Source organism: Acomys russatus, chromosome 32 (genome assembly GCF_903995435.1).
Source record: "Acomys russatus chromosome 32, mAcoRus1.1, whole genome shotgun sequence".
Classification (NCBI taxonomy): domain Eukaryota; kingdom Metazoa; phylum Chordata; class Mammalia; order Rodentia; family Muridae; genus Acomys; species Acomys russatus.
In genome coordinates, this window is record NC_067168.1 from 823,719 (window position 1) to 967,897 (window position 144,179).

General features: G+C 40.4%; 1 protein-coding gene across 5 annotated transcripts; it reads left to right on the top strand.

The window, feature by feature from the left end:
• The first annotated feature begins 5,851 nt into the window (after window positions 1-5,851).
• On the top strand, window positions 5,852-93,867 carry Znf280d (zinc finger protein 280D). Of its 5 annotated transcripts, none has more exons than XM_051140536.1 (23): window positions 5,852-5,991; window positions 22,323-22,403; window positions 23,701-23,744; window positions 24,194-24,255; window positions 25,824-25,970; window positions 28,760-28,825; window positions 28,924-29,063; window positions 36,333-36,453; window positions 40,847-41,017; window positions 41,573-41,682; window positions 45,768-45,991; window positions 49,844-50,001; window positions 50,401-50,501; window positions 51,974-52,120; window positions 56,287-56,421; window positions 58,173-58,480; window positions 58,602-58,742; window positions 65,494-65,556; window positions 69,617-69,735; window positions 69,883-69,919; window positions 82,571-82,616; window positions 91,101-91,156; window positions 92,920-93,867. In XM_051140536.1, the coding sequence occupies exons 4-23, from the start codon at window positions 24,228-24,230 to the stop codon at window positions 93,515-93,517; spliced, it is 2,916 nt and encodes a 971-aa protein (XP_050996493.1). In that variant the 5' UTR covers window positions 5,852-5,991; window positions 22,323-22,403; window positions 23,701-23,744; window positions 24,194-24,227; the 3' UTR covers window positions 93,518-93,867. The 5 variants fall into 5 exon arrangements, with proteins under 5 accessions (XP_050996493.1, XP_050996494.1, XP_050996496.1 ...); XM_051140537.1 differs by having other exon boundaries at window positions 92,924-93,063; XM_051140539.1 differs by lacking the exon at window positions 82,571-82,616 and having other exon boundaries at window positions 92,920-93,063.
• The last annotated feature ends 50,312 nt before the right edge of the window (window positions 93,868-144,179 follow it).

Sequence of the window (144,179 nt, forward strand, 5' to 3'; positions counted from 1 at the left end):
GTTATATATTTGATACCTGATGATTCTGTATATATGTATATTTGTGTATATAGTTCTAAATTATTTTTTTAAGAGAAAAGGGGGATGTGTGGAAGGACTGCAGGCTTTGTCCCAGGTAAAAGCAGTCATGGCCGGCTTTGCCCCTTGCAAACACCACAGATAACCCACTGAGATTGACATTGTGATAGACTGAGTGGAGCCATCCTGGGTCTGGAATTCAGGAAACAGACCTGGGACTCAGGCTGGGCTATTGTGTTTCTAATAGAACATCAATGGGAGGAGGGATCTGGAGAGGAGATCAGCCATTGAGCCCTAGAGAGAGGCGCAGGCAGAGAAGAGAGGAGACAGTCCTGAAGGAGAAGGCTGCTGGTTTGGATAAGCATGCAGGCCAGAGACACCTGGGGATCCGTCCTGTGGAACAGATACCTGAAGGTTTATTCTTGTTTCCCTTTAACCTTTTTTCCCTCTTGTATAGGATAGTTGGGTTGTATAACAAAGTCTAATTGTTAAGAAACAGGGCCTTTAATCTCAGCACTCGGGAAGCAGAGGCAGATGGATTTCTGTGAGTTCAAGGCCAGCCTGGTCTACAAAGCAAGTCCAGGACAGCCAAGGCTACACAGAGTGACCCTGTCTCAAAAAACAAAACAAAACAAAAAAAAGCAAAACAAAAACAAAGAAACAGAGCCAACACCTTGCCACAGTTCTTCCTCTATTTAAGAGTTTAAAGCTCATTTCAGTACTACAAAGATAGACTTTGGGAGGGGTGTCACTAGACATCTTTATCTATTCCTCTTTCCAAAGTGGTCACTTATCTCTTTGATTGGCACACTAGGGCGGGTGGCTCAGCCTACTTTGTTGGGGCTGCTGGAGCCCATGTTTTCATCCTAAAAGCAGCAGGTCAGGACCAGTGTGGACCTGTTTTAGGAGAATAGTATCAATTCTGCCCCAAAACTGCATCAGTGAAGACAAAAGAATTGTGAGATGAAAACTGGAAAATTGTGTGTGTGTTGGGGGGGGGGGTTGCTGTTGTTTTTGTTTGTTTGTTTTTTAAGACAGGGTTTCTCTGTGTGGCCTTGGCTGTACAGGACATGCTTTGTAGACCAAGATGGCCTCAAACCCACAGAAATCTACCTGCTTCTGCTTCCCCGAGTGCTGGGGCCACAGGCGTGCACCCCAACAACCAGCTGAAAGCTGGAAAATTGGGTCCATTAGAATCAGTAAGGGAGAGGTATCCAGCATGACACACAGGAGAGTATTATGTGGATACTCAGAGGTGAACATACATGTTGGAAGAAGCCTGCTGTTTGAGGTTGCAGTCCTCCCGGTTCAGACAGCCACTCTGAGCTCAACAGCCATTCTAAGCTCGGTGTTAGGTGCAGGATTCAGTCTCCCCAGCAGGGCCTCTGGCTCTCTGCCTGACTCCATCTGGAGAGTGTCTTTAGACATAGATGCCCCTAACCACATTTGATATATGGCCCTTGACAAAGCGCCCTGCTAGCTCTCCCCTCTCTTTGCCTATAGGATAATTAGGTACTATGTTGCCCTTCATTCATATGATAGGAGCCTGCTGCCAAATGAGAAATAAGCATTCTATAAGTACCTGGTTTCAACCACTTATGAACAGCTATCCTGGAAGCCCGCCCACCTACACCCCAACGGCTACGTAGCCTTTGTTCTCCTTGATTAAAGTTGAATGATGGAGCTTCTGAAGTGGTTCCCGGAGTGTTTGGTCTCTGTTGTACTTACAGCCTTCCAGGCCCTGTTTCTCATCTTATGCTCTTTTTGCCTCAGTGGGCTGGTGGCCATCAGCCCTGCAGGGAAGAGGAGAACCACACATACAGCGTGTAAGAGAGGTGTGAAAATGTTAGTGGTGAGCGAAAGCAAAGCTCTGAGAAGAATAGGGCGGTGTGGGAAGTGAGTCAAGACAGCCAAGAAGGTGTATTCCAGTGAAGCAAGATATTGGGCATGGGAGGAAAAAGAACTCCAGAGTCTGGTGAAGTTTCTCGCCAACTGAGGATCAGGAATTCCACAAATCAACAAAATTTTCTGTGAAGGCTGTCAACATAAATACAACATTCCTCTTGCATAACCACATACTCAGGTTAGTGTAGAGGATTTTAAAAGCCACTGTCTTGTGCTGAGTCAGTGCTCCAGTGGTTTGTTTGTTTGTTTGTTTTTTGCCTTTCTCTAAGTTAGCATCCCTTTCTGCATAATTGTATGTTACCAACTGCTTTTTTAATTATGCTAAATATTTTATTTAATTAATTAATTTAGATTACATCTCAATTGTTTTCCCCTCCTTGTATCCACCCGTTCCTCCTTCCCTTCCGCTTTCACCCTATTCCCCTCCCTTAGGTCTGAGGGGGACCTCCTCCCCCACTATATGGTGATAGACTATCAAGTCTCATCTTGGTAGCTTGCTTATCCTTACTCTGAGTGCCACCAGGCCTCCCCACCAAGGGGAAGTGGTCAAATACAGGGCAGTCAGAGTCAGTCCCCGCTCTCCACACAGCTGTGGAGAATGTCCTGTCCATTGGCTAGATCTGAGTAGGGGTTCAATAACAACTACTTTTTGTTTGTTTGTTTTGTTTTTCGAGACAGGGTTTCTCTGTGTAGCCTTGGCCATCCTGGACTCACTTTGTAGACCAGGCTGGCCTCGAACTCACAGGGATCCGCCTGCCTCTGCCTCCCGAGTGCTGGGATTAAAGGCGCGCGCCACCACGCCTGGCAACAACTGCTTTTTTTTTTTGACTAGTCTCTTGAGCTTGTTATTATGTTATTTCACTACTCACCCTACCTTTTCCTGAGTCCTCCTCTCTCTTTTAACCTATGACTGAATGTGTGTGAACTTCTTCCTAATAAACTCCAATACTGTTTGTACTGGCTCATCTGGAAATTCTTTTCTGGGGCAAAGTGAAAAATCACATCTTTCCCTGACTGAGTCCCCAGTGCCCCATTGCTACTGCTATTAGCAGCCAAAAAAAAGTTTTGAGGATGGCAGTAATCAAAATCATTCAAATGCTGTTTCTTGGGAAGATTAATCTGGAAAGATAATCAGCACGTTGGCTACATTCATGAGGAATATCTGCAAAAAGTTTGGAACTGTAGAGAAGAAACTTAATCACAATAGGAAGACAGGTTCATAAGAGCCGGTGTTTGACTGAGAAGTGTGGACATTGTGTGAGAGGCAAAAATTTTGTCGTTCACACTTGAAAACTAGGGTACTGCTTCTTACTTGCGGGGTCTCTGGGCCTCCCACCATGGTGCATCGCGGGCAGGCCAGAAGATGCAGAAGGTGATGGCGCAGCCAATCAACTCATTTTCAGATACTTCCAAAATAGATCTCAGGTGTGGCTGCGTGAGGAAGTGAACATGCGGGTAGAGGGTTGTATTGTTGGCTTTGATGAGTACATGAACCTCGTATTAGATGATGCAGAAGAGATTCGTTCGAAAACAAAGTCAAGAAAACAACTGGGTTGGATTATGCTAAAGGGAGATAACATTACTCTGCTCCAGAGTGTTTCCAACTAGAAATGGTCACGCACAGGAGAAGTTGAGAAGGCAGTTCAGTGGTTTTAAAGGTGCCTTTTGCTCTGAGAATAGCCTGAAACGTTTTTGTTTTTGTTTTGTATTGTTTAGTGCCCCTTATCCAGTGATAATAAATGCTGCGAGATTGTTTTTGTTAACAAAAACAAACAAACAAACAAAACAAAAAAAGAAAATTAGGGTATTATTGTCATTGATCTTTTGAGAGCTATCCGCATAAGAAAATGTCTGTTCTGATCAGGCTGTGGCTTAACCTAATTGGCTCCATCTTGGGTACACACACAAAAGCAGAATGACACCATATTTTATCTGTACATGCAGACACTGTTATGAGGTGGACCAATATTTTAAATTTATTTTTATTATTTATTTATATATCATTTCAATGTCTTTGTTTTGTTTTGTTTTGTTTTTTGAGAAAAGATTTCTCTGTGTAGCCCTGGCTGTCCGGGAACTCACTCTGTAGAACAAGATGGCCTCAGACTCAGAGAGATCCACCTGCCTCTGCCTCCCAAGCAAATTGAAGGTGTACACCACCACCCCAATAAGACAGATGGATAAATAACTTATACATCCAAGTAAAAAAAGCAGCTTCTATAAACCAGATTAGGAACATATAGACGGGTGAGCATATTAAAAATTAATAAAAATTACCAGTCCTGAGAATTTGTAGAATACACCAGATCAATAAAGGAAGCAGCAATCCCTCCTGGATCGTAAAAGGAAGGGCACTATGTTGGCTACTCTTGGTAGACTATATCTGGAATGAACTAAAACCCAAAAATAGAGGGCACACCTGTGAGGGACTTTTGCTTAACTGAAGTAGAAGTTGCACTTCTGAGCTGGATCTTTGAGATAGAAAGACGCATCTTTAATTCAGATCATTTGAGCTGGGAAAACCCACCTCTACCCTAGGCCACACTCTCTGCTGGCAGTTTATTTAAGGACGTGGGAGGAAGGAAGCTATTGCTCTTTGCCTGCTTGCCCTTACTTTGTTACCAATTCCATTCCAGGGTATATTGAAGGCCATGTGAAATATCCAGGAGGCATAGCGCAACTACTGGATTCTTGGACTTTCTGTTCATAGCCAGCCATTGTTGGATTAGCTGGACTGACACCTAACACTGAAATGGTGACTGCATTGCCTCCCTGCCGCCTGACCACTTGGTGTGTGTTTCAAGTGATAGGCAGACAACTCCTGACTACTCACACTGTCTGACTTGCCAGTGTCATCCTTGTCTTTCTGACGGGTCTTGCGCCTTGCCTAATTTTAGGCCTCTATAGTCCCCATAATTCCATACTGCAGCCCAAGCTCTGAGGGCCTCTTGCCGGAGTCCCGAGATACCTTTCCTAAACACCTGCCGCGACTCACTTTACGTATGTATCAGTTCTCTGTTTTCATCCTCTTTGAAATCTATGGTGTTCCCTTTAAACCTTTTGGCGCCATTCTCTCTGTGCGGAAGTGTATCAGTAACTAAGACTATAATAAAAGAAGTTGTGATTGCCAACAGTTCCCTACTTATGAAAATATAGGCTACGTGGTAGAAGGTAAGGAAACCCTCATGGTATTTAAATTTTGTATGTGTATTTGTGTTCTGTCAGCATATAATATGTCTGGGCGGCACTTTAGTGTCTAATACCGACTGAGGCCAGAAGAGGGCACCAGATCCCCCGGAACTGGAGTAACAAGACAGTTGTGAGCGGCCACGTGGGTGCTGGGAACTGAATCAGGGCCCTGTGCAAAAGCAACAAGGGCTCTTAAACACCTCTCCAGCGCCCATGAATTTATTGTTATTCAAAACAAAAGGTAACCTGACATAGTGAAAGCACACGAACGTCCATCTACGTTTCGGGCACTGCACGGGGGACAGTTTACTAACCGATCAGATTTACAAAGTGTTCCTTTAAATACATAGGCCATTTTTTTTTCCATTTCCATTTCCACTTACAGGCTACTATTCACACAACAGGGATGAAAGAGATATCCAGACAAAAGCGTACGTGCAAAAGGGAAATGTGGTAACACTATGGAACCCGAATTTTTCTCCCAGGTTCTCTCTTCCGTGCTCTTTAATCCTCGCACACGGGAGGCCGGAACTCACAGCCGGGCGCCCACGGGTTCCAGGCCGAGCGAGCGCCGTGGCCCTGCTCAGCCCCGTCCAGCTGTCGCCTCGAGGGCCCGCGACACGGCGCACATGTCCGCGCTCGCCTCCCGCGTTGGCGGGAAGACGGGGAGCGCGGACGCGCGAGGCCCGACCCCGGAGCCTACCCATGAGGCAGCGCGGCGTGGCTCGCGACGCCCCCTCCCCCCACCGCGGCGGCCCGGCAGCCGTCTCCGCGATGGGCGCCGCAGCGGTGGCGGCGTACAGCCCGCGCTCCTCCCTCGCCTCCTCCTCTTTCTCCTCCTCCTCAGGGCTCCAGTCAGGCCGAGCCGCTCCGCTCACGGTAAGCGCCCCCCGCCCCGCGCGGCCGCCCGCCCGCCCGCCCGCCCGCGAAGGCCCTCCCGCGCGGCCGCGCCGCCGCACTCCGGGGGCGCGGGGTGGGGGGTCTCGGGCCGCGGCGCGTCGGCGGGAGCGCCCGGGTCGGGCAGGGGCCGGCTGCGCGTGGGGCTGTCCCGCCATCTTGCCGGGCCTGGCGCGGGAGGGATGCCGGCGCGACCGAGGCCCGTCGGTGCAGGCCGCGGGGCCTGCGCGGCGCCATCTCCTCGGCCAGGCTCGGCGCGCTCGCCCACCCTTTGTGGCCTGTCTGGCTGCGGGTGTGTGGCGGAGCCCCGGGCTCCACACACACAGCACGACCCGGTCGCTCGACTCTCCGGGCAGGAGCTGAACCCCAATGGCGTTTGCGGGAGCCGCCGCCACAGAGGCCGTGCCTTTTGTCAAAGGGATGTCCCCACTCTGCCATAGAGTCCCGTTATTGTCTACAGGAGAAGGGCTTGGAGGAGAAGCGAGTCGGACAGATTTTTTCCCCCCTCTTCCAGCCGAGCTTTTCAGGGTTCACTTAAAAAAAAAAAAACCTACAAAGGAGCGGTGCTGTCTCCACTACCCACCTGCAGTTGTAACGCGTTAGGAAAGAAATATGCTAGAGAAAAATGGACGTTAACCTGGCCGCGAGCGTGGAGACCTTGGGCTTTGCGAAGATCCCTTGTTCTTACGTAAACATCTGGCGTTGTTGTTTCCAAGTTTGGACGGAATCATCTAAATAATTGGACGTCTTTGTAGTGCCCTTAAGCATAAAAGTCGCACGAGGGAAGAAGTAGAGTTTGAAAGTACAAAAGCCTTTGGGCATTTGTAAGGTGTTTTGCTTTGGGAGATGACTGTACCAACTCATGCAGTTTGGATGTAAATAATAGGACAGGAAGGGAGTAGTTTGAGGAGCTGGTGCTTTTGATGGTCCAACATCTGCACTAACACCATTGTAATTGTTTCTTGCGTCTGCATCTGTCATGATGTCACTTAATGTTGTTATCCCTCTGTCCCTTTTCTGAGAGATTTTTGTTGACGGACATGTTTTGAAGGTCACCCTCAGATGACAATGAAAACACTTGGCTACCAGGGCCAATTACAGAACCTTGAGTTTTAGGACACCTTATTTAGTCTCACCTCACTATTGAATGCCCCATTTTCATTGCGATGAGGTGCGTGAGAGTAGGTAAGGAGGCATAGGCCTCCATATTTAAGAATTCTCTTCAATTTGCCATTCTTTGACATTTTAATTTCTGAGATCATTTGTTATCTTTGGATGTTGTTAGTGACCATGTTTTTTCAAGCATATTGGGAGTTGAATATAGCGCTTTCAGGTGCCTACCACGTAGTGTGAATATTGTAAGCATTTTGTCACATTTGCTTTGTCTCAGTCTGTTGGACATGACTACTTGTTGAAGATGTGACAGTTCACCCCTAAGTACTGGATGTGTATATCAGTAAATAAAAGATAAAGACCATTTTTTCTCTATACTATAACACAATACTATGGTCACATTCAAGAAAAATAAGAATATTTGCTAAAATTTGATAAATGCGTGTAGTACATAAACTTGAAATTAAGGCTAAAAGGCTTGGATACATTCAAACTTAATATATATATATATATATATATATATTTACATATTTATAGTATTTCATAAATCATGTGGAATCATTCATATTATAAAGCATGGGGAGACTGTGTACTGTTAGTAGACTAGCTTTGATCTCTTAATTAAAATGTTGACTATTGAAACTTTTCCTTTGGCAGTCAGCATGTAATCTGTGGCATGACTTTAGTGCTTAGTATGAATTCACCTTCATCTCTGTAAAATAGAGGGGAGAAGAGCTCTAGGGGTGAGTCCCATTAGGAAGAGCTGCTTTAGAGAGTACAATATCCTCAGTTTAATCGGTCTAGTATTGCCCAGGTGTGGTGAGGCATGCTCGTAATCCCAGCCCTCTGGGCAAGCAGGGTGGTGTTGTGAGACCTTGTCTTAAAACAAACAACAGCAACAAAAACCTTTGGAATTGTTTCTCCCCTGTAAGAAGTAAGGAGAAACTTTGAAACTTGGAAAACATTTCGCCTTTGACATTTTGGACTTTTGTAGCGGTAGTGAGCCATAATGTGGGTGAACTGTAAACCTCAGAATCTCAGTTCTCATTAGTTTAAGCCTAGTATTCAGCCCAGTGTTTTTCCTCTCAGCGTTACCTTTTCTAGTAGAAAAGAATAAAAAATAATTAACATGCCCGTTTTATTTATTCAATAGACAATTTATAACTGTACAAGTAATTTTTAAAATATAAATTGTAGTAATAGCTTTTTTTTTTTTTTTTACATTAAGATAGTTTTAGGTGACAGGACAATGATTAGCAACATTTTCAAAAGTAACTTTGGAAAGATGAGAAATTTATAAAATACTCAAATTGTTTAAGTGAGGAACTAAAGTACTAAAGCTGTATGATTAAGCAGTTTTTGGTTTGTTTTGTCTTTGAGACGGGGTCGGCTTGGTAGCCCAGGCTGGCCTCTAACTAGAGGAAGATCCTGCTGTTTAGCTACCTGAGTACTAGGATTACAGGTTTACACCACTACTCCTGCCTAGCTTTTCAATTTTTATTTTGTATGTGTGTCAGACTATCACAGATTATAACCTGTATCAAACAGTTTAGATTTTAGTTTAATTCTTCAACACAGTTTTCTCTGAAGGATTCTGTCACTTCCGATCACACTAGGAGAAGTAGTTGTTACCATCTCGAGTGGAGTGAGAATGCTCTATTCTCTTTTCCTTAAAAGAAAGAAGAAAGAAAAGAAAGAAAGAATGTCCGGAGTGGTGGCGCACGCCTTTAATCCCAGCACTCGGGAGACAGAGGCAGGTGGATCTCTGTGAGTTTGAGGCCAGCCTGGTCTACAAAGCGAGTCTAGGACAGCCAAGTCTACACAGAGAGACCTGTCTTGAAAAACCAAAACCAACCAAACAAAAAAAAACACCTCAAAATGAAAAATTACTTATACATTGATTGAGAAAGTTTGTCTACTCAAACACCTCATCTGAAGCTTCTGAGGTCCCTTTATAAGGTACACTCTGTAAGCATAAGGTTATTGTGTAGTTTAAATTCTCATTTCCTGTCTAAATGTGTAAATTCTGCTCCCCAATTGTCCTCCTGTTATGTCAATAAAGCAGCTTACAGCCAATCAATGAGCAGGGGAGAGAATAGGGCTGGACTTCCTGCTAACCAGGGAAGGAGGAGTGAGGAGAAGAAGTAGGGGATTCAGCCACTGGTAGAGGTCCAAGGAGGATAAGGAGCTGGAGCTGAGGAAAGCTACATAGTACATGTATCTCTGGAATGTTCGCTGGGAGTGAGACAAAATAGCATAGAGGGTTAAGAACAGACTTAAACTGCTCAGATTGTGTTGTGAAGCCTTGTATTATAATAGAATCTCAGTTATTTTTGTGATAGCTGGATTAAGAAATAAACTAAACTGGGCGTGGTGGCGCACGCCTTTAATCCCAGCACTCAGGAGGCAGAGGCAGGCAGATCGCTGTGAGTTCGAGGCCAGCCTGGTCTACAAAGTGAGTCTAGGACAGCCAAGACTAGCGCAGAGAAACCCTGTCTCAAAAAATAAAAAAAAAAAAGCTAAGAGAAACAGTTATTAGAAGAACTTTAACAGCACTCACATGTCATCGTCAGATTCTTACATGCTGCTACCTTTTCATTCATCTGCTTTGTCTGATTGTGAATTGTCATTTTTTTCCATTATTGACAAGTAGTAAAAAATAAATAAATAAATTTTAGCCACATTCAGTAAAAACTGAAAGCAGATGAAGATCAGGACATACCATTACAAAAATATGTCATTTTGATGTTAAATTAAAAAAAAAAAAAATAGAGGAAAAGACATGACTGCTCCTAGGTATGATGAAGGAGAAAGTTTATAATAGGTATGTGCGGGAGCACAGCCAAGAGGCAGACAAATAAATCTGGGAGAGTCCAGAGTGGTGGTGACCTTGAGCCATGTGGGGAGATGGGGAGGGGAATATTATGTTACCCCCTTTCCCAGGAGCTATCAATTGTAGCTTGGATAGTACTTGGTTTTCACTTATACATTTCCATGCTGGAATTTTGTTGGGCTTGAGTTTGTGCAGATCTTGTGTAAACTGTTGTGTCTAGAAAATGCAGTTTCTTGAAGTAGTCTACTGCCTTTGACTTTAACAGCCTTTCTGCCTGGTTTCCTTTTCTGCATAGATAGATCCTTGATACTTGAGGGGAGAGACATGATAAAGATACCCTATTTAGGGCTGAGTGAGTGTTTCAAAGTCTCTGTGCACAGTCTCTGTTAATTACCATCTACTACAAGAAGCTTCTTTGATGAGGGTTGAGCAATGCATTGATCTATGGGTATAGGTGTTATGTCCTTAGGAGTTATTTTGTTACTTAGCATGTTCTCAAAGTTTCATGTAGCATATACCAGTACTTTTTAAAAAATTGCTGAGTAATATTAGATTGTATGGAATGTCACATTTTTAAAAAGTCAACATTAAAAAAAATCAGCACACCCATAGAACATTAGAGTTGTTACCACTTACTTGATTATTGTGAATAACACTAGTAGACCTCAGACTTAGGTTTTGAGGGAAGGATATATGTTCAGTTTAGAAGTACTGAATTCAGGTGAATTTAAATAAACACAAGCTGGGCTTTGGTGGCGCACACCTTTAATCCCAGCACTCTGGAGGCAAAGGCAGGTGGATCTCTGTGAGTTCAAGGCCAGCCTGGTCTACACATATAAAGCCTGACTCTGTAAAACAAACAACAAAAAAATTCAGATGGCAGTTTTCAGGAGCAACTAACCCATAGGTGAGATGGCAGGGTCAACGCTTAGTTTCATAATTTTATAGCTGAAGCTGTGGTATTCATTGCTTTTTGGGAATCAGTCAAGAGGTAAGGTCTTCAATGTTAGAGAAAACTCATTCCTATATGACTCAAGGGAGAAAAGATACGGAGAATCTGTAAAGAGCTTAAAAGGAGCAGCTGAAAGAGAACTGTGCGCACTGTTTTCATGAAATAGAATTTAAAAGGCTATAGATAGGCAAGACAAATGAACATTAAAAGGTGTTTTGACTGTTGGGGTTTTGGGGATACAGAGTAGTCTACAGTAGAAAACATTGTATCAGGGCTCAGTTTTGGCTGATAAGTGAGTAGCAATAAAAAGCAAATGGCTTATAGCCTAGATCACGTTTGCAAGATTTTTGTTGTTGTTGTTGTTGTTGTTGTTGAGGTGATAGAAAGGGATTTCCTGTATTTTGTTGTGAAAATTTTCCTTTGTAAAGAAATTTGTTTGATTGTCATTCAGTGTCTGGCAGATGGCCTAGGTTCCATTTCCTGTGGCTGGTCCATGTGATGCTTGCTTTTGGATCAGATGATCTTGAGGTCAAAGGTCCCATTTCTCCTGGCTTAGAGTGCTCATGGTGAGGCTTCTGGTCTCACTGGGGGAGATGGTATTACAGTTAGCTGTTTTAGAGTGAGATTGCTGGTATCAGATGGCAGTGGAAGCTTGGGCATTCCAAAGGCCTGTGGCAATACCAAAGTTTTACAACTCCGTGGTTAAGCTGCTGTCCTAAGCATGAACACAGGAAACCAGCTGGAAGGCAGGTCTGGTGAGACAAGGCCCGGCAGGTGCTTCAACAGTGCTCAGCACTGAGCAAGTGAGCTCTGCCATTGCTGCCTGACTGGCAGTCAAACCCCAGGGGTCCAATAGCAATTCTTCAGGGAGGAGGGTGCCCTCACTTCCCCAGAATAAATGGAGTCTCAGATGGTCATGGTGGAGGAATGGCTTGAACACGAGAGAGTAAGCCAGCCAGCCTTTATTCGTGAACCAGGGCAGTGCGGAGAGGATTGAGGGTGAATGTCTCTGATTCTATGGGGCTAAAGGTGCCAGGATACTTGATTTACATGCAGTGGTACAGCACCTCATTTACATGCAGTAACAAGGGGTCCTAGCACAAGCAGAATGCAGTACTTAATTGTCCTGTGGGTGGGGGAAGAACTTCCAGGTACTATTAAAGGTCATTTGCCGACGGCTATAATTTCCTTAGCATAGGGTGGAGTATTTCCAGGAATCCCCAGGTGCTTGCTGAGCCAGTTCTATCAGGAAAAGGTTGGGCCTGTAATCTTTCCAGAGGGCTATATGACACTCCTTAGGGGATCTGTGGGTCTCCAGATCAGGCTAAGAGAGAACCCTGCTGAGAAAGGGAGTCTGTCGAAATAGACCAAGCTCAGTTGGCTATCTGGAAATTCCAGAACTTAAAGAGTAGAGTTCCACATTTGGTTGATTGCGTTTTTTGAGACAGGAATTCCCATGTAGCCCTGCTGACCTGGGACTTGATCTGTAGACTAGGCTGGCTTCAGAGATCCACCTGCCTCTGCCTCTCAAGTGCTGGGATTAAAGGCGCGCACCACTATGCTCAGCGTTGAAAGGAAGTTTTTTAATAACTGTGCTGATTTAGTTGATTTATTGGTTTCCAATCAGTGGAAGTGTATCTTGCTGACTAATGTATTTCGAAATGTTACATTAATAAAAGTAAAATTCTAAAACTGATTCATTGTGATGAGACGATAGACATCTGAGATGGAAATGTGTGATCTGAATCATTTTCATAAGTGACTGGCTGTGTGTGATAGGTCATTTTTCTCAGTTTTGATGGAGATCACAAAGAGGTATGGGTACCTTCTTGAGTATGGGCAGCTCTGAGCTCATCAGTGCCAAAGGCTTACAGTAGGTTTTCTTTGCCAATGAAATAAGACAATTCAAATAGAATTAAAAAGTTTAAATTAAAAAAAGAAAAAGAGCCGGGCGTGGTGGCTCACGCCTTTAATCCCAGCACTCGGGAGGCAGAGGCAGGCGGATCGCTGTGAGTTCGAGGCCAGCCTGGTCTACAAAGTGAGTCCAAGATGGCCAAGGCTACACAGAGAAACCCTGTCTCAAAAAACCAAAAAAAAAAATAAATAAATAAATAAATAAATAAATAAATAAAAAAAGAAAAAGAAAAAGAACAGCTCCTGGGTGGGTTTACCAGCCTCAGGAGATGAGACCAGTAGCCATGCAGACAGTAAGGGGCCAGAGAGAGGCGGTGTTGGCGGGGAAGGAGAGATTGTGCACACACAGGAAGAGAGAAATGCAGAGAGTGATAGATCTGGGTATGCTGGTGGGATTTTTTTTTTTTTTTTTTTTTTTTTTTTTTATCTGCAGCACATGCCTGGCACACCTGGTGGCAGTAGGTAATGCATAACCAATTGCTAGGTCCCCAAGAGCCCTCTGATGGAATTGCCTTTATTTTAACTAGCAGGGTCCAGGTTTGAAGCCCAACACCCCAACCTTTTTGTTAACAAACAAATAAGGGATGATGTAATCAGCTATGACTCTTTCCTGCTGAAACTGGGTCATTGCTATGGTGGCCCCAAAAGCTGGAACATTGGCCAAGTCTGGGAAAAGCAGGCTGTGTCATTCACTGTACAGGCTCTGCAGGACTATCTGGGACTATCCGATTTGGAGCTGTCCTGGATGCAGATTTTTGAGGAAACACCTAGACTTGGCAAGATGTTGGAACATTTATCTATCTATCTATCTATCTATCTATCTATCTATCTATCTATTATCCTTCCACCCATTCATATATATACATATATATATAAATTTTTTTATATTATTACACATATATACAATAGATTACCTATAGCAAGAAGAACCATCACGCAATCAGGAATTATAAATGTTACATTCTTAGTGTTTTGGCTGTTTGTATTTGATAGTCTTGAAGAAGACATCTTTCCTATTTTGATGTATCTAGATTTCCAAATGTAAATAAATCTCCATCACATCTTGTCATTACCAACTTAGAATATGTATCTAGACCAAAAAACATCTTGACCTCTAAACAATTAAGCTTTATTGTAAAACTAAGCTACCTGGTCTTCAACTCCATCAGAGACTTGAGAAGGGATAAACTTGATTACCTGAGTATGCCAGGAGAGCAGGTTAGTAGCTTTCCAAATGAAAAGATGACAGAGACAGTTTTCTACCTGAATAGTCACCCAAAATTCTTTATAACGTTGGAGCATCTTCTTCAGCCTTCTGGCCCAATATATCTGACAGACATATTTGTGAGGCAGGAACTGTTGAGGACTTGCTTACCCTATCTTGGCAGAGTTTCACTGTTGACTCTGTCTGCATCCAATTTATATTTTTGTCAGGGGCAGAAGATGTTAAGAACTTTAGGAAATTTTTTTCCTTAGGTGTACATTTGAAACCTTTTAGACCCATGGTCTTGGTAGTTGGCAAGGGAGTACCAAAACCAGAAAGGGAGAGGGGCCCCACCTTCTGGAATAGGCAAAATGTGGGGAACCTTAGGCTATGGTTGACAAAGGGGTACTTATCCGGAGTCCATTTGATTTATGAGAGGTGGATTCAAGTTGATTTCCTGAAGCTAACAAGAATCTTTAAGTTTACAAAAAGATTGTTTGCAATCTGTACTGAAACCCACGTTGTAGAAAGGGCAATAGACTCACAACTTTGTGTCATAGTAGAATCTTGGAAAACAGTTCTGGGTTACAAGCATGAGTACTCTTTAAGGTGAGCTCAGGGAAGACAAGCCTTCCATGGACGAGAAGGGGGAAGCCCGCTTGACCTTGATTTTCAGTATGACTACAAACAGTGAGGGAGGGGCTTCTTCCCTTAGTCCACAAGACTGCATGTATATAAATTTAGCACAGTGAGAAGGACTTTTAAGTCTATACTTAGAAGACAACCAAAGGAAATTTAAAATCTTAAGCTTTTGACTATGTTGATAGTGGATTGTATGTATAGTGGGAGACTTTACCAGAATTAGATTAATAATTTATCAGAACTCTATTGATTAATGTTAAAACCCTAAACTTTGAAGTCTTAAAACAATAGTAGCATAGCAAGGAAAAGGAATCTGAAGCATTTTTCATTTATTTTATAGTTTTTGTTGTTTTATATAAACTTTACAGGTAGTTGATTATTGGGAGCAGTCACTGTAAAGTGAGTTCCTTCAGATAAAGGAATAGTAAAAAGTTACATTGAAATCTCTTTTCTGAGTCTGATGGCAAGGTGAACTGTGTCTAGACCCAGTAGCTCTAGGAGAGTGAGGCCTGTGGCCTGATTTTTTGCACACATGAAGATGACTGACAAGATAGCTGAAACCTTGGTTGCTGCTGTTAAACTAATAAATACTTTACTAGTCTAGTCTTCAAACCCATCATAAACCTGAGAAGGATAAATTTTACCTTAATAAACAGGAAGGGCAGAGCAAGCAGCTTCTGAATCTATTAAAAATGACAAAGATTTACTGGGCACCTGGGCAGTCACCGAAGGTTCCTCTGTGTTTAGTGGCCTATCCATCTTCAGCCACCAGGCCTAGCAGATCTGACAGACGTTTCTGTAAAGTGAGAACTTGGGCGGACTGTGGGCAAAGTGGGCCAGCTGACTTCCTGATGTCCTGCTTGTCCACAGCTTGGACAGTGTGCTGTCAGCAGTTAAGGCAAAGGGCAGTCTGTGGGGCCATGGCGAGCTTTGCCACATCTAAAGCTAGCTTCTGCTGCATGTTCTTCTGTGCCTGTTGTCTTTGGAAGAGATTAGAGGTGCTGTCAAGAGCTGGCATGTCTATCATGAAAAGCTTTTCTATTAAACTTTTGGTCTGTGTTAGCCTTGGCTGTCCTGAACTCACTTTGTAGACCAGGCTGGCCTCGAACTCACAGTGCTCCGCCTGCCTCTGCCTCCCAAGTGCTGGGATTAAAGGCATGCGCCACCACGCCTGGCTCTATTAAACATTTTAAATGCCATATTCTGCAGATCTCTGAAGGATTTGAGGGTCATCTGTCTATTTAAAGTATAGTTACCTGCTGTTGAAAATACATACGGGAGGCTAAACAAGGCTTATTCCTGTAATTAATTACATTAGTATTTAGCATGACTACAAATATAGTTCTGAACACAAAGTTTATGACAATTTATAAGGTAACCGACTGATTACCAGCTTACATTTCTTCTTATCATTAACAGTTAGTAGCTTATAAGCTTCTATAACATTAGGATTTTGCAGCTTTATCACTGTTTAGTTTGAGCCTTAAAAATAACAATCTTTGAATTGAAGCTTTTGTAGTATCAAAATAAAACTTTTAATCATAGATAAGGTCCATAGGGAGAGTGGCAAGTTTACGGTCCTACTACATTTTACCATTATAGGCCAGTGTAGTTTTCTGTGTGCCTTAGTTTACCCAACAGCTAAACCTTAAAAGACAAAGAAGCTAGGCAAGTATTACTGTGAACCTCGGTAGACCCTAGGAGTTTATAGATAGATCTTGATTATTAAATATATATTATTAAACATTTTTGTCATCTTGGTGCTAAGCAGTTAGCAAAGACGTAAGTAGTTATACATCTTTAATTAGTTTTTGTTAACTTGAATAGACCTTTATAACCTTAAAATTTCACCATTTTATACAGTATATTGTAAACCAGAGTTGAACTGACTATACTGTATGTTATAACAAATACAACCTTTAATCATCGTCATCACATAAAAATCCATATCAATCTAAAATATTTGAGACTTGTTGCTTTCATAGTCTAAAAGGAGATTCAAATAATAAACACAGTGTATTACAACTAAGAACTTTTATGATTGTTGCTTTATGCCATGTGGTCATCGTAAGATGGTGAAGTTACATGGCAGGTTGCAAATCCAGTGGCCAACATGGTTGCTATTTAAAAACATTTATTTTCCTAATATATATATTAATGAATTGCACCCAAGTTACACACATGGAATTGAATTTGTGTTATATATGCACACACACCATATAGATGCCCTAAATAAGAGGTGAATCACATATACAGATACTCATGTATAGATTTTGTTGTTGTTTGTTTTTCAAGACAGGGCTTCTTTGTATAGCCTTGGCTGTGTCAGATTTGCTTTGTAGACCAGTCTGGCCTCTAACTCTCAGAGATCTGTCTGTCTCTGCCTCTCCGAGTGCTAGGATTAAAAAGTCAGAGAGAGAAAGAAAAGCAGTCCCCATGTGGCTGGGAAGGGCCTGAACCACTGGGCTGGAGACTCAGTTTCTCCTGTGTTTCAGCACCAAAATAATAGGTTTTCCTTCACTGATGAAATAAGCTAATTAAGCTGAATTTAAAATAAAAAAGGGCAGGTTTATTTGGGAATGGCTCCCAGATGAGTTCACCAGCCTCAGGGGATGAGACTAGGAAAAGTTGCCATGAAGACGGGACAACAGGGGAAAGGGGCAGAGAGCACGAGCACACAGGGAGAGAAATGCAGAGAGAGACAGAGACAGACCCAGCTGGTCAGCCCTTTTATTTGCAGCACAGCTAGTGCCCCTGGCAGTTGCAAGGTCCCTGAGAGCAGGCTAATGGAACCACCTGTATCGTAACAGGGTTAGGGCTTAGGTGTCGTGGGTTTGAAGCCCAACAGCTTGTGGCTCTGGATTTCAAATCACTCATCCTGAGAACTAGAGATCTATGGCTATAGACTCTTAGATTTAGAGACTTCACAGTTTTAGGTATTCAGGTCAAAGCAAGCTCTTGGGGCATCAAAGCCATTGTCCCATCATACCTGTTGATGTTGCAACTTGTGAAGTTTGGGGTTTGGAACCTTCAGTTCTTTTGTTTGTTTGGTTTTTGTTTTTTTGAGACAGGATTTCTATATGTAGTGTTAGATGTTCTAGAACTCACTCTGTAGACCAGGCTGGCTTTGAACTCAGAAATCCACCTGTCTCTGCCTCCCAAGTGCTGGGATAAAAGGCGTGTGCCACCACACCTGGCTGAACCTTCAGCTCTTACCCTTGGCAACTATGTAGAACTCTTGCAGCTACTGAGGTTTTCTGTCTTGATTTCTAACAGCTGATTCTTGCCTGCTATTGTCTTAGCCCATCACTTCCCTCCCAGTGCTCCTTCAGTCCCTTGTATCCCTCAGTCACTTGGCAAGTATTTGAAACTCTTCAGATGTCACCTAATTGCAGAATGAACTGGGGCCTCTAAAGTCTTAGGAGTAATTCTCCCATTGTCTTCTAGGTGTTGCTTTCAGTGTCCCACTGCCTGGAACTAGAAGCCTGGAGTTCTTTCTGTTCTTAGTGTTACCACCTCAGTCTAATCTACTCTTGATAAAGCAGATTATTTAAACAAAACAAAAAACAAAACACATTAGGTGTAATGTTACATTATTGGAGTAGGTTAGGCAAAGAACAGAGAAGACATCTCCCAGGCCAGCATGTCATACTAAAGCATAGCCGCTTCTATAGTTACACAAAGGCATAGCATACTTTTGCTGAGATTGTAATGTTGTGTGTGCGTGGATGCCAGTTCTATGAGGCGCAAGCCCCTTGCTGCACCAGCAACAAGGGTTCTCTTTTCTGCATGGAGATTTTTAAACCTAGTGCAGGTTGCCTGGGCTAGTCATGATATGAAGCTGGTGTGGCTTCAGCAGCATTGAAACCTTGGTTATTGCTGCTAGAGTAGGTTTTCTATTTTTCTTTTTAAATTTTATTTATCTTACATCCTGCCTGCAGTTTCCCTCCCTCCTCTCTTTCCAGCCCCCACCCTCAAATACTTTCTTTAGAGTAATTGAGGTTCATAAAAGCTCAGCCCTTAGAACAGTGTTAGCAGTTAACAAAAAAGGGGCCTGCTTGCCTGGCAGTAGAGAATGAAGGGACTTAGAGCTGACAATCTGAGGGTCCAACAGCTAACTGCTTTACTCATCACCCTACCCCCAGCTCCCAAGTGCTACTTGCAAAAAGACCTAGAAAGCAACATTCTGAACAGTGTTTAATAAGCATTAACCCTAGCCACATGCCCTGTGGAGGAATCTTCTCATCTCCCTCTGTATTTTTGAGAGTTCTATTTTAACCCAGCATGCAGCTTTGCTAAAATTTGTTGCTTCCTTAAGATTATTGCTCTTTCTTCCCCAACCAGGAATTTACTTGTTTTGAATAGACTTGGGTATAGTGTTGGATTTCAACCCCACCTCATCATTTGTTACATTGTACCTATAAGCTTCTCAAAAAATTTGAATGTAATAGTTTGATAACCAAAATGTCTAAGTCCTAAGTATGGCATTAAAGAAAGTGAGCAAATGAAAGATCTTCACTCATCTGCTAGTTTAGGCATATTTATATCCCTGAACTAGATTAGAATTGGCATGGTCCTTGAGTGGGAATTTCAGTTCCATATTGTATAATGGTTGAAATTTTTCCAATTTTTTTCATTTGGTGATGTGTGTTCTTAAGAATTCTGGCTGTCCTGGAACTGCTCTGTAGACCAGGCTGAGCTCAAATTCACAGAGATCCACTTGCCTCTGCCTTCCAAGTGCTAGCTGGGGTCATAGGTGTGTGCCACCATTGCCTTGCTTAGAATTAATTAAAAAAAAAAAAAAACTGTTACATTGGGATGAAATTTGCCTCCTCCCTGTATTTTCATTTTTTATTCCAGTTGAATATTGAAATAGTGCTGACTTTTGAAGTGAATGTGCTTGAATTTTTAAAAGATTTATTGATTATGAATGCAGTGTTCTGCCCACATGTGTGCTTGCAGGCCAGAAGAGGGCACCAGATCTCGTTGTAGATGGTTGTAAGCCACCATGTGGTTGCTGGGAATTGAACTCAAGACCTTTGGAGTAACAGATGGTGCTCTTAACCTCTGAGCCATCTCTTCAGCCTGAATTTTACTTATTTCTTTTTCTTTTCTTTTTTTGTATATGTATGTGTGAGGGCCTTTGTGTACTCAGCATGTGTGTAGACCTGAGGTTGATGTTGGAAATCTTCTAGGTTGCTCATCCACCTTATTTTCTGAGGCCGAATCTTACAAGCTAATCAAGAGCTCACTGACTAGGCTAGTCCAGTATTCCACTGTCAATTTACTCAGGAATTACTGATTTGAGCTCTGGGGATTGAAACTCAAGTCTATCTGATTGCAAGACAGTCACCTTAACCACTGAACAATCTCCCCAGCCCTGAATTTTTCCTCCATCGCTTGTCTGACTTTAGGGAAGGTGCTTACCTGCCTCCATAACTCACTTTTAATAATGGTTTGAGTGTTAGGTGAAATAATGTGTTTTGGTTTTTTGAGACAGGGTTTCTCTGTGTTATAGCCCTGGCTGTCCTGGACTCACTCTATAGACCAGGCTGGCTTCAGACGCCCAGCTGAAATAGTATTTTAATTAGGGCAACTCTAATTGTATAATAATTATAATTATTTCATAACTACAAATTATAGTAATTTGTAGTAAAATGTAATGAATGGAAGTAGTGGTGAAACTTGACATTAAGAATTAAATTGCCTGGTGTGGTTCCAGGTTTGAGAAATGTGACCTATTAAAACTGGGATTCAGCCAGGCATGTAGGCAAATGCCTGCAATGCCAGCACTCGGGAGGCAGAGGCAGGCGGATCACTGTGAGTTTGAGGTCAGCCTGGTCTACAGAGCGAGTCCAGGACAGCCAAGGCTACAAGAGAAACCCTGTCTTAAAGAACAAGAACAAGAACAAAACAAAACAAACAAACAAACAACAACAAAAACAAACAAAAAACCAAAATTAAATTGTATAGTTAACTCAAAGATGATAGTTTGCCTTTGAGACAGGGCCTTGTGTAGCTCAGGTGTGGCACTGAGTTTAAAATCCCTCTGCCTCAACCTTTCAAGCAATGGGATTGTAGGCGTGCGCTGCCATTCTTGATTTATAATGGTCTCAATCACACTTAAGCTAGGAAGGCTAAGTTACCTTCTCCTTTCTCATAATAAAATTGAAAGTACAATGACCGTGGGGGAGGGGGCGTCATTCTGAGAAATATTTGCCTAGGCAGTTTTTTTTATCACTGTTGGATCAGTCATTTGGTGTGACTTCTCCTTATAGTCAAGCAGTTTGTTCAACACAAGGTATATATGGCTGCTGTCAGGCTAACATGGGATGCTGTTTCATTCATACCAAGCTAAAATAATGATGCTGGGCGTGGTGGTGCATGCCTGTAATCCCAGCACTTGGGGAGGCAGAGGCAGGCAGATCTCTGTGAGTTTGAGACCAACCTGGTCTACAGAGAAAGTCCAAGGATAGTCAAGGCTACTCAGAGAAGAAAAACCCTGTCTCTAAAAACCAAACCAAACCAAAATAAAAAAGATTAAAAAACCCATCTAGTAAGTATACAAATCAGTAACATAGTTGTCTATTGTCATTGACAACTATTGTGTATCGTAAATAAATATATTCTGTCAAGACTGAATCCTAACCTTTTCTCTCTTCTGTTTGCTTGTCACTGCTAAGATCCCTAAATGTATACTCTTTAAAATGACGTTTGGTTTATTTAAAAAATTAAAACTGTGATATTCTTTTTTATTTTATTTGTTATTAGTGTGTTTATGTATATGATGTGTACAATCAGAGGACAACTTTGTAGAGTCAGTTCTCTCTACCTTGAGTTCTAGGGTTTTAACTCAGGTTGCCAGGATTACATAGGAAGTTCTCTATGCACTGAGGCATCTTGGTGGTCTAAGCCTATATTGAAGTGTTGTGACGTCAAAGTCTACCTTACTATTCAGAGCTGAGAGGAAAGGACGGTGCAGACCAAGCAAGGTCTTGAATATGCTAAGCATGCAGTCTACCTTGCAGCTTTACTCTCAAATACATAAATACAATTTTTCATAACTCTTTTTTTTTTCCCCCAGTATTGGGGATTGAATCCAGGGCCACCTGCACCTAAGCTATCTCTCTAGTCCAGAATTTCATGAATTGCCAAACATTAATAAGAGATCACTTGTATTTAAATTTTCCATTGATTCCTAACATTTAAAAAAGTCTTTTAAGGCCTAGTTTAATCTTATTTATGTAAAGGCTAAAATTTAATAAAATTATTATTTTAATCTACAAAAAGTTAGATTATGTTTTGAAGTCAATATTTGTTTTACATTTATTTATTCTTCCCTCCCCCTTGACCTCACCCATCTCAGTGTGCTTTTCTGCCTGTGTACACATGTGCTGGTGGGAAGACAACTTGTATGAGTCAGTTCTTTTCTTTGCTCATGTGGGTTCCAGGGATCAAGTTCAAGTCTTCAAGCTTTTTTCCAAACCCCTTTATGCATCAAATCATTGTCCACCTTGATGACCACTGAAGTATCTTCACTAGATCAGTTACTTGGAATTTATTATTCCAGAGGAAACGCGGTAGTCAACATGAACATGAAGTCTGTGCCTGGTCCAGTAGCTGAAGTAGAGCTCTCTTTTTTCTGGCTATTTTAGAAGCAGCTTGAAGAGGCAAGATAACTTTTGGAGCTGTGAATTCCAAGCTGATGCCTTTGCTGGATACTCTGTTCTCTTCAGGTGATGTCATTATTCACTGAAATACATGCATTAACACTGAAACTGTGAAGCATTTCTCACAGAATTCGTATGACTACTTAATAGAAGCATGTATGTCTGATAGTATAATTGTGATTCTTAAAACTGGTATTGGTAGGCTCTTAATGTTGAACAAGAACTATCATTAGCATTACACCGATTGTAAATTAGGGGCAAACTGCAAGTATTTAAATAATTTAGTCAGAGCTAGGGTGGTAGTGTATACCTTTAATCCCAGCACTCAGTAGGTAGAGGTAGGTGGCCAGCCTGGTCTACAAAGAGAGTCCAGGACAACCAGGGCTCGGTGTAATAGAGAAGCCCTGTCTCAAAAAAAAAAAAAAATTTTTTTTTAAAGTTTGGTTTTAGTTTTATGAAACAGTCAGATCTTGAAATGTTTGAAGTCCAAGCTTGTTGGAATTGATGATGGTCTTGAACTTGATTTTCTTTTTGCCGCAGCCTCCTAAATGCCGGGATTTTAAGCATGTGCATCATGCCTAGGCCAATTATGAATTTCTAGTAATGTTTATTGTAACTTTTTCTTGAAGACCAATGAGTTATAAGTATGGTTAATTGTAAACTTCTTATGCATCTTTATTTTCATCTAAAACTTAATATTTACCTTCCACCTAGCTGGCCATGAGTACCTATATTTTGAATGAATTAATCTGATGATCTTTCTTTTTAGTTATTTGAAAAAAAATCAGAGAAATAATGAACTAAAATATATGTGAATAGGTAACAGATTAGTGTCAGCATTTAGGAAATGACATTTACTAAAACTGTATTATGAGGAAATTGTTCATCTTTATGACAGGCTACTTACCATATAGCCTCCCAAGTACCTGGATTACAGATATGTTTTACATGCCTACCATAAATAATTTTTTAATTTACTGATGTATCACATTTATTGAAATAGGAAGTACTTGATATAATCACTATTTTATTTCTGAAATTTAGAATTATTCAGAAATGAAACAATTATTTCAAATAAGTTATATGTAAGTCAAGCATATTCAACTTAAACCGAGATTTTTCTTTTTAAATATAAAGAGTAAATTAAATGTACATACATTAGCTGGGTGTGGTGGTGCACACCACTAATCCCAGCACTCAGGGAGTCAGAGACAGATGGATTGCTGTGAGTGTACAGAGCAAGTCCAGGACAGCCAAGGCTACACAGAGAAACCCTGGCTTGGACTAGCCATCACCCTCCTCCCAAAACAGTGTACATCAATTAATGTACTTTGTCCTAATGGTAGATATCTTTATTTTCTAGAAAGGCAAACTGAGATATATCTTGCTGCTTTTTGTGGTCACATGGTAAGTTTAAATATTTAAATCTGATCCAAGAATTTCTTTTATGTGTTTGTTTTGGTGTGTGAGTGCAGGTGCATGCATCTGGAGAGGTTAGAGAGACAGTAGGTTGCCTATTCTTTCACTCTGCCTTATCTTCTTCATACACACTGTCTCATTGAGCCTGAAGCTCCCTGTTTTGGCTAGAGTGCCTGGCTAGCAAGCAACTGGGGTATACCTGTCTTTGCCCCACCCCCACTCCCCAACACTGACCTTTTAGGCACACACTTCCAAGCCTGCCTTTTTATGGTGGTGGTGGGATTCAAACTGAGGTCTTCTTTTTTGCTCAACAAATCTTATCCATTGTACTATCTCTCTGATTCCCCCGTGAAGAATATCTTAATTCTAAGTTATATATCAATATTTGCAATTAAAATGACTCATAAAATTGACTGATACCATCTGTCAATACTTAGGTGACAACTTATAGAAAGTCTGATCTGCAACTTGATGGGTGACAGTTCCTTTGAACCAAAAGGTAAGTGTTGTTTTCAATAACTGTTATTATTCGTGTGCAGCTGGTGTATAATTGCACTTTATAATAAAGAGTAAAAGGTAGAGAACACCCCAAAACCTTGGAACCTGTGCTTCCCAAGTGCTGAGATTAAAGGAGTATGCCACCACGCCTAGCCTGTGAGGTGATCCTAAAGTTAACTTTCTTAATCTTTTGTTTTGTTTTGTTTTGTTTCCTAGAGAAGTCTCTTAAAGTGCTGCTATCCTGCATCCATCTCATTTAGCTATTTTCTAGACTACTGACTTACTCTCTTCTAGACTTTGTTTTGTATTGAGTGCACTCTTTGTTCCCTTATGCTGTGTGTGTGTGTGTGTGTGTGTGTGTGTGTGTGTGTGTGTGTACACACAAATACACATATGTTCCAAGGTGTATGGGGAGGAGGTCAGAGGACGGTTTGTGGGAGTTGGTTCTTTTCCATCATGTGGGGCCTGAGGATTGATTGTTTTTTGTTTTTCGAGACAGGGTTTCTCTGTGTAGCCTCGGCTGGCTAGACTTTCTTTGTAGACCAGGCTTGGCCTTGAACTCAGCGATCTGCCTGCCTCTGCTTCCCGAGTGCTGGGATTAAAGGCGTGCACCACCATGCTCGGCCTAGGATTGAACTCAGATCATCAGGCTTTGCAGCAAGTGCCTTTAACCACTGAGCCATCTAAGTGTTATCCTGTTTAAACATTGTTTGATGCCTCTAAGTATACCAGTGTGTTTGTTTGTTTGCTCATTTCTTTTTGGTTTCTTTATGTAACCTTGGCTGTCCTAGAATTTGATGTGTAGACCAGGCTGGCCTTGAACTCACAGAGATCTGCTTGACTCTGTCTCCTGAGTGCTGGGATTAAAGGCGTGCGACACCACGCCCAGCTTGTATACCAGTTTCTTTTCTTTACTGTTCTTGCTTTGTGGTGTCTCTTTCTTAGAGTCCTGTTAATTTGCTTTACTATCTTTTGCTCTTTTAGATGGGTAAGTTTTCCTTCCTGAAATTCCTGGTGCTTATTGATTATTTCGCCTACATTTAAGAGAGAGGTGCTACCTGGTCAAAATTTCTAAGTAATTTTTACTGTATATATTGCATTGATCAAATTTTTTTAAAGGGAGAAATGTGTAGTTTTCTCTATTTGAATAAGCCTCACTTCTTTTCTGTGTTTTCCTCCAGTATCACATCCCTTTTTGTGCTCTGTGTTTTCCATTTCTAAATCTGGGTTTCAATTTGTTTTCAATCTGTGGCTTCTTATTCTTAGTCTTATCTCCCTACTCCCTTTAAGCCAATGGGTAGGTTATAATCCTCTTTGCAGAGATAATTATTCTAAATGTATGGCTCAAAGTCATTTTGACTGGATTTTCTGCCTCCTGTAAATAGCCATTATGTGTCTGAAATTGACTAGTTAAAGCTTAGAGAGTAACATCTCAGTTTCTTATTGTCGCTATCACGTACTCATCACAAACAATTCAGAAATTGTTTTTGGGATTATTAAAGTAGAGTTTTGATATACTACATATAGCAAATACTTTAATTAAAGAAAGTTGCTTCTTTTAAAAATTAGAAAATTTAAAAATGGCAGAACTCTTTATGGAATGTGAAGAAGAGGAGCTAGAACCATGGCAGAAGAAAGTGAAAGAAGTTGAAGAGGATGATGATGATGAGCCCATCTTTGTTGCAGAGATAGCAAGTTCAAAGCCAACTATTTCAAGTAAGCGTTTACTTTGAATGAAGGTAGTTTGAATAAGGTTATTTTTTAGAGTTGTTGTGAAAATGTACTTTTTCCACTATAAGAAGTTAGGAATCAGATACTGACTGGAGAGTCAGGATTGACTCTGACTGGAGCTTTAGAAGCCAGATACCAGCAGAGACATCAGGGAAATGCATATAATTTGCTGGTGGCACTGGAGGTCTTCTGAGAATAGGAATTATAATTTTAATGGTGCTGAAAAACAGGGTTTATCTGATTAGTTTTACTTTTTTCTCCCTTAAACCTAGAATAGCTCAAAGGAAGATTTTAGAATGTTTAATTTTTAAAATTGAGATATACTAAAAAATTTACATTAGTATTAAACTCTCATCTAGACCTCATTGCAATGTGATTGACACAGGACTACAAAATGCATAGAATGAGTGTATGATACGAAGTCAGCTTCTGACCACAGCTGTCTTTCAGCAGCTAGTACATTTGTGATACAGAGGCATGTTTCCTCTAGCATTCTATTTTTGCTATGTCACAGTTAGTGCACTCACATCTCAGGCTCTTTAGTATACTAGCCTCTGGGTTGTTAGCTCTCAGTTTGAGCGCTTTCACTTAGCATTGTCACAGTGTTAAGGCAAGAAAACATGTTAAGCTGTCTACTCAAAAATGTCTAAATTGGAGCCAGATGTGGTAGCACACACTATTATTTACAGTGCTTAGGAGACACTGGGGAGGCAGAAACAATTAAATTTTTGTGAGGCCCAGCCCAGCCTGGGCTATATGGTGAGACCTGTTCCAAATTGGGGGGGAACAAATACAAAGCATTCAATTTTCAAAGATAAAAAGATTCTTTCTCATTTTAATCACAAGTTTGTTTTAATCCAGAGGAATTTATCAAAGAATGTTAATGTACCCAGCGTATTAGTATTTATTACGTTGGTTAACTGTGAACGAGTACCATGAATATTTCTGAAAGCCTTCGTGCTCTTCTTTCTTCCCCTTCCTTTTTCAAGGCAGAGTTTCTCTGTGTAGCCCTGGCTGTCCAGAAACTCTGTAGACCAGGCTGCCCATAAACTCATAGAGATCCCCCTGCCTCCACCTCCTAAGTGCTGGGGTTAAAGGCGTGCACCAGCACCACTGAGCTCTTTTTGCTTTTCTCACCCTCAGAATTGGAATGGCACTTATACAGTTTTATTATAGAGAGAATAGTTTAACCAGTATCATTTCCTGTGGTAGATAGGTAATTTCCCGTGGAATGCTAAGTGGGATACTATTTGGATTGTAAAATGAGTTTAATATGATAGTGCATATAGTGTTAATTATTAGAATGGTCTGTTTTCTTATTGTTTCCTACATATTGATTATCTTACACTTGAACGTTCTTATATTGTAAAATTATTCAAGATCTCTGATTAAAAATATGACAAGATTCAAGTTGAATTTATATTAATTACAGGTGGCTGTTAATTGTACTCAACTATAAAATGTATATTCATTTAAAACTAATTATGTGTAGGAAAAGATTGGACCTACGTTCTCCCTCCCAAATTATGAAGATGAAAAACTGAAATAATTGTGTTCATTTTATGTGGAGGCTATAATGATTTCCAAAATAGGAAATAATGAATTAACTTGTTTTTTATAGCTCATAACCACTAATAGCATAGCAATAGTTATTTGATAGTTTGAGTGTTAATTTTTGTTTTCTGAGTGAAAATAGTGTCAGCTTGTTCGAGTTGCTTCTTTTTTTTATAAAAATAATGTAATTGATTTGTAAGCACTGTACTAACACTACAGCAAAACTTTTAACTGTTTTTAAAAGATGTTTTTAGTTTTAATTTAGATTTATGTATCCAATGAGTGCCTGATGCCCACGGAGGCCAGAGAGAGGGCATTGTATCCCCTCAGACTGACAGGATAAGTAGTTGTGAGACACCACACGGTGCTATGAATTGAACCGTATCCTCTGCAAGAACAGTAAATGCTCTTAACTACTGAGATATCTCTCTCTGGCTCTGAAAAATAACTATTATTTGTGCCTTTATGCAATTATTTAGTGGAGTCTAGTTCTTTTCTACTATGAAGAAAAAATAATTTTTGTATATAAATTTCAGTACAGGTTTTAACTTCTTCCAGACAAACTTAAACAAATCTTCATTCTTTCAAATTTTAGTTTGATTTCTCAGTAAGCTAGGTGTTAACAACCTTATATATTCATATGAAGTAAGAACTTCAAACCAATCCCTGAAATAATGCCAGCCTTCATTTGTAATGTAGCAGATCTAGGTCCTCTTCAAGTATAAGATAGTCAGGTAAACCTTAGATTCAATCTAGTCTATAACTTCCAGTAGCTTCCCGTCTTGAACAGAGGTGGTGGTGAGTAGTCCATAGAGATCCTCTTTTATACAGCTTTAGGGCTTTTAGAGCTATGAATAGAATAAGGATGCTGGATCAGGGTTTAGTTTTAAGCCATAGGAACCCAAATATATATACAGTTCTGTCACCATACCAAGAATGTACTTCAACTCCATGCAACCGTAGATAAATGTAATTTTGGAAGATTTTTATGGGAACAAAATTTATTGCCTTGCAGAATGTTTTGCTTATTATGCATTTGGGTTTATCAATATACTTCTGGGTTTTGGGTACTTAGTTATAATGAGAAAGATGTGCTTATTCCATGAAACAGTTTCAAATTAACGATAACATTCTAATATCTAAAATTCAGTCAATAATTTTTAATATCTTAGTGTATATTTTATTCAAACAAATTTAAAGTATTTATATATATTTTTTAGATATTTTGAACAGAGTTAACCCTAGCTCTCATTCACGGGGAACAAAGAATGGTGTACTTAATCGAGGTACAGTATTAATATATTTCTTTCATTGTAAACTAAAATATTTTGAAAAGGTTGATTATAGAAATGCATTCAATGTGTTGTGTAATTTTAAAATACAGGTTTTACTGCGTCATTCAAGCCTACAAGTCAACGCTACCTGAATTCAACATCAAATCCTGCAGCTGCCTTGCCAGTAAATTTTCATCTGGAATCTAGATCTTCAGATAGCTCTGTTATTGTTCAACCATTTTCTAAACCTGTAAGTGTTTTTGAAACTACATAGTCAGCTCAGGGAATATTAACAATACCCAATTAAAATTCTAGATTATTGACAAGTAGTTATCTAGTAGTTAGCATAGTGATTATCAGAAAAGGTCACCATCTTTATGACAGTGTAGTTAGTCCCCCACTCTTTAGTAAGATGAGAAACATGCTTAAAACTAAGACTGTCAAACCGTGAATAGGAAGATTATAATAAATAACCACATGAAAGCAAAATATTTATGCTTGCAATCTGGGACAGGTATATTTCATTTGGAAAGTATTAAGCATTGATAATGTTTTATTCTGAGAAATGTACCTTCATACTAAAGTATGTACAAATACAAAATAAGTAATAGATAATAATAATAATTATAATTTAGTAAGCTAGTAATAGACATAAATATTTGTACTAGGTGTTATACATAAATTAATCTCATTTAATTCTTAGGATGCAGGCATTTTATAGTTGAATAAATACCGAAGTTTACAGTGATTAAATAACTCACTCAGGAACCGTAGCTAGGTGGATCCCATATCTCAGTCTAGGCTAATCCAAGTTTATATATACATCCATATATACATGTGTATATATTTTATATGACTGTATAATTTGAAAAATGGAAATACTGCCTCAGCTCAGCAGTCCTCAGTATGCTGTGTAATTCTGGACGGTTCCTCAAGACACTTGAAAGTATTTGGACTTTAACACCATTGTGAAGATAAATTGAAGATGCTTGCTTTTTCACTGTTCGACATTTGCATTGATGACATAAAAACAAAGCTGCTTATGGCTTTGTGTGAGTCGAAACAAGCACTCATCTCTGCCAGAGTTTGCAGGGTACCTGTTCCCAACGCACTCCCAAGTGAATACTTCTCAGTGGCATTTTTTCAGTGTATTAAACATAAACTTCCATTAATGCTATTTTGTTAGCTATACCCTTGAATATGTATCTTTTTAAATGTTCTGTGTGGTGAACAGATAGTGTACATAAAACACATCTATGCCTGAAATATCTTGATGATATCTTTAGGAAAAGCATTATTAGCATGATTAGCAAACTAAAAACCTGCTGCATTTTCATTAAATAGTTACTTAAGCTCAACAGTTTATGGCCCACAAGCTGTAGTATATTTTTCTTATTACTGCCGTAAACTATATTACTTTAAACAACATACATTAAGTATCTTAAAGTCTTAGAGTTTCTGTTGGTAGGAGGCAGATCATAACTTAGCTGGATCCTCTGCTTTAGGGTCTGATAGGACTACCATTCAAGATGTAGTCCTCAAAGCAGTCTCATCTACAAACATTACCGGAAAAGCATCTTCCAAGTCCTGATGGTTGTAGGTCACATTTAGTTCGCTAAGGAGTCAGACTGAGGCTCAGTATCCTTCTGGCTGTGCCTCATTCCTTGCCAGGTGATCTTCCCAAAATGGCTGCTTGCCTCCTGAAATTAAGGGAGAGGGTTTCCCCCTGCCCCCCGACACGGTTTCTTTGTGTAGCCTTGGCTGTTCTAGACTTGGTTTGTAGACGAGGCTGGCCTCGAACTCACAGCGATCTGCCTGCCTCTATCTCCCAAGTTCTGAGATTACATACAGGCCTGCGCCACCATACCCAGCCTTTTTTTTTTTTTTTTTTTTTTTTCTTCTTTGTTTTGGTTTTGGTTGTTTCCCTTCAAGACAGTTTCTTTGGGTAACCCTGACTGTCATGGAACTTGCCCTCTAGCACGCTCACCTCAAAGTCAGATCTACCTACCTCTGCCTCTGCCTCACAAGTACTGGGATTAAAGATGTGTGCCACCATACCTTTGTTAAGAGAAAGTTCTTTTTTGTTGTTGTTTGTTTGTTTTTGCTTTTTGTTTTGGTTTTTCAAGGCAGGGTTTCTCTGTGTAGCCTTGACTATTCTGAAATCACTCTGTAAACCAGGCTGGCCTCAGACTCACAGAGATCCGCCTGCCTCTGTCTCCCGAGTGCTGAGATTAAGTGTGCAATACCACTGCCTAGTTTAAGGGAGAGTTCTTAACTAGAGCTTATTAATCTTTCTTTTGGCAGGGGTGGGGGGGCGGAGGTTAGTTGGGTAGGTTACAAGACAAGATTTCTCTGTGTAATAGCCCTGACTGTCCTGTAACTCGATTTGTAGACCAGGCTAGTCTTGACCTCAGAGATCTACCTAACTTTGCCTTGCAAGTGCTAAGTGTATGTGCTACCAAGCTGGGATTGATTTCCCCCAACCCCCACTGGTTTTCTCTATGTTGCCCTGGCTATCCTGGACTGGCTTTGTAGACCAAGGTGGTCTCAAAAATCACGGAGGTCCATCTGCCTCTGCCTCCCCAAGTGCTAGGATTACGGCTGTGTGCTACCGCGCCCGGCTGCTGGGGTTGATTTTATTAGTCATAAGAAGCAATCATGTTCATAAAATGATGTTATATACCTTGCCACTTTTACCAGGTCATGTTGTTAAGAATCAAGTCAGCTGTCCTAGCCACATTAAAAAGAAAGGGGTCACACGGGGCATGAACATGAAGAGATGGTATCATGGAGTCCACTTTAGTATGCAGTTATTCAGTCCTTAAGTTTGGAACAAATTTTCTCAAAATTCAACAGAGTATATCTACTGCTCATTCACTTTATGGAAAACAGCTGATAATAATGTTCTTTCTTACCAGTGATGCAATTTGAGTTGTCAAGCAAATTCAGAATATTGGAAAGCTTTAATCTGCTATTTTAATCTTGGCAGCTTCCTAATATTTTAAGTCTTCTTTGATAGGTGGTAAAAATAAATGGATATTTTGATGATGTAATGTGAACCTTTTCAATATTTGAGATGGTTCAATGGAACCAATAGTTTGCAAATAACCAAAACATATATGTTACTGAAATGTCTGTGAATAAAATATCTATTTAAATTGTACTGTGGGCTAACAGTTTTAATGGGACAAGGTACCAGAAGTTCACAGATGAGAAGTTTCAGATTTATAATCATAGAACTTAAAGAAAGTACTGGCTGGTATGAGTTTCGGTAGGATCCAAGTAGTATATCCACAGTAGTTATTCATACTACTAAAATGCTCCTTCTTGCAGTTACATATTGTCTTGAGTCCATTCCTCTATTGATAATTTATGGTTAGTTATTAGAAAAGAGAACTTGCCTAGTACACACAGTGTCCTGGTGTAAGCATATACAGCTGCCCCTAACCTTGGAGAGGTAGTAGCAGGAGGGTTACGTATTCTGGGCCACCCTTGGCCACATAGTGAGCTTAAGGCTAACTAGGGATGCCTAAGACTCTGGCTCCCAAAATGAAAATAAAAATTGCAAAGGTATAAAATAATACTACTTTCATGCTGACCTATAATGGATTTAATATAATTATAAAAATAAGGTAGTATTTAATATTGTTGTTTTAATTTGTAGTTTGGTAAATATCCACCAATGTAAAAAGTGGTTTGAGGTTTACTTATTTTTAAATGTGTAAAATCATCTTGATGCTGGAAAGTTAGCTTAGTCCTGGCTTAGTACATTTGAAAAAAAAAAAAGTTCTTCTTTAGACAAAAGCAGTTACGAGAAACTACCAACTTTTTATCTTGGATTCTATAAGATTCCAAAGGCTATCACTTATGTTCTTTAAAAAAAAAAAAAAAACAGAAACTATTACAATGAACTTGTCTATTCTCTTACACTTGTCATTAGCTGTTTGGCATTGAGGGGAAAAACTGGAGAAGAAGAAATTGACTAATGCAGTTTGATAGACAAATCTCACAATCTCAGCCAGGAAGTAGGATGATATTTTAGCTTTTATAAAAGTTAGAAACTAGAGTCTTTTCAACTAAGAATATTTTCTTTCTGTGGACATAAAACATATCAGTAGATGGTTTGTAATCCTGGAATCTTCTTGGGAAAGAAAGCACATTTGCCAGTTGGTTTGTATGGGATCTTAGAAATCATACATTTGGGGCTGCAGAGGTTAAGAGCGCTGGCTGCTCTTCCAGAGGTCCTGAGTTCAATTCCCAGCAATCACATGCCATCTAGAATGAGCTCTGCTATCTTCTTCTGGCATGCAAGTACATATGCGGGCAGAATACTATACAAATTAAATAAATTTTAAAAAGGAAAAAAAAAGAAATCATAAATTTAAATCTCAGTTATCTGTGTGGTCAAAGTTGAAATCACAGACTTTTATTCTGGAATGAATTATCTTATTGAAGAGGCTTTCCCTCTGAATATTGGAAGCTACTGGTTTTAATAAATGATTATTTTTATTGGTTATAATAAATTATAATTGATAATTAATATTTTATTTCATGTTTTGTTTATGTATTTAATTTTTTATGGACTATTTTTGTATCTCAACACTTTTTTCAGGCAGGGATGTTAACGTCATTGATAAAGTTAATATGAATGAATAATGAGCATGAATTTTATATTATCATTTAAACTTAGGTTATAGTTTTAACACCATCAGTAATGAATGATGCTGTATTGAGAGCCTTCCTCAACCACACCTAACCTTATCCTGTAGCACCCATATAATGGGAAAGAATATTAGGTCTTTATTAATACCACTGTGATAACTAATTGATACACAATTATTTCTGAGAGCAAGTACATTTAATATATACAGTGTGGCTGTTCTAGTTTGAAAGGTGAATGACTTGAAGCTCAGCAGTGACTTGCCCAAGGTTTTTTTTTTTTTTTTTTTAGGTCATCCTAATTCTATTATGAGGTCTGCTTTACTCTTATTGTATTTAACAAACTTTTTAGGTAGTTCATTATTTAGTTATTCTTAACTTTCAAAAGACATTAAAAGTTCTCTATTTGAAAATTCTTTTTAGCTAATTATTTATTGACTACTGGGTTGCCTTTGTAATACTATGGGTACTTAAGTTGGTTTTTGAGGATGTGTTTAACAAGATTATCTTTATTATAATTTTCTTTTTTTATAAATGGAAACACTTTATTTTTTTAAAGATATATTTATTTACTTGTATGTGTATGAGTGCTTTATCTGTCTGTACACCCACATGACAGAAGAGGGCATCAGATCGTAGTATAGATGCTTGTGGGCCACCATGTGGATGCTGGGAATTGAACTCAGGACCTCTGGAAGAACAGTCAGTGCTCCTAACTGCTAGGCTATCTCTCTACCCTATTATAATTTTCTTAAAGAGAGTTTTGATATTTTTGTTTTTGACCATGCAAGTGAATGTTTTAAAATAGAAATATTTGAAGAAAGTGTTCACTTCAGTGAAGATTATGCTTGGTTATTTAGGTTTTTTCTTTAATTCTAAGTGTGGTGTGGTGCTGTTTAGGATTATAAGTTTTTCCTATGACTTTATAACAATCCAATGTCAGTTACGTTAGTAACAAAATGAAATTCTTATTATACTTTGATTTATTAGCACAAAACAAAAACCTTCATATTTGTATGATACATATGTCTGAGGGGAGGTTAGAAAAGAGAGTTCATTGATAAAATCAGTGTGCGTGCCATAAGGGACTTAACCTGTACAGGTCAGCACTTTACTTTTTAGAAAACAGTCTCTGGGGACCATGTCCTACTTCTCAAAAGCTTGGTACTGATGGTTATATGACAGCTCAGTGTGTTTAGCTTTCTCCATTGTTGAAAATATAGGTTTTAATTCTTGGCTGTTATAAATAATTTTCCATTAAGCTTTCTTTATCATAAATTCTTGAATGTAGAATAAAGGGCCCTTTAGAGACTTGATAGCTACTGGTAAAGCTTTTATGCAAAGTCATACCAAAATATCACCTAGAGTTTGCCAATAGGAAATATTATCCTTCTTTAACTTTATTAAAACTAATGTTAGTCATATAGAAAAGACAGTGGAGTTCCCATATTTTTTCACATCTAGCTTTCCTTGTATTAACATCTTAGGTATTATAACAGTTAAGTTAACCAAACTTTTGATCCATCTTTAGAATTGAGCAGTTTTTCTATTGATAGTTCTTAGATCATTTTTATGATTCCACTTCACAGTTATCGTTAACTTCTTCATAGTTTTTGCAGTTATACTTTTTTATTGTTCACGACTTACCAGTCATTAAACATTGTGAGTAAATTATTTTGTAGTAGGCATCATTTTTAAACAATGCCAGTTTAATTGTTAAATATTTTTATTTGCATCTTTCTGTCCAGTAAATTGAAAAAAGGGGTATATCAGATATTTGTCATTAGCATTTTATTTTTGAGTATGTGTGTGTGTGTGTGTGTGTGTGTGTGTGTTTAAGTTGCTGAGCTTGCTCTGTAGCCAGGGAAAGTTTTGAATTCCACATCTTCCTGTTTCCACCTCCTGCGTGCTGGAATCACAGGTGTGCACCACTGTGCCTGGCTCTTTTTTTTTGGTGGGAGGAGGGGCAGATATCATTTTGATTTTTTTAAACCACTGTTTAACTTTAAAAAGTGTGGATTATGCACAGGCACAAGTTCAAAAAATCACTCAGAGCTTATTAAAATTACAGTATTATCAAGTAACAAATAGCAGAACTCAATTAAAAAGAAACTGCACAAATGAAAGCTTATTGGCATGAATGTAAATCTTACTCCCAAGTATCATTGTTGAGGGTGAATTTTTTATATAAAATTGATTTTCAAACCATCTTTTTTTGGAGAACTTTATATAGTCAAAAAGAAAAATAATGGGCTCCCTACTTTTCTAATTGTCCCACAGAAACCTATGTTTAGTCAAGGCATGTCAAATGTCAGAAGGCAAAAAGCAAAAGCATCTTGGGCCATAGGGTGAAGTAACAGAAAGAGATTAGAATACAAGCTGTTGATAAAATACCTCAGCTAAGCTAGCAGGAAGATCTCAAGACCATGGTAAAAATATATGAGATGGACTGTAGTGCCAAGAATAGAGCACTATAAGCTGTGTATCTGTACGCATATTCAGTGTCATTATGAAGTGGTCAACACAAGTGGAGATACAGGCTATAATGGTATATTACTATACTGTACATGAGTGTACTAATGTGTGTGCACAAGTACAAATACACTGGCATTACAGATACAAAATAAGTTTGCATTTCTTTTACTTTTAAAACATCGGATTAAGATTTGCTGTCCACATTAGATGTTCAGTTTTATCTGGGCAGACAGGAACAAACAAGTTTTTAACTTGTTAATCAAATCAGAAAAGGTTTTTACCTTAATGGCATAGGCATGCTGTTAAATTACTTTTATACATGTGTGTAAAATAATAGTTATAACTATGTTCAGTAAATGTAATACTCTTTCTTGGAATTTAACAGGGTTATATAACAAACTCACCACGAGTTCTGTCTAATAACTCTTCAGAGTTACTGTTCGACCTGACCGAGGATGATAACGGATTATCACATTGCCAAGGGGGGCCAGCACTTTCTATTGCAGGTTGGTTTCATTACTTTTTTCCTTAAAATAGTTAAAAGGAACTTGATGGATAATCTTATGGAATTAACTTTCTGTTTTGAAATCCATGCCTTTGCATATTGTAATATAGACTGCTGTAAATGCTTTTTGGGCGTGCTTTTGAGGCAGTTTTATGTAAAATTTTCACTAAACCACATTGTACTCTTTTAACCCCCTATGGATCCAACTTTTTTTTTTTTTTTTTGGTTTTTTGAGACAGGGTTTCTCTGTGTAGCCTTGGCCATCCTGGACTCACTGTGTAGACTGGGCTGGCCTCGAACTCACAGTGATCCGCCTGACTCTGCCTCCCGAGTGCTAGGATTAAAGGCGTGCGCCACCACGCCCGGCTGGATCCAACTTTTAAAATATTTTCAAAAACATCAGTGAATTAGAGAAGGCTTCAGATACTATGAACTTTGTTAAGAAACATAAGTTTCTGCTGGCCGATGGTGGCACACACCTTTAATCCCAGCACTCAGGAGGTAGAGGCAGGTAGATCTTTGTGAGTTCGAGGCTAGCCTGGTGTACAGAGGAGTTCCAGGACAGCCAAGGCTACACAGAGAAACCCTGTCTCAAAAAAAACAAAAAGAAAAAAGAAAGTTTCTATGGGTACTAATATAAAAAAGTATGTGCTTAAAGTTGAATTTTGAATTAGGTTGTGTCCTTCTATTTAAATAAGTGATTTCAGTATGTAGCTGACTATGGTTTTATGGTCCTATAAAATGGCCACAATAAAGAAACAGTTGTTCCACTTGTGGCATGACTCATGATGCAAAGGCACTGCTTCCAAGTGTAAGTTTCACCCTTGAGACCCACATAGTGGACAAGAGAACCGATTCCTTACAAGTTGTCTTCTGACCTGGGCATGTGTGTATCTACCAAATCCTCCCTTTCCCTTCCTTCCTCCAATAAATAAAAGATAATTTAAAGAATTAGTTCTTGAATGTGGTGGTGTATGCCTGTAATCTCAGCCTTTGAGAGGCTGTGGCAGGAGGATTAGTATCAGTTTGAGGTCAGCCCAGAGTATGTAATGATTTCTAGCCCATCCTAGGCTATACAGACAAACAAATATTAGTGATTTAGACATAGTGAAAATGTTCTTTAAAGCTAAGGAAATTTACCTGTGGAAGATTTAAAGTTCCTTTAGTTCATATGATAAGTATTCCTCATTAATTTAAAATACATTAGTGTACCATGGAGGATTTTTGTGTTAGTGAAAACTCCTTGTAATCAAGGCAAGTTCATTCTTGAACACCAGCAATTTGTATATATTCAAGTATTTTAACTAAGATGTACAAGATATTTTGGAATGTTTACATTGTTTACTAAATAGATTAATGAGATATTTGCCAGAGTCTCCTATGTTGTTTTTCATAAGAGGGCTTAAAGTGCTTTTCCATTTTAAAAATACCTTATTTGATAAACACATCTCTGAATGTCACTTACATACATAGTTTACTAAAAATGTTTATTTACTAATATCTTGTTAATAAAATAGGTACAAGCGAAAAGAAATGGAGAAAAAATATTTGTATTAAATCTGGCATTAGGAAGCTCATAGACTTTACTCATAGGAAAAGTCTGCAGTCTTGAAACTTCTGGGAAGAATGAACCAGTAAAGACTCCTATTCTCCCTCTCAGCTTTCTGCTACAGTGAGTGAAACTTCATTAAGTGGGATAACCAGGAAGCTGTAGGCTTGCGCTCTTCTCTTAAGAATGTCTAGTCTTTATCACATCAACTGACCTCTTCATACTTTGGATTTTTTATATTATTAAGATATGGGGCGATTCATCTTTCTTGTGTAATTCGTTCAGCTCTCCACCCCTGGAGCAAGGCACCTGAGGATATCATTTTGGCTTTTGCTCTAGTTCACACAGGACTCCTTTTTAATGTCCAAATAAGATAAGTGAAATGTGAAAAAACATTCGTAAGGTTCAAAGGACCTGATAACAACTATCAGTGTCATTCAGTAACATGATTGACGGGCTACTGTCTATGGAGATTATGTGGTTTTGAGTTTGACCTTGAAAGAAATTAGGATTTACTGGCAGAATGAGGGATATGAGAATAGGGATAGACAATGGCATAAGTCTAACAAAGCAGATACAGGGACAGAATTTAAAGCACATGCAGGGCTAATTTGGATGGCTCATTCAGTAAAAGCATTCGCTTCCAAGTCTGACAACCTGAATTTGATCCCTGGAGCCTACATGGTGGGAGGATAGAACAGGCTCTTGTAAGTTCTTCTGTGAGTTCCATTTAAATACCATGGTTTGTGCATGCCCTTACTCATGTGCACACAAATAATAAATAAAGCTGCAGAAGATTGGAATGAATGCCAAGCGGTTTTATTTAATGTTGAGATTTCTCTTGTTAAATTCTTACATCAAGGGCTGCAGAGATGGTTCAGTGGTTAAGAGCACTGACTGCTCTTCCAAAGGACCTGGGTTCAATTCCCAGCACCCACATGGCAACTCACAACTGTTACTCTAAGATCTGACACCCTGACACAGACATACATGCGGGCAAAACACCAATGCACATAAAATAAAAATAAATGATTAAAACAAATCTTACATCAAAAAAGTCTATTTTTACCACCTAGTCTATTTTATAATTGGTTGCTTAATACAAAATGCTATCACCTTTTGTTTTCCAAGTATCATGAATATCAGTTAAATACAGTTACACTACCAGAGATCTTTTTCATGTACCTATAGTGTATCTGTCTCTGATCAAGTGTTTTTTAATATGAAGACAATCATTATTACTTTGTCCTAGAAGATGAAATGCTGAAGTGAATTAGTAAAATCTTACTTTCTTGGCAAAAATAATGATAAGCTAATCTATTGGAATTTTTACCCTTTAAAGCAAGTTAAGGTATAAAATGGTTTGTAAGTAATGATAATTGTTATTATTATTTCTTTTGGTGTACCAAATATTTTAATGTGTTTTGAGTGCATTGTTTGATCTTAAAGTAACTCTATAAAATAAGGTACAAAAACAGAGACTGAAGTTCAGAGAAATTAAGTAAGAATGCATAGAGATTAAGAGAGTGTGGATTTGAACTTAGGTTATCTTACTTAAATGCCTGGAATATCTCTAACAATATTTCTGCATTTAGTGTACAGATGTGACTATTTAATGTGCAGTTTAGGACTCCTTTGTACAAAACACGTTATGTTATTTTCAAAAAAGATTTTGTTTGCCTTAGTTATAGTCTAACTGTTCCTATTTTTCTTGCTGATATGCCAAGGTTTAATCCTTTAGCTTTATGGTGATTTTTCAAATGGAAAATTATTTTTAAGAATGAAATCTCAGAGCCGAGTGTGGTGACGCACACCTTTAATTCCAGCACTCAGGAGGCAGAGGTAGGCGAATCTCTGTGAGTTCGAGGCCAGCCGTGAGTTCAGGACAGCCAAGGCTACACAGAGAAACCCTGTCTCAAAAAACAAAACAAAAGAATGAACTCTCAGGCTTGGTATGATGGTGCATGCCTTTAATCCCAGCACTAAGGAGGCAGAGGCATGTGAGTCTCTGTGTTCAAGGCCAGGGTGGTATACAGAGTGAATTCCAGGACAGCCAAGAAAGAAACAAACAAACAAAGAGAGAAGCAAAGAAACCTATCTCCGTGTAAATAAAGAAAAAAGACTAACATCACATTAGTCATTTTACTAGCTAAGACATTTTAGCCAGGTGTGGTGGCTTACACCTTTAGTCCTAGCAGTCGGGATGCTTGAGTTTATGGCCAGCCTGGTTTACAGAGTGAGTTCCATGGGCATTCAGGGCTTCACAGAGAAACTGTCTTGAAAGGGGTGGGGGGGGGAATGTAATTTTAAGGATTTATAAATATTTGAAACAAATTATTGTGCGTGTATGCATGTGTTGTACAAACTTGAATGTATTTAAGAATCTGAAGATAATTGGTTTTTAGAAACTTCATCCTCAGTTCAATTTTTTTCCAAGTCATGTTGAGAATGTTATTGTATAGAAAGGCAATTTTACAAATTGATTGAATAAATGCAGTCCTTAAAAGTTTTAATGCTGTTTCCTTACACTCTCTAAGTTTGTAACATTTTGTTTGCTATTTTTGAGATAGGGTCTTATTGTGTAGCTCTGCCTGGCTGGCTTGGAACTGGTTAGGCAGACTAGGCTGTTCTCAAATTGACAGAGCTCTGCCTGCCTCTGCTTCCCAATTACTGGAATTAAAGGTGTGTGTCACCAAGCCTAGCAATATTATTTAATTTTTATCACTGGTATAGTATAGTTCAATTGTATCATATATTTTAGCTTCCACATACTTAGACTTAACTAGTTATGAGTAGTATTTTATAATATTATAAAATCTTTTCCCCACTGTTTAAATCAATTTAGGTTTGAATGAAAGCTCATTTTCATCAAAACGCCCTTCTGGTTCTGACATAAACAGTGTTAACCCCAAAAAGCCTAAACCCACTGAACATATTTCTGGAACAGATGCCTCTCCTGTGGTCTCTTCAGGGAAGTCTTCGTCAGTGATGTCTTTGCAGGTGGTGCCATCGCAAGGTAAAAAGGAAATAAGTAATTTCTTTTTCTGGTAGGCAAAGAGTAAATTACTGTAGTATTTAAAGATAAGTTTTGCAAGTTGTTACAAATTAAGAAGCCAACAGTGTTTATTTAAGTTAAAAAATATTGGATTTGGGGGCTAGGCAGTGGCTTATTGGTTAAGAACACTTAAAACTTTTGCAGAAATGTGGGAGGCAGAGGCAGGTGAATCTCTGAGTTTGATGCCACCCTAGTCTCCACAAAGTGAGCCCAGGACAGCCAAGGCTACACAGAGAAACCCTGTCAAACAAACAAACAAACAAACAAACAAAAAGACACTTTTGCAGAGAATCTGGGTTTGATTCTCAGCACTCACATCAAGTGGTGTACAACTACTAGCTAAGTCCAGCTCCAGGGCACCTGACATTGTTGTCTGGTACCCATGGGTACCAACACAAGTGTGACATTCATATACATGTGTGTATGCACCAAGTAATTATTACAATATTTTTGTTTTGTAAATAAATTAAAAATGCTGAAAAGTGATGTTTTATAATTGATCTGAATTTATTTTAGGTGCAAATTGCTCATCAAATCAGTCTAAAAATGGAACGACTTTTCCAAGAGCATGTCCTAAGTGTAATATTCACTTCAATCTTTTGGATCCGCTGAAAAATCACATGACGGTAAATCTTTTCGAAATCTAATTTGAATAGTTTAAAAATCCCTAAAATACTAATGACCGGTTTATAGTGAAGGATGGTTGTCCTGATATACTAGGAATGAAATATTCTCTTATTGGATACATACATAAAGCTTAGGTGAACATTTATATTCAAAATGACCCTTACGATAGTAAAATTTATTATTTCATACATTTACAATATATGTTTGTTGTATTCTGATTTTAAACACAATACATTTCTTAAATCATATTCAGATTTGTAAAACATTTTAGTGTAAATTTAATCTTTTTTATCTTAAAATTTTTAGTTTATGTACATGTTGATACATGCATTCCACATTAGATAACAAAATAAGTTATGCATATTGTTATTATTCAGACATAAACTTTAAATGCTCATGTTTTTCATATAAAATAATTGATTTGGTACAGTCCAGAGTATAGTTTACATAATCATTATAAATTAGTATAAGATATTTTTGGAGTAGGAAGCTTTTGGCTTAGATTTTAATTTTCAAAGTATTTATAAAGTATGAAGAGTAACACTGTTCTTCAAATATCAGCTTTTACTGTGCTCTGCTGTGCCTTTGTAGAGTGTTTTATAATCTCCTTGTTCCTACTGTCAATGGCAGGAAGGCAGAGGAAGATAAGAAAAATAGAGTACAAAAAGAAAGGAATGAAAGAAAAGAATTAAGTAGCAATGATGTAATGTAGGAAGAATTCCTGCTACTTCAGAAACTGGCCATTTTTAATTCATTATTTTCAAAAACAAACAGAAGCAGGAGGAACTCACTGGCAGTTGATGGAGAAAGGAGAGACATTCTTGTCAGTGATGTAGCTACTGGTTAAGTTGCCTATACTCCTGAAAATAACCCCTCATTCATAAAACTCATCAAACTATGAAACTATAAACTTATAAAACTAATCAAAGTTACTGAGTGTAAAAAGAAAAAAAAAAAGGACGAAGAAATGCTTTATGCATTTGTTATTAGAGACTGAGAGGAGAAAGGAGCACATCAGTTATTCTTACTCATTTTTAACTACGTGTTACAATCATGTGACTCATAAAGGCCTACACAAGGACGCAGTGAGGAATCTGGCCCCAACTCATACTTGCCTGGTTTATAAGTTGACTCTCAAAGAGAATAACTTCATTTTAGTTTGCTTTATATATTCTTTCTTTGTGTGTGTGTGTGTGTGTGTGTTTACAGATCAATGTCAAATTTTTCGTCTATTATGTGTACAAATTGTATCATACCATCTGATCTTCTTGGCCTAATTGACTTTCTATTGCTGTGATAAAAACATCATGACTGAAGGTAGTTTAAAAAGGAGAAATATGACCTTTTAAAACTGAAATTCAGCCAGGTATGGTAGTACATGCCTTTAATCCCAGCACTCAGGAGGCAGATCTTTGTGAATTCAAGTTTGTGAGGACAAAGTAAGTCCAGGACAGCCAGGACTACACAGAGAAACCCTGTCTTGAACCACCCCCCCCCCCAAAGAGGTAATGGATGTAATAATTACTGCTATTTGATCATTACTCAATGTAAACATGAGTCAGTGTATCATGTTATAACTTAACAAAAATGCCAGTTCTGTCCGCTACCCCGCAAAAAGGTTTAGGGGCCAGAGAGAGAGATGAGTGGTTAAAGCATTTGGCTTCTCTTACAGAGGACCTTCATTTGGTTCTCAGCACTTACAGGACTCCAGTTCCGGGGGGAGCCAGACACTCTAATCTGACCTCTAGGGGAACTACACACATGTGGTACTGGTGTTCTCCCTCATTCCTTGGGCTGTTGGCCACCTGGTCCTCAGAAACAGGGGAGCAGAAGAGAAGAACTGGGGCTTCCTTTACCTGTGAGCCCAGAAGTAACTTTCTGGGATCAGCTGCTGGGAGGCAGATCAGTTTTATTTGTGGTGAAAGAGAGTTATATAGAACCCTGAGGGGGTATTTCCAGAGTGGGTGGCCAGGGGCTTACAGTACTGCCTCAGTAGCGTGGGAGGCATTCCAGGAATCCAGGGCACTAACTGGTCAGGGTCTATGGGGTAAGGGAGTTGGGCTAAGGACTAGGTGACAATTCCTCAGGTAGAGAGGGTGATAATGATCAGAAGACTCACATTGGACAGAAGAGGAGGTGGATGTTGTAATCAAAGCAGGGAATAATTTATGTTTCATTTCATATGCTTACTTAGCACATTTAAGCATTTATGTTATAAAAGAATTACTTATGTTTCTTGTTAAAAAAACAAACAAAAAACTTCTTAGGCCTCCTGTAGACATTGCAGTTTAGGTGGTCTGAAGCAGTCCCCAGAATTGCCATTTTAATGAGCTCTTATAGATTTTCTTATATAAGATTGCCCTTAAAAAACAAAACAAAACAAAAAAAAACCACACAAAAAAAACCAAACTCATTTAAAAATTATGTACAATAAATAAATTACTTATATCTTGATTTTAAAAAGCTTTTTTTTAAAAAAATTTATTCAGATTGCATCTCAGTTGTTATCCCCTCACTTGTATCTTCCCGTTCCCCCCTCCCTCCCTCTTTCATCCTATTCTCCTCCACTAGGTCTGTGACAGATGGGGACCTCCTCCTCCACCATATGACCACAGCCTATCAGATCTCATCTTGGTAGCCTGCTTATTCTTTCTCTGAGTGCCACCAGGTCTCCTCAAGGGAAAGTAGTCAAATAGGGGACACCAGAGTTCATGTCAGTCAGTCCCTTCTCTCCACCCAGCTGTGGAGAATGTCCTGTCCACTGGCTAGATCTGGATAGGGGTTCTAGGTTTACTGCATGCATTGTCCTTGGTTGGTACAGTAGTTTGAGCAGACCACCCCCTCCCCCCAAATCCAGATCCGCTATCCTTAATGGTCTTCCTGTAGGTTTCTAGGACCCTCTGGATCCTTCTGTTTCCCCATTCTCCCTTACCTCTCTCACCTGGAGTCCCAATAGGAAGTCCCAGTATCCCAATCTCCTGCTAAGTGAAGACTTTCAGGGAACATCTCTGTTGTTGGACTAGTGTCCAATTATAAACCAAAAGATGCTCCACCACACACCAGGGACATATGCTCAACCATGTTCATAGCAGCCTTATTCATAATAGCCAGAACATGGAAACAGCCTAAGTGTCCCTCAGTAGAAGAATGGATAAAGAAACTGTGATACACTTACACTATGGAATACTGCTCAGCTTTTAAAAACAAGGAAATCCTGAAATTTGCAGGCAAATGAATGGAGCTAGAAATGATCATCCTGAGTGAGTTAACTCAGACCCAGAAAGATACACATGGTATATACTCATTTATGATTTTCGGAAGCTTATATGGAAAATTTTATAGTACAACCAGCTTATGTGACAACTTGTATTGTGAAGTAAATTTCTTCTTCAAATATTTTTAACATTCTGGATTCTAAGATGTACCAGATGCATTTGTCTTTGTGTCCCAAACATTTTCTAGTACTGTGAATCTAGGGAGTGGCAGTTTGGCTGTATAAAAGCCTACTTTTAACTTAGACGTTCTCATAAACCCTGATTCATCAAAGCATGTAGCACTCACTATCCTCCTTGTGCTGTTGACATAGTTATGAAATGAATGATTTTTGCTTAAGACACAAATGACTATTAAACATGTATCTAAGCAGGCAGATTGAATAGGAAACATTTAAATAGCCAAGTCCTCATCTTAAGGCTTTTTTCATCTCTTTTTAAATTTTTGTTTTATTAAGATAATGTTTATGGGCTGGCAAAATGGCTCAGCTGTTAAAGGTGTTTGCTGCCAAACTTAACAACTTGAGTTCAATCCCTGGAACCCACATGGTGGAAGAAAAGAATCAACGTGCGCAGGTTGTCCTCTGACCTCCACAAGTGCACTGTGCACGCACATGCCCATGCATAACATATATAAACAAATAAACAATCTACTTTGAGAAGATGTTTACTTTTCTAAACTTTTTAGAGTATTCACTGTAGACTTTCACTATCTTACCAAGCATAGTTTGACGTGGTTTGGGCTTCATTGAAAACATAATTTTTTTGTTGTTATTTTGTAATAAATAAGGCATCTTTTTTTTCTCTTTTAGTATTGTTGTCCAGACATGATAAATAACTTTTTGGGATTGACTAAAACAGATGTTTCAAATACAGCAAATGAAGCTAAAACTCTTGATTCAGAGAAAGGAAAATTGATCATGTTAGTTAATGATTTTTATTATGGAAAACATGAAGGAGATGTCCAGGAAGAACAGAAGACTCACACAACCTTTAAATGCTTCAGTTGCTTGAAAGTTCTTAAAAATAATATTAGGTATGTAAATGTGTGTGCTTATTTCAATGAAAGTTGTGTCTTTATCATATGCTCTCTTGCTATTCTAGATAAGCAACTTCAATACTTTCTCGTTTTTGTATTTTCAGATTCTCCCCTTAAATCTGCTGCTTTGTCTTTCTTTCATATGGCTTAAGAAAGGATAGAGATTATTTTAATTTGGAATAAAACGAACCTATTTTGTCTTTTAATAGTGATCTAAGAATTTAATTGTGTATTTTAATTTTCTTATATCTTTGAATAATTCTTTCACAATACAAAAAACACTTCTCTAGAAGTTCCCAGATTGACTTCCTCCTTGTCAGTACTATTTGATGCTCAAGTCTTCCACTTTATATTTGTCATCTTTATAATATTTATCTTATGGGAAATGTAATATTTTTTAGAGATGTACTAATTTCAGGAGACAAGTCTGTCTTAATTAAAAAAAATGTTTTTTTCTTGTTTTTGGTTTTTTGAGACAGGGCTTCTTCTGTAGTTCTGGCTGTCCTGGACTCACTGTGTAAACCAGGCTGTCCTCGAACTCACAGAAACCTGCCTGTCTCTGTCTCCCCAGTGCTGTGATTAAAGGTGTGTGCCACCCCGCCCGGCCTTAATTCTTAAATTTAGATAAAAACTAGGTATTTCATTCTCAGTGGAATTTTTAAAATTATATATACAAGTGTTTTAAATTTTAGAAATTTATACTTTGTAATCTTTGAGTGCCATATGTTACCAAAATACCACCTGTAAGAACAAGAAGTCATTGACTGATGATTTTCATTTATTATAGCATCTGAAATGAGTGTTTTGTTAGATACAATGTTTTCCTACCTTTTTTATTAAAAATTTTCAAATATTCATAAAAATTTTAACATTGGATTCTTGCCACCTTGCTTCTGCCCATAATTCTTTACTATATATATTTTATTGTCTCCCCCCCCTTTTTTTTTTTGTTTTTTTTTTGGTTTTTCAAGACAGGGTTTCTCTTTGTCACTCTGGCTGTCCTGGACTGGCTTTGTAGACCAGGCTGGACTTAAACTCACAGAGATCCACCTGCCTCTGCCTCCCAAGTGCTGGGATTAAAGGCGTGCGTCACCACCGCCTGGCTTTGTTTTATTATGTTGGTTGATTGATTGATTTTTGCTTTTTTTGTTTTGTTTTTTTAAATTTATTCACTTTACCTGCCGATTGCAGCCCCCTCCCTCATCACCTCCAGGCCCCGCCCTCACTCCCTTATATCCCCCTCCTCCCTCCCCTAGTCCTCAGAAAGGGGAGCCCTCCTCCCCTAACACCTGACCTCAGCCTATCCAGTCTCATCTAGACTTATCCTTATCCTCTATGGCCTGGCAAGGCTGCCCCACCTGCGGGACCAGAGTACGTGACAGAAGTAGCCTCTACTCCCCATATTATGGGGCGCACAAGGAGACTGCTGCGTATTGGCTACGTCTGAGCAGAGGGTCTAGGTCCTCATCATGCATGGTCCTTTGTTAGTGCTTGTTTTTATTTTTTAAGCAATCTAATTTTTAGAAGTTAGTTAAGCTTTTGATTAAAACTTATTTTTAAAGTAAGTTACAGACATGAGTGTACTTCTTTTAGATAGGTTGCACTTCAGGAGTAGATGTGGGGCAAGTTTGGGGAAAGAGTGAGAATAAATTAAAACATAAAGAAAACTCAACTCTCAAAAATGAATTAAAAGATGATGCTATATACAAATACACTTAACATGCATGTCTTCTCCATTCACTAACAGTCCTGTGGAGGAGCATGTCTCACACCAGCAGTTGGGCCCAGGAGCTCATTCGTTTTTCTGTCGTGAGTGCTTGCTGCTGCAGTCACGCTCACAGGTCTCTTTGTGTCTTCCAAAGCCCTTACACTACTTCACCTCCTTCATGAGCTGATGGTGCAAGACTTGTGCTTTGGATGGAACACTGAAGTAGCATTGGAGTCAGGAGATAGGGTGCAGGGTATAAGTGGGTTCCCTTCTTCACTCCTTATGAACTGCTATTTATTTTAGTGTACGTGTTTTTGCCTTTTACTTTTAAGATTAGCCCATTTAATATTCAACATGAAAAGTAACTTTTTCTAGGAATTATTTCAGGACATTTGTTCTATATACTTATATTATTAGAATATTTAGAAAGTTTAAGCCTATTGTCTTTAGTAACATACAGAAGCTGAACATAGAAAACTATTTCTTGGGAAATGTATCCTTAGTGGGGTAAATACCTCATGACCAAAGGAATTATAGTATTTTGCCCTAATTTTTGTCAGTAAAATTTGAGAAGGCAAATCGGTTTTTGTTATTTTGCTTTTGTTTTTTGAGATAAGCAACAACTCAGAGAAATCTGCCTTCCTTTGGCTCTCAAGTGCTAGGACAGGTGAATGCCACTGTGCCTGACCTTGCAGTTGTTTATAATTTATATAATGGTATGAAGCATATCTAATTCTGTTGTCTTCCCATACATGTTTTTCATTACTGTTTTCTGCCCTATTGGTTAGTGTCACTAAAAACAGGTCATTGTGAGAAATTTGCCTTCTCCCCCAACCCCCTTCCTATATATTTGCGAACTATGCATTTCAATTAGGTCTTGTAAACATTGAGAGAAATCAACTGGCTAGTTCATGTATTACTTTATATAAGCAATATACCTCAGTGCTTCAAGGTGTAAGCTGAAAATTTAATGACTCACACTATTTTACCTATATGTAAATATTTAACTAAGACTAGAATTTTCTGTAGGAGTTTGTAGGGTAGTTTTAAAACCAAAGGAAGAAAAGCTATTTCAAAGTATATTACAACTTGCTCTGAGGAGATCCTGTTCTTTAGAGATAGGAAAAGGAGATTGATGTCATAGCCTTCATGATGCCTCTTCTCTGGACTGATAACATTTTCATTGGGTTCTGTGGATATATGCTTTGAAGCCTCCAACTGAATAATTTTGTTAATAGTTGACCCAGTCTAAAAATTATTTTGATCAAGTAATATTACTTAATTAATTTGGCCAAAAGCTTCAGTGAGCTCTTTTAAATAGGTATTCCCATTTATACCACACCCTGCACTCAGGGTCACAGGAAGTCTTGTAGGGATGCTGCAATAGCCAAGTGCAGAAGTGGAGAATGGAGATTGCTTTGCAAAGGGCACAGTCTGTAAGTTAAAATGAACAGTTTATCTAGCAGTAAACAGTGTCACTAAGTGAAACGTTCTGGTAATTGTAGGCATTAAAACTGCTATTATATGCATTTAAAAACAAAGATACAGCCAGGCGGTGGTGGTGCACGCCTTTAATCCCAGCATTTGGGAGGCAGAGGCAGGAGGATCGCTGTGAGTTCAAGGCCAGCCTGGTCTACAGAGTGAGTCCAGGACAGTCAAGACTACTCAGAGGAACCCTGTCTCGAAAAAACAAAAATAAATAAATAAATAAATAAATAAATAAATAAGTAAGTAAGTAAATACAAAGATACAAGTAAAAATGCTAGTAGCTAGAATGTATCTTATATCTTCAGGGCATAAAGGGCTTCTCCGTGATGAGCTGCTCTTGCTGATAGGGCTCTCTTTCTTTAAGCATTACATTGACAGGGTATGTAAATGCTATGTTATGTTATTGTATATGCCTGTTACGTTATCTAAAAACAGCCATCTGAAACTAGGGACATTTAAAAACAAAGATGAAAAAGTGTCTACTTAGCCACTTCAAGTCATTGTTTAGAACTTGCACTTTCCTGGAGAAATTGAAGACTCCTATATTTTGAGTAATATCCATCTTTTTTAAAAGTGTGTCAAAAATATTGGTGAGATTTTCTTTGAGTTTTTTTATAACTTGAATCTTTGCACCTGTTGACAATCCTTTACAGGTTTATGAACCATATGAAGCATCATTTGGAACTTGAGAAGCAGAGCAGTGAGAGCTGGGAAAAGCACACCACTTGCCAGCACTGCTACCGCCAGTTCCCCACTCCCTTCCAGCTGCAGTGCCATATTGAGAGCACACACACACCTCATGAGTTCTCCAGTGAGTTACAGTGTATTTCAGTGTCAGATAGTCCTGGTTTTTGACTATTGAACCTTCGCCATCTTGAAAAGGCTGTTATAGAAACAAGACTTTGAACTTTGGGGGGGGAAATTGAAAATGCTGACTTAATCCAATAGCTTCAGTTTAAATCCCAGATGTGTGTCTTTGTATAGCTGCATGAATCCAGGCAGGCTATTTGTTACTGAGACAATAGGATAGCAGGCATGTCTTCATGGTAGTGCTAAAAGAGGAATTGCACAGAGTTACGTATATATATGTGACTACACTACCTCTACTACTGCCACTTTTGCTGATACACTTGTTGGGACTATTACCCAAAATGAGGCTTTATATTTAGGTATTAAAATTTTGTAATAACTTTTTTCCTCCCATTTATAGCCATTTGTAAAATCTGCGAGCTATCGTTTGAAACTGAACAGATTCTTTTACAACATATGAAAGATAATCATAAACCTGGTGAAATGCCATACATCTGCCAGGTACCTCCATGTTTTCCAGTTACTAACTGTGTGTTTGTTGTTTTGTGTTAAGATTTTTAGGTATTGGATAAATTGTTAGCAATTTTTTCTTTTAGTTAAGGGATCAAAAGTCAGTTCTCCCATTGTGACAAGTCAGTAATGACAGTAAGAGAGTGAATGGATGTCTGTGTTCTAATAAAACTTTAGGAACTTAATTTTGAATTTCATATCATTTTCATGTGTAGTGAACTATATTGATGGGCTTTTTTGCCATGGAGGTAAAAGTGGTAACTAAAATTAAAGTCCATTCTACTTAATTTACTAGTGTAAAGTCTCTTGGCATAACTCCTATGTTATATGAGGGGAAGACAGTGAACTAGATGTGGCCCGAGGCTGCTGTTTGCTTTCAATCACTAGAAAGCCAAAGAGCCCTAACCAAAATACAGATGTGGATTTGCCTTACCCAGAAAGAAAGAGTAGGTGGCCCTATGACCAGCGCACAGAGGCTTAGTTGTGCAGTGCTCTGTCAAGTGCTTTGGAACAAGGATTTCCTCAGAATTCGAAGGAATGGGAAAGAAAGAGAAAGGTGAATTGCCACTATCATAGTTTGGAGGTGATATTTATAATCTGACTGCGAGTTTTATGTAGAAATAAAGTATTTTATAGGACAGAAGGTCCCAGAGCTTTAAAATTCAAGACAGGATGGGGTGATAGAGAAATGATCCATTAAAAATGAGGGTACCTATTATTATATTTTGGAAGCAGTCTTTAGCTCTAAAGGGTCACCTTTTTCTGCATTCTGGTGTCTACATCAGTGAGCTTCTTTAAGCATAGGCATTAGAGCTGGATTGGTAGTGTACAATCTAAGAAATGATCCATCATTGTTATTCTGTAGTTGCAAATCAGTTACAAACTTTCCGTTTAAATATAACCTTTTTACCTCATGAAAAACTTTACCTACCAGGAAAGTGGGTCAGAGGGGAGGACATCCTATTGAGACTTTAGGTGTGAGAAACCTGGGAGAATGAGGAAATAGAAGGATCCAGAGGGTCCTGGAAAACTACAGGCGGGTCTGGGCCCTGGGGTCCTCCTCAAACTATGGCACCAGCCAAGGAAAATATAGGCAGTAAACTTCGAACCCCTACCCAGACTAGCTGATGGACAGGACATTCTCCACCGTTAAGTGGAGAAGGAGATCTGACTTTCACACAAACTCTGGTGCCCCATATTTGACCATGTCCCTTGGATGGGGACGCCTCGTGGCACTCAGAGGGAGGATAATAGGTCACCAAGAAGAGACTCGATACCCTATGAGCATATACAGGGGGAGGAGGTCCCCCTCAGTCACAGACATAGGGGAGGGGAGTAGGAGGGGAAGCGGGAGGGAGGGAGGAATGGGAGGATACAAGGGATGGGCTAACAACTGAGATGTAATTTGAATAAATTAATGATAAAAAAAGGAAAAAAAATAAATATAACCTTTTTATTTCTAGGTTTGCAGTTATAGATCATCAATATTTTCTGATGTAGAATCTCATTTTAGAACATCTCATGAAAACACTAAGAATTTGCTATGTCCATTCTGCCTCAAAGTTATTAAAATTGCCACACCCTATATGCATCATTACATGAAGCACCAGGTGAGGTTAATGATTCCTACCTTTTCATGTTACCTAATTATCACTCACAATATTACTTGTTCTTCAAAGGAAGTGAAGTTGTTCCACATCCAAATGGCTTAAAGTGTGTACTGAACCACTTGTAAAACTTGTTCCACTCTTGTCCTTTCTTCTTTTCTAGTGGCACTTGGTCTATAAGTAGTGACAGGTCTTACAGATGGCAAGAAGTAGGATGCTTGGGTTTGAGACAAAACAGAAGGCAAATGGAGTATGGGAAAGATTGGCCACTTCAGGGTCTCAGTAGACATGGGGAGGATTTTGAAGTACCCTCTTAAGGGGAGGTGGAAAAACGAGTTTGAACTGGGAAGGAATCAAGATAGAGAATTCTTAATCTTGTTTTCCTCTTTGTCTTGGGTTTTTCCCCATGTCCAGACCTCTGGTATTATGATAAGTCATGTTGTCATTACTGACCTACAGTAACGTTTCATAGTTAAGTGACAAAAGAAACAGTCTTCAGTCGATATTTGAGCTCTGCCAGAGCATAGCTTGTTTCCTGAATGACCTTTGCTAGCTTAGCTATGTCATTTCTGGAACTCGCTATTAGTTGAGTCCTTTCATGCAGTTTTGAGGTGATGCTATTGGTGCTTTTCCTGGAGCAATTAAATCATCCTTTAAACTGAAAATGTTGCTGCAGTACTGAAAGCTGTGTTTAGCAACAATCCTTTTTTGGAATCAGAAACCCATGTTTGCACTGGATCTGGTGAGTGTTGTCAGGTTTGCCAGCTCTCTGTATTTGTACTTCATTATGTCTGCACACCAGGTATTTCCCATTGTTACGTACTTATCTGTCAGGTTCTGTTATTTCAGTTCATGAGATTAACCTATGGAGTTTTTACTTTGGTTTGCTTTTTGTTTTTTCTGTGTAGCGTGGCTATGCTGGAACATTCTCTGTAGACTCAGCTGGCCTCAAATTCCCAGAGACCCACCTGCTTCTGCCTCCCAAGTGCTAGGATTAAAGATGTGCACCTGGCTAACGTGTATGTTTAATTGGTAGAGGACATAAAAGCAGAATTTTCCAATAAATTTATGTCAGTTGTATTGTGACTGTGATTTTACACATCTTTGCAAAGTTCTAGCAAGAGCTTCTATTCTAGAATCTTCTTAAAACATTGTTCTATTATTTCTTTTCATGGATTTTCCTCAAATTTTGTTACTGGTAAGTTTAGTAAATGCCAGGTTTACAAAACTAAAGAGTTTTGTCTTTTAAAATAGGATTTCTCAGAGCTTAAAAATATAGGATGTATCGTTTTGTAATTTACCTGGTCACCAGGCCCTTTATTTGAGGGATAGCTATTATTGAATCTTTATAAACAGATTTAGGAGAGTTTCGTCCTGCACATACCTATAGTGGGTGCAATCAGGATGTAATCAGAGTGTCATCTTTGGGTTTTTAAAAAAGAGAGTAGATATAAGGAAATCGCTTATTCATTATGAGGCTTTTAATCTTGCTTGCTCAAATAGTTTTAGAGTGAGATACAGACATAGGAATGAGTGATAATCAGGATGTATGGACCTTGTATAATAAGCCATAGTTTGTTTGGGTTTTTCAAGACAGGGCTTCCCTGTGTGGCCGTGGCTGTCCTGGACTCAACTTGTAGACTAGGCTGGCCTCGAACTCAGAGATCCCCCTGCTTCTGCTTCCCAGAGCACTAGGATTACAGGCACGCGCCACCATGCCCAACTAAGCTGTGTAATTTATTAAGTCTTCACAACTAGAGTTGTCTTAACTTGCCACAGGTTGTTGCTATTGTTGTTGTTGTTTGCTTGTTTGGAGTACATGTGGGATAGACAGCAGTAAATAGGGGACAGGCTGTTAATCAGAAGAATCAATAATCCTTCAGTGTATTTACAATGTATATTTATGGGAGACTGGAACGCATAACTTACGAAAGATGATAAAATTGAAACTGAGTGAGAGCAGTTGGTTCTCTGCTTTTAGTGTTTTGAGGACCTTAGATTTTTTTTTTTTTCTTGAAAAGATTGCATTATGTCAAGTAATAGTAATGTTTATAAATGTGTATGGGTGGTGTGCACACTCAGAGGCCAGAAGACGGCATTGTGAGTTCTTCTGTTGCTGTGCTTTTGCCTTTGAGGTGGGTAACTCCTTTAACCGAGGCTTTCTAGGCTACACAAGAAGCCAGCGAGCCCAGGGGATTCTTCTATCTTTGCCCCACTCAGAGCTGGGACTATAGGTTATGTGTGCAGGCTGTATTATAGTTGTCACCATGCCATTTCTCTAACCGCTATTACAGCTGATTTTAGCACTAACAACCCAGTTTATATCACTGTTGTTTTAGTTTTGGTTTTCTTGTTTTATGAGAGAAGATCTCGTGTAGCCTAGATTAGCCTTCAACTCTTCATCTTGTGAGAAGAATAGGAACAAAAGACACAAGAGGAAGAAAGTTTTTTATCATAGTGAAATCAGTGTCTTAGGCCAGTGTGGTTGTGCTGGTTGGATGTAAAACAAGAGGAAAGCGTGCTTGACAGGTTTTATTATATATTGTATATGGGGTGTCAGGGAGTAATCATTTTTGTCCTAAGCAGTTACATGAATGAATTTTCATAGTCTAAACTACAGGAAAGATTAAAGAAAGATCTAAATTGAGAGGGTGGATGTAGAGCAATAGTAATAATAATAGTAATAGTAATAGAGCTAGTACATGAGTAGAGCATATTTAAAGTTGTATCCTGAGTTATTAATGATTATAGAGAAAAACGTATCTGGGAAATCAACTCATTTGAACTGCCTTTCTTGCTGTTTAGTTTCTGATTCTTGGCCTTATTTTCTGTTTTAAATCTTCCTCTTTAAGAACACAATAAATAGATTGGTGTTGCAGGCATCTGTGGAAAAAAAATTTAATGTATCATGCTTCTAAAGTAATCTTAAGATGCAGCTGGAGCTATAAGATCTTACTATTACATATTGCTTTGAGCACTGTAACAGTTGTCTGGTTTTTAAAAATACTTTTTAAAATAATTAAAACCTTTTAAAAATGTTTATGGGTGTTTTACCTCTATCTAAGTCTGTATAATATGTGTGTACCTGGTGCCTATGGAGGCCAGAAAAGGGCTTCTGTTGGGTTCCCTGGAGCTAGAGTCACTATAGGAGTTTATTGAGTAATACTGCTTTTATTTACTTATTTTTAATGTCCCGTTAAATTTATTTGGTCCTAGAGGGGTCATTTTATCTACCTATAGACCAATGGGAAATAGCAAAATTTTTAAAATAACATTTAAAAATTATATGTATGTGTGTGGGTGTGCATACACGGTGAAAATTGAACTTGGGTCCTCTGGAAGAGCAGTATGAGCACTTAACTCCCAAGCCATCTCCCACCCCAAATAACATTTTCTTCTACATAAAAACATAGTATAACTGATGTTTACTGTATTAGGTCTTTAAATGCTTGCCATATAGCTAAAAGACTTCATATCATAATTGTTAGGACTCACTATGTAGGTAGGTCTTGCTCTCCTGGAACTCGCTCTGTAGACCAGAAGGATCTCAAACTCACAAAGGCCCACCTGCCTCTGTCTCCTTTGTGCTGAGATTAAAGGCACAGGCACCACATCTGACAGGATTCTTACTAAAACCTGTTTTTTTATTTTGTTTGTTTGTTTTTGTTGGCTTTTTCGAGACAGGGTTTCTCTGTGCAGCCTTGGCTGTCCTGGATTCATGCTGTAGACCAGGCTAGCCATGACTTAAAACCTGTTTATGCAACTTTTATAATCTTGTTTGTTCTAAAGATTTATTTCTTTTTATCTTACATGTATGGTTGTTTTGCATTCATGAGTGTCTGTGCACCAGTGCTGCCTGCAGAGGCCAGAAGAGGTTGTTGGGTACCCTGGAACTGGAGCTACAGACAGTTGTTAGCCACCATTTGAGTGCTGGCAATCCAACCCAGGTCCTCTGGATAGAAAGCTAAAGCTCTCAACCACTGACCATCTCTTCACTCCTCAGGACTTGCAAGTTTGATTACCACATAGCAGATAGTTTTGAGATCCAATACTAGTTTTTTAAAAATAATACGATTCTTTAATATTGTTTATTGTACTAAAGTATCATTAAAATTAAACTTAGAGCAGGATTTATGACTATAGAAATTATTTTTCCTCTTTTCTAATAGAAAAAGGGAATACATCGGTGCACCAAATGCAGATTGCAGTTTTTGACATGCAAAGAGAAAATGGATCATAAGACTCAACATCACCGAACATTTGTAAAGCCCAAGCAGCTAGAAGGACTGCCCCCTGGAACAAAAGTGCGTCCAAATGCATGGTGTTTTGTCATTTGTCTACAAGAACTAACTCCTGCCTAGTTTAATCTATGGAACAAGATGTGTTAGAAAATGGCTTCTGATTTTTATTGTCTAATTTTAGATTTTTGTTTTAATGCTTAGAAAGAAAACCATCTAAGCTTTGTTTGGAGTTCAGTGTTGGGTGTATCCCATCATTAAAATTGCCGTTAAATAAACTCCCTTGGCCAGTGGGTTATTTCATTATTATATGACTACTTGAGCTTTTCTAGTTAGTAGTATATGTATTAGTTTTAATAGCTGTACACTAAGGTGTTTTATGTCAGGAATCGTATCTTTAATTTATCTTGTATCTCCAGCGTCTTTTAGAGTGCCTAAATGCCACAGGTTTTCAGATGCTTGTTGAAGTTGTTATTTCTGAGTCTACTCTCAATGAAATAAATTCTGCTGCTGGACAGCATTGTGAGCAAACATTTGTCTGGCTGTAAATTGATGATTGTAATTTACTGTTCCCTTTTTGCCTTATATACATCTGTTTTCTCTGACTTCTTTATATACAGTCAGCTCTTGAATATTTGCTCCAGTGGAGGGAAAACAGAGGCATCGATAATCCAAAGTGAAACAGTCCCCAAAACATTTATATTTGCCTTTGGGTACTTACCTTTGAATGTGGGTATGTTTTTTATTTAAATTGATTAATAATATAAAGCCATGCTCTGGAGATTAGGGCAAGAGGAGCTAGCCAGCACCCTTCCCTGCCCTCATTCATCCCATGCTGGACTACACACGTAGAATGCCAACGGAAACAGTGCAGTCCTCCCTCACCTTTTCCCATATTAATAGTAATAACATTAATGATACTAAATGTTTTCTAGCAACTTAGAATGACCTGATTCTAAATGTACTTTTTATATATTCTATTACTTAATTCATAAGCAGTAATCATATATCTATCAATCAATCTATATATATATAGCTAGTATTACCCTATGTGATAGGTAGGAAAAACCTTAAGATTCAGTTATTTTTGCAAGATCATATAACTGGGAAGGCTGATTTAACTCCGGCTTTTTGACTCTTGGTCTAGTGTTTTTGTATATTCCACAAGCACTTGTGTTAATAGAACTTCATGATGGGCTGTTCCTCAGATGTGAGGAGAGTGTAGTCAAGTGATTAATGAACATGTTGGTAGGTGATTGCATTTTCATTGTCAAACCACAGATGTAACAATATGTTTCTAAACAGTAATTAATAAACCTTACTACTTGTTATAAAGACTTTTAAATGTTATATTCTCCTTATAGTATAGTGAATTGGAATAACCCTGTGTAAACGCTAGGCACTGTGCTCCAGAAAGAACCAGTCACTCCTGCTGTAGAGATTTGTTTGATACTAGTAACTTCAAAGGGTAATAGGCCTTTTTAGAAGTTTGTTTTTTTTTTTTTTCAGTCTTTATTACTTAAAATTTGGGCTCTGTGTTTGGGAATAACTTTTAGTTATATCAGAGCGTAAATATAAGTATGAAATGTGGCCTTAAATTCATATAATTTGTATTAATCTTATTTATTAATAATGTTAACATGCAACTGATTATGATATGAGTAGATAATTTAAGAGTCAAATTCATTTTATTGGTTGAATATTTAAAACAAAGATGACTACACCCAGTTTATCTGTGCTTTGAAAAATACTTAATATTCAGCTTACTTTATGTAGTGATTAATTTTTATAGTATGTATTTGTCATGATTTTTGTAGGTTACTATTCGAGCTTCAGTTGGACCTCTTCAGTCAGGATCTGCAGTTACACCTTCCATCAGTGCAAGCACTTCTATCCTCCAGCTCTCACCTCCAAGGACTGACAATATAACTGTTAAAAATCCCACGAAATTGAATATAAGTCCACCGAGTACAACTGTACACAATCCCAGTAAACCTAATGAAAGCAAGTCTAACGGAACTAAATCTAAAATCAGGTCAAAAGTCTCTAATATGCAGAAGAAACAAAGCACTTTGTCTAATAGTAATAAAAAAAGTAAAGTGAACACAGCATTGAGGAACTTAAGGTAATGCTTTACTTCTGATGCACAGGCCCAGGCTAATCTTACGTATAGCAGCATTCTATTTAGTAACATCCCTCTCTCTGACGATTTTTGTTTTTAAGTATTTTTTTTGTGTTTCCACAAGGTTACGTCGAGGAGTTCATGAGTGTATTGAGTGTTCTTCTGAAGTAAAGGATTTCGCAAACCATTTTCCTACATATGTCCACTGTAGTTTTTGCAGATACAACACTAGCTGTAGCAAAGCCTATGTAAATCATATGATGAGGTAAGATGAGTTCAGTCAGTGTTTTGCCTATTATAATTACAATTGGAGAAACTTTTGTTTTGAAAACAAATTGTCTGTATTAGGAGCCATATAGTGGTTTCTATTATAACAAAGTAAATCAAGAAATCACTGTATGAAAAGGTTAATTAAACCAATGAAATTAAGATAGATTTGTTAGAGGAGTAATTATTCTGTCGGATTTGTTTTACTCTCTAAAATGTTTGTAAGTGGTTATTTTCGAACATAAATTTAAATGTTTTAAAAATTAACTGACAAATCCATGCACTTTCATGACTGTCATTCTCTTCAAATCAAAGAGACTTGAGAACTTTCAGTGTTTCTGGGAACTTTATTGGGTTTGTTTCCTTTAGCCCCCATCTTTCTCTATAATCCATCTATTTGTCTATCTCTGAAGCTGTGTGCTTACAACTGTTCGTGATGCCACTGTTGGAATTCTTTCCAATAATGCATTCATTCTGTACTGGGTACCCGTCCTTTGTTCTATGATAGATTAATTCTCACGAGCCTCATCTGGATATTATTTTTACTGTTATTTTTGTTGTTATTGGTCTCATTAACACGTTATTCTTCCAGGGTAGATGTTTAAAAAATATATTTCAAGATTTTGTTTCTGTTTATGTGTAGGTGTGTATCTGTGTGAGTGTATGTCACATTTATATGGGTGCCTGTGGGTGATGGGAACTGATCCTGGTCCTCTGAAGAGAAACAAGCACAGTATATTGTTATTTTTAAAAAATAGTCATAATAGCTGGGCAGTGGTGATGCACCTTTTTAATCTCAGCACTCAGGAGGCAGAGGCAGGTGGATCTCTGAGTTCAAGGCCAGCCTGGTGTACAAAGTGAGTCCAGGACAGCCAAGGCTGTTACATAGAGAAATCTTGTCTTGAAAAACAAACAAAAGTCATACTTGTTTCCATTTAAATAAACCTGATATGTGACCTCATCAGATGATGCTGTTCAGTTTGTTTTTAATAGAATTCATGTGTAACTGAGTTTCTTTTAGGTCATAGCCTGACTTTCATGTTGTTTTTTGATTATTGGCAGATACTGCCTTCAAAAGTCATCCCACCTTTCTAGGTAGCTTCAGTACTTTTCCCAATTTTCTGTTTTTGGTGATCCACGTGGCTTCCTGGTACCCTGCCATATGCGGCCCCGGCACCTACATCAATGTTTAAGTCCCATTTCTTACCCTATAGGACCATTTGAATACCTACCTATGCTTCATTCCTTTGAATTCCCATTAGTCTATGATGTTCAGCATCTATTAAGCTCTACTGTCGCTGTATTTCAGGGTCATTGTTTTCTATCCTATTTTGTTTTCTCACTTACTGTTTAGTTATGCTTACTTGGGCAGAAAAGCCAACATAAGATTGGAACCTTTTCTCCTTTCCCCCCTTTTTAGATTATGTTCAGTTCTAAAATGTATGTGAGACTCATAACAGTCTCACTTTATTATATAAAATTTTAATTAGTGCATGTGTACATGTGTGCATGCATGTACATGTGTACCCAGAGAGATTTACTATGAGAAAGGGCATAGTGATACAGTCAATCTTTCTATTTTTGTTCAGGATTATTTGTCTGAGATTATTTGTGCTTCAAAACGTATCTTAACATTTTTTTTTTCTGTTTCTCTGAATAATGGTATTGGAATTTTTCTTGGAATTGCATTGAATCTGTATATTGCTATTGGTAAAATAGCCATTTCACAATATTAATTTTTTTCAATTTATTAGCATGGAAAGCCTTTCCATCTTCAGGTTTCTTCTTCAGTTTCTTCTGTTTTAAAGTTTTCATCAGAGAGGTCTTTCAGTCCTTTTGTTATGGTTATTCCAGAGATAGTTTTATTTGTTTCTTTAAGGCTACTAGGAAAATTATTTCCATGCCCAATTTCTTTCTTTCTCAGCATATTTCCATTCTTTTTTTAATTTAAGGCAGGTGTTTTACTGTGTAGCCCAGATGGGCTTTGAACTTAAAATTCTCTTGTCTCAGCCTTTTAGGTACTAGAATTACAGGTGTGTGTCACCACATCTGGTGTTTCTCCCTTTTTGTTAATATATAAAATTGTGGAATTTGTGTTTTAAATCTAGATAATATAAAGAGAGGCAATTAAATTATATTTATAGCCAGAGGTCAGATAACTTAGAAAGTTGTTATCAATAGTTTTATGGTGCAAATAGTAGACATACTTGAAAGCCATCAGAAAGACCTTGAAGTGATTTTATTTTATTTTTAAGATTTATTTATTTAATGTACATGAGTGCTTTATCTGAATTTATACCTGCATGCCAGAAGAGGGCATCAGATCTCATTATAGATGCTTATGAGCCACCATGTAGTTGCTGGGAATTGAACTCAGGACTTTGGAAGAACAGGCAGTGCTCTTAACCACTGAGCCACCTCTCCAGTCCCAGACTTTGAAGTAATTTTAATCTCACTTTTCTAATAGGTAACAAAGCAAAAATAATATTCTTATCTGAAGAAAAATAATTTTAAAATTTTTATTTTTAATGTAGTATTTGATTCATGAATTTTATGAGTCAAAGTCTTAGACTCGGTCTACAAAGGAAACAATTATGTATGCAAATTTTGCAAATATTTTTGAGTCTTAACTTCTTGATTAAAAAACTATTTTCATGATATTGTCATACACATACGTCGAAATTCTTGACTAATAATTCCACTCAAGCCGGGTGGTGGTGGCTCACGCCTTTAATACCATCACTCAGGAGGCAGAGACAGGTGGATCGGTGTGAGTTCAAGGCCAGCCTGGTCTACAAAGCAAGTCTAGGACAGCCAAGGCTACATAGAGAGACCCTGTCTCGAAAAACGAAAAAAAAAAAAAAAAAAATCTACTCAGGTTGAAAAAATACATTTAAAAATCCTCTGAGAATAAGAAATCTTTGGAGAATTGTGGGGAGCCGTGCTAAGTTCTGCCATGTCAGAAATCTCATGCTTAGGCTGCACCCTGTGACCTTCCAGTTGCTGAGACATGAGCTGTGTTAGAAAGGACAGAAGGCACAGGCTATAATTTCGTGCCCTGTCATCCCCACCAAGGATACTCCATGCTGTAGATTACTGTTAATTCTAAAGAGATTATATCGAATGTGAATCTAGCTGCATCCTACTCACTAGGAGTCTAGGGAAGGCTAGCATGACATTGTAACTTGCTCAGTCATCTCAAATCACTGATCTCCTAGTTAAGGCATAAACAATATTAGTAAAGCAATGGCAAAAACAATAGTAGATATGAGAATAACAGAATTATAACAGAGATTTTATCACTCAACAGCACACCACAAGTCCCTTTTCAGTTCTCCATAGTTCTGCAGATGAAACTGACCCTAACAATTAGGGTGGAAAAATACTTATAAAGCTTAAAATCTGGGTTTCCAGAAGGAAAATATTCCAGAGGAGTCCCTGCAAAGCACCGACTCCAAAGTTGAGTCAGGTTCTTAAGGAGGATGCCTCATAGGTACCAGAACACTTGAGTCCTCCTTTCCTCCTCAAACACAGGGAAATAAGACAGTGAGTGTTGTTGACATACGTTATCCCAGGAAGTAGGTTGAAGAAGAGGAGGATCAGGATTAAGTGTCCAATGAAGCTTCACCTCCAACCTCAGGATCATGCCAGCATCCACTTGACGCACAAGCCTCTCAGGCAGCCAGCGTGCAGTGTCATGTTCCTGTGAGGAAACACAGAGCCTCGACGCCATATTAATACAGGGTTGGGTCCATTCCACTGTCCAGTTAAAGAATCCTTCCACTTCACTCTAGAGAAGGATGACTGAGTATTGCTGTGCCAGAATTGATCAGCTGCAGAATTTCCTTTGGCATCAAGCAGTAAAAAATTTAAAATAAAGAGAACATGACCCAAAGCATTTTTAGGTGATTGAGGGTAAAGTTCCCCCTTCTTTACTTTTTGTAAATAGGTTTTTATGGTGGAATGAGCTCGTTCCACCATACCTTGTCCTTGAGGATTATAAAGGATACCTGTAATATGCTTTATGGAAAAAGAGTCACAAAATTTTGAAAAACTTTGCTGACATACCCTGATCCATTATCTGTCTTGATAGTCTTAGGCACACCAGTGTAAGAAAAGGCAGACAGACAGTGAGCAATCACATTTTTTGTGGCTTATTCGGACTGGAGAGAAGCAATTAAATATCCAGAATATGTATCTATTAGACACACGAACATATTTTAACTTACCAAATTCAGGTATATGAGTAACATCCATTTGCCAAAGTTGGTTAGGGACCAGTCCTCTGGGATTAACTCCCAGATGTGGTACAGAGAGAAACTAAGGACATGTAGAACATGCCTATGAGAGGGAAAATCGTTATCTGTATACCCACAAATTTGTGCACAAGCCAATGACCAATCATCTGTCTTAGCAAACAGCCAATTCTGCTGTTCCTTAGAATATGGTTCTTTACCAAAATACTTTCTTCCTTGCATTCGACCTATATAAATCAACTTTGCAACAGCCAAATAATAAGGCACTATTACTTTATTGGAAGAAGATGGCAAACGTTCCCACGTAATAGGAGCACCTTGCCAGAACACCGCGCTAGGCGTGGCCTGAGTGGCCAAGACAATATACCCTAGAGACTTGTCATAATCTATGTAGGTTATGGATTGATGGGAGACAGCCTCTTCCACTAACGCCAAGGCTTTCCTAGCTTCAGCTGTAAGCTCCCAGGGTGAATTTGGAGAGGAATCTCCTTGTAAGATTTTGAATAAGGGCTGCAAATCTCCAGGTGTTAATTTTAAATAAAGTCTAAACTAATTCATATCACCAAACATATTTTGAAAATAATTTAAAGTCTTTAAATGATCCACTCTCAATATGATTATTTGGTGTTTTATCTGAGAAGGAAAAAGCTAAAATCCCAAATACGAATATGGGTCAACCTTTTGAACTTTCTCAGGAGCTATTTACAGACCAGACTAAGATAATTGGGTCTCTATAAAAGCATAACACAAAAGCACATGTCCATCCTTTCCAGCAATAAGTATATCATCCAAGTAATGAATGATATATAAATCAGTATTTTTTCTCTAACCTTTTGTAAAGCTGTAGCTACAAATTTCTGACATAGGGTGGGGCTGTTAGCCATTCCCTGAGGCAAAACCCGCCAATGATATCTCTTCATTGGCTCCTTAAAATTCACAGAAGGCACACTGAAAGCAAAGCGATGGCAATCTTTTGGGTGCAAGGGAATAGCCGGTTATGGTGGTGCACACCGGTAGGATTTGCTGAAGGAGGCGGAGGCAGGAGGATCATGAGTTCGAGGCCAGCCTAAGCACGGGGTTTCTGACATGGCAGAATTTAGCATGGCTCCCCACAGAGAATATTTTCTAAGTTTGCAACAAGCCAGAATATTTATTTCTCTGCATATGCAACTTGTGTTAGATATAACTGTTCGCTTGGGCTTCTGCATTATAATCACTGACAAGGTTTGTTAAAGCCTCACTGGCAGAGATTAATTCAATAGGTTTGTGAGTAACTTGTGACTTGACATTTCTAAGAGGGTACTCAGGAAATTCTGGTGCTATTGTGTGTGGCTTCCCTTTTAGAAATAGCTGTGCTAAACCAGCCCTGGTTTTCTAGTACAAGACAAAGTTCAAAGGGCATTTAAACCTATGATCATATGGCTAACCTATGATCATATTGCTGTTCTGTGCTGAGGGGAGGCACTGTTTTAACTATGGAGTCCTTATTTACATTTTGTTTTTAAACTGCTGCTGCTAATCTTAAAGTGGTGGTATATTTGAAATGTTTGAAATATTTTACTTTAAAATATAAACAAGTTCAAGTAATAATTACTTCTGTATCATATGAATCATCTTGAAATTCATCTATGCAAGCATGCTAAGACTAAAAAGTGGTCAATTATTAATGGTAACCATTCATATTATAGTGAAAATATATCATTAGCAGAAATTCAAATTTGTTTTTAATGTTTAATAGGTAAAAATTTAATCTTCTGTACTTTTTAATGTAACAGTGAGGTGTTGCTTGTGAATATGCTTAGGGAAATACATGCCAATAGAGAAAATAAAAAGATATACCCAAAGGACTGTTAAATTAAGAGCACCAACTGCTTTTTCAGAATACCAGGGTTCTGCTCCCAGTACCCATGTGTCAGTTTACAAACTCTGTAACTTCTGTTCCAAGTGATTCAATACCTTCTTCCAACCTCTGTGGGCATCAGGCACACACGGTGTACAGAAAGGCAAAATGCACATATGCCAAAAAAAGTTTAAAGCAAAACAGTATCAGGATATATTCACACATGGTGGTGCATACTGAGTTCCAGCTACTCGATGTAGGAGGCCTCCTTAGCCCACAAGTTTGAGACCCCAGCTAGAGGAGTGGTACATATAATAAACAGGACAGAGCAGGACAGTTGAGAGATTGCTCAGCGGTTAAGAGCGCTGGATGCTCTTCTTAATGATCCGGGTTTAAATCCCATCACTCACATGGCAGTTCACAACTCTCTATAATTTCAGTCCAGGGACCTAACACCCTCACCCAGACATACATAGAGGTAAAATACTGATGTAAATAAAATAAAATAATTTTTTAAAGAAAGAAATGAGAGCAGTAGTCTCATTGTGATATTTTGTTAAATATTGGAAACTTGAGTATAGACTTTTAAGTGTTTATAAAATCAGTGTGACTGCTATCCAGTAAAAGTATTATACTAATTTTTATCTTTCCAGCTTTCATAGTAACCATCCAACTAAAAGGTTTTGTATATTTAAGAAGCATTCAGAAAATCTCAGGTAAGTGATTTTTGCAAAATCTTTCTCTTGAACAATGACTTTAATTCATTTATTTTTCTTATGTGATAACTGTGTTAGGTTCAACTACACATACTGTGTATTACTTTTCCTGTTGATGTGACTGACACACACCTTAAGGAAGGAAGAGCGTAATGTGGCTCAGTTCAAGGGTATAGTGAGTGTGTTGTGGTTGGGCAGGCTGGTGCCTGTCACACAGTATTTGCAGGCAGGAAGCAGCCTGATGAACGCTGCCATCCCTTGCTTTCTCATTCTGTCCAGCCCCGACCTGTGGAATGTGTACCTACCTTTACATTGGCTCTTTCTCACTCCACTAACATAGAAACTCTCTCACAAGCATGCACTTGCAAGAAGTTTGTTTCTTAAACCCCATCAGATTAATCAGCAAGAGTATCTATTACACATGTCACATTCTTGTGTAGCATGTAACTTTTAGTATGTTCACTTGTGCATTAGTCATCATAGTATGTACACGTTTACATGCCTTAAATCCCATTTATTAGTAGCCATTCCCATTTCCTTTCAACTCTGCCCATCTCCAAGAACTATGAAAGTACAACTGTACTTTGCGTTAGCATAGACTAGCTAATTCTGGGTGTTATTTTGAATAAATGGGATGATATTCTGTGTGGTCCTTAGTGACTGCCTATCAAAGTCCATCCATGGTGAATAATACATCAACTTATTTAAATTGATGAGTAGCATTTTATTTTGCTTTATGGGCATATGGTAGTTGATCCATTTCATTAGTTTTCATGATGCTGCTATGAACACTAGTATAAGTTTCTGTTTTCATTATTGTTTACACCCATTTCTCTTTTGTGTGTAATTAGGACTAGGTTTATTGGGTTGATCTCTAACTACCTGTTAAACCTTTTGAGAAACTATTTTTCATCATAGTTCCACTATTTTATATACTCACTAGTACTATGTAGGAGTTACTGATTTCTGCATCTTTTCTAGCACTTGGTACTTGTGGGGGCAGTGTTCTAGACAGGGTTTCTCTATGTAGCCTTGCTTGTCCTGCAGATCGGCTGGCATTGAACTCACAGAGATCTGCCTGAATCTGCCTCCTAAGTGCTGGGATTCATGATGTGCACCACCACCGCCTGGTCACTTATTTTTTTATTATAGGCATTCTACACTTGATCTTAACCAAAAAGCCAAGAAGTGATATCACACACATTCTAATAGATACAAAATGTTTTGTTATTGTGGTTTGCTGTGACTTTAATTAACCCAAATGCCAGTGTCAGTGACTATATGTTAAAGAGTTGTGTTAATATCATTATATCAGAATTATGTTATAGTACTCATAGTAAATTCATTGTAGTAGGGCCAGATGGGGCCCAGATGAAATACATTTGCATTATAAAATAGGAACAAGGGACTGAAGAGATGGCTCAGAGGTTAAGAGCACTGGCTGCTCTTCCAGAGGTTCTGAGTTCAATTCCCAGCAACCACATGGTGGCTCACAACCATCTATAATGAGATCTGGTGCCCTCTTCTGGCCTGCAGGGGTACATGTAGGCAGAACAGTGTATGTGTAATATGTAATAAATAAATCTTTTTTAAAATGAGAACAAAAATAGAGCTTTCCAATATTTGAATATTGCAGCATCATGTAAGATAATGTAGGAAAGCAAATAATGCTGTAAGGTTTTTTATTTTATTTTATCTATTATTGTGTGTGTTTTTGCACGTGCACACACATGAACCCATGGTACAGCATGTATGTTGAGGTCAGAGAACAACATTGAGCAGTTGGTTCTCTACTTCTGTCCTGGGTTCCAGGGGTTGAACATAGACCAGGAGCTTTACACAGCAAATGCTTTACTTGCCGTAACTGTCTCATCAACCTCCTTCAGTTTTGAAGCAAATTTAAGCCACTGGAATGCTTTACATTAATATATAGTCTTCTTACTTTCCTTACTCAAACCCTGAAGGGGAGGTTGAGTTTAGCTGTGTATGAGGTGAGTTGTAGATGAATTAGTCATGTAGACTGGGTCTGTCAGGTAGTTAGGACTGATCTTGTAAGGATATGAATTAATGCACTGAATACGGGCTTTATTTCAAACCAAATTCTGACTTTTATAAGCTTTGTCTTTGGTAGACTATTAAGCAAATTCTAGCTAAAGCAATAGTAATTATAGCATCTACTTTAAGTTGTAAGGTTTAAATGAGATGATATGTTTGAAACCAGCTATATACAGAGTTAGTACTCTACAGCTGACGTCACTGAAGTGCTTAACACTAAATATTTTAAGAAAGCAGATAGTCAGAGACTGGTTGGAGCCTCAGTGTCAGATGAAATGACACTTTAAAAAGACCAGCGAGGAGGAACTAATTGGGGAATTTTTTATTGTTTTACTGGTGCAGCCTCCAGGTGGAAATCCATGGTATGTTAGATGTTAAAGGCAGATGGTGTGAGATAAACTATTTTCACGTTTAAAAAATTAGTATTTTATTCTGTGTATGGATGTTTTGCCCTCTGTATGTCTATGCACCATGTTCATGCCTGGTGCTTGCAAAGGCCAGAAGATGCTGTCTGCTCCTCTGAAACTGGTTTTACAGATGTTCCTAAGCCTCCGTATAGGTGTAGGGAATTGAATCCAGGTCCTCCAAGGGTAGCCAATACTCTTAACTGAGCTCTCTTTCCTCTCCTAGTTTCACTTTTTAAAAAAACTTTAAATTAATTTCTTTCTTTCTTTCCTCCTCCTCCTCTTCTCTTCCTCCTTTTTCCCCCCTTCCATGATAGGGTTTCTCTGTGTAACTGTGGCTGTCCTATAACTTACTCTGTAGACCAGGCTGTCCTCAAATTCAGATCTGCCTGCCTCTGTCTCCTGAGTGCTTGGCTCAGTGGAGTGTACCACCATGCCTGGCTAATTTCACATAGTTATTATAAAACAGTATGCTGTGATGCACTTCAAGCATGCATGCTTTGTTGTTAAACTGACAGATTCTAAAAATCTTACAGTCCCCTCAAAGCATACTTTCATCCAGAACTAATAAGAGAAACAAAGAACCAACTTCACTCTTGTCCAGTTTGACCTATGGAGTATTGCCTTGCTTTCTGTTGGCCTGGCTTTTACTTTTTCTTCAGCATACCAACTTTCTTTATTAAAGACCTGAATGTAACACTTCAAACCTTTACACTTTCATAATCAAGAAATTTGATTATAAATAAAAAAATGTGTAATTATATATTTCATTTAAGAACTGCAGCAGTCAAGCTTTGTCAAAGAGTAGTTTATCCTCAGCAAACAGTCAGGTGGGCTAGTTAATGGTGCTGTCTGCGATGATGAGATAGTCAGGTGTGTGTGCTCCAGTATCTTATTACTACTTTATGTAATTCAGTATTAAGTGAAGATAGCACCAATTGTGGTGAGAGCCTTAACAACATAGCATGCACTTGATGATGACTGTCATATGAGTCATCTTTAGAGCTTTTATGTTGTTCTCCCAGCTTTATCTTTGGTTAAATGAAATCCTAAATTTTAAATTGCACTGAAACATGGACTACAATTGTTTTTTGTTCACCATTATATTCATAACACCTAGTGGTATGGGATATAAAGAGAGCTTTATTCAATATATATTAAGTGAATGAATGCTATATACTCACTTTTGATGGCAGAGGAACAGTGTGGCTTACTTATATTAGTGCAAGCTCATAGCAGAGCCAAGACTACCTGTCAGTATTGGACACCTAGTTTCTCAGCTGGTACAAAAGGTGAATATTCTTAAAACGTAATTACTTTGGGGGGAGTAGGTTGTACTGGGAATGAACTCAAGACTTCCAGCACTGTGCTCTACTACTATGCATTTTCCCTACCCTTGAAACATGAATGCTTAATATATGTAAACAACATCATAATTTGGACATGGCTATTCCATTTTAAAGGTTATATCAAATTTATGTAACAGAGTGGTAAGTTATCACACACACACACACACAAAACTAGAAAAGTAGTATTGAACCTGTGTATAGTTTAATAAAAAATAAAAACCTTTTATTTTATTGCTATTTCTTTTTTAATAGGGGCATTTCTCTAGTGTGCCTTAATTGTGATTTCCTAACTGATGTTTCTGGCTTAGATAATATGGCTACACACTTAAATCAACATGAAACTCATACTTGCCGTGTTCTAATAGAGAAAGGTATGTATCCATAACTACCATCTCAGATATTTTATATTTATCATTATTTTTGGTCAGCCAAAATGTGGGCTCTTTACTGAGACATTTCATGTCACTCATTGTTGTTCATATACTTTTGTAAATGTGACACTTTTCTTCTGATTTCAGTTTCTGTGTGTATCCCAACTTCTGAACGTCTTTCTCAGTAAGTGTAATTTTTATTAAGCATGTTTTTCTTTGGTGGATATTAACATGATTGCATTCTTAAGTGTGCCTTTAATAGGAGTGAAAAAAATACTGAAGTCTTCTGTTTTTATTTTTAAGCTGCTTGTTGAAATAGGTTCCTCCTGCTCTATGGAGCTCATGACCTGGTGCGAGAGAAGTTGGAATTTCCTAAGTTCAAAGTTCTGAGATGTTTGTTACACAAAGACAGTTACACAAGTCCATACCGCCAGCTCATTACTCAGCTCTCTTCAGCTTCCGCATGTGTCTAGACTCTTGTTCTGCCTTACCTTTGTGTCAGATTCACATATCATAACATACCTTCCCCCTCCCCCACCAGTTGGCTCTCTAAAAATAACTTTTATTATTGTGGTCTTTTCTTTGCTTAAAATAGTTTTGTGTTTTCTCTGCTCTACTTGCCTCCAGAGTAATGCATTCCAAATAATATAGCTGTTTATCTTTTTGTTTGTTTTTGTCTGCTTTTTTCATACCTTATGCCTTGTGTTTTTAGGCCAGATGGTTATCTTTTTCCTCATTCATTGTCTGTCATTGTGCTATTTTTCTTATTTTTCAGATGCAGAAGCAGCCCAGAGATTTCAAAACATATCCAGGGTGTACCTGGACAGTGTCCCCTTCGATGGACACAAGTGCTGCCTGCTCTCTCTTTCCCAGGAATGAGAGTGAACTGACTGTGGGACCTGCTCTAGGTTCTGCCCTCCCACCAGGCTGAGGCTGATTTGGCCAGAGACAGCCTCAAGGCCCACCAAATTAATTATGGCTCCCATTGGTGGCTTTGGCTCTTAATCTTAAGCTTATGGGCCAATTGTGAGCAAGAAAAGCCCATCAAATCAATGCTTTGATACCCAAATTAAAATTAAGTCATTTTGGCTGCTACTCTTTTATGTTCCTCTAGCACAAAGGCAGTCTGGGACATGCAGACACCCTGGTTGCTGGGAGATAATGGCTTTGTCTAGTCTTCAGACAAGAGTTCTTATTAACATGTTCTAAAATTGCTGTTATTTTTACTGTCATTGAAAATATATTGTCCCATATCAACTATAATTTTAATAAGATTCTCAGATTTTACTTTCAATTTTTAAGTTAATTCTGTTAGCTTGATCTTCTGTTCTCTGAATTTATTGATGTTTTTCTATTCTCTAAAACTTTAATGTTCTTTTCACTTTGTCAAGAATTTCAAAAGTTCATGTAGGCTGCCTGTCTGTAGCTTTTAAATTTTGGTTTTGCGTAGACAATTATGTCCTCTGTCTCTATTTGAGGGTTATTAAGCCAAGGAATTGTAAGTTTTAAGGTATAACAAACTGGTCCAACTTCTTGAAGATTGAAAAAAAAACAAATTTTAAAGTAACGTTTAATTGGCATGTAATCTCTACTGAGTCACTAATATCATTCCTTTGGGTAAAAGTAATATTTAATATACAGTGTAGCCAATAATACACAAGCTTCTTCCTACTTGCACATTAAACTTGTCACTTTTTATGTTAGCTACATTGAGTATCAATTTTATTTTGATCTATTATTTTAAAAGTTCATGTATTTGTCTCAAAATTATTTTCTAATGGATAATCTCATATAAAATTAATTTTTATTCTGCAGATAGGAGCATTGCTTAGCTGCTGTTTGAAGTGTGGTTGATGGACATGTCTACTGAGAGTACATCCGCTTAGTACATCTGTGCTCCCCTCAGTTTGGAGACAAACAAGTGCTTTTTATGATCTTAACAGTCAGGATCAGCAGGTTCTGAAATTATAGTTTAAGCCGATTTTTGTATCTTAAAACTATATATTTACCCACCCCAATATCAACTTCATTTGTGCTTTTTGGAGGAGAGATTAAAACCACTTTCTGATAACTACTGCTTGTCTTATTGTGTTCCTTGCAATTAGCAATGAAAGAGGATGAATTTATTAGTTTTAAGCTTCTGAACAATTTTATACTGTACACGAAAGCATTTCTAAAATCCCTAGTTTATTGTTTAGTAGTGGAGTTGATACACTAGTCTTTATTACTTTATAATTTCTTTTAAAAGCTGACCAGAAAAAAATTACTTATTTCCATTTTTAACATTAATTCTCTATTCATTTACAAATTAGAGAATTTATTTTGCCTTGGTCATGGTTGAGAATGTGTATACTGCCTCCTTTCACAGAAGTGGCTTTATAATGTGCATCAAATCTACTTCATCTGCTATTTTTCCTTCCTTCCTTCCTTCCTTCCTTCCTTCATGCCTGCCTTCCTTCATGCCTGCCTTCTTTCATGCCTGCCTTCCTGCCTTTCTTCCTTCCTGCCTCCCTTCCTTTCGTTTTAAATGAGACAGTCTTGTTATATAGCGTATTGGAACTCAGGGTTCTTCTGCCTATCCTCCCAAGTATTGGGAGCACAGGAATGGCTACCACACCCTGCAACATTTCCTGCCAAAATTCTGACACCTGTAACTTTATTTAGAAAAAAAAAAAAGATACTTTAAAACAACACTAAACTTTATTATAGGCAGTTAGTTGAGTTTGCTTAGTATTAGTCAGTTCTTTCGTAAGTCTCCCCTGTCTTTACCATTAAGTTCAAAATTATGTCCTGGTCACATATGCTTTTGGGTTACTGCTGAATAAAAGTTACAGTTTTTATACTTTGAATCCATTGACACTTTTAAATCTGTATAGCTTTGAATTCTTAACCTTGTGTTTGGAACAGCATCATACCTTTAGGGCTTCATTTATTCATTTATAATATATTTATTGAACATGTACTTTGTGCCTGGCTCTGTTCTGTGTGCTGGGCACATAGACTGGAATTGTTGTCCTAATGGAGTTTACACTTTAGAAGTAAAACAGACAATTAAAAAGTAAAATAAGCCGAGTGCAGTGGTGCACCCCTGTAATCCTTGCTCTCAGGGAAGCAAAGGCAAGCAGATCTCTGAGTTCTAGGCCAGCCAAGGCTACATAGAGAAACCCTGAAAAGGGGGTGGGGGAGTTAAAATGAACAGCATGCTAGAGTATGGTCAATAATAGAAAGAGAAATGAAGTAGGGAAAGGGGATAAAGGAATTATGAAGTAGGATTTTGGGGGGCGGGTGCAATTTTAGCTTTGAATATCAAAAAAGACCCTACTGAGAGATGACATTTGAGTAAAGTTGCAAGGGAGGCGAGGAAGTAATCTCTGGGCACTAACTTGGTTATGCCTAAGTGTCTTATTTTTCTTCTTAAGAGGAGTTGAATTCAGAAAGTGACATATCCCTCTTCCCATAAACAGTAACAGGGATACTTGATGTTGGGAAATTAAATAATCATTTTATTTGGACTATTTCAAAACTATATGTACTCTAATAATGGGTATATTATATGCCTGTAAAAGATGACTGGCTCCATATCTGTACTGTATAACTAATACCCATATTTATACATGGTCTGGGGAAAATCTTTCTAAGAGTTAAATAAATCAAGGAAATATAGGCTAAAATTATCTTGGTGTAGTGGCACATCTTAACAGTCCCAGCACTTGGGAGACAGAGACGAGTCGATCTCTCTGAGTTCCAGGCCAACTATATAATGAGTTCTAGGCCAGCCAGGGCTACATAATAAGACCCCTTCTTAAAAAGAGAGAGAGGGAGAGAGAGAGGGAGGGAGAGAAGGGGTGGAGGAACTCACTAATGTGTTTTTAATTCTATGTGTGAATATCTTAGAGAATATTGACCCACTTTTCCTTCAATATTTATTTGACATTATTTGCTCGTTTTATTTATTACTAAAATCTAATAAATCATGTAAAATACTAATATATAGATTTATCATTTTTCTTAATTGAATCTAAAAAATAATTTGTATAAATAGTTGGCTTAAAATTACTAGAAAGTTATCCTGAATCATATATAAGGCATATTGTATAATTAAATGCTAGTAAGTACATGTGTGCTCTTTCACTTATCAGAAAAAATGATATCCTCATATTTATAAAACCAAAGTATTACATAACAGAGTCAGACCAAGTATTAGCTTATTCTGCCTCTGACTGTAGGCACAAAGGATGATTTTATTACCTTAGTAATAACCTTTTGAGCTTATTATTTCTAGACCTTACATTGTCTGTTAAGAACTTTCTCTTTTTTTTTTTTTTTTACTTTATAAAGTTCTACTTCTTCCCTAAATGGCTTCCAGATTTGATACCCAGCTCCATATTAAACTTTCTTAGATCATTAAACAGACTTATGAAGTAGTAGTAAGTAGGCGTTGTAGCATACTGCAGAGCTTGCAGTTGCCTTGTTTGCTAGAGATGAATGGCTCTGGTTAGGTTACCTGACCTCTCTGCCGCAATTCCTCATCCATAATATGTAAATCACAGAAGAACCTATTTACAAAGGTAGAGGAAATTAAAGGAATTAGTATGTGCTTATGATTTCTGAAAAGTGCATAGCACACAGGAGAGAGTATGAAAGTAACTGTGTGGTTGTTACTGTTGCTAAGTCAGCATCCATGGTTTTATGTCTGTCTACATTTACTGAAAAAGAATCATCCTGATTTCCAACCCATATCATTTCACAAACCATTGCTGCTAATCTTTTTTAACCTGTGTGTGGTTAGTGTTACAGACTGTGTTAGTCAGACCATTACACTTCGATGTTTAAGCACACTACGTTATATTTTTTTTAAATGTTTATGAATATCAAAATAGTTATCATTTTAGATAAAACTGCCTTTTTAAATGTTATCACAATTTTCCACTAAATTATACTGCCTTGTACTTGACTACTTTATGGGCCCATCTGATACTTTCAGTGAGCTTGGGAATTTGCGATCCTTCTGCAGCCTTACTCTTACCTGCTTGGTATTTGATCACCGAGAGAGACTTACTGCTCCTTTTTGTGTCTTTGACTGAAGTAGGAGACCCCAGTGATCTTAAACTTCCACACTGAAAACTCTGTTTATCCACACCACCGAGATGGATGCTGCTGTGAAAGGAATGCATGCCTGAAATAAAGCAGATCGGTCTAGGCATACATCCTAGTTAAATAGTCTGTAGCTTCAGGAAGATTTAACCCTTGCTTAGCCTTAGATTACCTACTACTAAAAGAAACCTAGTAATTGTTTGTAGGGCCGCTATAACAAGTAGATACAATGTATGGAAATCAGTGGGCCATGTTACTAATTCAGATAATTAAAGTATTTGGCACAGGCTGGAGAAACTAGGCGCTGTGTTGCCGCTGTTAGCTGCTGCTGCTGCTGCTGCTGCTGCTGCTGCTCCTGCTGCTGCTGCTGCTGCTATTGCTGCTTTGCTGTTGTTTGTTGATGACAGGAGATCCTGGGGGTTGGATATCTGAAATTTCATGGTTAAGAATTTTAGTGACAGTCCATCTGTACTGTAGTTATTTATAGTTTTGACTTACAGTCCAGCCTTATAATATATTCTTCTCAACTACTGGGTAAATCACATCACAGTGCTTTAATTAAATATTGCGCAATTTTCTAACACCAGAATTGAGTGTGATTCTACCTGCTTTGTCTGAAGACTGGAATAACACTGTCTTATTGAAAACTAGTACAGAACCTTCTCTTGCTCATAAGGACAACAGCCCTTTTAAAGCGTTGTTTCCTTCCTTAAAGACAACCTTTTTAAATTAAATGATCAAATAGGCATTTCTAAAATTCTCTAGCTACTTATCCAACCCAATTTTATGAAAATACATAGTCGTACTGGTTAGCAGTGTTCTCGTCCTTGCTTTTGTAGAATGCTGAAGTTAAGTTTGAAAAGTAGTCCATGTTTCTCCACTGCTGGGTCTTACTGAACTCAGCCATGAAATAGCTGCTGTCTCCCTTTCCTCTGTCTCCTCCTCTGTGCTCTAGGGTGCCTATACACACTCACTGTGTAAAACAGAGCTAATGCCAACTGTTGTTCTGTCTTCTGAGATGCTCGTCTTTGCTGAAAAATAGAATACAAGGATGGTTCTCACCCAGGGTGGTGGCGCACGCCTTCAATCCCAGGACTCAGGAGACAGGCAGACTCTGGGAGTCTGAGGCCAGCTTGGTCTATAGAGTGAGTTCCAGCAAACCGGGACTGCATAGTGAGATTCTTTCCCAAAAAAAGAAAAAGAAAGGGGGGGAAAAGGAGGGAAGGAAGTCTCTTAGCTTCCTTTGTGGCAGAAGAATCCGTGGTAAATGAATTATTGATACCATAAGCTTGTAAAGAGAATCTTGCTCATTGAATAAAATATCCCATAAAGTACCTTGTAAAATAGTTTTTGGTGCTTACCTAGTTCTAACTGTGATTACTAAGTCTGTGCTAAGCAGACACCCCACTGTTTCACTGCAGTGGTAAGGCTACCTTAGTTTCTTCAAATTTGAAAGTTGTCTTTGTTTTGAAGATTTGAATGACATATATATAAGTACAAATATGTTTATTCTACTTGGTTAACCCTTGAATTTAAAGACTACTAGAAAGAAATGAAAATTGAAAACTGACTTTTCTTGTATTCCTTCCTCTAATTTCAGAGTCACGAAGTACTTATTTTATGCATAGCATCAGTGGTACTCTTCCATGGTCTGATACAGTTAACTTGCTGTATGCTCACGACACTGATGCTATCCACACCTTCTGTACACAAGACTGCCAGAAACTGGAATTGGAAACATAGCTGAAGGGTGTGGTCTGGGTCCCTAAGGTAATAGAGGAAAGGGAGCCAGACAGTAATCAGGGAGTCTACGCTGAATCCATGTCCTCACATGGACACATAAGTCAGCTGATTTCATAGGATTTTTGTGCAATATGACATCGGAAGGAATCCAAAGTCAAATGCCATTTTATTACAACACTGTCAACTAAATCAGTAATCATCATTTGTCACTATTTGTGTTCAAATAGTGAGTAAACTTTTATTGGTGGAGACAACATTTTATTTAAAGCTTGCATTTGAAAATGCTGTTTTGGTTTTTAAAGTATTCTTACTGAATCTGTGGCTGTTGAATAGTATGTAAGTAGTTAGTCCATTATTTCTTGGTAATTTCTGACCTCAGTTGGAGGTCAGAGATTTCTGGCATTGGTCATAATCCAAGTTGTAGAGAAAATGTCATGTTCACTTCAAATACTTAAATCAGTGTGGGATAAAAAGCACACCAGGCTTTTTGATGTGTGAGTTCATTTGGGGCTCTTCCTTCGGTGAACCTTTGTATGGTGACAGTGACTGGAGATACCAAAGATCTTCCTCTCAAATCATATCTTCAGGAACTCAAGCAGTGTTTCCTTATCAAAGTAGATACATTGCATATGGGTTTTGCATGAAATTCATTGTCATAGGTATAAAATGTACACAAACATACAATGGTTTCTGTCACTTACACTTCTGCCATGACACCCAGTAATAAGCAAGGAAGAGCGAGAGACCAAGTGAGATGGAAAGATACGTGAACTTCCTTGTCCCTCCATTTTAGATAATCTGTTCCTATCTCTATTATTGACTCTGAGGTCAGTACCTCTCTTTCAGCCTACTGATAACAGGACTTGTTATAGGTAATAAATGGGATCACCAGAGTGGGATCCCTCGGGGGGAGGGGGGCTGTGGGGTGGTAATGTGGAGTTGTGTATTCTGGCATTAACTGTGCCTATATTGGTGATTTTTTTTTTTTCCCCGTTTTGGTGCACATTTGTTTGTTCCTTATCTGTCACTTTAAAGAAATCTATCTAGAATGATATTTCTGCTTCTTAACATTTATTTGTTTCTGTGCTAGAGGTCAGATGTAGTGTTTGGAACATGCTGGCTACTTTTCCAGCTATTTCCCTGGCCAGAGCCGTGTCACTACCACTGAGCAGTCACCCAGCCTGGCACTTGCTAGAGAAAGTGTCCCACCACTGACCATGTCCCCATCCTACTGAGGGGGTGGTCTAGCTTTAGATGATAAGACCAAACCCTCATGTTGAGAATGGGTAGATCTTTTCATACTAGAGAAAATAAGACTAGTCCCAGGCAATCAAAATTAATACCTATATGTTTGACGGTGGAAGAATCAAGCTGTGGAGACACTTAGGTACTAAAGCATCCAGTGTTGTACACTCTCAAGGTCTGGGCCAGAAAACTGATTTCATAATTCTTTCCATAGCAAAATAATAGGTACAAATTATTGATCATATTGAGTGTGCCAATCAGTCTTTTAAATATTGTACATGTATTTCTTGGTTTTCGGAAATTTTTAAGTGTTCTTATTATCCTGAGCTTATGGCAAACTAGGGTATAGTAAGCCAAATAATTTGCCATAGGTCATACAACTGTTAAGTGGATAATCTCAATTTGTTTTGACTTTCTGCCTTCAGAAATAAAACTACTAAGTACTGTTGTTTCTTTGGTTGTACCTATGATTCTAGGTGCATTTCTTCTTGCTCTGGTTGCTTAGCCAAGGAACTGGATAAGACCCAGCTTCTCTTTCAACAGAAGAGCAGGTGACAAGTGGCACATTCATAGCCCTAGGTCAATGACCTACAGCCCCCATGTGTAGGGCATCATTTCTAATGCATGGCAACAAAACATTAGAACAAAGAATCACATGGAATCAGACTGTCACATGACAGTCACACTCGTGTTTTAGGGTCGAAAATACTTTGAGGCAGAAATTTTTCTTTGTTTATTTCCTTGTTTCCTTGTTTCTTTCATTCATTCATTCATTTGTTTGTCCATTCATTCCTTTTTCCTGGCATGGCCATAAGGAAGCCTAATTAACAGAAGGAATTGCTGAGAAACAGTGTAGTAGGAGCTTGATGTGCAGCCCATGTGTGTTTACCCTGCTTCTGTGACTTTGCAGAATGATAACTTTGTCACGTTATCATTGTAGGCCTCAGATTCTGTCATCCTGTAAGATAAAGGCAATTGTAGAATGAAATCTTAGGAATCCAGGGTAATATGCTATATTTCTGAATTGAATTATTAGCTGGTTGGAAATGGTTCGTGCCCTCTGAGATTCTTATCTTAGTTACTGTCTCTATCATTTTTCTGACAAGTCAAGGCAAACATTTGTGGTGGGTTGTGATTTTTTTCTCCTCATATACCTTTGGTAGACTTAAATTCTGTTGCTTCCAATTACTGTGTCCTAAACTTCTAGGTTTAGGATGGACACATAACCATCATGGTCTTGGTCTTCTCTTCAGTTTTGTCGTTTGACTACTGTTTTATTGATGCTCTGCCCTATTTTACTGTGAGATGTCTTACTATTTCAGTCAAGCCACTACTGTTTTGTTTCGTGGCATCTTTAATTAGTTAATATTTATTTATTTATTTATTTATTTATTTATTTATTTATTTATTTATTTATTTATTTTGCTCTTCTCTTGGGTTAGCCTTCTGCTTTGCTATAACTCTTACTCCTCCTAAAAGGCCAAGTTTTATTGTGCTCTTTTCTATCCCTTTCCTGTCTCCTGAGCAAAGTGGCTCAGTCATTCAAGAAGCCATTGTATCATAGAGATGTTTCTTTTCTAAAACTTAACATTTTTGAAATATTTATTTCAATAGGATTCCTTGGCAGTGACCTCCTCTAGAGGAGAGACTGTTTGATTCTTGGGACCAGAATACTTTGCACACAGGTTCATGCACAATATGGTAAATGTCTAGCTAAGGCATCTAGGCCTGGCATCAGCCTGCAACACATCTCAGAGGAAATGGTCAGGAAGATATGCTTGTGCTTTCATAGTCTAATGTTGTCTAAAGTGGCTCACTTTACTACTGACATATATTTCTCTTTGCTTTTAAACTGTGCTGGGAATCTGAGTTCCATTCCCCTGTGCTTGGGCAAAAGCACCTCACCTGCTGAACCATCTCCTCAGCCTCTTTAACAAAGATCTTACATTGACATTTACATTTTGTAAAATTACAATGTGGCCCACCTAAAATGAACCTTTTTGTCCTTGTGTGCCCTTCCCTCGGCTCATAGCATATTTATAGTATGAGTGAAATCTCAGAAGAGCATGGCACTATAATTGAGCCACATATTTACATCACGGGTAACCTTGTGTGCAAAAAAATCTTCCATTTAATTTTAAACTTTAGAGAAGGGGAGTTAACCTGTAGAAACTAATCAGATCAACAGCTTTCCGTAGTGAATAAAGATTACTTTCAAATCATGTTGAAACCAACACTTCTGTGCTTTGTCGTGAAGCTTAGTGTTTGTTTAAAATACTACACTGCATGCTACAGAAACACAGTGCGCATTCACAGTTGGGCTGTGTAAGGGGCTAGTAGCAGGTCACCGGCTCAGAGCTTTGAGCTTACGAAAGTGTCTACATCTAAAATTACAACTATTTCAGCAAGTATCTTTAATATATTTAATTCAGGTAACAATTATTCTCTTTTCCACAAGTGTGAAAGATGTTTAAGTATGTGTATTAAGTTTATGAATCTTTGTTGTTGTAAAATCATAGTGTACTTTTCATTGATAAGTTTATGATTAAATTTACAATGTACATTTGTAATTTATTTTAGAGTTGTTTTTCTAAATCCTAATGATTATTACATTTTTTCCTATAAACAGACTACTAGTGTGGTAAAGGCACAAAGTAGAATTGAGATAATAAGTCTCTTAGAGCTAGTATGTTGATAACTTCTTTTTCTGACTTCTTAGTCTCTTAGCTGGTAAAATGAAGAATAGTGAAAGCCTTTTACCAGTTTCGTGTTGCAGAGGTGTTGTAAGGACTCTCTTTAACCAGGTGATGTGCTGTCGACAGCCAAGACAGTTAGTTAGGAGTGGTGTTTGCTAGCATTTTCAATAGTAGAGTAAAATGGAAAAATCTTAGTATTCTTAATAACTTCTGACCAGTTTGTTGGAGTTTTTTATACTGAATTTAAGATGCTTAGAAATGTTTAGAAATGGACGTCAGTTACAATAGACTTAGTTTTAAAACTTTATAAATACAAGTTTTTGCTTTTTCAGGCAACTGCTTATTTATTTATTTATTTATTTATTTATTTATTTATTTATTTGGTTTTTCGAGACAGGGTTTCTCTGTGTAGCCTTGGCCATCCTGGACTCACTTTGTAGACCAGGCTGGCCTCGAACTCACAGCGATCCGCCTGCCTCTGCCTCCCGAGTGCTGGGATTAAAGGCGTGCGCCACCACGCCCGGCTCTGCTTATTTATTTATACATAATATTCTTAATACTTTTTAAATCTTCATAAAATGTACAAAGTTCCTTTAATGTACTTCATTAAAGCAACGAAGTTGTACTATATAGTTTATGTATCTCACATTTAAATATTTAAAACAAAAGCCTCAAAGGGAGTAGAAATTTAAGGGTTTTTTTTGTACAAATATTATTTTTCAATGTTAAACTAATTGTAAATTATTATAGTATACTTTTACATGGTGACTCAACAAAAAGTTTATTAGCATTTTGTTATAATTTTACCTAGTAAGTACAATATAGATAAAATAATTTCTATACTTCATTGCTAATATCTAGAAAAATATTAATAATTACAGCCTTCTCTCTCTTTTCTGGTGGTGGCACTATGGATTAAGTTCAGAAATTTCTGTATTTGAAACAGATTCTTTGGCACTTAGCTGTTCCTATCTGCATATACCCTGAGTTTTAAATTATATCTTTACAAAGGAGGGTGTGTGTTACTTCCATGTTTCATTGACTAACCATGGAAAAGGCCCTTAGAGTAGTTGATAGTTCTGTTAGGTATCTTCATTTTTGTGCATGAAATTTGTTGTAATAGCTTTATGTTAAATATGTTATTCTTTATATGTAGCTATTTAGTTTTTATAAAATTACAAATCATTTCATTCTTCACAGTATATTTCAGGTCAGTTTACCTACTTATACATTTTTAAATAAAATATAATTATTTAGTCCTTAAGTCTCTAAAACAAAGGTCTTTTAGATAAATTTGCTTTAAGTTCATTTTTTTAAAAGACAATAGTGATGTCTTATGTCCTTTTTAACATTACAGTATTATAATTAACATTTTTTTTTAGCATTCAAGAATTTTTTAAATGTGAGTTGAACGATTTTTATGAGAATTTACCCTCAAAATTATTTTTCCCTTTGATTTTTCTTTTACTGCATTGGAATAAGCCATATATATATATATATATATATATATATATATTGCAGTAAGTTTGTCACATTGAATTTTGTAATAGATCAAGTCACCTCTCACTTTTTGTGCCCTAAGATCAGTAAACATTAGTGTAAATTGTACATACAGGTCTTTTGCTTGCTTTCCATTCTTAGAGTGTTTCTTGGAAATTGTTTTACTAATATGTTCTTTCTTTTTGTAACTATACTCAGCAAAGAGACAGTTTCTTCTGTTTTTCTTAGAAAGGAAAGAAATGCTTTCTCCCCCCCCCCAGCCCCCGCTTGTTCTGGGCATTACAGCAGAGCCCTCACATGGCTTGGCTGGCACTCTATCCAGGAGCCAGGGTCCTATCCTGATGTACATGCCATTCATTTTTTTAGGACACCCATTCAGCCTGTTATTTGTTCTCAGTCCTTTACTTTTACATTAAATATTTACAGTGTCATTCAGATCTACTATAGACTGTTCATTGCATTAGATTTATATTTTAATTAAGCATGCCAAAAACCTATTTCATATTTTCTAATTGTAAGTATAATATAAAATAATCAATACTTATTTTGTTTTTAAGATTAAAAACTGAAGCTCCCACTAAGGGACAAGAATCTGTGTCTAAGGTAAAGTTTGTTTTATTTCATAACTTATCATTTTTTCATTTGAAAGAATTGTTGCCACAATTTTTCAAAATTTTCAATTGCAAATGAATATTAGTAACAATTATTGTTCTTTGTAGATTGAAAGTAATTGAGACTAAAAGAAGTCTCATTTAAAATAACATTGTAAGGTATTTTTGTTTTGACAAAAAGATCACATATTTTGGTTTGTCTAATGCTTAGTTCAACTATTGAGTGATAGTGATAAACTTGTGAGTTAAATATCAACATCAGTAAAAACCTCAGGTATTTAACACCATGAGAAATTAGTGTTTCCAGATGTCCTAATATTTTGGGACATTTAAGTTACCAAAAGCACATTAACAAACTTAGAATAAAAGTATTTTGTGTGTACTCTGACTTTAGTATGAACAGAAGCCTTGAGTCCCCGAGTCCTCATGTAGCCGTCACTTGCTGGACAATCTGTAGGTCTTCCTCATCATCCAGAAGCAGCTTTGAGTTAACCTCTGCTGTCTTAGTGGTGGTTTGGTTTTAATTCTTTAATGTTTTCTCCTCTTTGTGAGTAGAGTGAAGAGAATTAGATTGAACATTTGTTTGGACAGCTTTTTTTTTTTTTTTTTTTTTAACCACAGAAAGTGTTCTTTGGTTTAAAAGATTTTTAGCTACAAATATGTTTCTTTATTGAATATGAGATTTTTAAAAATTGGTCTCTTCTTCAGTGAGTTTCAGTAGTTGTGGTTTTCAAGCAATCAGCCCATTTTTAAAGAAGCTGAACCATGTTGGATCCAGTGTTGCTTGCAGTGTTTCTGTTTGTCCTTTCTAGTATCTGCAGGTGTGCAGTGTATCTGCAGGTGTGCTGTGTATCTGCGGGTGTGCAGTGTATCTGCGGTGTACAGTGTATCTGCAGGTGTGCAGTGTATCTGCAGGTGTGCAGTGTATCTGCGGGTGTGCAGTGTATCTGCAGTGTACAGTGTATCTGCGGGTGTGCAGTGTATCTGCGGTGTGTAGTGTATCTGCGGGTGTGCAGCGTATCTGCGGTGTGCAGTGTATCTGCAGTGTGCAGCGTATCTGCGGGTGTGCAGTGGGTGTGCAGTGTATCTGCGGGTGTGCAGTGTATCTGCGGTGTGTAGTGTATCTGCGGGTGTGCAGCATATCTGCGGGTGTGCAGCGTATCTGCGGGTGTGCAGTGTATCTGCGGGTGTGCAGCGTATCTGCGGTGTGCAGCGTATCTGCAGGTGTGCAGCGTATCTGCGGGTGTACAGCGTATCTGTAATGTACAGTGTATCTGCAATGTGCAGTGTATCTGTGGGTGTGCAGTGTATCTGCGGGTGTGCAGTGTATCTGCGGGTGTGCAGTGCAGTGATGTCTCTTCTTGTGCTCTTTAAGGATGAAAATGTCGCCCCCATTGTCATGTTTTGTATTTTTATACTCTATAAAAACAGAGGGTGCAATTATTTTGCCTTATGTGGCAGATATTTTGAGTTCTTGAAAAACTTTAAAACTGATTTATGTTCATTTTAATTTTACCATTTCTAATGCTTTTCATTACTTTGTAATGAAATTACAAATGAATTTTTCTTGTTTCTCTTTTTGTTGCTTCACTCTTTGACTTAAAGAACCTTTCTTTCATATATCTCATACAGCTTTTTGTTATTGCTTTTGTTTAAAAATGTTTTCATTTTGGAAAATATTTTTGTTGGGTATAGATTTCTAGATGGAGAGCTTTGTCATATTCTTCAGTTTAAAGATTTTGTTACCTCTTGGTTCTTGACAAGATGTCTGATCATCGTTTCTGTATACATAATTTGACATTTTTCTTTGGTTTTTCTCAAGATTTTATTTTCATTTGTCATCTCTTAAAACATGATGTACCTAAGTATAGGATGCATTTGCTTAGTTATGTGCTGATTTATTTACGTCTTAAGTTATTTTTTATATTTATGCAAATTGATATTTTCTTCAACTGTCCTGTATCTGCTAGTTTTCCATTTTATATCTATTAAAGTCACTTGATGTTAGCCCCTGGTTTTAAAAGCCTTGGACTGGTTTTCACTTCTTTTTTTTTTTTTTTTTTTTTTTTTTTTTTTTTTTTTTTTTTTTTTTCCCCATTATCTTTGTTTTTCAGTTTGGATATTTTCTGTGTCCAGAAATGTGCAAATAGATTTTCTGTTGTGCCAGTATACTGACAAGCCCTTCAATACATTTAACTCCAAAAACTTTCAGTGTTTGAATTGAGTGTTTTCTGATTTATCATTTATTATTCTCTTCTGAAATTTACATTCTGTTCATGCATGCTATGCCCTTTTTCAGCTAAAGCATTTAACCCATTAATTGTAATACCTTAAATTTTTCTGGGCTGGAGAGATGGCTCAGCTTTGAGCATTTGCTGCTCTTGGATAGGACCCAGGTTCAATTCCCAGCAGCCACATGGTGTGTTATAACCACCTGTAACTCCAGTTCTGGCCTCCCTGGGCAGCAGGCGTGCACATAGTAGACAAACATACAATCTGGCAAAATACCCAAACACACAAATATTTTAAGAGTTTTAAGGGTTTGGGTGGGTGGAGAGATGGCTCAGCACTTAAAGGCACTTTATTGCTCTTGCAGAGTGCCTGGGTTTGGTTCCCAACACCCACCTGGCAGCTCATAACCATCTGTAACTCTAGTCCAAGGGTATCCAACCCCTTTTCTGACCTTTGTAGACCCCACACACACGCGGTGCACATACATACATGCAGGCAGAATATTCGTGCACATAAAAAAACTCGAATGAATATAATTTAATGTCTAAAGTACTGGGAAGATAGCTTAGCTGGTAGTGTTTCTCAGGCGTGCATGAGAATTAGAGTTCAGTCCCAGCAGCCATGGTGGCACTTTCTTCTAATCTCAGCACAATGGAGACAAAAAATAGTAGATCCCTGAGACTTGCTTTGAGCCTCATATGTAAGCTCCAGGTCCCAAAGACACTGCTTTAAAAAAAAAAAAAAAAAAGGTAGAGGAGAACATTTGAGGAAAATACTTGTTGACTCTGGCCTCCACACACATGCTCACACATATATGCCTTCATCCATGAACATGCACCTGCATAAAAAGTAAAATTTGTCCCTCTGATAATTCCTGTATCTGGATTATACTGAGTCTAGTTCTTTGTCATCTGACAGTGTACACCCCACCCCCACCTGTGCTTTTCAGTTATATATTTGACTGAAGAAAACAATGTATATTAAATGTCTTTTTCTGTTTTAGGCCATTAAGTCATGACATTGAGGGTAAGAGTTACGTTGCTGTACTCAGCTCTTGGCCGCTGTGAGACCAAGCCTCTTGGGATGTCTGTGTATATTCTATTGGTTGTTTATTGCAGTACCTACCACTTTTGCTAGCCTAGTGATGGGCGGCAGGGATTGGCATGAGTTCTTTAATTAACTCTTGGTCTTGAGATACTGAGGGTGGGGATTTCTTTTCTTTTTCCCATAGCAAAAAATGAGCCCTGTACTTTCAAGGGCGCCAGGCTTTGTTCTTCCCCTTTCCAAGCATGTAAAGGTCCACACATGAAGAAACCTTATCAATGCATCATTCATTTGTTCTTTCCTGTTAACATTGATATTTAACTTGAATAAATTATCAAATTCTTATATTTATTTGATTTTCCTGCTTTTGGTGTCAGGGAAGCCACTTTTTAAATATATAGATCAGATTTCTTAAGTATGCATAAATAATATATGCAAATTGAACCTTTTGTTAATTTTTATCTTATTTGTGTGTGTGTGTTTATGTCTATGTGTACCTGTGTGTACGGTTACCCACAGAGGCCAGGAGGCAGCATTAGATACCCTGGAGCTAGTTATCAGCATTTAAGGAGCCACCTGTGGGTGCTGAGCTCAGTACTGCAGGCCCCTGCAAGAGCAGCAAACACTCCTGACTGCTGAGCAGTCTCTTCAGCTCCCATTGCCACCCACTTGTCATATATTGTATGTTCTGATAGTTGTATTTAACACTGGCTGACTGTTAAGGTAAATAAAATTTTACTTATCTAGACCACCTTCTCTGTCTTCTCTTCCTCCATACCCAGCATTCCAACCAGGGATAAAATTAGAGTAGGCCAAATGAGACCCTCACATCTCGACCACAAAATTTAAGAGGTAGAGTCTCAAATTTTGAATAATTAAATTAAACACTACTTTAATTCACTGTTTCAAACTATCACAGTAAATGCAGAATAATCCATGATGAGTATAATCTAAAATTTTAAAAGAAGGAGTCTTGTTTTGTTCAAATATTTCCTACCTTTGTGGGGCAGATAGTGAAGGAGGCATATTTGCATTTGACATTTTCCTCTGATGCTCCTTGTTCAGTCATGAAAGAAGCTGACAAGTTGTTCTCGTTAATTATAGCTCCAATCTTATTATCACTATGCAAACAGAATCACAAATCTTTTTTGATTTTTAATATATTTAGAGCACTTAGTAAGTGTAGATAGCATTTATGTAATAAATGCAGTTTTTCTTGTTTTGCTTGCGTGTATGCCTGCACACCAGACGAGGGTTGTGAGCCACCTTACGGTTGCTGGGAATTGAACTCAGGACCTTGGAAGAACAGGCAGAACTCTTAACCTCTGAGCCATCTCTCCAGCCCGCAACTTTTCTTTACTAATATAATTGACCTGTTTCAAATGAATCTTGAAAAAATCTTAAATGATTTTACTTACTAGGAAAATTGGCAGCTTCTCTGCTTAAGACAATGACTGTAGCCATACATCAGGTAGGTCAGGGTCAGGGTTAGGGTTAGGGTTAGGGTCAGGGTTAGGGTTAGGGTCAGGGTCAGGGTTAGTCTTTGCTGCTAAGCCTGGCTGCCTGAATTTGATCTCCAGAATGCAATAAAAAAAAAGACAAGTATTTTTTAAGGGTAAAGAATTTTAGAGTTGTCTTTTTGAGTCTTCTAACACTGATAGAGGCTGGTAGCTGGTGTTTTGAACCTGGAGTCTCTTGTCTTTTCCACTGTTCTGTCCTAGGCTCAGCGTCTCCCAGTGCTGCATTCATTTTGTGAACTTTCTTTCTTTTGTTACTAGGAACCACTGCTGGCCACATCTTAGCTGTGTTGACTAAAGGCCAGATGGGCTCTTACTTGCTCCTAAGACCTTTCAGCTTGCGTGCCCTTGAATGATGAGCATCCAAGTTGAAGATGCCTCTCAAAGGCATCAAAGAGTAGCAGAAACAACCAAACTAATCTATGCCAAAATGATGAGGGAACCCAACAGTTTCAGAGCCTGCCTAGCAGTGCATCACCCTGGGATGAGTGGAGAGGGCTTAAAGTTTTTCATTCTTGCTAGGATTAGACCTCTCATAGCAAGAAGGCATCTCTAACGCCTGGGCAACCTGCTGAGGACAATCGTCCCCAGTAATCGCAAGCTCCCAAATCGGCAGATGCAGGGTGAGGGTCACTGACCATTGGCCCTTCCTGACATGAGTTCCCTGCTGCCCAAACTGCTTAGCATGTCCGTCTTCCATTTTTGTCTCTGTGGTAATGTCTCCAGGCACCCTGACTTGTGATTGTCCCTTGCTTTTTGGTCTCCGGAATAGCCCAGGCCCAAACAGTTGGTTTTCCCTCTCAAGATGGCTATATTGTGACACAATACGGGGTGCAGTAAAATAGATTTCTTCTCCAGTGCCACACAGAAGTTGTCATCCTACTAAAGTCCCTTGCCAGATTTAAGACTTGGGAGGATGGCAGGCTTATCCTGTGGCTAGGACTACTATCCTGTCGTCAGCAAGATGCCTGCCTGCCTGTCTTTGGGGATTGGGCTCCTGTTTCCTTCCCTGGAGGGGTGTGCTGGAGCTGGGCTCTCTTTGCTCTTATTGCCCGTGTAGCCTTCCTGTGTCTCCAGCACTACAGCTATCCATCTTCCTCAATTCCTAATGTTTTGCCTCTTCCCCTCTTCAGAATAAAATCTACTCATCATTTCTGGAGTCATATATAGGTTGCTTCTAAGAACTCTGCCATTATTTTTTGGAAGTAGGGTTTCTCTGTGTAGCCCTGGCTGTCCTCGAACTTTCTTTGTAGACCAGGCTCAAACTCATAGAGATGTACCTGCCTCTGCCTCCCAAACATTGGAATTAAAGGTGAGCACCACCATGCCTAGCCAGAAGTCTGCCATTTTTAATCCATTATATTTTGAATAGATCTTTTATCTATGGGTAAATCATGTACTGCTGATTGGAAAGATTTTGGTTCCCTGAATCGGATGGATGTATAGAATGTTGATGTGCTACATTGTATATTGTCAGTCTCACTAATGCTGCCCCTAAGTTTATGTGTGATGCATAGCAGTTTCCCAGAAGTAGAAGGTTTTTTTTCTTGGTTTTTATTGCTAGCAGTAAATACATAAAATTTTCCGCTTGATATGTCAAGCTCACTTTATTATGAAATATCTACTGAATACCAAAAGCAGAATATGTATAGTTTGGCTTTCATTTAAAACAAAAGTGGTGTTCTGGGGGAGGGGAGTCCGTTCAGCCCACAGCTCAGTAATAGACCTTGGTGCTTTAAATACATGCACAGAGCAGAAACAAGACAAGATTGAAAGCTCAGGTTGTGTGTGGGATCTCACTCAGTAGCGCTCCACCCTCTACCCTACTGTGTGCGTAGCTCTGAGTTGGTCCTCAGCAATGTTGTAGTAGTAGTATTAATAATAATAAGCATTATTATTATTATTATTATTCTGCTTGGTTTTGGTAATAGAGAATATAAGAACTGCTGGTACAACTTGGGTGCTTTTGTTTTAGTTTGTGTTGTGGTGCCAGCACATTTTATTCCTCACCAGTCTTGTATTATGCTAAGCTTTGTGACATCACTTATTTCCTAAAAAGTGTCATTGCTTCCCCTGGTGTCTGTGAATCACATTTTGAGACCCATTGGTATAAATTTTAATATGAATTTGCTTCCTGAGTTTGTTGTGCAGACAACCTCCACATTATGCATTGATACTGTTTAGAGTTTGTTGTAATGAAATCACATGTGTTATGCTGAGCTGTGGGATTTTGTGTATAGATTTTCCCCCACAGTCTTTATGGGAAGTGTTTGTTTAGGACAATTATTTTCTTCGAAAAGAAATAGAAATCCTTCTGCTTCTTTCTTACTGGCCTTTACTCTTCCTGGTACTCACAAAGTCATGACTGGGTAGTTCAGCGAGCTGACTGTTGACCTCTATAGTAAAGGAAGGAATCCCCACCTTTCGTGAGTTGGAAAAAGAGCAATTAGATTCCCAGCAGTTCCTGTGCTTCAGTTCTGCGTTTTATATGTCAGCATTAGGCAAGGCATCTCTGAAAACCTTGCATCTTAGACCCTCTGTCCAAAGTGACTCATTGCATTGTCCTGTGGACATGTCGTCATCACCTCCACCATCCTGCTAAGTCCTTTCTGTTGCTTCATTTACTTTCCATCTGCTAAAACTTTGTTGAGATGTCTTTAGTAATAAGCATGGCTGGTGTTTTCTTGTTTTTTATGAATAATAATCTTTTTATTTCTTGGCTGCAATTTTAGCAGAAGTGGGGAAGAATAAGGACATACATGTGTGTGACTAGTTAGGCCATTACTCATGTCACAGGCTTGAGTCAGTGCGCTGGGGGGAGGGGCGCAGGGGAATCAAGACTTAGACTTGCTTCTGCCACCGCTGCGTCCCTTGGGCTGTGTGCTTTCCCCAGGTGGTTCTCACTTGCAGTGGCTCACCTGCGGGCTACAGGGAGCTAAGTGTAGTTCTTAGCACATCCCACACAGTGTATGCGCTTGATGGTGGCTGTCAGGGAGTGCTAGGTAGCTCCCAGTATATGGAGGTTTTCCAGTACTCCTTCCTCACATTTAACATTGGAAATAAGCAAAATGTTTCGTCAGTCTGTTGTTTCATACTTGTGGCCTGGCAGTGGATGGATTATCATAATTCTTAAATATTAAATAAGAATTTCAAGTGTCAAAAAAAAAAGAATTTCAAGTGTCTTTTTTAAGTATCTGCTTTTTATGGAAGATTCAGGGGGTATCTTGTTACTCATATTCAGGTTTCAGCTAGTTCTCTGCTTGAGTAACTATAGCCTACATTTGAAAAATTTGGTAAGAAAAATAGGCAACATCTCACTATCTGGTCTTTAGGGACCTGGAACTCAGTATGCAGACCACCCTGGCCTTGAACTCACAGATGTGCTTGCCTCTGCCTCCCAAGTGTTGGGATTAAAGATATGAACCACTACATTCAGCTGGGAAATAGCTCTTAGTAAAGTTGCGTACTGCTTCTTGACTTTGATTCAAAACTTTTTGGTACACTGAAATTGTTATGGATTTGAAAAAATGCCTTTTACTCTACAGTTAAAATTTGGAAAGTTCATTTTCTGTTCCTTTGATATATTAGCTTGTAACTTAAGTCTCTCCTATCCAGGACATTTAGTGGAATAAGAATAATAATACTTGAGTTTACCCACGAATGTAAAAGTGTTCTTGTTTCAGGAAACAGCAAGACACCATACAACTGAAGGAGAGCCAGGAACACCACATTCTGAAAGGTATGAATAAGGGGAAATGAGTCTCTTGGTCGGGTGTATTGAAATAAGTTAATTCTTGGCCTAAATTATATTTCACTGATAACTAGCAAAGAGTAATTTGAATTTTGGGTTATAGCATTGCTTTAGTAATGACTTTTAATGAAATTTCAAACTTTTAACAAAATAAGATTCATGATTTTAAATTTTCAAAAATATCTAGTGATATTTTATAAATTTTAAGTTTCTTAAAGTGTTATACGTAAAATGTCAACATTTTAAATACTATGTTAAATATTTTAAAATATTGACCCTGTTAAATGAAAACCAGTATAAGATACTACAGATTATGAGACTGAACAGTTAAATTTATAATTTTCTTATGTCTATCTTTATATTTTATAGTAGGTTACTTGCTAACTTGTAGATAATAACAACCCCCCACCCCAAGTAAAATATTAAGGCTTTATCAAAATGTTTTTGGGGTTTTCAGTAGTAAAATAATCTAGCCTCCTTTATCCTAGAGTTCTGAGCAAAGAAGTTGAACAAAATGTCACCTAAGCAGTTAGGAAAATAAATATGTCATCTGTACATTACCCCCACATTTTCTATAAATTATAGTCTGTCCAATGTGATCAGAACAAAAAATTAACTTTACAAATTTGAAAGAAGGAAAAATGTGGGTTTTACTTATAACTAGTGAACATAAGAAAATGAGCTCAGAATGGGTAACTGATAAGTTTTAATTGGGATGGTAAAAGTCAGAATTTCTCTGAGACTAATAACATGTAATCATAATCACATAATATATGGACAAAAATATCTTTGACAGTAGCAACACAAATGAAATATGCAAGGAGACAAGCAAACCTTTACTACTAAGCTAGCCTTCACGATAGAGCATTTTTCAAGTGAATTTTTTCATTTAATCAACAGTTAGTTGAAAATCTCAGTGGAGCATGGTTTGGAAACTAACAGTATTGTTCCAAGATCAGTCCAAATGCAGATCAAAAGAACAAAGTAAACTGCAGAGAAATTGCTTTGTATGCTCAGTGGTCTCATAGTAGATGGCACCTGAAGGCCTCACTGCCATAGCCACTCAGCACATTGAGAAAGAGTCCAAAGTCTGGGTAGATTAATTTACTATAAATAGGAATACATGGTGATTTATTTTTGGTAAAGTGGTCACCCTCAGATCTAAATAAGTGGCTGGAAATCTCAAAAAGCTGTATCTACCATTCTATGATTCATTTACTTATTTCAGTTTACACACCGAGGTCATAGAAATACGTATACATACGCCTAAATATGTGTGTAGATAAACATGAACCCATACATGTATGCATTCTTTGCATGTTTTCAAGTATATGAGGTTATCAAAAATCAGGGAAATATTTGTGAATGCTGGTTTTGATTTTATATAGGAAAGACATCTAAGCTTAGAGTATATAAAACATAAAGGAAATTAAGCTGCTTCATAGATTGATTATGTTAGGTACGTTAATTTACTATTAGGGACACTTAAATTTGATCCAGATGCAGGCAGAGCTTTGAGCAGAACAAAGGCAGCTGGTAGGCACCACGTTTCAGGTTCCTTTTGATTTGTAGTTCCAGCCTTTTTTACAGCTTTGCCTAAGCCCTCTTCCCAAGTTTTAAGAGGCTCAGGGGCTTGTATCTGCGTGTGTAGACAAGTCTCCCTAACCTGTTTTACCTCTTAGGGTTTGTCTGTGTTTGTTTGTGCCTGTACATTGTTTTATGAATGTATAGTTAACGGCTTTGTTTTTCAGTCAGCAGGATAAAGCTCCTTCAGCAGCAGCAGCAGACGCTGGGTGTGATGCAGGTGTACGTGAAGCTGCAGCAGCAGCAGCAGCAGCAGACTGCGAAGGAAACGTAACTGGTTCAGATACAGAAAGTGAAAGCAACTCAAAGATTTCAGATGCTGGAGCAGGTAATACGGCAAAGGAAGAACAAGCGCAGCACGTCAGTCAGGAAGTGGAGCTGAAGGTGGAGCAGAGTTCAGAAGGCACAGATTCACGTCATCAGAGCAAGGAGCGCAGCCCCCAGGACGCTGAGTTGTCTTCAGAGACTAGTCAGGATTTGCAGTTAGCATCGGGCAGGGCTGGCACTGGTGAGTTTCTGAGGCAAAGAGATGAGCCTGAATCTGTGAGTTCTGCTGCTAGTGAGCAAGGCAGCGTTCACTTGGAACCTTTGACACCGTCAGAGGTGCTTGAGTCTGAAGCCACAGAGATCCTTCATAAAGGCGATGATCCTTCATCTAACACCAGTGACACAGTGTCTGATCAAACAGGTGGCAGTCCTGGAGGAAGTAGCCCTAGCAGAGCAGAGGCAGCCGCAGAGCTGGCAGACGGGAAGGAGAGCAGCTGAAGTGATTTATAGTTCCACATGTGGTTCCTGCAGAGAGCATGTAGAGCAGTGCTGCCCTGAGGCCCAGCAGTGCCGAGGCAGGGCTCTGAGGACGTCCTGCTTACCTTCCCCTGTGTGCTCCATCTTAGTGATAGCATGGGTAGTCTCAATTTCCAAGTTTTTACAAACCTGAGCAGAACTTTAGTGAAAACTAAGTTTGCCATCCAAAGGTCTCTTAGCACTTTTTGACAAAATCTTGTTCACCAATATGAAATTATTATAAGAATATCAGCTATGTTAATCAGACTTTTCAAACTTTGGTTAGTCCTAAACGTAAAGTCCTTATCACCTGCATAGTCCTCTTAGTAAACTTAAAGGAAGAGATTTGAAACCATGCATTTAAAAAACAAAACAAACAAACAAACAAACAAAACACCAAACACTCCTTTAAACTGCCAATCAATTGTTACTGTCAATGAAGGCTTTATTTTTAATATGATCCTGGTAATGAAGCATGCTTAGAGTGCTAAGCTGACCTGTTGAGAATTTGGATGAATATAAACTTAACTTTGGATTTAATACAACATTCCAGTCTGTCAGAAGCATGCAAACAGAATTTTAGAATCTGTGCACCTCCATACAAGTGTTAGCCTGCCAGGCTGTCAGCTTACCTTTATTAAACTTTCAGTGAAAGTGATATTATGAAAATATAAGTTTATATTTGTGCTTTTAGTCAGTGTGTAAGCTGTGCAAACACCCTCCCCATGAACTAGTTGTATAAAGTAGAAATCTGTTATTGAAATACTTATAGCTATTATACTTTTAATATTATTTCAGTGATCTTTAGCAATAGACCCACAAAAATGGTCTGGAAGCTAAACCAAAGTATGGTAGAATGTAGGTGAAAATCATTGAACTGAAAACATGCCTCAGCATGTACTCAACCATGTTTAAGGAACTTTCCTTAATTGTAAAAGTAGAAACTTAAAATGGGTCCCTAAAGCAGAGGTTTAAAAAAAAAAAAAGAAAGGTTGTGGAATTAGGCCTAATTTATCCATAAGTCAGCTACTAAATTAATTTTTCAGATATAGAAATGAATATAACAATTTGCTTTGAAAGTACTAATAAAATTTTATTTTAAATGCTACATTTTTAATTCTTAAAATGTGCTTTGAATTCTTAAACTGTTTCACTAAATGTTAAATGTTTTCAATGCCAGTTAAAATTCTGTTGTATATAGTAGTTTTTGAGTAAATATTTGCAATAAAAACCTGTTTTTGAATAATTTTATTTTCATGTCCCTTCTTGGTCAGCCTGTCTTTGGTGCTGTGCTGTGCCTCATGCACTACTTCTTTGTACAGCAGGCTCCATTCTGTGTGCTTTACTGACACAAGATTGAGAACTGAAACTGAAAACACAAGGACACACTGTAATTCTTTCACATCAAGAAAAAACAATATTACTGTACTTTTTTCCCCGTCAACCTAAAGAGATTAAATAGGAAAAATATGTAATAGCATTGTTTTCTTGAATATTTAAAGAGAGCTGCTTTTTTCTTTTCTTTTTTCGGGGGGAGGGGGGTATTGAACTCATGGTCTCTTGAAGAGTAGTCAGTGCTCTTAACCTCTGAGCCATCTCTGCAGCCCAAGAGCTGCTTTTTTCATCTTTGCTACTTCTAAGGCAAACTGTAGCCTGAATCTACCACAGGGAACTATTTGGGGATACTATGAACCTTTAGAAGAACTAGGGCACAAAAAAGTGAGGACCACGTTCTGAGTGCCATTCAGTTTCTTACCCAGCCTGTTTCTCTATGCTATAAAATTCAAGTGTATAAAAGCCTTAGAATCAAAATTACCCAATTCCCTGAGTGCTGGTGAGTTTGCACCTCTGTCCCAGACCCCCTTAGAGTAGTGGCAGTTGCTGGTGAGTGAGCTGTGTGTGCGTGCCCTCCAGGAGAAGGAAGCGCAGCTGGGCTCTCAGTTGCTTCTCTGAGAAAGTAAAGCTGTGGGGAAGGGGGACAAGGAAAAAAAAAACGTGTACACGGTAATACAAGTGCTATAAAGTCTTACACAAACTCCATACCTCTTCCTCAGTCTGGAGCTAACAATTTGGAGACACAAAAGCAGCCTTTGCATAGCAGTGAGCAGTTAAGACGCAATCCGCAGTAAATACTGAGGCTCCTATGGTTTATAGCATGAAAATAGCAATGCAGAATATGTAAACACTGACCCTGATTGTGATCCAGGCAAATGTCTGTAGCTTTATTTACAAAGCAAGATGCTGCGTGCATGAGGGGGGATAAAAGGTTAGTGTGTACTCAAGTGACCTTACCTCGGAAGATCCAAGTTGCCTTGTAGGTACAACACTTTAATGACATTAAGAAGCATCACATTGTTTTGTGCAGTTTTCTTTCTAATTTATATTAAAACGGAATACCTTTTTTCTTGTATTATTTATTCCTCTTTGCATCCTTTCAATGTTTTAAGGAAGACCTTGTAAGATTTTTCACCTTATGGTTTTTTTTTAATTTATCTGTTGTGAGCATGTTATAGAATTTGGGGGGGGGGCGGGTGTATGTGAAGGTGGGTGTGTGGAAGCCAGAAGGAAACTCTAGAGTAAATTCCCTCTACCTTTATGTGGGTTCTGGGGATTAACTTAGGACACCAGGCTTATGTGGCAAGGCCCCTCTACTCGGTGAACCATTCCTCCAATTCTCATCCCATGAATATATAAAGAATTAATCTAAACATTTGTTAAAATAAACTGACTAAGTTATGTTGGCTATATACATAAAAGTGAAGGAACCAATACCCCAGGTTACTTAACTGCATAGGGTTACGATGCCAGTACTTGGGCCTATTTTACCTGATTCTAAAGCTGGTGTTTGCACCACACCAACAATTCTAGCACTAAACATTCTCTTATTGAAAAGCTTTTATTTTTAGATAACTCTTATTAGTGATTAATTACAGTTCCATTTATTATTCTACACTAGTAGTAATACATATGGAATCAAATATTTCTTAACCAGCCACACATGGTAGCATAAGCCTTATAATCCTAACTCCTAGGATGCTGAGACAGGAGGATGAAGTTCCAGGCCAGCCTAACTCCAAGTGAGAGTCTGACTCACAAAACAATAGCAGTGAGTCTTAAAATGAAAGACTCGGTATTTCCTCCTATTGACAGCAATAGAAGACTTTACCTCAAGGGGCGAGGTTAGCATATAATTTTATATTTAGAAAAGAAAGTGTGTAATTTAAAGATACATTTTCTATAACATTGCACTTTTATAGCCATCTCTTAAATAGTTATTTTGTGGCTACTATGATTGTTTGTGTTCCCTGGGGCTGCATATGTAAAGCATCTGCTGCTCATGGATGAGGACCAGAGGGCAGGTTTGCAGCACCTGCATCAGTGCAGGGCAGGCACGGCAGCAGCCTGTGGTGACAGGTGTGGTCCCCAGCCAAATCAGCAAGTGCTGGGCTCACTTGATCTCTCACCTCCCACACATTTATACACTCATACAAACATGCAGGCTTGCACTCACATCACACACACACACACACATACACACCTGTCACTTGTATTAACTATAAAACAGGATTATGTGTGTTACAGGCTTTAAAGAGGGATTACAAACATCTGTCTTTACTAGATTATTATAATGCCATGTGCCTTTTCAGGTAAAAACTGAAATGCCCATTTCTAAAGTTCAGGGGGAAAAGTGGTGTGTGTGTGTGTGTGTGTGTGTGTGTGTGTGTGTGTGTGTGTGTGTGTGTGTGTGTGTGTGTGTGTGTGTGTGTCAGTGCCCTCAGATGCCAGAAGAGAGGCATCAAATCCATGAGTTTGAATTTACAGGTGGCGAGCTGCATGATTTGGGTGATAGGAATCAGGCTGCATCCACGGAAATAGCAGGACATGTAGCATATGTTTACTGTTTTGGAGGGAAAGACTTCTGTTTAGAATTTTTTGTTTGTTTTTGACCTATGAGTCATGTAAGGGCTATCTTTATATATATGGGTGGGGGAGGGTGGGGGAGGATTCAGAATACTTGCCTCACCAGCTCCCTTGAATTGATGTGTGGGTATTTGGGTTTGACAGTTAATCAGATATTCTCCTTCATCACTGTGAGATAATGAGCCAGACACAAGGAAGCAATAATCTTTTGACAGTGACACATTATTCTTTTGGCGTGGCGATGCCTATGCCTCTCCCCCCCCCCCCCCCCCCGCAAGCTCAGCTCCACCTCATAACAATGTGAGTGGCATTCAAAATTTGTAAAGATGGAGGCTGAAGAAATGGCTTGCTTTGTAGACAAGCGTGAATACTTGCCCTTACAGGGAACCTGACTTGTGTTTCTGTCACCCTTATTGGGTGGTTTACAATTGCCTGACCTCCAAGAGCACTTAAACTTACAAGTACACACCCACATATACACACAGAATTTTTAATTTTTAAACATTTTCCAAACTTTTAAGATAAAACCATAGAACAGGAAATTAAGCGTTTTAAGGTGAACAAATGGGAATAGCACTTAGTATGTTTCCAGTGTTGTGCAAACCTACCTCTAGTTCCCAAACCTTCCTAGTCAAAGTAAAACCATCTCGCCAGCTAAGTAGCTTCTCCCGTTGCCCACTTCCCTCACCTTGGAAACTAGCAGTATTCATGCTATTCTGGGTATTTGTATATTAGAACTGGCATTTAGGGTTTGTTGGCTCTGTTTCTTAACAATTAAACTTTATTATACAACCCAACTATCTTACACAAGAGGGAAAAATGGTTAAAGGGAAACAAGAGTGAACCTTCCGGTATCCGTTCCATGGGACAGGTCCCTAGGTGTCTCTGGCCTGCGCGCTGGTCCGGACTACTTGCTGATCCTTTTCCCAATCCACTGCGCTCGAGCTTGGTCCGAACCTGCTGCCCCTCTCATCCTCTCTGCCTGTCTGTCTCACATGCAAGAGCTTGTCTCCTCCTCCTTCAAGATGGTTCCACCCAGTCTGTCTCAAAGTTAATCTCAGTGAGTATCCGTGGTGTGTCCAAGGGCAAAGCCCGCTAAAACTGCTTTCACCTGTGAAAGCTTACAATCCTTCCCACAGGGTCATTAGGCTACATTTGCAGCCCTCAAAAAACTGGAAAGACATCCTGTGTTTGCCAATTGTTAAGAGTTAATGCTGTCAAAACATTCAGACTCTCCAAAAAACAAGCAAGCAAACAAACAAACAAAACTAGATTTAATAAAATCCCTAGCCAGATTCCAGTGACACTAAAAAACAAACAACATTTAGAAATCTATAGAAACCACAAACATTTCTGAATAGTCAAGGCAGTTTTGGGCAAGAACAAAGTTAGAAGCATTATACTCCTTTATTAAAAAAATATATATATTAAGAACTACAGTGTTCAAAATAATATACTAGTGTAAAAGTAAACCTGTAGGCCAAAGGAATAGAGAACTCAAAAATAAACATGCACATACACAGTCAACTGATCTTCCCCAGAGGATACCAAGAATACACAACAGGAAAAAAAATTGTCTCTTCAGTAAACTGCTTGGAAAATTGGATATCCATGTGCAAAGGAGTGACACTGGACCCGACCTCACTAAGCGCACACCCCCATACCTAACTGATGAACTACAGGCAGTTGATGGCTTCTGTGAGAGCATCAGTTTTCTTTAAGGATATAGATCGCCCACACTCCAGTGGGTGGCCCCACAACCAGAAGTGTGGACAGCATAAATTGGGGTTAGTGAGTTTTAAATTTTGAAATGACACAAATTTTTTTTTGTGGGGTAGGGGATGTGTTAGGGGAGTGGGTGGCTCAGGGAGATGTTAGAGGTGGCTATCACTAAAATGCATTGTAAGAAATTCTCAGAGAGGCCGGGCGTGGTGGCGCACGCCTTTAATCCCAGCACTCGGGAGGCAGAGGCAGGCGGATCACTGTGAGTTCGAAGCCAGCCTGGTCTACAAAGTGAGTCCAGGATGGCCAAGGTTACACAGAGAAACCCTGTGTCGAAAAACAAAAAAAAAAAAAAGACATTAAAAAATTCAGATTTTCTTGCTGGGCGTGGTGGCGCACGCCTTTAATCCCAGTACTTGGGAGGCAGAGGCAGGCGAATCGCTGTGAGTTCGAGGCCAGCCTAGTCTACAAAGTGAGTCCAGGATGGCCAAGGCTACACAGAGAAACCCTGTCTCGAAAAACAAACAAACAAACAAACAAACAAACAAACAAAAAAAAAAGAAATTCTCAGAGAATAAAATATCAAAGATGAATGCAAGGTCTGAAACTAAAGTAGACTATGTAAGGCAAAAAATGTCTTTACATTGTTTTTGACAGATTTCAGTGGGGAGGAGGGGCAATGGTATGATACCAAAAGCACAGACAACAAAATAAAAAACAACCAAGCGAAATTACAGTGAAATGAAAAGGAGACTGACAAAAAAAAAAAAAAAAAAAAAAAAAAAGCCAAAAAGTTGGTGCAACTCAATAGTGAAACACTAATGCTATGACTGAAAGTTAAAATTATTTTTATTTTATATGTGTGGATATTTTGACAGCATGTATGTCTGTTTCACATGCATGCTGGGCCCACTGGTGTCAGAAGAGAGCATTGGATCCCCTGCAACTGGTATTAGAGACAGTTGTGAGCTGCCATTGGGTGTCAGGAATCAAACATGGGTCCTCTAGAAGAACAGCAAGAGCTCTTAACTGCTGAACCAACTCTACAGCCCCCCCCCCCCAGTACCAAAAATTACACAAAGGAACTGTGTAGGCATAAGATTATTGTATAATTCAAATGCTGATTTCTGTACCCCTTATATCTGGATGCAGTCTTTGTTCTGAGAATCTCCTGTCTCAATGTATAAACACTGCTCCCCAATTGTCCCCTGATATGCCAATAAAGCATCTTACAGCCAATCGCTGAGCAGGAGAGAGAATGGGGCTGTACTTCCTGCCAGCCAGTGGAGGAGGAAGTAGAGGATTCAGCCAGGAGCAGAGATCCAAGAGACATCAGCAGAAGGAGCAGGAGCAGGAAAGCTACAAAGTGCCAAGTCTCTCTGGGATGCAAGCTGGGAGGAAGCCAAATTTGAGGGTTAAGAACTGCTCAGATCTTGTGTTGTGAAGCTGATTACTAAATAAATGTAAAACAGTCTCAGCTATTTGTGTGATGGCTGGGTTAAGAGAAACTGAGAAACAGTTATATAAAAATAACCTTAACAGAACTGAGTAGAATTTTTGTCAACAAACACACATGAATGATCAACAGATAAATGAAAATGTACTCAACATCACCAGCTGTGATAGTTTCTCAGCCTGAGACAATCTAGAATCACGTGGGAAGGGAGCCAATGATGAATTGTCTAGATTCCATTGGCCTATGAGAACATCTGTGTGGGATGGTACTGATTAGTGTAAAGTCTTGCCCACTGTGGATGCTACCATTTCTTGGGTAAGGGGTTTCGCATTGTACGATTGGAGAAAGGCAACGGAGCACAAGTATGCATGCATTAGCTCATTTCTGCTCTTGACTGTGGATGTAATGCGAAGAACTGCTTCAAGTTTCTACCATATTGATTAACCTAAAACCCTTGAACTTTGAGCCAAAGAAACCATTTTCCCATTAAATTACTTTTGTCATAGTGCTTTATCAGTCAGCAGGAAACAAACTAAGATGTCATCAGGGAAATGCAAATCAAAGCCTCAGGAGTTATCTCCTTATACCTGTTGGGGGAGGGGCAAGTACTGACAAAGTTATAGAGAAAAGAAAAAGGGTTCTTTATACACAGCCTTTATGGAAAACAGTATGGAGCTTCTTCAAAACATCAAAAATACAACCACCTCATGACCCAATGCTCACTTCTGAGCATACATATAAAGCAATCAAGGCCAAGGTTAGCGCTAACTGCACTCCAGTGTTGTAACACTATTCACAGTAGCAGAGACATGGAAGCAACAGAAATGCCAGATGAATTGGCGGGGGCGGGGGACTGCAGGAAATGTGGGAATAAATACAATGGTATATTATTGAGCCTTTAAAAAAACTTTGCATTAGGGAGGTGTAAAGGCACTTGCTTTGAAAGCCTGGTGGCCCGAGTTCCATGTCTAGAACCCATATGATGGTGGGAACTGGCCACCATATCCTCACGTGCACACACGTGCACACTGGGGCACACACGTGAACACACATACGCCATGTTGGTGCACACCTTTAATCCCAGCACTCAGAAGGCAAAGGCAGGTGGGTCTCTGAGTTCAAGTGCAGCCTGGTCTACAGAACAAGTTCCTTATCTCAACCAAAAACAAAAACAAAAAAATCTCCAGCTGGAGAACGAACTTGGTGGTAGAGCACTGCACAGAGTGCGAAAGGCCTTGAATTTGATTCATTACACCTCGAGAGAAAGGAGAAGAGAGTTTGTTATTTGTGAAAACATTGATGACACGTTGAGTGAAATGAACCAGTCACGGAGAACAAATATAACAAAGTCCCAATTATACAGATGGAGCTCCACTAATCTGAAAGTCTGAAGTCAAAAATGACCTAAAATCAGGTGTTTGAGGTGATAGACCACCTCCAAGGGACAGTCTCACACCTTACCTTGTGACAAAATGCAAGTGCACAATATGGTTTTCTAAGCATCTCCAAAGGATAAAAGGCCTTCTGGCCCCACTAGCTGCAATATACAATGTTTGTTAAACATATAACCAAGTAATATAGTATATAAATTTACCTCCAGCCAGGGCATGTGTGGTATATATAAAAGAGGTGAAATTCATATGTAGACTTTGGTCTCATCTTCCATATAGCTCATGTTTATGTAAATACTTCGAAAACTTTCTGCATCCCATTTCAGAATAGGGACACTAAACTGCAGCAGTAATCTAAAATAAGGGAATTCATAGAAACACAGAGAAGAAAAGAGGTTGCACAGGGGGGTAGAAAGATGTCACAATGTGCTGATACTGCCAAAAGTGGATAAAGTTCCAGAAAGGCTAGAATTTAGATGAACAAGAGAGTAAACACCTGTACAGAATAGCACCTCCAAGTTGTGAACTTAGGTTTGTTTTTTTGTTTTTGTTTTTGTTTTTGTTTTTTTAGGACATATGCTTATCACATATAAACTAACTATCACAATAAAGGGGGCAGCATTGTTTGCTGTTTCATAAGCAAATATCTTCAACCTCACTAGATTATAAACATTGTTATATCTTGGGATGTATTCATTTTACCTCAACAAAGTAATGGGGGGGTTGGTTTTTTGTTTTGTTTTGTCTTGTTTTTTGAAAGTTTCTCTGTATAGCCTTGGCTGTCTTGAACTTACTTTGTAGACCAGGCTGTGTTAATGCCTGGTTGGTGCTCTGGAGAGGGTCCAGGGTAGTTTCTCCGGTATTGGAATGCTGATGCCCTTCTAATTCACTTTATCTCTTGGGTGACTAGAGCTGATGGCTCAGGCAACTGATCAGGATTGAAAGAAGAAAAAAGAAGGAAAGGGAAAACGAGCCCAAGGTTTCTTCTCTAGGGACTGGCTGTACTGCGGCTGAGGAGAACTTAAACTGATCACCTTTTTTCCTATGGCTGAGGCTGTAAAAGTGGCTTCTGGCTAGAAACTGTACAGGGGTTATAAAAGGAGGCTCTTTGATCTTTAGATAAGCCTCTTTACAGAGATCTCTAATAAGTTGGTGTAAACTTAGGCTTATTAGCCATAGAAGGCTGATGCCCCTGGGTCTGCTAACTTATTTGCTAATCTATAGAGAAATAAGAAGTAAGACAGAGAGATAGAAAATCAACCACACACACATACGTTCAAGAGAAGAGGACCAGGAGAAAAGGTGGATGAAGTCAGGCGTCTTAACTTCAATTGAAGTTAAGCTGCTCAATCTTTCCTTCTCTGTTCTCCCTCATTTTCTCCTCTGTTCTCCTTCATTTCTCTCTCGTTCTCCTTCCTTTTCTCCTTTGTTCTCCTGCTCACGTTTATTGTAGCCCATATATATACTTCTGAGAAAAGGGAATTACCTCATAGTTAGAAGAGTACAATTAATCACAAAAGCAGATGAATTCTAAAATACAACAGGTTACATGCTTTAAATCTAAACATTTCTTATCTATGTATCCATTACATAAGTTCATGGTGAGTTCAAAATGACGAAGGTTGGCAGGGTCTAAGGTTAAGAGTATACAACTTATCAGTTAGGACGGACCTGACTATACATTATCCAGCTATCTCTTAGTTCTTTATGAGCTCAGGACAATAATTTTGTCTGTCTTTCATTCTAAGAAACAGAGTAAATTCAGACATCTCTAGGTAACTTCATTCCACATAGGTTCACATGGAGTTTAAACAAATTTGGCTATATTTATGGTAGGCTTATCTAAAGCCACAAATCTGCTGGTAGGCTATCCTAAGTGAGGCATCTGGAAAACTATTTGAGCCAAATCAGGAATTCCATAACCAGGGATTAATTCATCTGGATAACAAAAAGTACATATTCAATAAGATCCTCTAGGAAGTTTGCTCAATCAGAGCTGGTCAGTACCCAGAAGATAACAATTCACACCAATGCCAGATGTATTTATTTTTGATTTTTCGAGGCAGGGTTTCTCTGTGTAATCTTGGCTATCCTGGACTCGCTTTGTAGACCAGGCTGGCCATGAATGTAGTCCTGGCTGTCCTGGACTCACTTTGTAGACCAAGCTGGCCTTAGACTCACAGTGATTCACCTGCCTCTGCCTCCCTGGGTGCTGGGATTAAAGGCATGCGCCACCATGACCGGCTCTAATGCCAGATTTCGGAGAGATGCAGTAGTGCACAATTGACAGAATAGTCAGAGGTTGGAAGCAGTTCTGGGGTACATCACAATACAGACCTTGCAAATATCGGATCACCTCCAGAGATCTCTCATGCCTCCTGGACTTTCCCAAATCAATGGCTCCTGACAGCATGTCAGAGGCTGGAAGCAGTTTTGGGGTACATCATGGTATAAGACCTTGCAAATACCAGATCACCTCCTAGACAGCCCACATGCCTAGTGAGCTCCCTGAACAGGGCGGCTCTTGGCAAGGCTGGCCTCAGAGAACTCACAGAGATCTGCCTGCCTCTGCCTCCCTAGTGCTGGGATTCAAGGTGTGCACCACCACATCTGGCTAACAAAATTATTTTTAAGATCTGTTTTATTTTTAATTATGTGTGCACGCACACATGTGCATGCATATGCATGTGTGCCCATGAGTGCAGTGCCTGCAGAGAGCAGAAGAGAGTGTTGGATGCTCTGGAGCTAGAGTTACAGGCAGTTGGGGCATGGACGCTGGATCCAAACTCTAGACCTCTACAAGGAGAGTGAACACTCTTAGCTACCGAGCCACCTTTCCAGAGCCTACAACATGATTGGGTTTTTTTTTGTTTTTGTTTTTTTTCTTTTTTGCATGAAAATTCAATTTAAGAAGGAAATTTTGACACATGCTGCAAGATAAATGAGTTGAAGATGCTATGCTCAGTGAAGTAAGTTAGTGTAGTGGTTTGAATGAAAATGGCTCCCATTTGGCTGAGCCTAGTAGTGCTTGTTTTTAATCCCGACACTCAGGAGGCAGAGACCGGCAGAATCTGTGAATCTGAGGCCAGCCAAGGCTGTTACATTGAGAAACCCTGTCTCAAAAAAAAAAAAAAAAAAAAAAAAAATCCTGGTGTGGTAGCACACTCCTTTAATCCCAGGGCCTGGGGGGTGGGGGGCGGGGAGAGGCAGGTGAATTGCTATGAGTTTGAGGCAAGACAGGTCTACAAAGTGAGTCCAGGACAGCCAAGGATACACAGAGAAACCCTATCTCAGAAAACAAAGGGGAAAAAAACCCACCCACCCACCCCCCCCAAAAATGAGAAAGAGACACAGGATAGAATAGAAAAGAAAGGAATATGGATGGCTCCTATAGGCTCATATATTTGAATGTTTGGTTCCCAGTTAGTGGAACTGTTTAGAAAGGATTAGGAGGTGTGTCACTGGGGCAGGCTTTGAGGTTTCAAAAGCTCACACCAGGCTCAGAGCCATGTCTCCCCTCTCTCTCTCTCTCTCTCTCTCTCTCTCTCTCTCTCAGCTACTGCTCCAATGTCATGCCATGCATGCATACATGACACCATAACGATTACGGACTATCTCTGAAACTGTAAGCAAGCCTGCAATTAAATGCTTTTTTTTTTTTTAAGTAGCCATGGCCATTGTGTCTCTTCACAGCAAAAGAGTAGTAATTAAGACAGTCAGTCACAGAGATACAAATACTCTATGCGTCTGTTTATAGGAAGCATACAGTATTAAAATTCATAGAGGGAATATAATGTACTGGTGTCGACATTAGGAGAAAGAACAGTAAGGAACATTAATTTTGTGTGACTAATGCACATGTTGTGACTGCATTTACCCATGAAGGCACATGAAGGTTTACATCACAGTGGTTTTTTTTGATCACCTGCCTACCACCTTTTTTTGAAACAGTGTCACTTATGGAAACTACAGACTGCCATTCAGCTAGACTGACTGAGCAGTGAGCCTTTAGCTTCTACCTGTCCCTGCAGCACCCAGGGCTGAGGTTACAGGCAGCCAGCACTGTGCCTGGCTTCTTATGTCAGCTCTGGGGATCTGAGCTCAGTTTCTCACACTTACACAGAAAAAACTCTTGCTCGACACACTGAGCCATTTCCCAGCCACTGGAAATCATTATTTAAAGGGTCTCTGATTTTGAGGTCAGCCTGACATACAGAGTGAGGTCCAGGACAGCTAGGGCTACACAAAGAAAGCTCTTCTCTGAAAACAAACAAACAAAAGGTGTAAAGTTTCAGTTTTACAAGATTAGAAAGGAATTTTGTAGATAAATCTTGTGAAAGTTTAACAGCAATAAATGTGTAGTTCACACCTCAAAACGGTTAATATTGTCAATTTATGTTATATATTTAACCACAATTTGAAAATTGAAGTTTATCAAAGGCTTACTATATGTTTGTCCCTATATTGGTATCAAATTTAAATTTTTTTTCGGTGCTTGGGACTGAACCCAGAGTCTGGTGTGGTGCATGGTAGACAAGCGGTCCACTATCAACACATACCTGCTGTCCCTGCTTGATTTTCTATTAGCAATGGAACCATGAATATACAGTGCTTGCTGTCATCTATCTCTTCTTCTCTCTTGTTTTTTTCTCTGTCTTCCCACAACTCATCCATCCACACATACATACACACTCTGAGAAATTAGACATAAATGGCAGATAAGTCTAAGAACTGTAATCCGTGAGTCGGGGAAACCCCAGAGGGAATGCTGACGTGTCCATCTGAAGGAACCAGAGAACTAAGGGCGCCATTTCCAGTCTGCTCTGAGGTGAGGGGACAGGAGCATCTTCTTACTCAGTTTCTTCTGCCCGTGTCTTCACTGGGTCGAATGAGGCCTGCCCACCTTAGGGAAAACTACCTGCTCTCCTCATTCTAATCCAAATTTGGATCATATCCAGACATACTCTAACGTATAACCAAGGTTCTTGGGCAGACCTTCGTGGGCAGTAAAGCTGACATCTGAAATCAACTCTAGTTACTAGTTCTTGCCATCAGCCACGCTGAGAACCATTAGGGCTCTGACAAGGATGTGGTTTAAACTCTGAACTTTCTTCGAGGGGACAAAGGTTACTAAATGGCCAGGTACATGTTTTTAAAGTATTTGTATTATTTTAAAAATGTGCAGATGTAGCTGGGCGCTGGTAGTGCACACCTTTAATCCCAGCACTTGGGGGAGAGAGAAGCAGGTGGATCATTTTGAGTTCAAGGCCAGCCTGGCCTACAAGGCAAGTCTAAGGATAGTCAAGGCTACACAGAGAAACCCTGTCTCGAAAAACAGAAACAAAAACAACAACAGAAAGTGAGCTTAGGGGAGATGGGCATTAAGTGCAGGTGCCCAGCGGAGTCTAGAAGAGGGATGCAGATTCCCTGGAGCTGGAGTTACAGAAGTGCTGTAAGCTAGCTGCCTGCTGTGAGTGCTGGGGATGGAACTCCCCTGCAAGGAAGTATGCGCTAGCAACCAGTAAGTCTCTCCCGCTCTGATCTGGTGGTCTGTTTGTTTGTTTTTACAAGGGGAATTAAAGAATGGCTGAGCAGATCATTTGGGATAAGACAGTCAGAGGAAAGTGCAACTCTGGAGAAGTTTCACTTTACTTGAATCTAGAGGGATATCCTCATGAAAGGAAAGATTCCAAAAAACATAACAACAACAACAAAAAAAACTTCAAAATTCTAAGCAAGTTTGCTACAAGAAACAAGAAAGATGATTTTAATTATCCAGTACGATTTGAAAACTTGCCATTCAATTACTAAATATTTAAAAACTTTTCAGTATGTTCACACTTGCATGTTTATAAACCTTTTATGAGCTAGGGGGAAACTCAGTGTAGCATTCATGAATAAGTAAGCACCGAGTCTGGATTGAGGCAGACTCAATGACCACGATCATTATGTTTGTCATTTGGCAGCAAGAACTACACTCAACACAAGCATAATTATTGAATTTGTGGTGTTTTGTTCTACAACTAAATTTCAAAATACAGAATTTATACCTGTTTCTCATCTCTGTTAAGAGCCAAAACCAAGCTGTTGGGTGACTATTGGTTCCTGCTGGTCAAGGGTTGACCTGCTCCACCATAGTAACTGAGAAGATGTACATGACAAAATGGAAAGTGCTGGCAGTTCATTCTCATCTCAACCAAAGGCTGGTGTTATACATGTGCCGTCCCCTCAAACCTGAACACTCCAGGCAGGATGGAAGGCGCCAGAGCACACAGACCAGGTGTGTTTTGAAGTGTCTTCTCACTGTCTACGACTTAGCTAACTCTGAGGTTTATTAAGGCTTCCCAGGTATCTTAGTTAGGGTCTCTATTGCTGTGAAGAGACACCATGCCCATGGCAACTCTTACAAAGGAAAGCAGTTCATTGGGGCTGGTTTACAGATTCAAAGGTTTAGTCCGTTATCATCATGGCGGGAAGCATGGCAGCGTGCAGACAGACATGGTGCTGGAGAAGGAGCTGAGAGCTCTACATCTGGATCCACAGGCAGCTGAAGAAGACTGTGTGCCACACTGGGTGTAGCTTGAGTATAGGAGACCTCAAAGCCTGCTCCCACAGTGACACACTTCCTCTGACAAGTCCATACCTCCTAATAAAGCCACACCCTAGGGGCCAAGCATTTAAACGCATGAGTCTAAGGAGGCCATTCCTATTCAAACGCCGATGAAAAAATTATATATATATATATATATATATATATATATATATATATATATATAATCTTATTTATACATATATATCATATATTATATACACTTAAATATATTATAGGGTAATCACAAATATTATATGGCAGAACCTATGTATTCCAAAGTAGGTTTGTGCAGCTGTCTTGAACTTCTGACTTTCCCACCTCCACCTCCCAAATGCTGGGGTCACGGGTGTGATCCACCAAACCCACTTCCTGTGGTGCTGGGGCTGGAGCCCAGGGATTCCCGCATGTTAGACTCTGGCCAACCGAGATAAACGCACAGCCCTCTTTAGATACTGGCTCAACTTGTTTGGTCCCTTCCATGTATCTGGTAATTTTGTACAATTTCCCTCTTTTCCTCAGTTTTATTTGCTATCTTCTAGACCCATTGCATGGATGCTAATCTGAGCCTGAGATTGAACTAATTTGGTAGGTGAGAAATAATACAAGCCAAATTCCAGTACTGAAAGGAAGTGAAGCCGAGGGACTCGGGGACCTGCAAGTCAGAAGGACCTCAGAGTTCTGCTGGTGCAGTTTTAAAAACTGGATTGTTGGTGCAGTTCAGTCTTGTAGGGAATGAGAAATAAGAATTGCCTGCTTCTTTAGCCTGGCCAGAGTTGACCCAAAAAGTTAAGTCCCCGTGGGAAGCTGTCTTAGCCTCGTTTCATGCCAAACTTCTCAACCCTCCTTGTGGCCAGAGTTGTTTGAAGTGCCCAGGGGTAAGCAATCCTGAGAAGTTAAGACCCAACCCAATAGGCCCCTGTGCTGCACAGTCTTCTGTCAACTTGACACACAAACTAGAGTCATCTGAATGGAGAGAACCTCACCTGAGAAAATGCTCTTCTGTCTGAGTCTTTGGCAGCTGCTTGGGACACTACTTAACAGATAAATTAATAGACAAATTTGAGTTTTGTTCAAAATGAGTAAGACAGGAAGGGCAGGGGTGAAGTATCCTTGATACATAATGAATTAATTTGAAATTATTCTTAAAGGCCATATGACCAATTATCTAATTGCAAGCTATCCTAACTACCTGCTTATATATTCAAATACAGCTATGTTCATTCCAAATGCCCCGTCATCGTCAGGTCTTCCTGATCCTACTGCAGTCTTCATGCAGTGGCAGTTGGGTGTGATCGCTAAAGGAAAAAAAATTAAGTTCATAAATTTCTATACTTTAACTTCATATTTTTCCTTGCTTCCAGAATGCCACTACAACTGCAGGAGACGGGTGAAATGACAGCAAATGAGCACACCTCTCCCTGATTGAAACCCTTTTCTACCTCTAAAATATCAATTTTGATCGACATTTAAAAATAAATCACAAAGCCAGGAGTGGCACATGCCTTTAATCTGAGCACTCAGGGAGGCAGAGGCAGGTGGATCTCAGTGAGTTCGAGGCTAGCCTGGTCTACAAAGTGAGTCCAGGAAGTCAAGGCTACACAGAGAAACCCTGTTTCAAAACACCAAAAATACATACATACGTACATGCATACATATATACATGCGTGCATACATACAGTAGATAAACATAACATTCACCATCTTACCAGATCCCTGTGGTGTAAACAGTCTCCAAAACACTTTCCCATAGAACAGAGAAACATCAAACAACCACCCAATCACATCATCTCCCTGAGTCCCAAATACTGTTCTCTCTACAGTTCTATGAGTGATTGTACCAAGTCCCTCATGTAAGTGTTTGTCTTTTTAGACTGGCTTATTTCGTTTCCTATAAGTTCTGTCTTAGTTATTTGTATAGTGCTGTGAAAAATCTACCAGGGCCAAGGCTAAGTATGAAAACATTTAATTAGGGGTGTGCTTACAGTTTCAGAGGTTGAGTCCATGATCGTCATATTGGGGAGCATGGCAGCAGACAAGCAGCATGGTCCTGGAGCAGTAGCTGAGAGGCAGGAGAAAGAAGAATGAGGGAAGAGAGGGAGAGGGAGAGACTAGGCCTAGCATGGGCTTTTGAAACCCCAAAGCCTACCACCAGTGACACAGCTCCTCCAACAAGGCCACACCTCCTCCAACAAGGCCACACCTCCTCCAACAAGGCCACACCTTCTTCAACAAGGCCACACCTTCTTCAACAAGGCCACACCTCCTCCAACAAGGCCACACCTCCAACAAGGCCACACCTCCTCCAACAAGGCCACACCTCCTAATCCTTCCCAAGCAGTTCCACCAACTGGGGACCAAGCATTCAATATGCAAGCCTGTGGTGGCCGTTCTTATTAAAATCAACCATATATACCTTTAATCTTACATGTTGTATTGTGTGACAGAATTTCATTATATATGTGTACTCCATTTGGCTTATTTTATTCACCCAAGATTGATATTTGAATGGCTTCCACTTTTCAGCTGTTGTCAGTAATTTTTTTTTCAGTAGTGGTTATCCTAATGAAGCGCTACCACGTGCTTCTGATTTCTCTGGTCATTAACGATGCTGAACATTTTTCAGTATCTCCTGACCTTTTTTATATTTTCTTTAGGGATGTGTCTACTCAATTCAGTTTCAATTTTTAATTTACTATTTTATTGTATTCAAATTATCAATATTAATTGTTTATTTAAATGCTTTCTCCTATTATATGGGCTGTTTTCTTGTTGTTTTTTTTTTCACTTTGTTGATTGTATATTTGGATGCTTAGAAATCTAAAATTTTGACTTACCTGTGTTTGTGATGTCATATTATTGCCAAATCTGGCATCAAATTTTTTCTCGTAAGAGTTTTATAGTTTTCACTCAGGGCTGGCTGGATAGCTCAGTAATAAAGAGCATTTGCTGCTCTTGCAGATGACCTGGGTTCAATGCGCATCATCACATAGTGACTCACACATGCCTGTAACTCTATTCCTGGGGCACCTGACAGTCTTCTGGCTTCCTTGGGCTCTCCATGCACATGCACACGCGCACACACACACACACATACACACACATGTACACACATACACACATACACATATACACACACATACACACACATACACACACATACACACATACATACATGCATACACAAACACACACATACACACACACACACACAGAGATAAACACTCACACACATAAAGTAAAAGTAAGTAATTGTCTTTTTAAAATTCAGTTACCTGTTTATCTTTCTTTTTCTCCCCTAGATTTTCATTGTTGATGAAACCAGATTGGTTGGAGTTTGTCAAGTTTCTTAAATTGTGAGGTGAGTCCATCACTAATAGTGTTAATGAAGACGTTACTCTGTTTCTTGTTTTTCCAGGTATTTGGCAGTGCAGATTTATTTTTAACTTAATACTGTTTTTTACGTGTGATAAAATATATGCAGAACAGACTTTACCATTGTAAGCATTACACACTACACACGTGCTTATTCAGTGGCAGTGACATTTACAGTGTCTGTAGCCAGTGTCTGTAGGAGGAATTCTGCACTGAGTAAATGCTCCCTCTGTCTCCCTTGATGGCCCTGCACGGAGTTCTCTTTCACTGTTAGGGAGTGGATTCTAAGTTACATGATGGATGCCTGAAACCACAGAAGGTTAGCACCGGCCCTACCTACTGCCCTTCCCCCATGTGTAGACAACCATAATAAATCTAATTAACACATTAGGTGGAGGATGATTTTAATACCCAACAACAAAACAGAACAATTGTAACAATATGCAGAAGCTCATTTGAACCTTGAAAATATACAGCTTCAGCTGTAAAGCCTTAAGGCCTGCCAACAGTGACCCATGTCCCCTGACAATGCTCCAGTTCCTACAGTTTCCACAGCCTTCCAAAACAGTGTCAGCATCTGGGGACCAAGTGTCCAAACAAGTGAGCATATGGGGGCCTTCTTGGATTTAACTGGCAACAGTCTTATGTAGTTAAGAGGGTTTAGTGAGGGGCTAGAGAGATGGTCGGCAGGTGGGAGCACTGGCTGCTGTTTCGGATGACCAAATTCAGTTCCCAGCATGCACATGGCAGCTCACGAGCATCCATAGGCCCAGCTCCAGGGGATCAAATTTCCTCTTTTGACCTCCAAGTTCACCAGGCAAACAAGTGGTGCACATACATAAATGCAGGCAAAACACACATACACATTAAAAAAAAAAAAAAAAAAAAAAAAAAAAAAAAAAAGCTAAAGCAAGCTAAAATAATTTAAAAAGAGGAAATAGTGCCTGACTTTAGTATTTCAGTCACGTAGCTGATTTGAAATCAGTAACAAAAAAAGAAAAAGAAAAAGAAAAAGTAAAGCTCAAGCAAGTAAAACAACAACAAACAAACCAATAGACAAATGAAATAGAGTAGAATGTGGAAGGGACATTCCAAAGCATGAACAATCAAGAGAAATGAAGGTTTAAAATGAACTTTTGAAATACAAAGATTGTCAAATGAATTTCAAAACTATAGTCTAGATATGTGTTTTATAAAAGTAACCCATAGAAAACAGTACGACAGCAGGGCGTGGTGGCGCACGCCTTTAATCCCAGCAGAGGCAGGCAGATTGCTGTGAGTTGGAGGCCAGCCTGGTCTACAAAGTGAGTTCAGGACAGCTAAGACTACACAGAGAAACCCTGTCTCAAAATAACCACACACACAAAACAAACAAACAAACCCAAACCAAACCAAACCAAACAGTTTGACACAGAACTATCAGAACTTGGGGTTGCAACTGGGGCTCCTTCAGGGGCACCCACAGTGGTAAGGCCATAGGGAAGTCTTTTTTTTTTTTTTTTTTTCCGGTTTTGATTTTGTTTTTTCAAGACAGAGTTTCTCGATGTAGCTCTGGCTTTCCTGGACTCACTTTGTAGACCAGGCTGGCCTCAAACTCACACAGATGCACATGCCTCTGCCTCCCTGAGTGTGGGGTTACAGGCCTGTGCCATCTTGCCTGGCTGAACAGTCTACTCTTAGGCATAGATCTGAGGCTGGGGGTGCAGCTAGCTTGGGAAAGCATTTGCCTAGCAGTGTAAACCCTGGGGTCCCATTCACAGCTCTGCACAAGACAGGCATGAACATGTACGCCTGTTCTCAGCACTTAGGAGGTGCAGACAGGAGGATTCAATTCCAGCCTGGGCTACAAGAGACCCTGTCTTTAAAAAAACAAAAACAAAAACAAAAACAACCACCAGCACAATGAAAGACCAAAAGAAATCCCCCAAAACGGCAGATCTACAGGCAAATAATTCATATATTCTGTTACTAAACACTATTCTCCAGTGTTCCCATTTTAATATCTTCACTTTCACCAACAGCGGCATTATTAATTGGTATGTAAAGGAACAATTCTGGACAAAGCTGCTCAGGTTCACTCACGTGAATGCACACTTCCAGGGTGAGCCAAAGCTTGTGAGCTTATCTCACCCAATGAACGGGAGCGCCATTAGCGCTCCATGGAGGGGACCATAAAAACAACAAAGAGATTCTATTATGTTAGAGGTCTTAAGCAAATAATCTAAACAAACCACTTCATTTGCTGATGTCGGATAACAAAGAGCTTTCCCACTATGTGTGTTGGACCCTAGAGTCCACTCGGGTAATAGGGGGTCTCCGCGAGAGACCACTCGAGGACCACAGTGTTGATGCAAAAGCACAAGGTTTATAGCTGATGCGCGTCAGGGGGCCTCAGCACTCACTCGGGAGCGAGGGGGGCGCACCGGAGTCACTGTTACAGACTTTTTAAAGGCTAAAACCGCAAAGGTTAGGAGGGGCTATGGGCCCTATGTTAAGATTGGCCCTGGTGTCACTAGGGTGCTTGTCTAAATGTTATTGGCTGTTGCCGGGGTCGTTGGTCTTGGGGGCTATTCTTGGCAGGGAGGGGTGTTGGGGAGTTTCCAGAATTTCCAGATGGTACTTTTCTGAAAATTGTTTATCTCGGTTGGCCACTTTGATCTCAGAAACTGAAGCTGAGCTGGCCTTCAATTCTTTTTGGGTCATTTTCCCAAGCTTGCCTGGGTCATGATCCCAGGCTGGCTGAGAGAGAGGGCTTTACATGTGCTTTTATGTTTTTTGTTGTTAAGAGTTTTTCTTTTCATTTACTATAAACAGGACTGTAACTAGGTATGAAGTAGTACAACTGAAGGGCTTTGCTTGCCTTGAGTTTATTAAAATGTTAAACTGGGCCAAAACTGCTGGCACACACCTGTAAGTCTAGCCACTGCAGAGGCAGGCAGATCGCTATGAGGCTGAGTCCAGCCTTGTCTGCATAGCAAGCTCCGGGCCATCCAGGGCAACAGAGCAAGACCATGTTTCCAAAAATTAAAAAAAAAAGAATATAAAAGTTAAGCTGAGAAATTCCTCATTGTCTCATAAGATATGAGCAGAGGATAACTAGAGGCACTGTCATTTATTAACACTTAGAAGTAATATCCAAATAGATATTGGGGTAAATGAGGTAGAAGGCAGTCCATCATAAGGTCTCCAAATTTTGGGGGGTAGGTATAGGACAAATGTGGGTTAAGCCAGAGTCCACAACAAGTCATATTCAGACAACCTATGCCCAAGCCATGCAATAAGCTTCACGATGCTAAGACTCCCTGAGTCCAGGAAGAAGCAGGCCATCCCATGTCATCTTGGTGTAAAGATGGTCTTAATGTACTATAAAACCAGAATTTTACACAGGGAGGATTAACTCAAGTGTATGCAACTCTATGAAAACTTTCCATTTATGCTCTGGTTTCTCTTCAGATCATATAAATCTTTCCCCTCTTGCTGAAGGTTTCTGTGGAAAACAACTCTGAGTCTTATTTCAGTCTTTGCAATAGCAGGGCTGGTAACACCGGAGAGATGGTTCCGTGCCAGGCTGGCTGCTCATGGCTGCCTGTCACTCCAGGCCTAGAGGTAACTAACACTGCTAGCTTCCAAAGGCCAGACAAACACACAAACATAATTCAAAGTAAAGTAAATCTCCAGGCTAAGGAGACGCTCAGAGTGAGGAGCACTGGCTGCTCTTCCAGAGGACCCATGTTCAATGCCCAGCACCCACATGGTGGCCTTTTGGCTCTTTTGGCCTGTGTAACACCTGCATGCACAGGGTGCACAGACATATACATAAAATAAAATAAATATTAAAGAAAGAAAAATGAGAAATAACAGTATTTTAAATGTAAAACTGGTGTGAATAAAATAAATGTTTATCCAACACATAGTTTATAAAGTATGAAAAAAAAAATTTTTTTTTTGATTATCAGAGAATCAGATAGGAGCACTGAGGATGCTGTCAATCCTGACTAACCAGCAGTGCATGCAAGCTCCAACCACCTAGAAGAGGGACAGGCAAGGATTACCTGTCTGGCAATAAAGTATGGATTTCTTTGTTGTTGTTTTGTTGTCTTCTTGTTTTTCAAGACAGGGTTTCTCTGTGTAGACTTGACTGTCCTAGACTCACTTTTAGACCAGGCTGGCCTCGAACTCACAAAGATCCGCCTGCCTTTGCCTCCCAAGTGCTGGGATTAAAGGTGTGCGCCACCACTGTTTTTTTTTTTTTTTTTTTTTTTAACCTGTAAGCTTAACAAAGATGTAAAGGGCTCACTCAGTATTATGCAGTCTTGGTGGGACATAGACACGGGTGCTAATGTTTGAGCTCAACAAAGGTAGAGAATATCAACCAATTAGCTACTTTGAAGCTTCAAAAATGGATACGTAAACACCAAATTTTTAAAAATAAAGTTTTATTTACTACCAAAGAAAAAGTATGTAGGTGGAATTCCAGTGAAGTATGTAAAGGGCTCAAGAGCTGGAAATGAAGTGCTGATGAACAAACAGCCAGACTGCTGCTACCCTGACGTGAAGAGGTGACCCAGCTCAGCCCATCCTTTGTGGCAGAGGCAGGCAGGCAGATCGCTGTGAGTTTGAGGCCAGCCTGGTCTACAAAGCGAGTCCAGGACAGCCAAGGCTACACAGAGAGACCCTCTGCAACGTGTAGGAAGAGTTCTTAGGTTTGTCATCCAAGATGTAATAATCTATGACAGGAAAATTAGCCTAACTTCATTAAAATGGAAAAGCTTTATTGTTAGGAATTTCTTAAGACGAAGAAATGACAGCCAAGGAGAGCCATTTTCAGACCATGTGTCCCTCCGTGACCGGGTGCCTGGAATGTATAAGGAACACTCAAGTGTCAGCAAAGAGTCTACTCAGAAATGGCCAGAACACGAGTCGGGGGTGGTGGCCACACACCATGGATCCCAGCACTCAGGAGGCAAAGGCAGGCGGATGGAGTCCAGCCTGGTCTACAAAGCGAGTTCAGGACAGAAACGCTGAGATAGTTTTGGTTTTGACTTCTCATTAATTTATGTTTCAGTATTTTAGTGCATGTCTACAGTGCATTCCGCTCACATTCTTCCCTCCACCCTCTGGGTCCTCCTCCCACTCAAGCAGCCCCATCTCCCATGTCTTCTTGTCTTGGTTTTGGTTTCTCGCTCCGAGACCCACTGGGTCTAACCAGAGCCACTCACACTAGCGTGGAGCTTCTCACCAGAGCAGGAATAACTCACCAGTGGCCACGTCACTGAAGACAACGGCTTCCTCTCCTCCACAGCCCATCTCAGCTCCCAAGCCGCTTTGCCAACCGCAGGCAACCGCAGCTGCTGTGCATTCATGAAGAGCCGCTTTGCTCGAGGCATGTATGCGGATGACCAAAAGCACATGGCAGCGTGCTCAGCACCGTTCGTTGTTAGTAAACTGCCAGTTCCAGCCACAGTAAAGCACCACAGTGCACGTGATCAGAACAGCTAAAAATGCCAGTGACAACCAGAACCCGGGGCCCCTCCACTGCTGGTGGGACGTAGTGTGGTGGAGGGAATGTGCTGGAGCCCCTTTGGAAAACAGCGGGGCAGTGTCTCAACAAACTAAACGTGCAAGAAGATACAACACAGTGACTGTAGTCCTGGCCATTTATCCCAGAGAAATGAATCGTGTCCCTTTTGTCCCCATAGCACAACTCCACGGCCTCCTATGAGTAAGCAGCCACGCAGAGAGTCCCAGCCTTACCGCTGCCATCTATGAATAAGCACGAGGACGTGGTAGAAACTCTAAGGCTTGCTGGCCTTGGCATCTATGAAGTCCAAAGGGCTGGGACATTAGGAAGAATATCCCCCTAGCCTTTTGGAAGCCAGCTGGAAATAACGCTTGGGTGACACAGCTACTATGGCCTGACCTGTGTGGTGTCTGTCCATGGGACCTTTCATAAGAGTATAATTATGAACCCCTTTCCCAACATAATTCCAATATGATATAAGAAAAATGACAAAATCCTCTTCTGTAAATCTGCATAAGGCTGAATAGTTGTCTTTGCTGTGGATTAATATTCAGAATGAGAACGAAATGTTTCCCTGGGCTCCCGACAGACGGGGCTTGTCTGGTTCACTTCCTCCACTTGCCTAGCTACGTCTTGCTTTGTTTTCCTTTGATAGTGTTTATTTTAAACCACATACCAAACCATTCAGGGTTTCTAAGTCCAGTTTGTCTCATCACCTGCAAAATAAAAGGACAAACAAGTTAGGTGGTGCACTCTTTTAATCCCAGCACTCAGAAGGGGCAGGAGGTGGATCCCTGTGAGTTTGACACCAGCCTGGTCTACATGGAGAGTTCGAGGCCCACCAAGACTACACTGGGAGATGTTCCCTCAAAAACAAACAAATAGTAAAATAGTTGATTTGTGCTGGGTGTGGTGGCGCATGCCTGTAATCCCAGCACTCTGTAAGATAGAGGCAGGCAGATCTCTGTGAGTTGGAGGCCAGCCTGTTCTACAAAGTGAGTCCAGGCCAGCCATGATACACAGAGAAACCCTGTCTCAATAAATAAATAAATAAATAAAAATAAAACAAAGATTATTTGTATTCAAACTATTCTTAAAGCAGAATCTCAACATATAAAAAGCATTAACCTCAGGGCTAATGGTGCGGCTCAGTTGGTAGTGTAGCTGGTAGGTTTAATTCGTGTAAACCACAAGGGCAGGTACACAGCTGCCGCCGTTCCATCAGGAGGATCAAGACTCAAGCTAATCCTCCTCCTAGGCCAGCCCAGCTACATGAGACTCAGGGTTTGTTTATTTTGTTGTTGTTGTTTGAGGTTTTCTTTTTTAAGCTGTTGTGTTTGACGTTGTGATGGAGAAGGGCTTTTCTTCCAGAAGAACCCAAATTCTCTTTCCTCTCTGAATCGTACGGACTCTATTAAAAACAAAACAAAAATATGAGCAAGAAGCAAGGTTAGGTGGCACACACTAATCTTAGCATTCAGGAGGCAGAGGCTGGAGGATCTCTGAGTCTGAGGTCAGCCTGCTCTACACAGCAAGCTTTAGGCCAGCCAGGACTACACAGAGAAACCCTGTCTCAAAAAACCAAAACCAAACCAAGCAAAAACAAGCAACAACAAAACACAAAAATTCCCCAAAAGTCTGCTCACAAACTGGGCAAAATATTGTTAAATAATACATGTAACATAAACAAAATTTTACAAGTCCATGGCAGAATGTAACATGGACATATTTATAAAAAACATGCAAACAAAGAAGACATGCAAAAAGATTCTAAGTGCATGAAAAAATATTCAAGATGCTGTAATTTGGTAAGATAGGAAATATCTTAGACATCATCAGCTTACTAATAAAGGAAAAGAGTCTAGACAAACTGAAAACCAACAGCTCTTTTAAATATTGGTTTGTTCGTTTGTGTGTGTGTGTGTGTGTGTGTGTGTGTGTGTGTGTGTTGAACCAGTGTCTCATGCAGCCAGAGTTGGCCTCAAACTCATTATATAGCTGAAACTAACCTTGAACTCCTGATCTTCCTGCCTCACCCTCCTAGGTGCAGGGATCACAAGCATGAGCCAGGGGCTTTAACTTAAAGGATACATAAAGTTGATATAATTTCTGGGGTTCCCACACATGGTGTACTAACATTTGCATACATTGTATAATGTTCCAATCAGGGGTCTCTGTAAGCATTCCTTATTCTCTTGCAATGAAAACACTCAAATGTTTATGCTTATTAATTGTATATATAATTAAAACCATATATATGTGGTTTTTCGAGACAGGGTTTTTCTATGCTAGCCTTGGCTGTCCTGGACTCACTTTGTAGACCAGGCTAGCCTCCAACTCACAGACATCCTCCTGCCTCTGCCTCCCGAGTGCTGGGATTACAGACATGCACTACCGTATCCTGCTCATATTTTTTATTTTTATGCAAAGGAGTGTTTTGCCTGCATGCATGCGTGTATACCACATGTGTGCCTGGTGTCCACAGAGGGCAGAACATGACATTTGATGCCTTGGAGTTGGAGTTAGAGGTGGTTGTGAGCCTCCATGTGAATGCTGGGACTTGAACCTGGGTCCTCTGTGAGAGCAGCCAGTTCCCTGACCCACCAAGCATCTCTCTAGCCCCGCCTCTTAAGGTGTTTGTTTTTCTTTTGTTTTATTTTAAATATACAACCCATTGTCATCACTTACGGTCTCTCTGTGCAACAGAACACCAGAGTGCATTTCCCCCGTCTATACTAACACCCACTGACCAGCCCTACATGCCTGTAATGACTGCAGATCTTAAAAGGTTTTCATGTACCCCCTGGTCATTTGCATATCTTCTTTTTGAGCTATGTCTTTTGTTCTACATTATTTTTGTTCCAATTCTTATTGTTTTTATTTTTACTATTGAGTACAGTTCATGCTTGTATTAGTCCTCTATCTAGTGTATTGTCTGAAGGAATTTTCTCTTACTCTGCCATTCGGAAATGTTTTAGTGTGATAAAAGAATTTCATTTGTATAGTTTTTCCTTTGTCGCCTGTGACTATGAGCTCTTGTACAAAAGATTCTCTTTTTATTTGTTTGCTTTATTTGTTTTTGTTTTTTTTTCATGACAGGGTTTCTCTGTGTAGCCTTGGCTGTCCTGGACTCATTTTGTAGACCAGGCTGGCCTCGAACTCAAAGAGATCCACCTGCCTCTTCCTCTGCCTCTCCTGTTGCTGGGATCATAGGCGTGCACCACTTTGCCCTGCTTCCAAAAGAATCTTAATCATTCTAATGTCCTGAAACAGTTATTCCTTGATTTTTTCTGGCAGTTCCATAGACTTGGATCTTAACTTTAGGTCTTTAAAAGTTTTTAAAGGCGATGTTTATATTTGATTACAGACAGGTGCCTAATTTTATTCTTCCCCATGCGGATACCTGATTTTTCCAGCATATTTAGAACAGATAAACTTCGTTAAAGAGTGCATCCTTTGCACTCTCGTTGAAGATCTGTAGGCAGCAGATATGTGGGTTTACTTTTGGGCCATCTGGTCTGTTCCGTTGGCCCGTGCGTGTTTCGATGCTGGCACCACATTGTCTCGATTTCTGTGTCTTAGTAAGTATATGTTGAAATCAGCTCGTGTAATAGCCTATTTGTTTCAGCTCTAGATTGCCTTAATTATTTGGGGCACTGTAAGATGCCATCCACTTTTCCTCATTTGCTTCTAACTCTGAGAAGAATATAGCTGGTATTTTGATAGAGAGCTCATTGAAGTTGTAGACCATGTCGAGTGGTATAGCTGTTTTAACAATATTGATTCTGCCAGCCCATGAACACAAGATGTCTTTCCATGTCTGTATTCTTATGATCTTCAATGTTTTTGTAGCTTTTGTTGTAGACATCTTTCACCGCATTGGTTAAGTTTAAAGCTGGATGTGTTTTGTAGCTATTGAAAGTGGGATTGCTTTTCTTGTTTCTTTTCCAGCTAGTTTGCTAGCAGCCATGTTGCTGGATGTGTTAGTTCTATAAGTCATTGGTAGACTTCTCAGAACTCTTGTCAAGTGCAGGAGTGATGACCTGAGGACTTATTTTCCAACTGGGATGCCTTCGTCTCTGTGTTTTGCCTGATTGCTCTGGCTTGCACTTCCAGTTCGGCTTTTGCTTAAGTAGAGAGAACGGGCATCTCCATGGGTCCAGGCTTTATTGAGAAAGCACTCAGCTTTTCACCACCTTCAATATGATGTTGACTTAGAGGATATGGCCTTTTAAAAAAAAAAATGGTGAATTGTATCTATGCTTTGCTTCATTTTTATGATATAGAACTATTTAGATTTTAGCAACTGCATTCTCTGCACACATTGAGATGATCACGTCTCTGTCCTTAATCCTTTTGATAAGATTAGTCAGGTCAAGAGCAATTGTTCCAGGGCAAAGGGCAAAATTAAAACAGCCAAAGACAGGGAATCTGCCATGGCATTCCGATGGGAGGAATGAGGAGTTAACCATTTCAGCAAACAACTCTGAGGACATTTTCACTCACTCATCCATCCATCCATCCTCCAGTTCCTCCTTCCAATCTCTGCACTGGTCAGTATAAGAGGGGGGGGGGGAAGCTGGACAGGGGACGGTGCTTCTCCCCCTCACACAATTTGCCATCCAGGATGGAGAGGCATACATAAGCTGCCTGGTGACGTGTGATGTAGGTCACAGGTAAGAATGAACAAAGAGAAAGGGAGACATCTGCTGCATTGTGGTCTGTGTGCCCCATGCCTGGGCTGATGACCAGCATCACAGCTGCCAGGCTGTGGTTAGACCATTGCAGCAACAGCCGGGGAGCAAGATGAGGCTAAGACAGGAACGGTACCGTTGCGGTTAACGGGCGCTGAAGCAAGCATGGAGATCTAAGATGAAGCTGCAGCCAGGTGTGAGAGGTAAACATGCCATCAAGTGCGAGAAGAAGAGACGTCAGCAAGCAGTGTTGCTGCTTGGTTAAAATTAAGCTCACCTTCAAATGTCAGGCTCTGGAGCCCTTTCCCATGGTTTTGCCAGGTCGTGGCACTTGCCAGGGTTAGCACTCTGACGTGGAAATGGTGGGAGTGTTGAGAATCCAGGCTGGAGGTAGAAACTGAGCCGCTGTAAGAAGGGAGCTGGCGCTGTGGTTAAGCACGCAGGCAACACTGCTTGTTAATACTTCATGCTCTTTGTCTCTTAAAAAGGGCGCTGCGTGGGCCTGGGGCGATGACTCAGTGCAGCACTTGCTATGCTGTCACGTCACGAGGACCAGAGTGGAGATCCCCAGCACTCCCACAGAAGGCTGGCATGTCCACCTGTAATTGCAGCATTTTGGCCCAGATAGGCAAGTCTCTGGGGCTAGCTGGCCAGCCAGACTATCCAAACCAGCAAGGTCCAGGTGCAGTGAGACGTCTGTCCTCCTCTGCTTTCCATCCTCCCCTCTCTCCATCCCTCCCAAGTGTACCCCTCTGTCTCTAGTCTACTTTCTGGTCCTTTTTTTTCTATGGTCCGAGTCAGCTAGCTGCAGGCAGCCCCTTTCCATGGCTTTCATTGCTCTAGCAGAGATGAACCTGGCAACATATTATGAAACACAGTGGCTTCACTACGCTGTGCTGTCCTGGACTCACTTTGTAGACCAGGCTGGCCTCAAACCCGCATCAATCTGCCTGCCTCTGCCTCCCGAGTGCTGGGATCAAAGGCCTGCGCCACATGCCTGGCTTCCGTCTTAGCAGAAGTGTTCGGTGCTTTGCCTAGAACTTTGGATCTAGGAGTTAGGTGCATACATGTCTGTGTGTGTGGCTGTACGGACATTTTGGGGACAGCAAAGCAGACACTTCTTGGTCTGAGTCCATCACCTGGATTTGCATGCCACAGTGAAGAACTAGCCCTTACCGCTACAATCGTAATGTCTAATGTGGTTGTAGCCTAGATACCTGTGGACCGCCCGGCAGTAAATAGCTATGCTTAGATGGGGTTTTGAGGTACAAGGTTCTTTTGTCTGAAATCCATGTGACAGGCTCTATTAAAAGGCTGAAGTTCTGGAGAGATGGCTCCATGGGTAAATGGACTTGCTGTGCAGGCATGGGGAACTGAGGATGGGTCCCCAGGGGCCATGAATAAGCTGGGTGCAGTGGCGTGGACTTCTAAGCTGGGTGCAGTGGTGTGGACTTTTAAGCTGGGTGCAGTGGCGTGGACTTCTAAGCTGGGTGCAGTGGTGTGGACTTCTAAGCTGGGTGCAGTGGCGTGGACTTCTAAGCTGGGTGCAGTGGCGTGGACTTCTAAGCTGGGCAGTGGTGTGGACTTCTAAGCTGGGCAGTGGTGTGGACTTCTAAGCTGGGCAGTGGCGTGGACTTCTAAGCTCAGGGTTGAGGTGCAGAGACAGAAGCAGACTGGAGGCTGCTGAGCAGCCAGCCTAGCCAAAAAGGCAAGTTCTGGGTTCAGTAAGGAAATCATTACCTCTAGAATAAAGGGGATAGCAACTGAAGAGGATGTATACACATAGCACACAGATGCATATAGCTGCATGCACACATGCACACATCGTATATTGGGGACAATAGGCTACATGGCCAATGTTTAGCCATCTTGTCCAAGTCTGTACCTTTAAGTCTCTCTTTCTCAGAGCTTGCCTTTCACCCAAAAACTAGCTGACCCTGTCGTGAGTCAGCAGTTAGACTAAAGCTAGATGAAGACAAAGCAAGATGCCCTGTGTGGCAGGACATATGACCCTGCCTGGAATTCCCTATGTTTTGAGAAAAGGCCTGCAGCTGGGTTGCTATAGCAATATGCGCCCCTGCCTTCTGAATTATAAAAGCTGCTGCCTGACTAATAAAATTTGAGAGTTTGATCAATCAGACTTGCTGTCCTTCTTTGTGTTTTGCATTCTCCACAGGTGACCTTCCTCCTGAGTTTTAGTCGAACCCTGCAGGCCGGAGCAATTGTACATATCCACACAAGGATGTAGTAAAGCCTGGGGCCGTGGCTTAGCTGGTAGAGTGCTTGCCTCGCCTTCATGAAGCCCAGGGGTTGACCCCCAGCTCTACATAAATAAAGCATGCTGGTGCATGCCTGTGACACCAGCATTTGAAAGGCAGAGGTGGGAAAATCAGAAGTTCAAGGTCACCCCTCAACTACATACCCAAACAACAAAACATTTCATTCATAAAATCAATCTACGTCTTATGGAGTTCATAGCTTATTGTCTTGAGGATAATTAGTATTTGGTGAGGTACTTTGAATGAATTGAGGAGTTAAATAAAAATAGAGTGAACTCCCAGGAATCTATGAAGGTGACCCTAGCTAAGACTCCTACCAATGGGGGATGTGGAGCCTGAACCGGCCATCTCCTGTAACCAGAAAAGACTTTCAATGGAGGGATTAAAATGGAGCAAAAATTGAGGGAGTGGCCAACCAATGACTGGTCCAGCTTGAGACACATGCCATGAGAGGGATCTCATCCCTGACACTATTAATATTCTGTTATACTTGCAGACAGGAGCCTAGCATAACCATCCTCTGAGAGGCTTCACCTTGCAGCTAATGAAAACAAATGCTGAGGCCCACAGCGGAACATTAAGCGGAGCTTGGGGAATCCTGCAGAAGGCAGGGAGGAAGGGTTGTAGGAGTCAGAGGGGTCAAGGACATCACTAAAAAAAAAAAAATCACAGAATCAACTAATCTGGGTCCACAGGGGTTTACAGGCTGAACCGCCAACCAGGGAGCCCGCATGGGACTGGCCCAGGCCCTCCGCACATACGACACAGCTGTATAGCTTGGTGTTCACCTGGGACTCCTGACAGCAGGAGGAGGAAGGGCTTTCTCTGACTCTGTTGCCTGCCTTTGAGACCCTTTCCTCCTACTGGGCTGCCTTGTCTAGCCAGAACAGAAGAAGACAAGCCTAGTCTTACCGCAACTCAGGGACTGGTTGATACCCATGGGAGGCGTCCCCTTTTCTGAAGAGAAATGAGTTGTGGATGGGGGTGAGGGGCTGAGGTGGGAGGAAAGAAGGGAAAGGAAACTACAGTTGGGATGTAAAATTAATTAATTAATTGATTAACTAATTAATTAATTAAAAATATAGAGTTTAAAGTATATGGTGATTTTGTTGCAAGATTTGATGCATGGTTTTCAGGCAGAAGGATTTTGGTCAGACTCTAGACATCCCGCCGTCTTTGACTAGTCCCGAGTAACAGTTCCCACAGGGGCCATTCCAAGAGATGTAAGTTCCTAGCGCACTCTGTGAGCTCTGAGTGAACCTTTAGAAGGCATCTAGAAGACATTCTGGGTGTGTACTATTGTTAGCATGCCTAGGGGAATCCAGCACTTTTACTTGGCCGAGCCTTCTCACCGGCGCCACCAACAAAGGGTTCAAACGTCTGCAGAAAGACAGTAATATCTAGGCATATGTGAGTGTACGTACCCATATGTGTATGCAACTCTGTGTGCCTTTCATGAGCTGAGGAAAGACAAGAGGAAACTCTTCCTGACCTCTCTGAACTGATGCCTTGACAGGGAAGAAAGTTCTAGACTGTGGGTGGCTGCGTGGATATTTAAAGTCCAGGTACTTTCATTTGTAATGGTTCTTGCTTTGTGTTAACTAACCTCAAATTCACCAGAAGTGCAGATGCACTGTGCAGCCCACATCACCGGTGCCTGGGCCTGAAGCTAACTTTGTGTTTTTAGTGCCCATGAATACTCCTAGGACTCTTCGACGTATTTTAAGAGTTTGACTTGGCCAAAGAAGACCCTGTAATTAAGCAGGAGAAGGGCCCAGGGCTGTTGTCTTTTGGATATTAAGTGTTAGCATGGCTTAATTGGTTTTTAAGTGTTATTTCCTTGTATATGTTTAGAAAAAAATGTAAATATCCATGTAATTTTTTCACAGTTGTATATAGCTGTGTTAACCTGCACTGGCTATTCAACAACACATCATTCACATAGTATAATAGTCAAAAAATATTAACAATCCACAGCCAGAAGGAATTAAGACACTTGAGGACACCAGGCGCTCACCCACTAGCATTGTGTCGTAGCAGGCTCCATTTACTTAGCAGGGAAGTGTGCAAACATTTAAGTATGCAAATGTGTAAATCCAAATGAGACATCGTTTAATTCTTTTATTGTCTTACAGTGAAAGGGAGCAAATGAGCAAGTGGATGGCTTCATGCCAATTATTTTCAGTACGTTGTCTTTTATGCTAAGGTATCGCCAAAAGCAAACCGTCACATTCTAGCGGCAGCAATAACATGAATATTTTAGGGGCTGTGAGATTTCCTTTGTGGGTTATGGTTGGAAATAAAAATTTTAGGTTGCAAGTGCTTTAGCAAATAATGTAATAAACTGCCAAGACTAAAACCCTGAGTGGCTTTGGTCCCAAATCTGTTCCTGAAAGACTAAGATGTGGCTCAGGCGCATGCACAGAGCTGCGGGTTCCATCCCGAGCGCCACACAAACTGGGTGTGGGGGTGCTAGTCTGCCATGCAGCACTTGCAAGGTGAAAGCATCAGGACCAGAAGTTCAAGGTCGCCTTAGGGACAAAGCAAGTTTGCAGTAGGCATAGGCCGGAGATATGTGAAGCCCTTTCTGAAAAGCAAGCTAGAAAGAGAAGGGGGTGGAGGCGGGGTGGGGGTCGGGGGGTGGAGGGAAGGAGAAAGAGGGAGGAAAGAAACGCTTGGCTGTGGAGGCCTTCCATGCCCCCACCTATCTTTCTACTTTAATGTTTTTCCTCACTGCACTTACCTCAGCCCACATCTCCTCCAGTGATATGTGCACCTCCATTTTGTAGGCCTGTGGGTACTTTAGAGTAACTATGTGATGGAATGCCAAGGCCAGCAACCACACAGGACAATGACAGAAAGGATAGAACTCTGAGCTCATGGGAACGAGGCTGACTAGGCCCACAGACTCCGCTAACACTGCTGTGCGCCGTGCAGACACTCGGTCACTATGAGCTTCAAACTCAGAAACCTGGTGCTTAACCTTCCTCCCTCTAGAATTTGGAAAAGCACTTTTCCATAGGCTAGGTATGTTGTCGCGTAGCCTGAAGAACAGCAGCTCGTGATCTGGGCGAGGTGCTCCCAGCTTGCTTCAACACTGCTTAAAACCATGAGCAAAATGCTGACCTGGGCAAGTGGTTCCGGAACTCGGGCCCTCAGCACCGCACTTTACAGATTCATCAAGTGACCACTGTAACAATAGTCTTGGTTCCACAGGCAACAGAAATCTCTTTCTGTAGATGAGGTTGACTCTGTGCTGCCCTGGAAAGCCTGAAGGCGTGTCACTAGCTGGCTGACCGTTCAAGCTGAGTCCACTAGCCATTTCTTTGGTGCTGTTTCTGAGGGATTATTCAGAGCCCCGCCTTCTGGCCTTAGCTTTGAAGTTGCACCAGAGAGTACGGTGCCTTTAAGTCTCCTCCATTTCCTGAAGGGCTCTCAGAACCATAGCAGGCTAATCTTAAACACACACACACACCACACGCACATGCATGCGCACACACACACATATACATGCACACACACGCACACAAATGTGCACACACACATACACACATACACGCTCACACACACACACACACACACACACACACACACACTGACACATATGGTCAATACTTCAGCCCCGTGGGAAATAGTAAAATGTCCCCCCCCCCTCCACCCCCAGCGAGGCTCAGAGGAGGGGCAAAGCCTTCAGATTTGCGTGCAAATAAAGTCCACCATAGCTTTCCCGCCCAGATGCTTACTGCCAGAAGACAGACTGCTCCCTTATGGAGGCTGCTCCTACCACAGTTGGCGAAACCTGTCTCCTTCATCCAGCTGTGAGCCACACAGCCACTCCTTCATCCAGCTGTAAGCCACACAGCTGTCTCCTTCATCCAGCTGTGAGCCACACAGCTGTCTCCTTCATCCAGCTGTGAGCCACACAGCCTGTCTCCTTCATCCAGCTGTAAGCCACACAGCTGTCTCCTTCATCCAGCTGTGAGCCACACAGCTGTCTCCTTCATCCAGCTGTGAGCCACACAGCTGTCTCCTTCATCCAGCTGTGAGCCACACAGCTGTCTCCTTCATCCAGCTGTGAGCCACACAGCCTGTCTCCTTCATCCAGCTGTAAGCCACACAGCTGTCTCCTTCATCCAGCTGTGAGCCACACAGCTGTCTCCTTCATCCAGCTGTGAGCCACACAGCCGCCTCCTTGATCAGCTGGATGTGACAGCCCCACCTTCTTGTTCATCTGTAGATAATAAACGTGGTGAGCCAACGGGGGCTACAACTTTCCATCACAAGGTCCAGGCCACCCGACACCAGTTTTTCTGGGTGAACTGTGTGTCTTGTCATTTCTTTGTTCCCTCAGTGCCCTGGTCAGGTCAAGTTCTGGAGCCATGCTAGATGTAGCCCCTACCTGCTTAGGTAAAATAAATAAACCACATATAGCGTTTGCCATGTGCAAGCACAAGGCCATAAATTAGACCCTCAGCACCCCCACCAGCAATGGAGGAGTGTTCCTCTTTCTCCACATCTGTGCCAGCATGTGCTGTCACCTGAGTTTTTGATCTTAGCCATTCTGATGGGTGTAAGATGGAATCTCAGAGTCATTTTGATTTGCATTTCCCTAATGACTAGGGGCATTGAGCATTTCTTTAAGTGTTTCTTGGCCATTCGATATTCCTCTGTTGAGAATTCTGTTTAGCTGTATACCCCATTTTTTTTATTGGATTGTTTGGTTTGCCAGTGTATAATTTCTATATATATTATAATTAACCCTCTGTCAGATGTAGGGTTGGTGAAGATCTTCTCTCAGTCTGTAGTCTGTCATTTTGTTCTGTTGACAGTGTCCTTTGCCTTACAGAAACTTTTCAGTTTCATGAGATCCCATTTATTAATTGTTGATCTTAGAGGCTGAGCTGTTGGCGTGCTGTTCAGGAAGTGGTGGAATTTGTTCAGGGCAATTGCTCTGAAGGTTCATTCCCGTGAGAGTGCTCTCCCCTCCCCCCAGGCATCGCTCTCACGCACCACCCCCTTAATGAAGCTCCATAACAGCTGCTTTCATTTGTATGCGTGGTGTCTGTGCACTGCACACATGGCTGGTACCCACTGAGGTCAGAAGAGGGCGGTGGAGAGCCGGGAACTAGAGTTAAGGATGGAGAACCACCATTTGGGTGCTGGGGGCTGAATCCTGGACTTCTGCAGGCACAGTAGGTGCTTTCAGCTGCTAACCATATCTCCTGCTCTGTTTTTTTGGGGGGGTTTAAAGGGACGCGCCCCCACTCCTCTCCCTCTCTCTCTCTCTCTCTCTCTCTCTCTCTCTCTCTCTCTCTCTCTCTCTCAGATCTCTCCGTATTGTATTGCTTCTGTCTAAAGCTCCTCCTCCACCTCTAGACTCAACCTTGGCTTCCAGGCCCTTTCTCCTTCTAAAGGGGACTATCTGTCTGCTGCCTTCCTGCACCAACTGCTCCTACTTATTTATTTCTTTTTTAAAATTATATTGAACACAGATGGGAACACATATGAAAATGCATGTGCATATAATCTCATACTGAAAAAAAGCACACATGAAGATTATGGGAGGCAGCCAGAAGGTTAGGAAATTATTTGTTATAGTAAAAAAAAAAACCTCATATGTCCCGCCATCCATTAGATTTTTAATTTTTGAACATATATATATATACATACACACACACATATATGTGTGTGTGTAAAGTAAAACTATAAGTACATTTGGCTAATTTCAATTTTATTTCCTGTTAATCAAAAACAAAAAAATTAAATACAAGAGAGAACTTTATCTGACTGTAGCTCCCTTACTCTTCTCCTCTTCCTTCTCACTAGAGTAAGCCTAGCTGCCCTGTGAACGGGTCTCGGGTGTCTTGCTCGAAGCAGGCCCAAGCTGTCTCGTCTTCCTCATGCATATATTTCTGGCGTCCATGAAACCTTTCTAGAAGCCACTTCTACCCAGAATGTCTGCCCTGAAGCCCCGAGTCCCTTCTTTCTATCCAGAGAAGGCTGATTAACCAGCCCTTTGCAGAAAGACTTCCTCGGACAGTCCCATCTGGTTTCGGGCACTCTGGTTGCTTTGCTAAAGGTGGCTACTGTAGTGCGCTGTACACGTCAGCTTTTATAAAGGAGTTTGTAAACGGTTGATTTGCTTTGGGGTTAACACCCTTGTTCACTTGACAGATTAGCAGTTTCCATATAGCAAGGAGGGTAGCACCATCGGTCTGGTTCGCAGCGCCATCTACTGGTGCAAGTGCTAAGTGCAGCCAGTTCCATGGCATCCTCAGTGGTCCCTTTCACACATTTATGTACACTCAGTCATGAACCAATTTCCCAGTTGAATCTAGTAATTTGGAATGTGCTCCAGCCAATTCAGACTTCATTCCCATTTTAATAAATATCTATATTTTTTCAAACGGTGTACAATAGTGAAAAAAGAAAATACCTCTGTGCTTAGATAGTGGAACTGCCATCTCTGCAAGGTGGGTAGGAATCCTGGGTGTGCCCACTGGCAGTTTTGCAACACAGCTTTCAAAAAAGCTATTTCCCAAAACTTATACGTGAAAGGAAGAACCAGAAAAAGTGGGAGTACTGGGGTGGGTTAGCTCCCTATGGAGGGGCTTTATTTATGAAGAAGACTAGCTGGTTTGTCTGTTTATTCCATTCTTCCAAAAGGTGTCCCTGCAGAACTAGCCACATTTCTGCCACAAACACCTGAGTAAGCACGAATGCTCGGTGCAGATAGCAGAGTAATACAGTGATCGTTAATCCTTAATAGAACGTCACTTTCACTCTATTAAATATTTTCTCAAACCTAATCGATCTTAACTTTTCTGATCTTTAAAAAAAAAAAAAAGTGCCTTGTGGGAAGATATAAATAAAACACACAGAAGTTGCTCTCTGCTTAGACAGAAGAACTTTTCTTTGCCCACACAGGGGCCGATGTGGATAACGGGTTCATTAGCGACCAAACAGATGATGCCTCCCTCTGTAGCAGAGACGCGCTCAGCTGCAGAGAGCCCTCAATTCCAGCAGAGAGGTGAGCTCAGAACTTGTCACTGGTTTCTGCTTGTACTTAATCTTCCTGTTTATTCTTGCTTCATTAAAGTCAATCTCCACAGGGCAGACTGTCATCTGAGCTCGGCCCTTGCTGCTGCCTGCGCTCTCCAGAGAACGTGCTTTATCCTGATAAACAGGCTCTGAGCCGAGCACGTGACTGAACGTGACTGAACTCCTTAAGGCAAATAGACGGCAAAGAGGCGCCCCTCCCACGCCTGCACAGCAAACTCTGTTAGGCAGGACCCTTGGCGTCCTCTCAGTGGAGATAACTTTTTCAAAAAGACAGGCTTTAGACTGTCTGGAGCGAGATAGAGGATGCTTATTTTTATCGTTGTGTGGCACTAGGGATTTCAGATTGCAGTGGCTGGTGTCATTCTCCTGCCAAGCACCTCGCTTGGGGATTCAGTGTCATCTAGAAGCTGTCTCCTGACTGCTGGGTTTCCCTGCTAGGGACTGCAAAGACACTGCCTGCGCTGGCTACTTCCCCATTGCTCTGACCAAATACCAGGCTGTCCTGTTTCCTCAAGATCTCAGTATGAGAAATCACGAAAGCCCTCGAAGGCTAGACCCTTTCAGTAATTGCTAGAAGGTCTACTGGGGGTGCGGGGGTGGGGATGGGGCCTTACTACCTAGTCCAAGGGGCTACTCTGGGCTCAGGGCTGCCCTTCAGTTTTCTCAGTGGTAAGAGCGTTAGTCATGTGGGCTGACAGAAGGGCGCAGCCTCCCCAGCGCTCCCCACATTCAACTCACTACTCCTTCTCTCAGCACCAGTGCTCCCCCCACCCTGAACCCCATACCTCGCCTTTGTTTCTTGCCCCCTGTTAGCACTTTATTCTTCTCAATCTTCAAATGTTCCTTGTATGTTGTATCTTGGACAATCTTTGGCATCTGAAACACACGGGACCAGTACATGGCTGGTGTTCATTAAGTTAGGCACTAGAAACAAACGTTTGTGCAAATGTTAACGCAGGGGACTGTCCTAAGTGGAGCTTCTCTGCTGGGTGCTGTTGGGTATGTTGAGACATCAGGCCTTTCTCTGAGGACTGACACAGTGATGAATCATCAAAGGAGAGACTCTCTAGGGAAGGTACAGACACAGCTAGAGAGAGCTCAGGTAGGAGGGATAAGAGGTCAGTTGAGGGGCTTGATTGATTTTATGGGGACAGTGGCATCTGAACTCAGTCATGAAGGGTTTGCTCTGCGGGTTGGGAACTTTGATCTTATCATTGTCAAAAGCTGAAAACATCACTTTGCATAAACGTGTAGCACAAAATATTCGAAGCGTCCTCAGAGCCATCTCAGAAGTTGTTGGAGCCAGAATTTCTTTTCTGAAACTCAAGCCAGCAATGGGCAACAACTGGCTTTAAAACCAAGCATTCTAACACAACACAATACAACAATATGCCAAGTTGATACTCACATGGTGAGGAATGACGGGACGAAAACATTAAATGCGTTGTTTTCTATAATCAGACCACGATGTCTCTGTAAGAGCTGGCGACTTTGTATGCACAGTAAGAAAAGAACTTACAGCATGCAGCGGCTCTGACTGGAGCTGAGGTGATTCAGGCAGTGCCCACGGGTGATGAGTGGTGGTGCACGTCGGCACACTGTGTGTCCAGACCCGAGACGTGAACAAAGTCACGTGCAGCCACAAAGGCAGGCGTGCTGGAGACACGCGGCGCTTCACGTGTTAACTGTGGGTTGGTATTTGACCTTCCATTGTTGTCCAGATTTTCACACCCTACATCCGGTTACCCCATGTGGGGTCACACCCACAATCTAAGAGGCTGAACTTTAGGGTCTCAGTATCACATTACCTTTTATTTTTATGTCTCAAGTTTTAGGACAAATCAGCCTTTATGCACTTGGAAAAATAACAATCAAATGTTTTAGCAGATGTATAACTCCATACTCCTTAATATGGCACTCTGAAGGAGGCAGTATGTCAAGATTTGCCCCACTCAATTCTCCTCACTCCCCACTCCCCACGGTCATGTTACTTGACCGTGACAGTGGGCATAGAAATGAGACGCAAACAGTAAGCATGTGAACGTGTGGCCAAGGTTTTCCTGGACAATCGAAGTAAATGTTTTGGAGTCAGTGAACCAGGCTTCCTGAACTGAATGCCTTCTCTCCTGCTTGTGCGCCCTGGCTCCCTCTAGTGTCCTTGGCTCAGCCTTCTTTTCCCACAGGATTGCAGTGTTCACAATCTATACAGTCTACTGAATGGAGGACGCAGGCCACGTCAGCTGTTTCTTTGAGAGCTGCCCTATCCACAGCGACTGTGGGAACATCTTCTATCCCAATGGACTGTTTCTTGTCTACCATCCCCCCTCCGCCCGCCCACCCACTCACCCCCTGCCCGCCCACTCACCCCCTGCCCGCCCTCTCACCCTCTGCCCACCCACTCACCCCCTGCCTGCCCACTCACCCCTGCATGTCCTCTCACCCGCTGCCCATCCTCTTACCCCCTGCCTGCCCACTCACCACCATCACAACTGGATCTTCCAAAGGACAACACCCAATGTTAGACCTACAGTGAGCATCTAACACTTAAATTTAGGAACCAGAAAACTAGAGTTACGAGGAATGGCGATGTGGTTACCTACTTTCATGAAATAGGAAGCCGGGTGCGGAGCTGCTGCTGTGCTAAGTCTGTTAATAGCCTGTGAACGTTGAAGTCACTTCACTAGAGGAGGCATACAGGTCTGTAGGTTGGCCCAGGTCTTACTGACCTTTCAGGGGAACTTGGAAAAGAGGACATGTACATCAACCATCAAAGACGACAAAGAGCCATGAGGAAGATGAAAAAAAGGCGAAGGGAACGCGAGTGAGAGGGGTGGTAATGGCTCAGGGGCCCCTGAACGGTCTCATGGAGCTGGTGGCACTAAAACTTGACTTTGCAAGAAATAGAGGATTATGTGAGAACAGGGAGGAAACGTGATGCTCTGGAAGCACCTCCAGGGAAGGGCTTTGAGAGGAAGAATTCTAGAATGTATGACTGGTCAGGCTAGGGTTGAAGTGCAGATGGCTTTGGATGCCAGCCAAGAAGTCCCCGTTCTTCTAAGCAGACGCCTAGTCCAGCTCCGAGAGGATGTGTGGAAACACTTTAACAGCTGGCATGCTCAAGATCCGGAGTGCTAGAGCACTCACCTACTATGTGCCGGTAGAGCACTCGCCTACTGTGTGCCCATAGAGCACTCGCCTACTATGGGTAAGACCTTGGGTTTGATCATCAGATCTGAAGGGGATTTTTTTTTTTTTTAATGGAGCCAGGAGTGATGTTACATGCCTGTAATCCTAACACTTGGGAGGTGAAGGCAGAAAGATCAGGAGTTCAAAGCCAGTTTTGGCTACAAAGCTAGTTCAAGGCCAGCCTGGGCTACATGAGACCCTGTCTCCAATAAACATGAAAGGAAGAAAGAAAGAAAGGAAGGAAGAAAAGAAATCCCCATCATTACATGTAGAGTTTAAGGTAGATGTGCATTTACTTAGCTTTCTGTTTATTTACAAAGAGATTCATGAGAAGTGGACTCCTGTGTGATCTAACTGCTTGCTAAGGTTACTTCTGATTATAGCCAAGATGTTTGAAACAGAAGTTGGTCCTACATCATGGGAAGATTTTTTTTTAACTTCCTTCCTGAATGTGGTAGGTGCCTACTTAACTGCTTCTTCCGAAAACAAGTAACATGAACAGAGCTGTGGTGCAGAAGGAGGGACCTCTGAGGACTTGTTTTAGCTGCGCTACTGAGGCAGGTGGGTGCAGGCAGGAGGGAGGGAGGGTGAGCACATCATCGCTCAGTGGCCCGGCCTGAGCCAGGTTAGCGGGCACGAGGGTGGAGCCAGGGTCATAGCCTTCTCGCTGTTACTTCTGTCTCCGCGAACAGGAAATTATGTAAGAACTAAAACGGTTTATTTATTTTTAAAGTGTGTGTGTGTGTGTGTGTACACACCTGTGTGCAGGTGCCCATGAAGGCCAAAAGGGGGCGCTAGATACACTGGAGCTAGAGTTACAAGCAGTTGTGAGCTGCCTGATGTGGGCTCCGGGATCTTAACTCGAGTCCTCTGCAAGAGCAGGATGCTTTCTTAACTGCTGAGCCATCTCTCTAGGCCCCCAATGGGTATATTTTAATTGGCTTCATACCCTGCTGCCCAATAGCAACTTGCAGTATGACTAGCTGAATATACTGAATGAGTTTGAGATATACCTGTTGCCTGGATTTTCACGTAAGTTGTTGAGATAGCATTGTTTGGGTATCCAAGCCGTTGGACCAAAGGCAGTCAGAGAGACTAAGACTGAGTCCAGGACTTAGGTGATCCTGGTCTGAGGTAGAAGGGGGACACCAGAGACAGCAGCTGTGTCCATGTCCTCAGTGTCCACACTTCAACCTGTACCAAGCAGTCCTTCACTCTCACAGCTGTTATCATGTGTGTGTGTCCCCGACACCAGGCCAGACCTCTTCTCACTGTATTTTGCTTCTCATCAGCATCAGCATCTACCATTTCATCTGTGGACCACGCCCCTCTCAAAGCCTCCAGGACATAGCCATACTGGTTTTCTTTTTACCTCTTCAACTACCTATTTTTATTCTAACCATTCTGGCTGCAGCTCCCATCTATAGATCAGTGATTCCCCACCTCAGCTGCACTGAAGAACTTTGACATGAGAATTTCTGGGGCTGAGGATACAGCTCAGTTTATAGAGTGCTTGCCTAGTATCCATGAAGCTGTGGGTTTGACCCCCCAGCATGATACAAACCAAGCATGGTGGCATACTCCAGTATTCCCAGCAACCAGGAGGTGCAGGCAGGAGCATTGGAAGTTCAAGTGTAGCCTCTGCTATTGTAGTAAGTCTGAGACCTGCCTGGGTCACATGAGATCATGTTGAGGGAGAGAGGTTAGAATTACTGAGAAGTTGAAATCTTACCATTCAATCCAAACCCAAACTTACTCATTCATATCCTTTGAAGATGGATGCAGGCTCAGTCTTGAGTGCTCTTTCTGTGTATACTGCAAGCCGCTACCCTAAATACTGCAGGTCATCTTCTTTTTAATGGATGTCTTGCCTGCATATTCACCTGTGGGCCACATATGTGCAGTGCCCATGGGGGACAGAAGAGGGCATGGGTGTGATCTCAGTGCTGGGGAGCCTCGAGGCTTGCTGACCAGTCAACCTGGCCTAACTGGGGAGCTCCACACCAACAAGAGGCTCCATCTCAAAAGACAAGTTAGACGGTAGCTGAGCAATGACACCGAAGGTTGACTTCTGGTGTGTGTGTGTGTGTGTGTGTGTGTGTGTGTGTGTGTGTGTGTACGCGCACACACACGCGCGCGCATGGGGAGGGAGGGAGGAAGAGAGAGAGAGACAGAAAGACAGAGAGAGAAAGACAGAGACAGAGAGGGAGGAAGAGAGGGGGGTGCATGCACATAAACAAACACCCACACCAAAATTTCTAAGCAATATTGTTAGCATTCTGCTTCAGCCAGCCGACTCGTGATGTCATCACTTACCTGCCACAGGGCGTGGCCCTGCCCAGGGCCATATAAAAGGACAAACCGTCTACATGGCCCCCTCTCTGAGCCCTCTTCCTTTTCCTCTCTCTTCTTCTCACTCTTCCTGTCTCCGGCTCTGTCTCTCTCTCTGGGGTACCCCTCCCCCGTTTCCTTCTCTCCCCATGCTCATTTAATAAACCTCATATAATATAATACCTGTTGCCTGGCATCTTATTATCTTATTTTCTTTCTATTAATCATAGCAAATATCATATCCTAGTATTGAGCAATTAAGAAAACATGCACACCAATTAAAAACAAAGAATCTGATTGGTTTGGAATTGCAATTGGGCTTCCTAAGAAGCTGAGGATGCAGAGTGTGAGCATTACAGAGCATCCATGGATGGTGAAGGAGGCAAGTTGGTCAGGGGAAAAGCTGGGTTCAGCGTAGCCTCAGAGAAGGACCAACATCATCTATCCCTGTGGGAGCCCTGAGGTTGGGCTTCCCCCTAGAGTTGTCTCTGTCTGACTGTTCATTCGTCCACACCACTGAATGTAAGCTGACCCCACTGAGAGGGCACCGAGGAGCAAGAGCAGTGCCTGGAGGCAGCTGCCAGGGAGGGAAGGCCTCAGATCTCAGGCACCCAGTGTTTCTATCTTGATATTCCATATAGGCTGTTGACACAGTGCCAAGTCTGGAATAAACTCTGTGCGGAGTCTCTACTGAAATGGCTTTATTTCCTTACCTGCACTCCCCTTCCAAGACATGCTGCAGTCATGCACAGCAAGAGTGTTGTGCGGAATCTCGGGCCCTGGGGTGCCAGCCTTGTAGAAGAATGAGACCCAACTCTCATTAATGGGGAGCCTCATCTGAGAGCCAGGAATTTTCTTTAAAATAAACAAATTTAACTGCTTGGTCTGGTTGACATCAGCAGGGCTAATTATCCGGGCATGCATGAGGGAACACGGATTCTGGCTGTGCCAACCTGGCTGTGGGCTTTATTTCTCAGCCTGGCCAGCAGGGACAGGGACGATATTCTACTGTGAATTCTCACCGTGGCGAGTTTAGTCTCTGAAACGAGACTCAATCGCAGCTCATTGTGTTCAACATCCTGCAGAATATGATCATGAAAAAGCAGGTTTTGTTTACTATGTTCTGCTTCCTTCTGACCCAACATGGGGGACTCACAGGTTCTTAGGCACCATCTACCTGCCAGAAAGTCCAATCTGGCTGATGGGGATAGGAGTCGGTACCAGACACATCCCTGCTCCAAGCTTCTCTCTCCGCACTCCCCTTAAGCATTTGGAGCTGAGGAGAGAGGTTAATTTTCTTGCCTGGAGCATGTGTTGTGGCTCTCAGCGTTTTGTTTGGGTGGCCGTGTGGTCCACTGGTTTGCCACAAGGACACTCGAATCTAGCCTCACCACCTTGTATATGAGTGAGCATGCACGTCCTAAACGCCAGGTCATCCTTTCCAACTCTAAGTTAACAGCAACCATGCTACCTAATCCTAGAGCAACTAAAGGATAAGGTTATATAGTAAGTACGGAGATCCGGCAGCACATGGTAAAGCCAGGGCTTTATTTGCCAAGTTTGAGTTTGGAGGCATAGGGTAATGCCAAGAGACACTTGTACCATTTCTGGGGCAAAGGTGGAGCATCCATCCTTGGCTAGTCTGAAAGTACTTTGAGTTTATATGCAATCTAGCTAGTAAACCATCATTGAGAATAGATGTTATGCAAGTTGAAACCAGTTATAATTCCCTCTTGGCTGTGAGATGTGCCCGTGGGAGCTGAAGGTAGCAGAAGTTAGTCCATGTCATTTTTATTTTTATTATTTTTATTATTTTTATTTTATTTTTTGCTGTCCTGGCTGTCCTGGACTCACTTTGTAGACCAGGCTGGCCTTGAATTCACAGCGATCTGCCTGCCTATGTCTACTGAGTGCTGGGATTAAAGGCCTGCACACACCTTTAACTCCAGGATACCCAGGACTCTGTTACACAGAGAAACCCTGACTCAAAAAATAATAATATTATTACCCATTGAATCCTAGCCCTTTGAGTTACACCAAATAAAAAGTACATTTCACAGAGCCACAGCAGCCATGAGAGCGACTCCACCAATGGCTCTGGGCCTTCTAGAAAGAGCCCGTCATTGTAGATGCCATTGAGGACAAAAGGTTCAGATGTCTTAGTTACTGTTCTATTGCTATGAAGAGACACCATACAAAGGCAATTTAGAATAGAAAGCATTTAACTGGGGGCTTGATGAGAGTAAGTCAGGCAAGGAGGGAGGCAGGCAGGGAGGCAGGCAGGGAGGGAGGCAGGGAGGCAGGCAGGGAGGGAGGCAGGGAGGGAGGCAGAGAGGGAGGCAGGGAGGGAGGCAGGGAGGGAGGCAGGCAGGGAGGGAGGCAGGGAGGCAGGCAGGGAGGCAGGGAGGCAGGGAGGCAGGCAGGGAGGGAGGCAAGGAGGCAGGCAGGGAGGCAGGGAGGCAGGCAGGGAGGGAGGCAGGGAGGCAGGGAGGGAGGCAAGGAGGCAGGCAGGGAGGCAGGGAGGCAGGCAGGGAGGGAGGCAGGGAGGGAGGCAAGGAGGCAGGCAGGGAGGCAGGGAGGCAGGGAGGCAGGGAGGCAGGGAGGCAGGGAGGCAGACAGCAGGGTGCTGGAGCAGTCACTGAGAGGTCACATCTGATCTATAAGTTACAGGCAGAGAGCGACACTGGGCCATGCTTTTGAAACCTCGAAGCCCAGCCCCAGGACCGTTCTTTCTCTCACAACACCACACCTCCTCCAACAATGCCACGTCCCCTAATCCTTCCTAAACAGTCCACCAACTAGGAAGAAAACATTCAAATAAATGATCCTATGGGAGCCGTTCTCATCCAAACCACCATAATGAGGCAAGGTTAAAAAAAAAAAATCAACCTGATTTTAGAAGTTTTTTTTACTGCAGTACTCATAGGTGACTTAGAGAGCCTTAAGACTTAGTGGAGGAAGTGACTTCAGATATGGAGGAAATGCCAAGAGAAAGAAATAGAGGTGGAGCCTGAAGATGAGAAGGGATCCAGGCAACCTCATCCTCAAATGTTTCTGGAAGAACTGTGCTCATAGACAAAGATTGTGGGTTTTCCTGGGGCAGAGCCTCCTGAAGATGCTTGAACACTTGCTGAAATGGGAGTGTTTCCAATCACACATACTTAGTTCACCAAACAGTGGCAGATTTTGTATGGATGAATTCCACCTTTGAGGGTGTGGATAAGATGCTGTCAGACAGATTTGCATGTTGCAGAGGGCTATTTAGTGAAAGAAGGTTTGATTCTAAGAAATTGTCACAAATACCCCAGCTTTCACGTCTGCAGCCCCTGACATTAAGGAAAGACTGTCCACCATCAAAAAGATACAATATGGTAAAAGTGCAGGTTATAGCATATTTTCTATTTGATAAAGAGTTTTTAATTAAGGTGTGTGTGTGTGTGTGTGTGTGTGTGTGTGTGTGTGTGTGTGTGTGTAAATCTGGGGTATTGTATATTCTAGAACTTTCTATGTAGACCATGCTGGCTTTTCACTCAGAGATGTGCCTGCCTCTGCCTTTTGCGTGCTTAGGTTAAAAGTGTGCTCACTATGCCAGGCATGTACACAGTTTTCAGACACGCTGTTATTGCATTCAAGGGAGTCATAATACACACAAAGCAAGAATGACTTTGATCTCCTCTAGGAAGCAAAGCCCTGTGCAGCTCACTAATGATGCCAGCCTCTTTATCCTAGTGGTCTAAAAATCAAACCTGCAGTGTGTCCACAGGGTGCCTGTAGTAAAACTAGACACCCAGCTCATACTGAATGTACACAGTCTCAGGGGAATAGAAATGATGTCTTTAGAAGATCCAACCCCTCACCTTTTAAAAGGGGTCTTAAGAGTAAAGCCCAACGATTCCATTTGGTAAATGTGACCGCAATAAATTTAAATTTACTCTGCAGTAAAAAAATATCTTAAAGAAAGAGAGCTAGGAGCCATGGTGTAGTGAAATAGTGATCTACATATCATGGTGTAAAGATGTCTCACAAACCCGGTGCAGAAGGTGGTCCAGGCGTTCTTATAAAATGTGCAGAACGTCATCATGTGCTTTAACCTTAGTGATTATTATCATCTATGTACATATATGACATGTGTGTGAGTGCTGGCACCAAAGGTGTCACCTCTATGCCTTGTTGGGATTTAAGTTCCGAAGTCTAAAACATATATGAGCCATCATACTCTAGGGGAAATTTCAGTGCTGTTCAATTATATGGCCATTAAAAAGAGATTAGAATAGTTTAACTGGGAGTCAAGACTGATTTTTGTGGTTTCTTTTAAAAAGTAACATTTGTTAATTAGCTCAATCAATCCAACTAAAGGAAAAGTAAGAGGACACAGGGGGCTGGAGAGATGGCTCAGGAATTAAGAGCACTGACTGCTCTTCCAAAGGACTCAGGTTCAATTCCCAGCACCTACATGGCAGCTCACAACTGTCTGTAACTCCAATATCTGACACCCTCATACAGACATACATGCAGACAAAACACCAATGCACATAAAATAAAAATAAATTAATTATTAAAAAAAGAAGACACAGGGAGCAAAAAAGGAGCTGGGGAGATGGCTCAGAGGGTAGAGTGCTGGTTGTGAACGCATAAGTACTAGAGTTCAAATCCCCAGTACCTAAGTAAAAGCTGGGCATAGCTGATTGTGTCTGTAACCCCAGCACCGGGGAACCAGCTCGGGCAGATCTTGAAAGTTTACTGCCCTTCTAGCCTTGCCTAAACAGCAAGCTTCCAGCTCAGTGCTACAGTAAGAAGAGGGATGATAAAGGAAGCGACCTGACATCCTGCTTCGTGTGTGGAGTGACAGGCACTTGCACACCCACACTTGTGAGCAACCCACGCATCACACGCCAGAGACAACACAGAAAAGCAAAAGTTAAGGAAAGCATGCTTAGGCAGGACTGGAATTCCTGACCATGCGTCACTCAAGCACTGTAAAAACTGGTGAGGAATTTCACAAGCCCACCATACAGGGTTACAGAACTCTGAGGGGCCTGCTGAGGCCCTGAATATGGGCAGGGGTCGGGGTGTGTGGGTGTGTGTGGGGGGAAGCAGGTCTGAACAGCCACTGTTTGCAATAGAAAGATCTGAGGACTTGGTGTTATCAGGCCCAGCCCCTTGCCTGGAAACCTCTTGTGAAAGCCTTAATTTACAAATCTTAAAAACAGTGTTGAACTTAAAAATGAACGTGGGTCGGTGCAGACTACAATCCTGCCAGTTGTATCTCATTTTCATCTGTGATGGGCTGCTAAAGGGCAGCTGCAGTGTAATTAATTGCTCGAGGCTCAAAAACCCAATTAATCTGTGCGCTGACTTTTATTTCCTAGAACGTTCGTGCTAGAAGAGTCCTTAAGGATCACGTAACTCACCCTCTTCATTTTAGAGAGGAGGAAGCAGATGTCAAAAAGGTCAAGTGACTCTTTGAAGGTCGGAGCTACTGTCTCCCCCTGCTACTGTACCCTGCAAATTGATTCAGCACTGTGCCCGGGGCCTTTACGAGTCTGTGTTCCATGGTGAAATCCTGCCTGAAGACTTGGTTGTTATTGTTTTTTTCTTTCCTAAGACAGGGTCTTAACACATAGCTCTGGAATTGTCTATCTAGACCAGCCTGGCCTCAGACTCACAGAGATCTGCTGCCCTCCCGAGTACACTGACTAACAGTGTACACTGCCATACATGGCTAAAACTTGGTTCTGTTGTGACAGCCTTCCATAAAAGTCACCTGTAAGTTCATCTCACGAAAGCTGCTTTGCTAGAATGCAAGCCTCCGTTTTTAAAATTTTGAAAGGTTTTTCTTGCTGGTTGTATAGCGAGGCTACAACAGGTGAGTTAGGCAGATAGTGGAGGCTATTTTAGTTTGCATACCCAAAGGGAAACTCAGGGAACAGAGGAGTTGCTAAATGCAGACTCTTGGAAAAACAGGAGTTGTGAGTTGACAATATGTCCTGGCCTGGTGACATATTGCCAGATGTGCTGTCCCTCAGGGATCCTACCTACCTGTTTGCATGGGGTGAGAAGAGCCAGCTTGCCCAGGTTGTTGTTTTAGAGGCATTAGGTGAGGCATCAGTGACAATGAAGAGGCCACACGAGAAGATTAAAGAAAATGTAGCCACACCCCTGGGAGCGTGGTGGCTGGCCGTCATGCAGATGTTCCATTCAAATCTACCCTTAACAACCTGATGGCCAATTAAGAACCCTTTGATTCATTGAGTCCATGTGGAGACCTCTCAGTCTCTCAGTTCATGTCCACAACCAGAAGTGAGCCTAAGTGGGACCCCTTTAATGGGAAACCACTAATGGGGACTTCCGGGTGGCCCAGCAGAGACTTAACGCACAGTTGTGCTGTGGTCTGAGGCCTCCCTTCGTTTCCTCCCATTCCTGTGACAGGTGTCAGACCTTGCGTTATGCTGAAGGTTCTTCCTGCCTCCCCCTGCTGCCTCCTTCCCTTTATCCTCCCGCCCCCTCCCCCCTCCCCATGCATAGGGTAAGAGCACTTGCTGCTCTTAGAAAGAACCAGAGTTCAATTCTATGGCTCACAACTACCTGTAATTCCAGTTGCAGGCAATGCACTCATATGCACAGACCCACACACAGACACATATATGCATAAAATAATAAAAAGAAACACATCAGACACGTAGCAAGAAGCACACTGATACAATATTTGAATTCTAAGGCTTACTAAAACATCCCAGGGAACAATGCCTAGCTTTCACAAAGTTGTATACACAGACACACACACACACACACACACACACACACACACACACACACACACTGCTATCAGTCTCTGAGCACAGTGTGACAAGCCCTGTGGCATCTGTCACTGCATGAGTGAGCCACAGCCCGGGTGTGTATCTGAGGGAGGGGTGTGCCCATCCCAGCGTTCCCACTCACTCGGAGCTTTTCAACTGTCTTTCCGGCACCTGCCATGTCTTTCCTCTGTGACTCTGAATATATGAAACTGATAGCTCCGGCAGCTGTCTGGATTGAGGATACTTTTCTCAGCTGCCCGATATTTTAAATGAAAGTGGCTTTTCACAAAATTACCCAGGCAAATTTATATTCCCTTCCT

Coding starts and splice junctions, on each gene's coding strand:
- Znf280d (XM_051140536.1), top strand. CDS start 24,228: ATGGGTGACAGTTCCTTTGAACCAAAAG. Junction 50,502..51,973: donor AAATGCCATACATCTGCCAG/GTACCTCCATGT, acceptor TTTTATTTCTAG/GTTTGCAGTTATAGATCATC. Junction 69,920..82,570: donor ACTTCTGAACGTCTTTCTCA/GTAAGTGTAATT, acceptor TTTGTTTTTAAG/ATTAAAAACTGAAGCTCCCA.